General features: G+C 42.4%; 2 protein-coding genes across 8 annotated transcripts; one reads left to right on the top strand and one right to left on the bottom strand.

The window, feature by feature from the left end:
- The first annotated feature begins 5,967 nt into the window (after positions 1-5,967).
- IL13RA2 (interleukin 13 receptor subunit alpha 2) lies at positions 5,968-29,038 on the top strand. 2 transcript variants are annotated; one of them, XM_074834642.1, is made up of 10 exons: positions 5,968-6,108; positions 16,067-16,225; positions 19,769-19,920; positions 22,031-22,184; positions 22,649-22,769; positions 24,595-24,779; positions 25,917-26,074; positions 26,888-27,032; positions 27,702-27,804; positions 28,723-29,038. In XM_074834642.1, exons 2-10 carry the CDS (start codon positions 16,147-16,149, stop codon positions 28,763-28,765), a joined length of 1,140 nt encoding a protein of 379 aa, XP_074690743.1. In that variant the 5' UTR covers positions 5,968-6,108; positions 16,067-16,146; the 3' UTR covers positions 28,766-29,038. The 2 variants fall into 2 exon arrangements, with proteins under 2 accessions (XP_074690743.1, XP_074690742.1); XM_074834641.1 differs by lacking the exon at positions 5,968-6,108 and adding an exon at positions 14,128-14,303.
- Positions 29,039-40,447: 11,409 nt separating this feature from the next.
- On the bottom strand, positions 40,448-139,141 carry HTR2C (5-hydroxytryptamine receptor 2C). Of its 6 annotated transcripts, XR_012624520.1 has the most exons (7): positions 137,660-137,932; positions 129,255-129,680; positions 110,372-110,482; positions 86,121-86,763; positions 55,569-55,769; positions 42,748-43,641; positions 40,448-41,990 (listed from the first exon to the last, which is right to left on the bottom strand). XR_012624520.1 is itself a non-coding variant. In XM_074834637.1 (6 exons), the coding sequence occupies exons 4-6, from the start codon at positions 86,503-86,505 to the stop codon at positions 42,809-42,811; spliced, it is 1,419 nt and encodes a 472-aa protein (XP_074690738.1). In that variant the 5' UTR covers positions 86,506-86,763; positions 110,372-110,482; positions 129,255-129,680; positions 139,011-139,141; the 3' UTR covers positions 40,448-42,808. The 6 variants fall into 6 exon arrangements, 5 of the variants coding, with proteins under 5 accessions (XP_074690738.1, XP_074690737.1, XP_074690741.1 ...); XM_074834637.1 differs by lacking the exon at positions 137,660-137,932 and adding an exon at positions 139,011-139,141 and having other exon boundaries at positions 40,448-43,641; XM_074834636.1 differs by having other exon boundaries at positions 40,448-43,641.
- Positions 139,142-140,043: the final 902 nt, after the last annotated feature.

The following is a 140,043-nucleotide window of genomic DNA, read 5'->3' as shown; positions in this document are numbered from 1 at the left end:
TCAAGCAACATAAACTCCTATTTCCCAGGAATATCAATTAAACAATGATTATATTGTTTCTGGTGAAATGGTGGGGGAATTGCCAAACAGTTTCCTTCCCTCCTGTTTTTGCAATCTAAGGATTGCAAAGAAGAGCAGTAATAGATAGAATATTACTCTTGGACCACTCTAATGATTCAAGCATCACTTGTTACTCGGTGTTCTTGCCCTTTTGTGAGCAGTCCCATGCTTGCCTGTTTATCCATTATTGTAGTATTGCTTGTATATGGCATCACTGAGCCTTATTTGTGTTTGGGAACTTCAAAACTCCCCTTGCCAATTTTTAACTTTTGAGAGTGGCTTAGAAACAGTCTTATCAGACAGGCTCCATTTGACATCTGCTCTTTTTGATAACTTGTGTTACCGTTTTGTTCAAAGTTCTTTCATTGCAGATTTAAGAGTTCTGTTTGCATGAATTAAAATGACAAACCTTGTTGTATTTTGGAAAAAGTACTTGATTCTTTCAGGATTTACATGCCCCAAAATCAGGATTTCATTTCATTTAGTTAGATTATTTGGCCTTTCAGATACTAACAAACAACATGAAATTCTGTTTTGACTAAAAGCAAACTCAGAGTTGTCATAATGTGCTTAGAAGGCATCTGTAAAGCACAGTAGATCTTATCACTTCTGTTCCTGCAGGTACAGATGGAGGAAGAAACCTCCCCATCTGTTTTCTCTCACTTTGATTTTTGCATAAACTAAGAAAGGTTAAATTTAGTTTCTGTAAATAGAAATTTTTAAAACCTAAATTTATTGTTTTTTTAAAAGCTGCAACAAATTCATGTCTAAATTGACAGGTTACTCTTAACATCAAAACTGGTAAAAACATGCAGGTATTTTTAACTTTCTGACGGACCACATCTGTTTGACAATATTGCAACTCATTTTCCTGTGATCACTTCTGAGCGCAGGTCGTGCTCTGCCTACAGACATTGAACACCCTTTATTTTGGTAGTAGAAGACTGTTTCTGCACGCTGATCTCCAGCACAGAGCATTCTGCTGTTTGTCACTTTTTCAGCTGCTTTATACAAAATGCCTTTACTTGGTGCCGCCAAAGCCGTTACCCTTGCAAGTGTACAAACATTAAAAATACATGAAGGAAGTGGAACCAATATGCAGTTAAAAATACGTATCTGGGTAGGGGTTAGGGCCGCCTCAGTTCTCTGTCAGCTTCCAGCAGTGTTGCGGAGTGTCGCTACAGTCTTGACATCCCTTGACCCCCTCTCTAAACTAGGTGAGCTCCATACCTGCCTCCTCTATAACCCTTGCCTCAACAAAGTCTAGGGCTTGGTCTAGGGCTAAAACAGGTCTAGCTTAAATTTTAAACCAGTTGCCTGACTGTTAGCATGTTTGACCCATCTCTGCTCAGGAGGTTGGACTAGATGATCTCCTGAGGTCCCTTCCAGCCTCAGCTCTGCTCTGCTCAGGCTGGCAGGCATCTGCTTGCGCTGCAGCTGTGAGCATCCCTCTGCTCTGCAAGATCTGCAGTGTGCTGCCCTGCCTGCTGGCTCCTGGGCTCCCATGGACCATGCAGCAAGAAGACCTGGCTGGCCAGCAGACTTTAGACAGCTGTATAGGGTGGTTTGTGCCAAATTTAGTTGTTATTTTTTTTAGTGAAATGGCTGGGAAGCATACAGGCATTCCTGTCGGCTGGCAGAATAGAGGGTGGGATGCATCTTCACAAGCGAGTATGCTCTGACATTTCCAATATGGAAAAAGCAGCTGGATTGATATGAAAATGTATCTCTATTGCTGGTTATTTTGTCAGGCATGGTGTGATTTTGATGGACCGAAGGAATCCAAAGGCATTTTTGCCCTGCCCCACACCACACTGTTTAGTTAAGATCATAGTTTTGATTGGACAGTTCATATGTTTGTGGTGTCATGAAAAGCACACACAAAAAGTGCTGCTGCGGGCCAGAAATTTTTTAAACAGTGTAGGAGACAAATTTCAAACCAAAATAAGGCGTTTGAGATTAGGCTGTCAAAAGTGATTAAGGGTAGGGAAGCATATTTACTTGCTCTTTTTTTTCCCCCACCACAGGAAGAACAGTGGCTGACTTGTATGAGCAGTCCTTCCCCGTGGGGAGGAATTTCTGATCGCTGATGAATGTTTTGTGCTCCAGACATTCACAAACAGAAAATCTAAAAGTATGGGAAAATTTGTCTTATGCTTGATATTCTCAGACTATAAAATAGGGAGCCAATGAGAGACAAATGCTGTGGGCTGGAAGATAAGCCAAGGCAGTTTCCCTTGAGCTGTGGCTCATTTGCTTCTTCTGGAGCAACCTCCCTGTTGCGCTGAGCAGCCCCCTCTCCTCTTCTCCAGCATAGGCACAACCATTCCAGTATCCCCAGTGCTCTCTCCTTTCCCACGACATTCCCTCCACCCAAGGCAGAGGCAGGGTGGATGCCAGGCTGAACCAGCAGCTCTTGGCCAAGCAGAGACAGCAATAACCTCTGCCCATTGCTACCTGCAATCTCAGCCTGTGTAATTAAAGGCAATATCCTGGAGTAGTGAAGGCATGACCATGTCAATGGTTGAATGTCTGGGAAGACCTTTCCTACATATCCTGATCCTGACAATGCATAGGTTTTCTTCAAACCCTGTTTATTTAAATATAGTTTATAATGATCCATATCATATCATGGTTTGGGCTGAGCCACTGCATGCATCAAGAGACTTCATGTTTTGAGGGACTTAGTGGGAAGCATGACTTCACTAAGAAAGTATCAGAGAGTGCTTCTGTTCACGTGGCGTGTTCCCAGGGACAGAGGCAGTTGGTGCAAGACTGGGACGTGTTTCAGAAGAAGGCAGGTCTTCAAGAGTCAGGGTTATAGCTGAATCAAAAGTGTATTGTAAAGTCATTGCTCAGTCAACTTAGAATTTAGGAGAGCATAACTCATTTTTAGAAGAATGCAGATTGCTGCACCCACAGGTTTAAGGAATGACTTTTACAGAAGCAGGCAAACTCCTGAGATCCTGTCATTAAAATAAGTATTTTTATTTCCTCTATTAAGAGAAATCTTCCTACATCAGCTGAAATCCATCTTGTAACTGGCAATTGATTAACACATTGATGAAGTATATTTCTTAAAGCCTGTTGAAATATTTTTTTCCTGTTGTACATCTTTATAGTATTACTCAAATGTACAAACTCAGCTCTTAGTAATGTAGGGCAAGCCCCAACTACAAAGCATAGCACCAGTGAAAGTCAGAAAAGGGAACAAGTAGGAAATAGCATGATGATCGTTGGGCTTAATCCTACACACCCTGTATTTCTCAAGCATTAGACTTAAGATGTTAGGTGTTAGCCAATATTTTTGCGTGCAACATGCCCAAACAGACTTTAAACAGGTTGAGCCCTCCCTGCAAGGTGAAACTGGGGCAAATGCTAGTTCTTTCCTACCACTGACTGATCTGCTATTAATCTATCCCAGCTTGGGTTTATTCTGGGAGGTGGCAGTGCCTGAGCGTGAGCAATGCAGTAGGAGAACTGTATTGTTTTGATTGAGAACCATGTTCTATTTTTCCTCACTTTGCATGTGGGCATAATCTTTATCACAGCAAATGTGATAATCTCCCTCACTGAGGGTAAACTGTGAATTTGTTGCACAACCTGGAAGAGTGAGAACAACTTGTGAAGGCAAGATGCCATGCTCTGGTCTCCTGCTGGAAGCAGGGAGCTTTCCAAAGCCCTGGCTTGCAGCATCCCTGTAAACTGAAATTACATACCAGAGAGTTCAGGCACTGATACCTGACAACTGTGTGCTCGAGGACCCAAATCTGCATCCAGCCATTACAGGCGTAGGGCCTTTATTCAGGTGAACCATGGATATTGGGACACACTTGACTTCCAGTGGCAGGAGCCCTGGGAAGAGGTGGCTTGTTGGGTGTTACGAGCTCTGCACACTCAGCAGTTGCTGAGTGGGAATTCAGGTATTTGTTTATAGGGCTTTGCTGTAGTGTCTCTGCAAGGACTGAAACAATAAATCATTCTTTGTAGCTCTTCAGTGGTGCTTCTATTCATCTTTTCACTAGACTGCTAACTGCAGATTCTTCATGTCATCAGATTTTTGGCTCTGGCAACTTAGCACTCCTTTATCCATGGTGAATCAAACACTGTTGATTTATGTCAAAGATGATGTATTTCCTTAGATTTTTTTTACCCCAAGGCAAAAGGCAGTGGTTGGCACAAATCCTGCTCTGTAAGCTTTTCCAAAGGGCAAACCCAACACAGCTCCTATTGAAAAGGATCACAAGGAGACACATGGGAATGGCCTGCTCAGTTCTCTGACTTTGGAAAGCCACTGTGCTTTTGTAAAGCTTTGAGCAGCATTACCTTCAGGTCTGGTCACATGGACTTACTTCTTCGTCAGTGGTATAAACTGTTGATAAATTATCTGGCAAAGACTTCTGTCCTCAACATGCCAGGGTCACCTCTGGCCAGAATCAGTCTCTCCCACTACCAGGGTGGCAGGGGACACTTTTCAAAGCAGGGCTCTGCCTTTCCAAGCAGAGCTGAGCTGGATTAGACAGACCACCCTCTCAAGAGGCTCTGTGTATCCTGTCCTCAACCTCCTCGACAGACCACAGTCCTGCAGCAGCTGCTGGAGGAAGGCGTCTTGCACAGTAATGCTTCACAGAGGGCAGAGCTGCAGAGTAGCTCATCTGTCTCCCCTGGAATACTGTGCCTCTGCTTTTCTTTTCACTGTTACCTAATGTGTGGATGCCCCTGGGCACGTACAGGGATTTCAACACTATCAAAAGAGGCTGGTTGCTTTTTCCCTAATCAAATTTCCTGTTGCAGAACAAACCCAAGAGCATCCACAAGCCAGATTATACCAGTGCAATATAACCTCTTCCTGATTTCACTGACCAGTAACCAAGAGATCCCAGTCAGTGCTGGGGAAGACCAACCAGCTGTACCTGCACCTCCCTGGAGAGCAGTCCTGCCAGCAATTCCTCCTTCAGCACTGTAATTTATAGCTGAACTGCCTGCATTTTCTCTCAGGATGGGAGGTCTGATTTCTCAGTGAAATCGGCTCCATCTCACCAGTGTCACTTCTGCCTGTAACTTCTTGGGGCAGTTTTTTCCATCTGTTGCGTTCCTGTCTGAAAGCAGTGGTTATCTGATCAGGACCTCGGTTAAAACGTATTTCATAGGAAATAACAATAGAGTGAAGCTATTCCTTGATGAGAAGGAGCCTCATGCAGTTTGAAGGGACCCAGGGGAAGCAAAGACCAAAATTTCCCATTGGATAAAAAGCTAAAGTGTTTTACTTTAATAAACTTGGGTTGTTTTTTTTTTTCTTGTTCCCACAAATGAAGTGGTCCAGCTGTCATCTGCCTGTGGAGACTTGCCCGTCCATAGCTGGGATGCTGAGCGTTCAGGGTGTGCTGAGCTGCAGCAGTCACTGTGTTGCAGGTGACAGGAGCTGGGAGACCCGCAACCTCCGAGACCAGCCAGGCTTTTCAAGGTTTTCCTGTCTGCTCACTGCAGAGCCCCTAGCCCAGACCTTAAACACCAGAGCCCACAGTGAGCCATTTGCTGCCTGGCTGCCAGGGGCTTGTCTGTGATGCTGTCCCTGTGTCGGGACCTCTGCATTACCAGCAGCCTTGGCTGGCTGGCAGCCAAGCGGGAGTCTGTCAGAAGTTAGCTGGAAACAGTGAATTTCCACAAAACACTTCACAGTAATCAGGGTTTTCTGATCCAATTGCATCTTGTGGCAGGAAAATCCCTAAAATGCTGGTGCGAGGCTGTTTACTGTAGCCCATGTGTGTAATGTATTTACTTTGCTATCTGGGAGGGGATCTTGAGCCAGATGCCTGCCGTGGGCAGTGAGCAGCAGTTGTCTTCCCTATTTCTTCATGTGCATCCTATACGCAAAACACTCTCAGGCTGGCTGTTCAGATGCAGCTGGTTGAAACTTACTCTCTAGAAACAGGAACATATGCAGGACTTCATCTTCTATTTTGCTGTTCCAGTTTTCTTTTTTTAGAGCTAGTAAATATTTTCATCTTGCACGCTACCTGGCTCAAAGGAAAATCCCAACACATTATGGTAAGCCGTAACTATGTGATCAGCATTAAATTTCAACAACTCACTCTCTGCTGCATTTAGCCAAATGGGGGTGGGAGAATTTGCTTCATATTATGATTTTATTTTGTTGTGTGTGTTCTTGAAACTCAATGTAGCTGTTCAGGTGGAGTGCAGAATATGGATTTATGCATACCAGCATTTCTATATAAATTTGAAAGAGTCTTCCAGCGCTTCTTTCTTTTTTACTGGCACTGATGTTTGTGTTCCTAAAGTAACTTTGGTTACATCTGCTCAGAGTTCAAGGTGATGCTTGAATTGCAGATTTTTAGATGGGCATGTTTATACTTTTTTTGCATGCGTGTTTATACCACTGTTGCTTGAACCAATATGTGTTCCACTCCTCTGAAATTCTTCCTGTGGTCATTCCTAACTTAAGTGTCTTCTCATATTTTTCCTTTTATGGGAAGATTTAAATGGCTTTTAACATAATTAACAGTACTTAGGCATGTCCTAAATCAGCATTGGCTTACTGACAAGAGCTGTCAGCAGATATCGTTCAGGGGCTGTCTGTTCCTGGCCAAGCAGTTATTCTGGTTTAATGCTTGCTCTGTTGTGGGACCTGTCAAATGATTTGCATCTGAAAAGGACAGATCCATTCAGCATTTTGGGGGTGTCATTTTTTTTTTTTTTTAAATAATTTCTTCTCGGTTTGTTCACCATCAGGCCAAACTTTGCACTTTTCATAAAACATCTGATGAAGCACCTTTCAACACCAGTAAGGTGTTTATGTGAGATATAAAGGCTTGGGCTGCTGTTTGCATTGGTGATCCCTGGCCACTGTACAGGACATAGAAGGCACAGGACACCAGGCCAGCACTGCCATCCCCTCCAAAGCCACCCCAAGCTCCAGAAAAAAAACATCTGCCCTCAGGGCAAATGCTATTTTATATCCCTCGAAGTTGCAGCTCAGGGTTCAAGGACTAGTCTGTGATAACACACTGGACCTTGCCCTTTCTCCAGTGTTTACCAGCTGCCCTGCTCATTCCCTGACTCGCACTCATCCCTCTGGATTTGACTGCCAGATTCTGCTCACGGCAGCAGAGGCAGGATCGGGCTCTGACTGCAAAGTGCCTCCAGGACTCACTGGCCGCATCGTGACAGGGGAAGGACCACTTCTCCCGGCCAGCCTCCTGGGGCTGCTTGGCTGTCTGGGCTCCCTGGGGGTTGCACCTTCCCCGCATGTGCTGGGGATGCAGCAGTGACAGAGGGAGTGATGGCTGCTCAGCCCCGGCAGATCCTGCTCTGGCCAGGGCAGCAGCCGTGCTGCCTCCCCACTGGAGATGAAGGCAGGACGCAAAAATGAAGTTAACAGATTGTCAGATCCCCCAGCACCCCAGGTTAGGGCATTCAGCTATACAGAATATCTGTCTTTTACACTTATTACTCCTACTGCACAGTGATCTCACCAGAGGGACCTCTGCCAACATCTCTGTAAGCGCTTGAGTACAAGACATTGGATGGAGTTGAACAGAGAAGAGAAACTTTGCTGTCCCAATGGCTCGGAGGCTTGCAGAGGAAAATTCAGTTTTAAAAAATGATGCAGAGAGGCAAAAGCCATGAGGTTATTCTTGTTTTAAGATGTCCTGAAAGCTGAGATGGAGCACTGGCTCCTTCCACTTGTTGGTCCTGGTACCAGCAGAGGCAGCTGGTCTCTGCACGTTGGGCATGCTGCTTTGCCCATCACAATTCTTACCCCCTCCATGCTCTTGGGGCTGATCTACAGTGTGCTGCACCGCTGCCAGGCTTGTTTTCCCAGTTACCGTGAGAGCACTTCATGTGAAATGTTTCTGCTTTCATAACAACTCCCTAGACCTCTTTTTTATTTGTCTATTTAATTTTGGAGCAACCTGAAAACAAGACTGGAAGTAATTACCACTGTCCTGTAAAACCTAGCTTGTTAAATTAGGAAGATTAAAACCCACAGGCAGAAAAAGAATCTACTTTTGGGGGCAAACGGTGCTGGGGAAAAAAACTGGCACGAGGCAGGGCAGGTGGTCAGTGGGGAGTGGGATGCTGGTGCGATGCCTGCCAGCAGCATCCTGCTGGAGGGAGGCTGAGCTGAGAGCTGGGCATTCATCACAGGCGAAATGATGAGCATGGCCCTGGTAAGGCTCAGCCATCCCAGGAGGAGACCCCCAAGGATGTGGTGGGGTGAGGTTTTTTTCCCCCTAGTATTTAGCACTGAAGTAGCTATTGAAAGCCTAGCTGCTGTCCATCATGTCGCTCTGGTGACAAAGCTGCCTTTATGGAAGTGCACCAGGCTCTCGGCAAGGTTTTCAACAGCAGGTTGGCAGCCAGCCTGGCCAGAGATTGCTGTGCTTGCCTCAGTAACTGTAGCTTGAGCTGGGTTCAGGATTGCACAAAGATTTAAGACCTGCACCATTCCAGGTAAATGCATTTTTGCATCTGGGCTCTAAGCCACGTGGTGGGAAGACTTCAGTCTTTCCTAAGACAGCCTCTGGGCTGGCTGCGGGACCCAGTATCCACTTGTGGGAGCTGATGGATTTGGTGGGAGGAAGCAAATGGAGGTTGTTTTGTAATTCTAAATTAACAACTCATGGTCACAGCCTGGTGCCCAGGAGGCTGCGGATGGCTCCTGCCTGACCTGTGGGACAGGCAGGAGAGGACAGTGTGGATGGGAGCAATTTATGTTTGGCTGTTTTCAGGTTCTCTGCTCCAGACAGGCTCATGGCTCAGTCTGACTGATACGAGGTGTTATTTATGTCTGTATTTGCCTGAGGAGCAGAAAGTGATTCTGGAGCAGTCCTGGGCTTCTCAGCACGGGGCCTCTGGGCAGCACAGGTCCAAGTCTGGAGACAGGGGACAACAGGAGGAAGAGGGGAAATGGCACCTTCCTGGGGACCAGGGATGCACAGATTTTCCCCATAAACCCTGCATCCCCCTGGCAGAGCCTGACGTAGCCATAGGACCCAGTTGCACCCAGTGTTTATGGTGTTGGGAGCGGCCAGGTCTGCCAACGGCAGCTGTGTAGCAGAGCTCTGTCTGCACACACACATGTAGGATGGTTCTTCATAGCCCCCCCAGCTCCTGCTGGGAGCTATGTCAGAGCCTTCCTGTTCTGGAGATAATTTTTAGCTTCTTTTGCATTTCTGTCTGGATGTATTTGTGGCCCATTTATTAGCAGTTGTTGACCTGCCAGCTTTGTGGCTTCATTTCAGTTCTTCCTGTAATGCCCTGGTGCATTTAGTATTTGGGCTCCAGCGTGCCAAGCTGTGCTCCTGATTCCCTTCCAGCTTGCCAGTCCCCAGCATCTCTGCAGCCCTCCCTGCGCCTCCCCAGCCCCTGGAGCCCATCTTCGCAGCAGGCTGGTTCCCAGATGCAGCTACGCATGTTGGTCAATGCTATCTAATTCCTCAGCCCACCTTGTATTTTTGCCTACAAAAATTTTATGTGCACTGGTGTGTCAGGCTAGAACCTAGTCATTGAGTTGTTTACTAAAAGCTGCCACTGTGCCACAATAAGAATGAAATTGTTCTTGCTGGCTCTGCTAACCTGCCAGCCCAAGCCCAGCTGCATGGGAGGGAGAGGCAGAGCAAAGGGCACATGCAGGTTGTGGAAAAAATGTTCGAGGAGCAGAAGATGACTCAGTGCAATGTGAAGACAGGAGCCAGAGGGTTGTGGATGCTTCGGTCAGGGTGTGCTCCCAAGGCAGGAGACATTCTCTGCACAGACACTCTTTCATCAGCAATTACAGGAAACCGAGATGATCAGGATGAGTAAGGGGTGCCTCCTACACATCAGGGAACCTGCGGCAGAGTAAGCTGAAAGGTAGAGGGAGGAGTGTGTGACTTTTGGCTTTCAGCTGGATGGACCTTTCTGCAAACAGAATTGATTACAGAAAGCAAAGATCTCAGTGGTCCAGCTCCACGGCAGCCACCTTGTTGGCTCACACAATACAGGCACATTCAAACAGCTGCTGTCCCTACTTTGAGATGTCGTCTAAGCCAGGATTAGACCCCAGCAGTAGCCATCAGGAAAGAAATAGGGAAAAGTGAGGTCTCCACTTAACACAAGAACAAATGTTGACACTGGGTATTGCTAGAGAGTCTAGATGCTTCCATCATTTCCTGAAGTCCCATCGAAGCCATGTTTAATTTATTACTTACTGCAAAGAAGGGATTTTTCTTGCAACACTCAGTCTGTGCCATTGCCCCATGCTCCTCTTCCTAGCACGTCTCCTCATGGTGACATCCCCTTTTTGGTGCAATCCATAATGCTGTGCTGGAGGCCACAAGTCTGTTTGGAATTGCTGAGTGTCTTATTCCGGTGCCTCAGAAAGAGCTTGTTTAATGCAAGTTATATAAAAGAGACTGGCTTCCCTGAAACATGAGGCAGTTAAGAGGCTTTTACAAGTCATTGATTTTTCATGCCACTGGCAATTTCAAAACCATCCCTTTGGATCAAATGAAACATGCTGTTCGATACCAAATGGTCTGTTCATAGCTGGAGCCTTTTAGTTTTTATTTTGTCGAATAGGAAGCTACTTCTAAACATGGAGCTGAATTGCAAACTTCAAAGCTTTTATTCTGAACAATCAGATCCTATTATTTTAATATAGGAAGGCAATGGACTGCTTGACAGAACCAATTTAGCACAACTGGGATGAATGTATCAAATATATTTTAACCAAAACCAATTTGGCCCATTTTTTGGACTTAGCTCCAGTAATGATCTTTGCCAGCCGCTTTGCCATTTGCAATGAGGTATTTCAGCAACGATGCTGCTCTTCCTTTATTTCCTCAAACAAAAGCGGATTTTTACAGAAGTGTTTTTTAATTTCTGCATGCACTTGCCCAGCATATCTGTCAGAGGCCAAGGACCCAGCCCAGGGGCTTCTCTGCTCTTTGAATTCTTATTCAGCCTGGAAGGACCTTTTCAAGTTTGCCTTCCCTGGGCTTTAGCTCTTTTATTAATCTTGGCCCTGTAGAGCAGCTCTGAGACCTGGCCAGGTTCCTGAAGGAGGAGGAAGCTCCTGCAAGATGTTTGTGAGCACATAGTGACTCCAGGAGTTACTCACCCGGCTGACAAATCCAAAAAAATCTCATTTGTGAGCAAACCAGACAAGTCAGTGGTGCTTCCAAATACAGTTGTAAGGGGGAAGGTAGCCACGCGAACAGGAAAATACCCCTGTGGCTTTGCTGGTTGTTGGACACAGGGGTGTCTTGCGGCTGATACCATGGGGCTCTGAGGAAAGGTGGGCGCAGGGCACGGCAGTGGCTGGCTGAGCCCAGCCAGCAGCTATGCCAGCCGTGGTGCTTGGGGACAGCTTGCTGCATGGGAGTTTGCCAGGGCACCCTCCCAGTTGCGTGCGGGGCTTGCTGGTGAGCCAGAGCGGGTATATTTTTATTACCTCCTTCCATGAGCTTGTCATCACCTCATGTTGCAGCTTAACCCCATTTGCAGAATAGTTAGTAAGATGCAAATCACCTGCCTGTCCCTGACCCTAGCTCAAGGCCATGAGGCTCTGATCCAGCATGTGCAGGCATCTGCCCTGTGTTTCCCACAGCTTGCTAGGGCACTGCTGACAGCTACAGCCATAAGGTCAGTACAAGGCAAGGCTGAGCACATGGCCCTTGCAGAGGTGTGCCCTGAGCAGTGCCTCCACTCAGCAATGCTGGAACAGGGCATGGATCCTCCCCAGCTTGCCCTCAGCCAACCTCCTCCTCCAGGACCAGCATGGGGATTGCATTAACACTGGTAGGAGGAGGAACGCAGCAGGAGCATAAGAGCACAACAGCACAAGGAGAGGAAAAGAAAAGCATCTGTAGTTTGCCAAGGGAGCTGGTTTGGGCAGGAGGATGGCGGGAGGAGGCTGGACGGGCAGGCACTTTTCAGCGCAGAGCTGCGCTCGCTGCTCCTCCCGGCCGCTCCAGCACTGCAGGCTGCGTCATGGAGCCCTATTGTAGCAAATCCCAAATATGCTTTTTTCCAACTTCATTTTCTCAGGAACTGACCCAGTTCTAGCACTTGGGAACTGGCATTCACCCTACTGGCAAATGTTTCTCATCTGTTTCAAATGATCTGTCCAGTATGACCTTTTCTGCTTAAGTAGCTTACACAATGAAAATACATGAATGTTAAATCCTAATCTTGCATAACTCTGAAAGCAGGGCCATGCATTTACCGCAGCAAGGGACTTTTTTCCCTGTCCTTTGCAGAAAGTAAGAAGGAAGCAGCAGCACTGTACAATTGCAGTGAAAGGAGAAATCACTCACATCACACTCCCCCACCCTGCCAAATTAACAGGGCGCTCAAGGCAACAGGGTGTCTACTACCCATTTCTGCTGCTCTTTGCTTTAGAAAGATAAAAAGCAAGGGTCTTCAACCACAGGCAAATCCCCCATGGCCTTCCGGGACTGTTTCCCAACCAACTGTCACTGCAAATAAGGACAGTGGTGGGTCATGGGCTTTCTGGTTCCCCACTTCAGAGCTCCCCTTGGCACCCATCAGGCTGAACTCATCTTCACAGTCCAAGTGCTCTTCCTTGCTCTCATCTCTGTTTTCAAAGCTGTGGTTTCACCCAGCATACAGCAGTTGGTGTCCGTTCTGGGAGGCAGTTGCTATAACCAGATGTATGGCATCATTTTTTAATCTTTAGCATAGCAAAAGTTTAAAAGGTTCTGAAAGTTTGCCTGCAACCACCTTGAAAATTCAAAAGTGCAAAGGATGGTCATGTTCTTTCCATTGGCACCTACCTTCACGGCATCTTATATGAGCCAGAGCCAAATAGCTATTCCGTGGTGGGAATGGCTTCACACCTGAAAAGTGACCGTGCCTCCCCCAGGTCTGCATGGCCAATGCAACAGGCTGGCAGCGCTGCCCTGCCTGAGCACATATCTACCTGCGTGCACACAGCGAGATGGAGAGGATAACTGACAGGTGGAAGGGGGTCTGGCCTTGTCTTTGCTGCTCCAAAACACCCTCAGTGACTCCAAGTGGGAAGCAATAGCACATTCATTGGGGCATCAATTCAGACAGTGATACTGTAAGTCTCGTACAGGTGCTTGGAGGGCAGTTTTCTTCCTAACAAGAAGTGCTCCTTCAGTTCCTGATGCTGTTTCTCATGTTCTTAGTATGTCTGAACTGATCTCAGCATGCTTAAATCTGGCCGTGGGAAGATCCAGCCTCAATCACAGCCCGTTGCTTGTTGGGGCACACACACCACAGCTCCACTCTTTCCAAAACACCCTTTATTGTCCCTCCTGGAGGGGAGTTGCTGCAACCAACTTCCCTTGACTCACGCAAGGCAACATGAAGATGACACCCATGTTTTATTACTGGCCATGACACTGGTTGATCCTTTAGCACAACAACAGGAATCATGAGATGTTTTTTCAACAAGGTGTACTCAGCACCAGAGCTCTCACCTGGGGCAAATCAGGTGTGGTTGAAGCACCCGCTCCTTGCAAAGGGTGCTCCAGGCTGAGGGCGAGGGAGGGCTTGCAGGGTGATGCAGGGAAAGAGGGATGAAGTAAATGGTGACAGGCAAGGCTATACAAGGATAATGTTGACCAGCTGCACTGGTGTGCCTAGCCGACAGAAGAGGAGCGAGGGGATGGATAATTTTATGTATTTCCTGCAGATCCCTGAGAGGCAGGAGCAGCTGGATTGACTCTGGAGCCATCAGAGCCAGCAAGCTCAGGGTGAGGCGCTGCGGTGGGTCACATCGGGGCTGGCCCTGGGGGACCACCGGCCACACTCGCGTGGGCCGAGGTGCTGAGTGGAGCCACGGCTCCCAGGTGCCAGGGATGGCTGTGTGCTGTCACCGCTGCAAGGGGCTCAGGCAGCAGCCAGCAGACAGCCTGCACTGATTATGTCATTTGGTTTTAATTTTAATGAACCATTTAAACATTTCAAACATACCTTTGACCTACTTGAGCACAGTTAGAGCAACAATTAACACCAACACCTCATAAATCCTGGCAATGTCCCCTCTGGTGCTAGCTTGGCAAAGCCTCTGATCATGTGGCAAGTGCCAAACATTACAGGGTGGCATCTGATCCCTGAAGAGAACAGGCGGAACTCTTTAAAAACTTCCAGATTTCTGCAAAATGCAAAGTTTTGAGCAGCCATAAGGCTGCTGAGGAGCTCAGCACTCCAGAGGCAGACAGGACCCCACACAATTAGAGGCCCAGGTAAGAACACTTTGCTGTTTTTCTGTGTAAGCCTTTGTTTATTTTCACTTGCCTTGTGAAACCATGTGAATATGTTAATTAACTGTACTGGAAATGGAAAAAAAGCTTCCTCTACTAACATTCATGCACAGTCCTTGGATGCTGTTACTCACCAGCTGTGAGTTATAGCTGCTGCTTTTCCCAGCTCTGTACGCCGGCTCTCCTTATCATTGCATCCTTGTACTGAATTATGAGACCTTTCTGAGGCAGAGACTTATGCATACAACCAGGTTCGTACTGACACAAGTTTTATGTTGTGTTCGATGTGTTAAGAAGTAATTCTGGTCATTTCTTCTGACTTCTCCATACGTTCTCATTTCACAGTGAAACAGAAAAATTACTGGTATTGATTATACTTATGTGATGGATTTGGGGGGATTTTATATTAATTTATATTGAAAATTAGCTCTTAAAATTCCTGTGTATTTTTAATTGCTGACATGTGTTGCCAGTTAGAATTTCTAGTTAATTTAAACTCTCCCCCCCGACCCTGCACAACCTGTCTTCTCTGACTACCTGGAGCCACTTCTTCAAATGATGGGGTTTTTGTAGTCCCCAGCTCTCATATTTCCCAAAGTCCCTGTGACTTGAAACTCTACCATTCAGCAGACTCCCAATTTCGTATTGTCGCCCTGTAGCCATGGGTGCTGAGGAGTAAGCAGCCATGCCAGACTATGACCTGGGAGTCCACTTTTATAACCAAGGCTGTGTGGACAATATAAAGCAAGTTTGTAATCTGAAAGGAGCTCAGTGATGCCTTGTGTGTTCGTGTAGCTGTCACCATGTTGTTACACAAGCAGAGTTCAAGCAGTGGCTTCAAGCTTTCAGAAAGATTGATATCTATATATTTACACCTATATGTATATCTAATCTATCTGATCAATCTCTCTCTCTCTCTCCCCCCATCTCTATCTAATCTATACTATACTTGTATCTATACATAAAAATTAAAGAAGATTTTTTTTTTTTTTAACCTGTAATCCATGTGCTTTCTGGCATGGGGAAGCTGGTGTGTCCATAGGGAGTGATTCTACCCACCTTCAGCATGAAATCTGAAGGAAGGAGAAGCCTCCCCTGGAAACTCTGCTCCTCTCTCCCTCTCAGTCCCCATCTTCCCTTCAGCAAACCTGCTCAGGAAGAGAAATTTGTACCCTTCAAAAATTATCATGACAACTAAGAAGCCTTCTCACAAGCATACCTACCATTTTTTTTTCTTTGGAGGGTGAATTAGAAAGGAAATTATCTCTCTGGGTTTTTTTTTTTTTTTAGTCACCAAATCCTGAAACAGGAAAGCCAAAAGCACTGGTGACAGCTGCATAAAATGTAGCTGTTTATTGGATAAGACAAGGCTCAGGCATTCTGTTTTGGGTTTTTTTTAAATGAAAATATCATTGGTCTGAGGTGCTTCCTATGGCAGGCAGGTCAGTCGCTTGGTTGTGTCACTCTTTCCACAGAAGATGTGTGGCAGACAGCTCGGTGACTGAAGTACAGGCTGACATGCCTTCAGAGAATGTGCTTAGCTAGCCAGAAGCTATTTCAAATGAAGCCAAAGTCATCCATGTGTTACCATCCCCAAAAGTTACAACTAAAAGTCCTCTGGGAAATGATTAATCAGACTTGGTAAACGAGTAAAAAGGCGCTTGTTGTCAGTGCTCACTCTGCAGAGGGAATGCCAGAGCCCCACCGGTGTGCTGAAGCCTTTCAACTCCGCTTTATTTCTCCAGCCTCCTTGCACGTGTGCCACAGGACTGCTTTTCTGACACCGCACCCCCTCCGGCCGGAACCCCTGACGTCTGATCTCTGAATGGCTCTCTGGTGGCTTTACGCTCTCTCCATGGCACTGGTGTGGGGCTGCGTGGCATCCTCCTCCTACCACACCACAGGTAAAGCCTGGCGTGCCATTTGTGTTGCTGCCTAACGCGTGCTTCTTGTTACCTCAGGCCCTTTATGAAGTTAATCCTTCAAATGAAGGTTTTCTTGTATGTGTTACAGCGAGTGGCTGATTTATTAACCTGTAATCAATTGTGTAAATATATTGTGTGTTTAGCGGATATTTTTCTGAGTAACTCCAAAAGGAGCAGAAACTGCCTTTGTTTGATTATTGTTTTATATAAAGTTATAAAATATAAGTACCACTTGGATACATAAATGCTTCTGAGCACAGTCCCAGCAGGACAAACCGTGCTAGGTGTAAGGAGGGCTTATTCATGACTGAAGAATAATACTTTCTGCTGAAAAAATATTGCTCTGCAAGCTATCATCCATGGCAATGACATTTCAAGCACCCTTTGCTTCAGGCCGTTGAACACCTCTTTGCTGCATCGCACCTGCCAGCCCCAGCTCTTTCGGCCTCCAGTACCTGGCACTTTGCACCCAAAAGCTTTCCTTCTTCAGAGAGATGGTGGCAGGTCTGGCCATCCCTGCTGCAGCTGGTGCACAGTGGAGAGGTGAAAACTAGTCCAGGAGAGAACTGAAAGGCTCCCTGTCCTGCCAGCCAGCACGCATGGAAAGCTGCCAGCAAACACGCTGCTGCCACACCAAGCAAAGCAGCATTGCCTTTAAAAGGGGCTTCTCAAAACACGAAAGCTGCCTGCACCTCTCTTACCAGCATGGAGAAGTGCAGACTTGGAAGATATGGGGGGGCATCTGGCAGGCTGCCATTTTTCCACTGACAAAATAGGTGGAAAATTGCAAAACTTCTTGCTGCTTGCACCACCTAAGGCACCGCATGGCGTGGGGTAAGGCTGTGGGAGGCAGCTGGGAATAAGCCAGTTCATCATCAAAACTGTGATGCTCGAGTGAGCGTGCACAGCGGGTGGCCCTGAGGGCTGTGGCCGCCTAGCCAGCACATTGCTACCTGACTCATCACCATGCAAATCAGGTAGAGAACTTGTTGGTTGGTTTGTTTTCAAGAAACATTCAGGAGAGGCTTTCCTTCAAGACTGGATAACAAAATGGAGTATTTCTAGTCCTGTGTTCTGTGTGAGACTGCTTTGTCATGTAATATTATGAAAATGAGAAACTGCAAGAGGCAGTGCGGACATTTAAAAAACAATCAAATCCCAGAACGTAAGCCCCATCCCAAAAAGAAGCTTTTCCAGTTCCTCTGCAATCCAGTCAAAATTTATTTTGCAAAAATTGCTGTTTACAGTTGCAATTGTTTTGAAAAAAATATCACTGTTTTGTTCAAGCTCAGGATGTAAACACATTTCAGAGCGCTATCCTTTCCAGTCAGAAATTCCGTTCTTGACCAATCTAATCCTCTCTTGACAGCTTATCACCAGGCTCACGTAAAAGCCTAGTAGCTTTTTGCTTCCTTGTTTGCATAGCTGAGAGGCTCAGCGTTTATCCACTCAGGAGGAGCTTCCAGAGCACAGGAGAGTCCAGCTCACCACCCTGCCAGCAGATCTCCTCGGCCAGCCTGTTATGGGAGTTACACATGCCAGCCACCGTAACAGGGTTCAACTCTAGGACATGGTACACTGGCAATGTGGAAGCCCTCCCTCGCACCGGCCCTGGCGCACTCTCAGCCTGGGCTGGCAGGGGACATTGAAACACCCCTTCACCTTCTCCCCGCTCCCTCCTCGGTGCAGCTATAAATGGCCTTTCTGGACTAGCCACTCCTTCATTTTTTAGCAGCTGCAGCTCTTCAAGTGCCATTCCTGCAGACTTGCTGGCCCCTGTGCTGTTTCTCCCTTTCCGGGACCCTTTGCATGTTTGTGAAGACCCAGGAGGTGGGTGAGATGCCCTCACCTCACCCCTGCTCCTACCTCTGATGCTCACCAAGAGCCCAGCTTGAGCACTCTTTGCACAGGCGGAGCTGCCCGTGCCCCTATTCCCCCTCCTCTGCCTGTGCTGGGAAATCTGTGTCTGTCATAGCATAGCAATATCAGACCCTTGCCTCCTGCAGGAACATGGGGCTGCTGAATACAAGATACTGCACGTGCAGGGCCATGCCTCACTGCCCCTGGAGCTGGAGCAAGCCCACCACCACCCTCTGAACCCAGGCTGCATTCATGGGACTCAAAGCTGCTGGGAGGGAGAATGTTTTACTTGTTAAACAGAAAAATACATAAAGTCTAATTTTTCTCCAAATTATTATAGTCTATTGTTTCTTGCCCCAGCACCTTCCTAAGTACATTGCCATGATATCCTACTTTGCCATTTAATGTAACAACAAATCTCCCATGGAGCTTTACATGCTGGAAGAATTGGGATCTTAAGACTGCTGCCTGTGGTGTGTTTCATTTGGGAGTTTCCTTAGAAGAAATAAATCCTCCAACGATGTTCTCTGCAAACTTTCCAAGGAGCACATTAAAGTTTGATTTATATCATTGTCTTCCACTGAAAGATATTTTCAGGGTCTGTTTTCATGATTAAAAAAAACAAAAAGAAAAAATGGTGTAAGTCCTGGTGAAGATCTGAAAAACGTGGCAGAGAAGCCAGTGACCTGGAGGCCAGACTCAAACACAGAAGTGGTGGCAATGCTGTGCAGACACTGCCGGGAGATGGGCTCCAAATCACCTTGAAAAAAGTGTATTATCCAGTGAATATGAAACCCAAATGGATAACCTCACCTCTAGACAGTGGAGAAAAATGACCTCAGAAGTTACAAAAATTAACTTCATTTGAACTAATGAAACTGAACAGCCAAACAGTTTTCAACATGTGAATGACAGCTCCATACAGAACTGGGCTTTTAGGAAGCCTGTCTTAGTACAGAATTAATCCATAATATATGCTGATTTATTAACATATGGCAGGACCTTACAATAGCTTAATAAAAGCCAGATTGACTGTAAAAGCACATTTTTATAAAGCTGATAGATGTCCAAAATAAGAATGATTTTAACTCTCTGCTTTTCTGCTTCTGTATGTTTTTTGTCTTGGTTTTTCATTAATCTTTAATATACTTGAAAGGAATATTTAAAGCAATGTGGGTGATTTGTGTCTGTTACAGTTAAGGAATATAAATTTCCCTGACAGCACGCTGTGATCTGTCATCCTATGCTGGTGTACCCACTGAACACAATGTTTGCAAGGATACTTGTCCTGACAGTGGGTAAATATCATGAGTTAAAAGTAAGCAACTATAGGACTTGAAAGGTCATCCCAGGACAATAGTTTTGCTTAAAACATCTTGAAAAAGAGTGTCAAAGATGTGGCATTCTTTGTGCCTTTTCAATGGTCCTTGAATGTTTTCTCTGAGCATCAGCAAAAACTGTTTTTTGGGGTGTGGGCAGGAGTAAAGCTTGTGCATGTTTGTTGAGAATAGGTTATTAAATAGCCAGGGCTGGACCTGGACCAGCAGTGCTTCCCTCCACATCCAGCAGCTGCGTTTATCATCCCATCAAATTTCACAACTTTTTTTTTTTTTAACTTTACATCCACACTCTGTTTTACTCACTGCTTTGTTTTCAATTTAGTTGCTCCCCCACAAGACCTTCAGATCACTGATCCTGGACTCTTAGGTTCTCTCGATATAGAGTGGAAACCCCCACCCAATGTACAAATGTTCAATGAATGCACAGTAAAATACAAGTTTGAATACCGCAACACTGGTGACAGAGACTGGAAGGTAAGACAAAGCACGGTTTAATCCTTTTAAATCCAGGCTATTGTTCTGCCTTTAGTTGCTGCATAGGTTTATGTTTGCATTTCAAGGAGGAGTGGTACCAACGCCGGGTTCCAGCTTTCCATGAAAAAGCCAGACTGTTCCAGTGGTTTCAATCTTTTGCCAAATGAGAATGTGTTTCGAAATGCAACAGCAGCAGCAGCCAGAGAAGGGCTATTTCTGTCAGAGGGTGTGGTGCTTGCTGCCAAAAATAATCCAATAATATCTAGTAACAGTGCTCATTGTAAAAGGCATACACTGTTTAGAAAGTCTTCACAGGGCTTGAACTGAAACTCAGTGTCAACAGATCCTTAGGGATGCAGAGTGGTGAATAAATAAAAGATTAAATTTCATTAATTATCCTAATGCTTTAACATTCTTTTTATCCAGCAGGGTGTTTCTAATTACCATTTACTTTTGCCTTTTAGATATGGTTGACTCTAACTCAGCTCTGTGATAAAATTGTCAGTCTTCTCTCATTGATGTGTAGCAGGGCAATAGCAGACAGGGACAGTACAGGAAGTGTTGTAGGAATATATTTTGGGAGTGCTTAGAAGATGAAAGCTGCTGCAGGGTTAGGAAGGTAAATAGAGTGGGGAGAGGAGACACTCAGCAATAGGCTGTTTGGTTGGTGCAAGATGCCGAAGAACACATGAAAAATATGCTGAGGATGTCCCCCAACAACCCTAAATACACATTGGTGTCCTGAAAGAAAGGGAGATTTTTTTGCACAATCCTAAAGCAGGAGTGCTAGAGAGCTTGCCAGCTCAAGAGACCAGGAAGAGGGAGAAGGAGTAGTCACATTGGGTTTGCAGTGCTGTGGACCCCAGCCTGTTGCTGTGAACGGTTTCTGCATGAGCTGCTCATCTGCCCCAGGCAGCAAAGCCAAGGCTGCCAGGCTGCGCTCAGCCACCCTGCAAATGGGTTTTGGCCCAGCCATCCCATGGGAGCCTGGAGAGCACAGTGCCTCCCACCCCATTTCAGCTATGGATTGCAATTGCGAGGTCATGGAAAGGGTCTCTTCAACCTGACATCGATCATGTCACACTCCCAGCCATGGAGCAGCATGCAGCTGTGCAGATTCTTCTGTGATGATTAACTGGCATTTAAAAAGCACAAAGGAAGAAAGAATTGCAGTTTAAAAAACATGTCAGAATGCCATAGTCACAAGAGATAAAAGTGTCTTACACAAGCAGATCTAAAAAGTAGAAAAAATCACCTCCAGTATCTTGCCAAAATCTTGACCCCAGATAAGGTCATGAAGAGTCAGTCTGAAAAACATTCATGGGACATCAGCGGAAGCAAGAGTCATCGATGTCTGTTAGAAACACATGTCTCAACACAGCTCTTACACTCCGGGACTGCTGACAAAAAGCCTGACTGTGGGCTGTGCCATTGCAGTTCCTGCTGTGGCACACGTGTGCATTTTACAGCACGCTACTTCTGTCCTGCTTGGGCTAACGTGACACTTACTCTCTCTCATCATTTGTTGTAAGTCTTGACAACTTATTTTGCCCTTGTGTAAAGCAAGGGGGAGTAAGTCTGAGGGAAAAAAAAAAAAAGAAAAACCTTCAAAGAGGGTGCTCAAAAGTCCTGCAAAGGGCTAAGCCTAGTGGCATGCGATGGTGAGCTCGTGCTGCGCTGCCTGGCTGCTGCTCCATCCTTGCAGGGTGTGGTTGTGCTTCCCATGGGAACCACCAGTTACAAGACTCGTTGTTTCTTGTGTTTCTGATTATCTCACTTGATGAACAAGTGCTTTTTGTCTGGATTTACTGTGGTATCCTTGTCAGAGCCTCCCTGGTGCTCCGGGCTGGTGAAGATCCCTTGAAACAAAGTCTGCTCTCTCTTGTTGTTGCTGGTGTCCTGTGGGGTGGAAGGACTGGGAGCCAGCGAGGCTGGGCAGAGCAGGTGGTACAAGAGTGCTGGAGAAGCAATGGGCTGGAGAAGCAGGACAGAAATGTAAAGAAACATTAGAGCACACAAATGATAGTACTCACAGCTAGAGCAATAATAGCTAATTCTGCAGCCCACTTAGCAACAAAAGAGTTGCTTATAAAATCTGTCTTTGAACCAGGTTATTTTTACTAGGAAGCTAAAATGCAGAGTTGGATTTGACCTCAGCAAGACTGCTGAAGTGAAGGTACAGACACTGCTCGAAGGACGGTGTACCGACAACGTGGAGGTGCAAAGTGACTGGATTTATGCTACCTTTCAGGTCCCATTGCAAGGTTAGGAGCAGCCTTTAGTACCTGGTGTAGTTTTGCACTTTGCATGAGACTGTTGCATGAACCACTGCTGGCCGGAGGGTTGCTGGATGGAAACCATTGCAGGGCTTGTTGAGATATAAGACACCAGGGCATCTCTGCTTCCACTGGCTGTGGTTGTGGTTACTGGATACTTGGGGCTCATTTCCCTCTGCTCATACCCCAGCTCTGCTGGGTTGCCCTGCATGAGCTTCACTGCTGAATGAAAAGGTCAGTTATACATCTTTCTGCTCTAAGTACAGTGAAGATTTTATAGGAAACAGAGCACTTGGCAGCAAAACTATCTAATAACGGTGACTGGCCTTCTTTTCTTTCCTTTTTTGTCTTTCAACAGCAGCACACAATTGTTCAAAGACATAAAATGGTATTTCTGCTGGGCCTGACTGGTACATTGCTAAAATAGTGGTTATTTCTTTCTCATTTGACAGGAAAACTGGAATCAGAGGTTCAGAATTTCCACTGCATCTATCATGACTGGGAATACCTCAAGTGCACTTGGCAACCAGGTCTTCTTGCTCCTCACGGTGTACATTATGGACTATATTATTGGTATGTATCAGCAAAATAGAAAAACATTCAGGCAGCAATCACGGGAACCTCTCAGGGTACTAAAATGCCACAGCAAATACGCTTTTATGACTGTCAATGCTATTACACGAACCACCTAGACTGAGCAGAAATAACGCTCCATGCAACATGTGCCTTCTGGCAAGGAAATACCAAATCACTTCTTCCTTAAAATGAGGCTCGTGCTGACCTTCTACAGGGAGTACCTTCTCCCATCCTTTCCCTTTTATTCACCCCTGTGGAGTGTTTTCTGCATGTTGTCCATCACGAAGCCTCATGCCTTCCCTTTGCTGGACATACCTGGATCATTCTGGCTACACATCTCCTTTGATCACAGTGCATATATCTCTATAGGATAGGATTCAGCAGGAGGTTACCAAGCTCAGTGAACCCTACACAAAGAGCAGGGCTTCTTGGCGACTAACAGTTTCTGCCTTCAAATATATTTTCATAGCCTTAGCACGTCTCATACAAGCAAATATGCCGCCAAACGGTTAGTAATAATGCATGTTTCTCAATTGTTTCTTTTATACTGCTGTCTAATGATTCTGTTCTGCAAGAAAAACAAAGCTAGACTTAAGTGTTTTTTGACAAAGTAAATGTTGTATTTGTGCTTAAATTCCCATGACACTATGGTAAGGATGACTAGTCAGGAAATCATTGGTTTTCATGCCTTTGGGCTATGTGTAGTAAACCGTAGCTGCTTTTTAAAAATAGTTTCCATATAGCTCTTGGAAATAGTCTTCAAAGCAGAAACACTGATTTAAAACCATTTTGCTAATTACAAAGATCTGCTTCAAAGAAACCATGGAAATTTCATGATTCTTTCCTAAAAAAAAAGAACCACAAAAAACCCCAACAAACCCACCCTTACTTAACTGCCTGTAACAAAACCAGGCATTTGGTTCTGAGTCCCATTGGGTAACGAGAGTGGGTGGGAACAGAGCCATGGCATCCTTTGATCTCTGAGTTAATTTTTATAGCACTGTCACATGAAGTTTTTCCTCCAAACATAATGTGCTATGCAGGGAGACTTTCATTAGGTGCAGAGTAAAGAGGCCAGATTCAGGCCTGTCTCAAGAGCACTAACCCAGCAGGAGTCTTAAAAGGTAATACAAAACACTACTTAGTATTTCCAGAATGGGACCAGCAGCTCAGCTTTGGGGAGCAGCCCCCAAAGACAGGAGGCAGTTGGAGAGGACAATGTTGTGGTTGCACATTAGCTAATAACCAGCAAATTCCTCCTTCACTCCCACCCCTGGGTTTCCATTGCGTTTCCATGTAGATGCATGGGATCTACCTGCAGTCAGCCATAGCAGCCCCTTAACACTCATTACATTCGTGGCATGTCACCTGCCACAAACCTCTTCATTTTGGCTTGGGAGGGGACCTTTCTGCAGCTCTGGAGTTGGTGACTGATGGTGCCCCATGGGATGATGGGTGTCTGTGTTAAGTAGGGGCCAGATCCTGCCCTGGCTCCACTCACACAGGGGCACCTCATGAGGCCTCTTGTGCTCCAGGAATGGACTGGAGGAGAGGCTGACACAGCCTACAAACCAACCTGGGAAGCCATCTGTGCATGTTAATTTGGTTTTCCCTCCTCCCCACACATTTCCCATGGAAGGAGTCCAGGTGACCAATGCATAACACTGTGCTTTGGATCACTTGCAAAAGGCAAAGGGCGGGTAGGATACAGGCAATACTCGAGGCTTAGGTCGAATCTTTAAAAAAAATGCCTTACCCAAGTAGTAACTGCCATTGCTTTGGTTTTTTTTTTTTTCTTTCTGTTTTCCTAATACACCCCTAGGTACGAGGGGCTGGGCCACGCAGCGCAGTGTGATGACTATATTCAGGATCATGGTATAAACATCGGCTGCATGTTGCAAAATCTGAGCCAGGCAGAATATAAGGATCTGAGCATTTGTGTCAATGGTTCGGCGGCAGCCACTCTGCTACGGCCGTTATACGTCACCCTTCGCCTTCACAACCTAGGTAACACTTGCAGGAAAGCAGCAGGGCTCTGGGGACCTGCACGGCCACCCAAGGCTCACCTCTGTCACAAGGGGGTTCAAACAAATGTGTGCTCTTGTAGATGGGTGGCTGTAATGTGTCTGTGTAGATTTCCCCCTGGAGAAGGGGCTGTGGCATGTGCCACACAGGACTTTAGTTTCCAGCAGTGTTTGCAGGTGAGCAACACCACTCAGCGCCCACCCCGGAGGGTCAGTGGGTGCCTCCAAGTGCTGCGCTTGGCAGCTGGACAGTTTGGGACATAAATGGTCTGCCAGGCAGATGGCAGAGCAGCTATGGGGTTTTTGGCTCGAGCAGCTATGGGTTTTTTAGCTCTGGCAGCACCGCCACAGAGGTGGCTTCATTTACTCCTGCTGGAATTGAAACCTCTGCTCTGCTCCTGCAAGCACAGAAGAGATCTTTGGACTTTGCTGTTCAAACCAAGCTAAGGGCTGGGGAGAATTGAGTGCAATGTGTGATGGGGTCTGCTAGAGCAAAGGTGGTTTTCAAACCCATCAGAGACAGGGAAAGGAAGCAAAGCACAGTATGATGTATAACCTGATACATGTACTCACTCTTTATTGTGGGCACTTACCATGCTGATGCATCTACCCATGTGTAAATGTCAGGGGATAAATAGCTAGTTCTCCAGTTGAGTCACGGGCTAATAAGCAAGATTCCTGGATTCAATTAGTGCTTTATGTGTGGCTTTGGGCACTTGACATAGACCAGAGCCTCTCCTGGGATGAGGCCAACACCGTTGCGGGCTCTCACTGCAGGGGCTGAGGCAGGCCTTGCAGCACAGGGAGCGCTGGCCGGCTGCACCAAGGGGAACATGCTGAGCACAATGCTCTCACCCCAGTGTTTCAAAACCCCTGCACTGCAGCTCAGAGCAAGGACCTAGCCCAGCCCACGTGTCAAGTTAAAATTTAAGAACCCACCCTCCAGCCTCAGTGCTATCCTGCTCCTGCAGCATCATGGCCGATAGCAACGGGAGCTCAGAAATCCCATCAGTGGGGAAAATGGGAAGAGATTGGTGGTGATTAACTGAAGCCTTTCCCACCAGGAGCTGCTTGATTGCATCTCTTGATTTTCTTTCTCTCTTTTTGTTCCCCCCACAAGCCAAGCCCTCACCCCCGAAGCACCTGGTGGTTTCCATGTCTGCGTCTGAGGAGCTCCACGTGGCATGGAGCCCCCCAGGTGGTGAAACGCCCCCCCAGTGCCTGGAGTACGAGGTTCAGCTGGCAGAAGATCAGGGAGAAGCCAAGGCTGCCTGGGCGGTAGGGACAACACACATTATGCCACTGGGAGGGGAAGGGGTGGGGGAACCCTTCTTGATGTCCAGCTATGGGGAGGCATACCAGAAAATTGGGGTTCGCACCAAGTTGCGGGTGGCATGTTAGCTACCGTGTGCACAGACTGTGCAGAGATGTTAGCTGCTGCTGGGGGAAAACGCTGACCGGCTGCTCCATTGCACATGTTCCTACTTAACACCCTGACCTACAGCTGCAGCATTTGCTTTAGCAGTAACAGATCCCAACGCAAGTCTCTGAGCGATTGCTTTCTCAGGCTTCCCGCCTGTTATCTCAGAAAGCTGTCATCACAGAAATTGAAAGGTTGTTGTGGTTTGTTTTCCTGAATACGGTGGCAATTTTTGGTTCAACGAAACTGTAATTCTGATCTCTCCAAACAAGTGGCCTGGGGGAAAACATGTCTTTTATGCGTGGTGCTTTTTCCTTGTGCGTTATCCAGGTGCAGTTCTGATAGCAAAAATGGCAAGAACCAATCAATCATAGGGAACATTTGACACGAGTCTTCTTAGCTAATTTAATGAAAGATTCCATAAATGAACAGGCATAAATGGCAACATGCATGATGGTGCCCACCAGAATGTATGTATTTTCAGTAGATTCATCTCCATAATAATCTTATTGGCATTAGCTGGTTCAAAACTATTATGAAAACATTTAAAACTGCCAAAGCATAATCCAAGGGTTTACAGAGCCTGGAGAGTTAGCCTCTGGCCATGACAGAGAGCTACTGGTGGTGGCACATAATTCCTTGACATTTGTTCTCTCTGTTTTGTTTCTCAGTCTATGTCAACCCAAATGGAAACCACTTTAACAATTTCCAGAGCAAATCAAAGCCGCATTTCATGTGTTCGTGTCAGGGGGAGAACAAATATTTTCTGTGCTGACCAGGGCTTTTGGAGTGAATGGACGCAGGAGTGTTTCTCTGGTATGGAACCCAAAGTAACCAGTGTTTCTTTTACATCCTTTATAAAGCCTGCTTGAGACTAGGCACTGATGGCTGCCATGGCCGTCTGCTGGTGTCCAGCACTGGAGGTGGGATCCTGGTTTAGTTACACCCTCAACCTACTCCAGCACAGCCATTCCTACAGCTTTGCCTCTCCAGTGCACTCAGCAGGCAAGCCCCAAAATATTAACGCTTCTGCACCAGCACCTTTCCCCACCGCACAGGGACAGTGGTGATGGAGGAGTGACTGCTTTGCAAGAGAGGGCACATGGTACTTGGAGTCTCTCTGCAGGGCATCCTCCTGGCTGCCCCACACCACAGATCAGCTCCTTTGAACCCCACAGGCTCTATAGGGCTGTCTCTGTGTGCACTGGCTCTGCTGCAAGATGCAGAAGGCAAGGAAGAGCCACATAGACGTGGCTACATATATATGCAGGATATATGTTATCCTGAAGGAGTATGTTGCTCTATACAGTAACATATACCTGGCATATATCCGAAGCAGATAAATAAATAAATAAATAAATAAATACATGTAAGGTAACAAACCTCAATGCACTGAGTTTGCATCTGAGCCCAAGCTTTGTAAGAGGTAATATGACCCATTCTGGAAACTAGCGTTTTGTTATTTGCTGTCATTTATCTTTGCAGTGTCCAGAAAAGAGGACAAGCAGCTATTTATCCTCATTCCAGTCATTCTGAGTTTGTCAAGTAGCCTCATAATATTTATGTTGATTGGCCAGTGCAAGAAAAGGTAAGCACAAAGGCAGCCTGTCCATGCAATGTGCTTTTATGTGGGTGTCTCAGACTAGTTATAAATGAAACAATGTATTAAATGCTAAAAGCCAAACATTAGTAGATGCTCTAAGATTGGACACCAAACAACAGTTTATTTTCAGGAAATAACCTTGTAAGTATGGCTGTTTCTGATATGAAATGCCTCACAACAACCCATAAACTCAGAGCAGAAACCCAAATCCTGCTCATACGAGCCTAGGCCGCTTCTCTTAAATGCAGCAAAGTTACTTGCATGTGCAGCAGCATAAATAATGTCATTATCTTGCCCCAAATTGATCAGGCAGCAGAGATTTGTGCTGGTTGTGTTAAAGTAGTGCCATTTTTACAGGCTAAGGCCTCAATGTCTTTGCACTCCCATCCCAGTTGTTTGCATTCATGTCAATGACGGCACATGGGGAAATCAGATGCAGTGGGTGAATTTGCCTGGATCCAAATTATTGGTACTGATGACATTTCTTCATGTCTGAAGGATCACTTAGAGGGAACTGATCCCCTGGTACTGATAACTATTATCTTTTTCTTATGGCCATATAGTGTAAGCAAGTGGGTAGCTTTTTGAATATGCCTTTCAATGCATAACTGGTGAGGGAGAAGTAGCTATAGAAATACCTTCATGTTGACCTCAGAGATGAACTAATACGTATTTGCTAGGTCAATGCATGGAGTCGGAGACACACACTCCATCTTTGTTTTGTATCTGCTTTTCAAATGTTTTGGTTCGTGAAATTTTAACAAAGTGTAGGTGCTAGCAAGAAAACTGTGGAAAGCAAATACTTCCCACATTGCCACTGGGATGCGACAATGTGTGACGGGGATGCTGTAGCATGTCCCCAGCTGTCTCTCGGTGCTGGGAATAAGTCTGTGCCCATTTCAGATCCCCAGCAGGAAAGCCATTGCATGAATCAGTGGGATGCTGACTCTGCGACTGCTGTACTGCTTGTGTTTGATGGATTGCTCTTAGAACATAATCCGAAGGACAGCCAAGAAGCCCTGAGCTTTCTATAGCCCACGTGGGTCTTCCCTACCTGCTGCCATTTACGAGGCTGGCTGTTGCAATTCAAGTTCTCAACGGGCCCAGGAAAACATTGGAGGAGTTTTAAACTGACTCTGGTGCAAGCTGTTTCTAACAGGACAAAGGAGAAAAAGGAGGCAGTGGAAACTGCCATGAATAAAGATAACACATTGCTCTGTGGGTTTGTTGGGTTTTTTTAAGGACTCTAGAAATCTGTCAACATGACACACACTGAAAGGCAGCACCTTACACACAATGCTAGGTACAAACACCTGCATCTAGCCACTGTACACCACCTTGCTCTCACCATGTCTTCCTGGTCCCCACTTAGCCTGCTGAGAGCATCTAAATGCTGAACGTGAGCTACTTGAGCTATTTATTTCATTAACTGATATGCCTTATCTGTTGCAAAGCTGAGGTGGGGAGGCCTTGAGAGAAACTTTTGCTGTAAGAAGGCATGATCACAGCTACTGCAAAGGACAGGTACTTCAGAGAAGTGAGGGTTACTCTGGCAAAGCCAGTGTGGGAACTTCTCTAGGAAGCGGGCAGTGGTACCAGAATTCAATGAAGCACCCAAGATGTCTCTCAACACCGTGTATTCAGCTGATGAAATTGCTGACTGATTTTTAAGGAATCATTCCCTATGATGATAATAAAAATTTTTAAAAATCGGTACTAGATGAGACACTGTCCTCCAAGCCCATTCTCGTTTTTTTTGGTCAAAGAACTAACCAACTCAGACCCAGAGATTTAGTGTGCTTTCATTTCATCTGAACAACCCAGAAAATGTATTTTCTTGCATGAGCATGTATTCAAAATGGGAATTTCTAGTGAACAGTGGAAGCTCAGAGAGAAAATCAAGTTTGCGTCAATCAGCTATGTAAAGAGCCATGCTAATCCAATCAGGCACAAAACAACACAGCAAGTGCTGTCTTACACATCCAACTGCAAAATTATTCAATATCAGCTGCTTCCACTGCTAAATGGGCAACAAGCCAATGTTATTTGGGGAGCAACCAGAGGAGAAAAGCACCAGAAAAAAGTGGTCTATGCACAGACTGGAGCAGAAATGAAGTTTCCTGGCTGTCATTTTGATGAGACAACCTCTGCCTCTACTGTCTCCTGGGGCTTCAGGCGAGCCAGCATTGGATGGCTTTACGTTTAAAAATACCCATAAGCATGCAATGGGCATTAAAAATTAGAACTGGAGAAGGGAACTAGACTTGCAAGCCACTGACTGATCTAACAGAGAAGGGGAAATTAACCATGAGAGAGGGAAGGAATCAGGAATAAAGCTGGCTTGGCCCCAAAGCAGGCCCCAGCCCCAGCTCAGGGAGACCTGGCCTGCAGACATCTCCAAAACACGCTCATCACAGCGATTCAAGGGAATGCACCGTCCATACAACAGGCCCGATGCAAGAGGCTCAGGACAGCATATCCTCTGTGCAATGGGAGAGATCAGCTCTTTGCTTGCTGCCCTCCTGCAAGCTGCAGAGTCCCCTTCCTTCCCTCTCTGGTGTCCAGCAGGATTTTTGCAGCAACAAGGGGCACAGCCCAGAGCCCACAGCTCAGCACAGCACAAATATTTTGCTCTGAGTTTCTCTGGAGGCTGGGCTGTGTGCACCTCCCTGCAGAGCAATGGGCCATCAGGGCCAGGCAGTCTCTGGGAGTACCAAGCCTGGATCTCCTGCTCTGCAAGACCAGGATGAGGAGAAATGCTCAGCCAAGCTCATTCTAGGGTTTTCGGGTACCTTCAGGAACTAGAGGACTTTGGCACATCCAGAACTGGGTAGCATTTGGGTTATGGGTTTTCAGAACTGCCACCAGGGCAACAGTTACTGCACTAATAACAACGGTTAAAATCAGAAAAAGCACTAGAGAAAATTATTGGAAGGAGTCGCATTGAGATTTGCCATTTACTGGAAATAACTCCTGGTAGGCCTCTGATGTTCTGCTAGTCTCTTAAACAGTTTAAACATCTACTCAAAACACATGAATGCATTGTGAACGTCCCCCAGGGGAAAAGCGAGACAGTCAGCTAGAGCCCACTCTGCTGCCCTGGGTACAGCTGATGCCATCTTCACCACACAGAAATGCCGGGCACAGACATTAGGAGTGGGCCAAATGGCATGGCAACCCTGACCTGCTGGATGGGTTTAAGTTGGGTTAAAGTTTCTAGTCTAATTTTGTCCGAAAAAAAGTGAGATGGGAAGAAGAATTAAAGAGAATGGGCACAGGTAAGAGTTGGTGAAGGAACGGATGTTGTACCTCCACAGCCAGAACTCACCCTGAAAAAGATCAGAGCTATTTCAGTAACTACAAAATATAAAAGTTAGGCTGAAGCCTGCCTAGAAACCTGCCTAGTAACAGAGTGATAAATTAAGTATATCTACTTATGGTATCTGTATGCTGCAGCTTCACAGGAGTGTTTATGTAAGGAAAGCTGGGCTTGGCCCTGGCACCGGGCTCCCCGCTTACCAAATTTACCCCTGCAGAGGGTCCTCATTGCAGCAGCAGCAAGACACCCCCACCTGCTTTCTCACAGCATCACATCTGCAGCATGTGCAAAATTTAATCCTAATAGGTGGCCAGCTGCTAGTCCTTCCTAACATCCTGACCCTTGCTAGAATTACAGTAGTATGCTTTTTTCCTATGTTTATAGAATTACACTAATTACGTATTTCTTTCACACAGTATTTGCATTACAGTGGTTTAATTCATTTGCTGTAATCCATAATTAATATTTTCAGTAAAGCACTTTCAAAATCCATCCTTTGGCATACTCTGCTCTTATTGTTCCCAGCTCATGTCTGGGTTCCCCAGTGTTTTTACCATCTTAGCCCCACATGTCTGGTGAGGCATGTCTTTGCCAAACAAAGAGAACTCATTTGCATACCCTTGAGTTTAGGGTCTTTTTTCTGTCTTTGACTGATAAAGTCTTAGAGCCATTTGTTGAAGAATAAAAAGCAACCTTTCCTACAGAGTTTTTTTTCCCTAGAGAATGTCAATACTTGTCAAACATATGAAAGCACAATCCTGTGCATGCTGCAGGGAAATGCAAAATCAATTCGCGTCTGTCATATTCTAACTGCTTTTGGGAAGTAGCAAAACAGGGAAGGCGAATGCCAAGGTCTCTGAACTCACAAAATCACCCTCCTTCTCTCACTGAGAAGAGAGAGAATTTTCAAGCTGCCAACAAGAGAATAATCTGAAAACCAATTTACATTCTCTTTCCTCATTACCCATCCTCATATTTTTCATTTTTCTCACTGGCCTCTGAATACAAGAATTTGAAGTGTTTCAACCACTATAAACTGCCAATGGCTGAAAGATATAAAGCAAGGCTGGCACTTCTCAGGAGCTCTTTTCTCCTCTTGCACTTGAGGAATGAAAAGGTAGAAGTTGTATCTCACTGGCTGAGGCATCTCTGCTGAAGTTTTCCATCTCGTACAGGCGCTAGAAACTCAATGGCCACTGGGTGTCATCATCTGTGCTTGGACGCAGAGGAGGAGGAAAGCAGGTGCAGCATCACTTCCGCCAGAATTCAGTATTTAATGCATGAAAATTAAATAGAGGGGACAATGGCTCTCTCACTGTAAGGTAGATGAGTTTTGTGCTTTATGTACTGCTAAGTGGAGGAGTGTCACACCTTCGATCCATCATTCAGCACCACGCTGAGTGCCAGGTAACATCACCCCTCGTGCCTCGTGGCATCGTGACCACGGCCCAGTGCTGCTGCACTGACCAGAGCTGCCATCTCCCATGACATGTGCCGGCCAAAACCAGCCCCTGTCCCTGCCCTCTCTCCCATGCTCACGCCACTGAGCACCCACAGAAAAACCCCATTGGCTCAAACTGGAGGCTCAGCTGAGCAGGGACTGTGCCCTGCTGTATGTTCCTGCCTCACTCTGGCATCAGCTCCTGCATCCCTGAGCCACCATGGGTCTCAGCGCCCATCCCAGAGCCTCCGCAGGTCTCAGCACCCATTCCAGAGCCACAGCAGCTCTAGGGAGTACCTAGATCTTGGAAGGATGTAAAGCGGCACAGCCCTTCTGGCTTCAGCTTCCAGATGTTGAGGCTCTGGGAATGCAGTAACTAATGATATAATCTAAAACCTAAAGAGCTTCATGGGCCATGGCAAGTTTGCAGCTCACTGCCTTGTGTGGGAGAGTACATTTGAGAGCGCTGTCAAGCTCTTTATGTCTATGTAGTAGCTGAATTTTCTCAGGAGGGTCTGTGGTTCTCATAGCTTCAAGGCAAACAACTACAGCTGATGCATGTGCTTAACAAAACAATTTGAGGCAACATATTGTGGCTGAGCTGTCTGAACAGCTGAAACAGCTCTGCAAACTGTCTGTGTCAAGATCCTCTTCCCCGAGTACAGAGACATAAAACAACCAGATGAAAAATGACGGCCACCGCAAGGTTTGCACCAAAACTGAGTATTCGCCTCCCTGCCATCCTAGGCTGCTTGCCTCCTGCACCAGATCCCGTCCAGACGTACCACGGGACTGCTCTCCTCATGAAATGAAATGCAACTGCAACAAGTGTAACACCACCAGACACATTTAAAAAAAAAAAAAAAAAGGAAAACTAATTAAAAAAACCTAAACATGGCCTTGACATCTCCTTTTCTGATGGCTCTGCCCAGGAAACAACCTCAGTGTTTAAGCAGGTCTCACTCCACAGAGAGCTGAGTGCAGGAGCATCCTTAAGCGTGGAGGCTTGACAGGCATGGTGGCAGCTCTGCCGTGGTCCCGGACAGTGTGTGCGCCCATCTCCAACAGCAAGGAGAGCCCGCACAGCACCTCTGCCTTCTCTGAGGTACTGAGTTAGGCTCCATTGCCCTGGCTTTGCTGGAAGGTCTGAAAGGTCGCCCCAAGTTCCTGCAGCTGTAGTGCAGGGATTTGAGCCATGGTCATCAGGGATCATCCACAAACTATGTTTTTTCTTTCCTTGCCTGGGAAGCTATGAATGGAGGTGGTAAAGGCATGTCACACCTTTGATGTGCTTGGATGTCCCACCTCACCAAAGCACCAGGGACCTGCAGGAGTCATTTTCATTTAGGGAAAAAAAAAAAAAAAGTAATAAATATCAGGGGTTTTTTTACAAACCAGGGAACACCTTACTTTAATAGAATTCACTTAGCTAGGTATCTTTAAGATTTGAAAACAAAGTGTAGCAAAATGTTCTTCATTGGAATTCACACAGTGGTGGAGAAAACATGCATACCAAACAGAAGCATGATGTTCTTGGGAGAGGAAGCTCTGTATTTCAACCTACAATCTGTAAACACATCAGTCCCTCACCACCCAGGCACAGGCTCAGGCTCAGAGCACTGAAGAGGTATTTATCTGCCCACATTTGGAAAGAAAGGTTGCACTGGAACATACGCCAGATAAACTGAAGATACTAAGTGCCCTGTGGGAATGTGTGTTGCTCTAAGTGTGCAACCATCCCTAGTACTGTCCTGCTTCGGATCTGCAGTCGATCCACCTGTGTGCCAACTGCTGCAGCAGTCTACAGCAAGACTTTTCTGCCAGTTTCCTTGTGCAAAACCTGATCTTCACAAGGATTGGAGCCTCCCAGCTGCCCTTGGACCTGTTGACCTCTCCTCTCCAAGCACCCATCCCTGCATGGCCGTGACACACAAGTGCAGCTTCAGTAACAGCAAGTGGATGCAAAGAGTGTGTTACGCCATTCAGTGCATACAGCTGTCCCCATGAAATGGCTACAGAAAGTTTACACAGGAGAAGAAACCAGAGACAACAGATGCAGGTTCCCATCCTGCCTCTAGGTACCTGAACATCCCTTGTACCCTCACAGGATCTGACCACAGAGCTGGGGCCACCCAGGGAGCCTGGGAGAGCCGCTGTGCCACCAAGAGGTCCCCATCTGATGCATAAAGCCCAGGAGAGGATAGTCCTTGCCTTTTATCTGATGATGTTCCAGCTTTTAACTGTTAAACTGGAAATATGTCCCAACCTTTGGGAGACTCAAATTGGTCTTGGCTGGTAGCTGCCCAGAAGTTTGTGCCCATGCTGCCAATTTATTTAGAAACACTCACACTGAGAAAACAATAACCATGCTGCCTGCCAGGTTCAGCTGAGTCCACTTTTAACAACAGAGAGCTTAAAAGGCCAACAGCACAATTTATTTTACTGAAGCAAAAAGCATGAAGTTCCTGCCTGCACAGTTGGAAATGCAGTGACAAAGAAAAGCATTAAAAAAGTCAGACAGTGCAAGCACAAAGCAGACTCTCAGCCCTTAAAGCTGCTCACCAGCGTTTTCTCAACTACACCAGCTAATGGCAGCTCAGCAGGACATTACCTCAATGTGCCGCTCTCCAGAGCAGACTGAGACTGGCTCCAATAATACTCAATGTCCATGAAAGTGCTGTTGTGGGTAAATAAAACTTACGTGACTGCATGCAGTCAGGCTTGGGCTAGCCAAGCTGGTTGATTCTGGACACTTCTGAGAATGCAACTGAAATACTGCTTCATAGAATTTGGGGGTGGCTCAGGGCTGGGAACACACGGACTTCATGATCCCTTGACTTCATGTAGTCCTACGTGTGGGAGATGCACTGACTTGGCATGGTCTTGTCTACTTTCCTCCAAAATGGTGACATTTTTCATGGCTTTGCTAGGACTTGGAAGGACCGTAGCACAAAAATAGTGTTCTTGCTTCAAGATGTTTGTTCCTCCCACACTTTGGGACACGTGGCTGGGGAGGTCAGAGGTGCTGCTGTGCAGATGGCTGGCTTGGTGCCCGAGCTCTGCCAGCCAGGAGGCTGAGGACAGAAGGGCTGAGCCGGGCCCTCCCGCTGTACCCCTGTAGCATAAATTCCTGCGTGAATGCAAGGGCAGAGTCCTCAATAAGCTTCTTGCTGCTGCATCACCAGAAAATGCAGTCCCAGACCTGGAATACTCCACTTGTTAGAAGCCTGCTTTTAATTCTTAGTTTATTTCTGGCCCTTTTTGTATGCCAATATTTTCCTCTAACCTAACTAGCTCCTCTCCCTCAGTCAGAACAAGCACTCCCTGATGTTGTGATGGAGAGCTTTCTTCACCTCTTTGGCTGCTAGGAGGAACAAGCCAAACTTTCTACTCTCTTCTCATTAGAAGGGCTCTCTGTGCCCCTGCCTGGACTTGTGTCCCCACACCATGCCTATCACCAGGGCTGCTACTCAGGCTCAACACACGGTCCTATCTATTTTTCAAAGCAGAAGTGCCAACTAACTACAGTGCAACAGGCAATCACATTCATTTACCCTCAAGGAGTAAAGATCTGGCTAAGGAAAACCACTGTTTGTTCACCATGGTTTGCTGCATCACCTGCTTTGTTGTATGGAGTCACTAACACATCCTACCACTTTGCTGAATGCCATCGTAGGACAGCCTGGTAGAGGATGCAGGCAGTTTTCTCTTCAGCAACACCCAGGAAAGGTGCAAGACAGACCAAATGCTCATTTGAGGGTTAGCCCACCTGTGTGCCACCTGTGGCTGCACTGCAAAAAGAAGGGGGAGTACTTAGCTGAGGGGGCTAAACTTTGCCATGGCTTCACAGGTGAGTCACTGCGACCTGTGGATCATCTCTGAAAACATTTTGGGACATGAACTATTGGTGCCTATAAGGGAGGAACCTCCAACACAGCTGAGATCTCTGCTGGGCATTTGCACTTACCTGTTGCTTTGAGCAGTATCATGATCTTTGGGAAGTGTAGGCTCTTCAGGGGGAGCACTGAAGTCTTCCTCCACACAAAGTCACAGAAGAGCTATTTAGCCTTCAGTCAGGGAAAGAGGCCTTGATTAAAATCTTCAGTGGCTTTGATGAGTGTCCGTCACCAGCACATTTCTGTTCTTCTGCAGGAGGAGACACTAACATCAGCAACACACACAAATGTAAAACTGCCTTAAATTTTAAGAAATGCAACCAGGCAGTGGTCTAACAGATACCAACCTACAGATTGTTTTTAGTGTATCAGCAATTTAAATAATTCAAAATGCCACAATTAGATCCTATTAAAAACATACATTGGATAATTAGGTTGTATTTTAATTAAACATTAATTTATCCAATTTGTTGAACTAATTACAATTCAAGCGCAGGAAAGTTCAGAACAGTAGATTTAACATGCCCCTGTGTGATGCTGCGTGATTCATTTTTCAAGTCACCTAAGTGTTGGTAGCCCACTGGAGTGACAAAGTAGCAGCCATTGTCCCAGGAAACTGCTGGGGAAATTGTATTTATATGCTAAGAGATCCTTTGTTTTTTCAGGAAGCAGAACATAAGGCAACATTCATGAGAGATGCAATACATAACAAGGATTGCTTCACAGTCTCAATTTTCCACAATAATTTTTTACCCATTGGCTGCTGCGAGCAGTCTGTATAATTCTCTTGCTTTCACCACCTGAGACCAATCAGAGTTCTTGGACTTGTGTCACCATTAGACACTTACCCACTTGCTAGGCCCCTTCCCAAGTCTTTGAAGTTGTGGCCCAGGAGGCCAGGCTTTTGCAACCCTTTCTGCAGTCGCACTGCTCAGCACAGAGTGGAGTAAATCCCACTGGGTAATGTGCCAGGAAGCGCTGTGCTGGGTTGGTGAACAAGCACCCTCTCGGAGGGAGTGTGCAGGAGGGCTGCCCAGAGCAGCATCCAGCTCAGGGCACCTGGCACTGCCAGGCTGCCTCCCCACATACCAACACACCCTCCTACCATCAGCAGAACCTATGATTAGGACAGTTTTAAGCAAAATTTTTCAGTGTGTAGCTCATGCACTTGACTGTTCGTTAAAGATCTTCTGGTGTGGTTCTTTAATTGGCAAGCGTACCTTGCTGCATTGATTCTCTGTCTCATATATATCTAAAATCACTCACCTGAAGACTCTCCATCTCCATATTGTTATGGGATTGCAGCATCCCTGTACAGCCGAGAGGGAAAGACACATCGCAGATATTTTGTTGACTTCTGACAGCTTCAGAGCACAAGTTTCAGTATGGGTAAAAGCAAACAAGCAGAAGACCTGAGACTTAAAGAAAAATGAGGGAGACGCAGAACAGTCAGCAACAACTTCATAGTTAAAAATGAAAAAATAAAAGCACTTTTCGGTATATGCACGCCCACCACTACATTATCATTAGAACAGCCCACATTTCACAGTGACACCCACAGCTGCATTTGATCTCCCCCCCATCACAGGTTTCCTCCCCAGCTGTTCAGCTATTCACATTTTTTCAAGGGAAGACTGAAGCACGATGACATCTCCTGTTGCTTTCTGGGGGCTCTGGGATGTGTGTGTTCATGTGTGGAGATGTGTGCGTACATCTGTCCATCTCTGTTCTTCTGCTGCACCTGCCCAAGGCTTTGTGGTCTTTGTATGCTGTTCCCCAGGAAGAAGTTTCTGATGGTTTTTCCGCCCCGGTCTGAAATGGAGACAAAACCAAGTGCGGTTCTTGGCTTAGCATGTAGCTATCCTAATGATAACATGACCCAGGGAGGAATCCCACCCAAGAGACATCTGCATCTTTATCACATGATGGATGCTGCTTTTGGAATGCCAGATTAGCATAATTTGTCTGTAAGTACATCAGACACCCTTCATTAGATCAAAACTAAACAATATTTCTGAAGAGATGGCTTATAGTTTGCTTTTTTCTTTAAAATATGCTTTTCCTTTGGAATTTGTGTCTCCATATCCAGAGCCTTTGTGGCTCCAGCACATCAGATGACTACAGTCAGCCTGCTGACTTGGAAGAGCACTGGCATCGTTCCCCACCAGTGATGGACCTCTTTGTAGCGTTGTCCAGAAGAAAGCCACTAACAGTTGACATGAGTGTCTCTATTGAGAAAAAAGCACTAACCACACTGTTCATGCTGACTACTCACACATCACCTAACATTAGCATCTTAGTTATCACTCAGATAAAAACTATTGCTGACTCTGAAGTAATTAAAAAAAGGAGACTAATGCTGGGGTGGGATGCCTTGAGGCTCCTCAGCATTGGCTCTGAACTGTATCGCCTCCAAAACGCCACAGCCTCTGGGTAGCTGCTCTTACCTTCAGTGAGCACAGGACTGAAGGAGTAGGCCCTTTGAAGGCCTCAGAGGTCCGTCCCCAAAGCCACCACGTCTGACTCCGTGGACGCTACACCCCAGACTTGGCTCTGTGGGGCAACGTGTCACAGGTATAGATGAGCCATCTCAGGTCTGAAAACCACGTTGCTCAGCCACAAGGCTTTGAGCTTGAGCAAACATGGCCAGCCTTGCTGCTGGCCCCTGCTGGGGAAGGCTGCAAGCCCCTACAGCTCAGGAAGGTGCTAGTTCAGGGGCTGACCCCATGAGTAGATTCCCTGATGCAAATCAAACGGAGTGGTCTGTTTGCTGGGTTGGACCCTGCTACGTGCACGGTCAGTCTCGCAGGCAGCCTGCCTGCACATCTCCCATCTGGTTTGGGAAACAAAGCAACCAACGTGCTTCAGCCTACAGCACCATTTCCAAGGAACAGTTTTCACTTGTTCAGTCCAAACACAAAACACCGCCACGCACATTATTTGTAAGACAAAACCATACCTGAGCTGAGGTTTAAGGACTCACACAAACCTTCCAGCGGGTACTCCCACCAGGCAGCACCAGGGCAGGGCTTCTTGAGGCACCACCATGGTTAATGACTACAGTTCAGGAGAAGCAAAGCTGCTGTGGGGACAACCTGACTTTGGTTAAGTTGCAGAGAACTAAATCCATTCTTCAAATTGAGGTAATTTTTAAAATGTCATTTTTAACAGTTATTCCTAGAAGGAGCAAGGAGAAGAGGGGGAATAGTTTACCACCATCTTTGTATTTAACAAGTTTTGGGGTTGAAAGTCTTGGGATATCTGCTGACACTAATTTCTATGATTAAGTAACTGTGGGCCATACTTCAGGTGTGGGAGGAGACATGAAAGTTATCCTCATCATTTTTTGTTGTTTTGTTTTTTGGTCAGGACATATTTTTCACTTAGGAAAGATTTTAATTGGGGACAGATGAAAGAAAGAGAGGGCATGTTCATTTATTTATTATCTGATAGACCATGAAAAAAAATTAAGAGTGATTAAACCAACAAACTTTCTTTAATAAATTAATAGCAGCATCACAAAACCCTGATGTGAATGACCCAAAGGAAATTGGGTAAGTGACAGTATTTAACCATTCACAAAAATGTTATCACCCGCTGGCCAGGAGAGAACGCAGGCGCTGTAAGGCAGTCCCCTTGTCTGTTTATCTAAACAAGTGACATACATCAGAACGGGTCCAGCTGAGTAGCCACGGTCGACATATTTACAGTTCTGGTGTTGAATTTTTTAAAAACATTTATAAAAATTCTGTAAATTCTCTGTTCAATTCCCATTATTTACATCCAAATATAGTAGGTTCCCTTTTTGCCCATACAACAGAACTGGCAAGGGTAAGTCATGAAGGCTCCTATGCAAAGACAATGCCTGTGTGTGGACTTATACCAAGTTCAAGGATGCTGTGAAAAATGAGCTATTCACACATGACCCATTCACACATGTGCTAGAAGCTACTGTAATTCAACTTATTGCTAAATGCTTTCAAAGTCTGTGGTTGGCTTTTAAATATATATATGTATATGTATATATATATATATGTACACACTCACACACATTTATACACACACATATACATGTTTGGAAAAGATGTGCTATGAAATCACCGACGGAAAAAAAGAACTTAAAAAGCGATGTACTCTTTCTGATTTTTCTGTACTGTTTGAGATAATCAAATCTGACTCACTGAAGGCACAAGTTTGTGTCTCTGGCCAGTCCTTTTCCTACTGGTTACTAGACCTTTTGGAGAGGCAAGTGGATTCCCGAGCATTCAAACCCATGGCAGTATCAGCAAGCTGGCACATTGTGCATCTCTGTTGCCTTCTGCAAGGAGTAAGCTCAGCTCTGCACTGGGATACTTTGCCTGCCTGCGTGGAAGTACTATGGATTTTTTCCAGGAGGGGATGAGGGAGAAGAAAGGACCATCACCTTCAACGCATCAAGCTGGGAGCAACCCAGCAGCAGATGCAACCCGTATGTTGTGTTTTGGTAGTGGCCTCAACAAGGTTGTTGCTGTACACAGCAATAGAACAGCACAATGTTACACTAGCACTAGCAGAATTTTCCATTTCTTCTACAAGTTAATTTTGGTGGGATGAACACAGCAAATTTAAATATAAGCAGTTCATGTTAGTAAAATGCAATTTATCCATGCCATGCTTTTCTGTTCTGAGGATTTTCATAGCCAGAGGCTGTCAGTGATGCATCCATGTTAGATGGGCACTGCAGCATTTGTGTGTTAGTTAATGAAGATGAAAAAACCTTATGGGTGATATCTGGCATTAGACAAGGAAATGAATGAGAGGCATCAGCCCAGAGGCACAGTGCCAGAAAGACACAATGCCTTGGAAGACTTGTCTACACAGGAACACAGTGGAAAATGAATTCAAATTTTACATGGTGTGAATTAAAAGCAGATTACTTAAACTGCATTAAATCCCAATATGGATGCTTTCATTAAGATGTAAGTGGTGTTAATAGGATATACTATAATTTACTTTGGGAGTGAAACGGAATAAATCAAATGTTAAAATTAATCCAGATTAATCTTCCATGTAGACTACCTTCAGGTCTGCTTCCTTTCTGTCATCATTTGCTTTTGGAACATATCACCAGCAAAATATTCCAGTCAGATACTCTGTCCAGCTCTGCCCACCCCCTCCTGAGACAGGAGAAATGAGCAGGGACCCTCATTTATGCCCCTCTCCCAGCATCCCCCAGGGAGCAGTATCCTACATCTCCCAGCCTGACCCCAACCAGCACCGCACGTGCAGCAGCTTCTGCTCTACACCCAAAGCAGTGCTTTATCACCAGCACTGCAAGTCCCAGGATGTTGAAAAATAAAAATAAATGCTAAACAAACTAAGGATTAAATAGATGGGGACCGAGAAGTCAAGAGCTCTTACAAAGCCAGAGCGCTCTTCTCCAGGTCAGCCAAAGACCCTGATCATCCAAGCAGTCTGTGAAGGCAGTGCCATCCACACTGAGCACAGCTTGCTCCACCCCAGAGCTGATGATTACCTATAAGAGCAAAGGAGAACTTTTTATAAATCTGAGGTCCTCCATTTATAAAATGGTTGAAGCAGATAACTGGCGTTCACTCTGTTTCTCATGTTTCTTCTCCAAGTGTGCAAGTGATCCCAGCCAGGATCACAAAACCACACCAGAACTGCATTCCCTACCTTCCTTAGGGGAGCCAAAGCCTCCTGGGGAATGGGAAGAAAACCACAGGATTGGCAAGGGAGTCAAAATTTAACTGAGGTCCCTTGAAGAGCAAGATTGCCCCAGTACGGCAGCAAGCCACTACCCGTAACAGGACATGTCTGGCCAGGTGCCTGCACAGTCGCTACACTTTCGTGATGTCTCTCTGCCAGGTTTCTGTACAATCTTTACACGGCACAAATAGGGGTGAGGATTTAAAGTATATATTTACTGTCAACTTGAAAAAGAAAGTTATACTGACCAAGTCTAATAGCATGTATTTGATATATAACTATTAACGTGCCATTCTGGACTCCAGCAAATGCCACCTGAGATAAATATTCAGCATTTTTGTTCATGCACTGGAAGAAGAATTCAAACATTTTGTCCATGACATATGCAAAGTAACTAATAGTTCTGATCTAGTATTAACAGTAAATATAGAACCTTAAACTTCACTGAAGTATATTAATATATATGATTTTAAGTACTGGACTGGAAAGACAACTCTTTTTTCATAAAAAAAAAAGCTTTGTTCAGAATGCAATATTTACATTGTCCTTTGACCAACACTTACATTTTTACACAACATATTTTGGCTACAGATACACCGTAGCAAAAGGCTGTGTGAGCCACCTTTACACACAGCTCACTCTTTCGCTTACAACATTACAGCTGTTTATGGAGAGCTCTGAAGTCCCTGGTTGCATTTCAAGGCCCTCCTCAGCTTCATCTAGTTCCATGCTATTGAATTCATTGCCATTTCGATAACTAGTTAAAGTCAGATCTTTCCCATATAAAGCTGTTGAAGCAACATTCAGACACTGATTCTGCCGCAGTGCTGATTTTTTACTGGTCTTGTATTGGCAACGGATGTAATTGGAAAAAGCCCTGCGGTACGTTTTATTGAAGAGTGTGTATACGAGGGGATTAATCCCAGAGCAAACATACCCCACCCAAACAAACACATCAAGGAGTTCACTCAAGAGGTCTTTATCGCAGGCTTCCTTGCAAAGCACAGACATGACATTGGTGATGAAAAATGGGCACCACATGATGAGGAACAAAAAGAAGACGATGCCCAGGACTTTGGAGGCTCTTCGCTCGTTGTTGATGGACTGCATAGTTCCTTTCCGAAAAAGCACTGCCTCCTTATTTACAGGAGAGTTCAAGTGAGATGCCCCCTCGTGATTGTGAAGCATTGAAATGTTTTCTGTGTTGTTTTCCTTCTTGAGGCAGTTTACACTGCTCCTCCTCTGCTTGGGCACCTCTCCACACATAAACACCGTTGCCTGCCTCTGCAGCACCTGGACGGTCAGGCAATACGTGATCACCATGATGATGAGAGGGATGAAGAACGCCATGAAGGACCCAATGAGGACGAAGTTCTCATCGTTGAGGACACAGGTCCCATTTATGAACACCCTGGAGTCATCCTGCAAACCAATGACCGGAATGGGCATAGATATCCCTAAAAGAACAAGATCAAAAAAGAGAGTGTTACCTGGATGGCCAGGGCTCCAAAGAGACAGCAGAGATGACGTAGGTCCTGCATGCATTCAGCCCACTGCCTAAAACTGTTCGAAAGAGAAGTTAATACTCCCAGATGGAAGGGAAAAACTCGGTTAACAACACTCCTCGTAGTGCAGCTCCAGGGCATAAACAGCCTCCACTGGGAACAGCTGCAGCTTTGCTGTGCTGCACAGCTGACACAGCAAATGCAGTGTAACTTCTTTATCAAGTTCGCTTTCTAGCATTGGGATTTGTGGGTGTAGAAAAGACAGGCATTACCCTGCTCTGTTCCAGCTGGCCACTCCGTGCCTGCTAGTTTGGGGTCACTGACCTGGTAGATAGGAGCAAATTTTAAAGATGAAAATAATCAAAATGCAAAAGAATTACAGCTATGAACATATAGAAGCAAGTTTCTTAAAGGCACTAAAATCATCCTGATAGAAAAATGGCCACTTTTGTCATGGCATCACAGACACATGGAAGAAAAGCTTCTGGCTTTGTGAGTCCTTATTGACTACCTCGGTGCAAGCAGACAGTGGCCTCTGCAAGCTCTGCCTGCCTAGGCATTTCATTCACAAGCAGTGTGAAACTGAGAAGTACCACAGAGGCAGTCTTGCTTGAATTCTTAGAGAAGGCAATTACAAAGTCAAATGAAAAGGCTGCAGCACTCATCTGCCTGATTCCTATCACTCTATTTTGAATACAGGGCTAAAAACTGGAACAACAGACAGTGTGAGAGTAGAAAAGGTGTAGCTAAAATGGTAATCATATTGACATGACGGTCTGAAATCAGAACCCCGGCTACACACACACTCTGGCTGAAAGGAAGGAAACTAAATGACTCAATTATAATAATAACTGGAGCACAGCTTCCAACTACTCCTAAGCACTAAGCAGACTAATAAGCCTCCGGAATCACTGCACTTGCCAAGGCAGTTTCTCTTGTATCCTAGTGGCAGAGCACTTTTTACAGTTGTGGACTTAATGACAGACAAGTGAGATTAAGAACATTTTGGATCCCTTTTCCTCTTCAGCATCACCCAGCACAGCTTGTTTGTCCAGGATTTTAGGACACCAGGCCTTTCTGAAGCAGAAACAGGAGTCCTGCATGCAGACGGCTGTGTCCGTGCTGTCTGGCACATGGGCAGAGCAGACAGCATGCCAACACTGGAGCATGACTGTCCAGGACTGCACATAGTAGCCCACGCCCACAGCTAGCCACTGGCTTGTCCCTCACGGAGTGAAGGAATGAAAGCATTTTGAATAGCTCTAATTCAGATGCATTTACTTAATGTCCTCCGACACTTTTTCTTCTAAGGAATATATATCTATATACCTGCTCTATTCTACCTTCTGAAAGTCATCAGTAATTTACTGTGGATACAAAAAGAAGAGGGAATACAGGACTTATGCCAGAGTACTGGTTCTCACTCGAATATTTTTCATGTGTGCTGAGATACAAACTTTGTCACTTGATCTGTGGAGCTCAGTCCCACACCAGGGCAGACCTGAAACCTTCCAAAGAAATCTGTCTAGACACAGCCAAAACCAACAAAAGCAACAACATGTTTTGGAATACCACAACCTATGTGTATGTGAGAACATGGAAAAGACATTGTGGGCCAGATATCGTTAGACCATCATGGGTTAATCTAGCCCTGTTCTCATGTCTTTGGCAGATACCAGAAGTTTAGGGCCATAGTACAAAATGAGGCAGCTGTCAGCATTGTAGCTTAGAAAATTCCACAGCAAGAAGTTGCATCCACATCTCATTTTTAAAATAACCTTTGAGAGACCTATCTTCCATGAATTCTTGATCTCATTTATAACTTCACAACACTCAGCAGCATTCAGATCCATGATCTATCTGTTTATCATGTGAACAAAGTATTTCTTGCTCATTTTAAATTTGCTGCTTGATAATTTCATTTGACTCCTCTCAGTTCCTCTAGGATGAGAAACAGTGAATAATCACTCTCTGGTCACCTTTTCCACCTTCTCAGGGATATTGTAGACCTTTATCATCCCTACTGTCTGACATCTCTTTTGGAACTGAAAAATGCTATTCTATTTATTCTCTCTCCTCATGCCAAACTCATTTTATGCCTTTGATTATCTTTCTCCATTTCTTTTCAAATTCCTCTCTGTCCTTTTAAAGAAGGGAAAAAACCTGCCCATCCTAGCAGTTAGAGAGCAGCAGAATGTCTTTTGTTCTCCCCTTACTACTGGCTGTCCATGAGCACTCACTCCGCAGACACGTCTGTGGGGCTGGCCATGCCCTTCCTTAGCTTCTTCACTCAAGAAATAACCAATGCTGAGGCCACTGTTGTGCCTGGATTGCTTTTTTTCAGGTTGCTGTGAACAGCACAGGTCCTAGAACTAATCCTGTGGGACTCTGAATTTCTAAACAGTAGTGACATGCTAAAGAGATTATCAGGGCGTTTTTCCCATTCCAGCTAAGTGTTTTCCAGGATTTTGGAGAATACATCTGCAATTTGTCATTACCATAAAATTACCATTTGCCAGTAATCTAGTGAAGGAATTTCTTCTGAAAAGTAATGATTATAAATGCCTTCTGTGATTATAACATGTGTTTCCTTACCCCAAGTGATAGTTCCAGGATTTAGTCATCTTTCCCTCTATGTGCTAATGTTTATCAGCTTACCCTTGGCAAGGCAGTGGCCTCCTTTCTGATATGTTAACCCCTGTTACCTTTCCTGTGCCACATCCCTGTGCCGGCAATAACATTCATCCTATCAAGCCACTGACTCTTTATTGTTAAAGGCATCTTTCTATAATACCTCAGCTCCATCAAACCACAGACATTTGGGAAGTGGTAGGAGGTGGACAGAGCAGTCTTTACACAAAGAAGAAATCTAAATTAGATCAATAGAATTACACTGGGATTATATTTGCATGCATAATTTTATGTTTTAGAGCCCTCTGTAACACATACCCTTTGAAATTGAACTCCAAAATAAATGAAGGTTCATTCATTAAGTAGTCATCATTGAATTTAGTTTTATTGCTTTAGCCAAGGGAAATGAGATGAGGTTTTGGGATATCTTCATGGTCACACACATAAAGAACATTTGAGAAGAATAATAATCTAGTTCTGGGATGTGATGAATATACAAATCAAGAGCACTGATGGCAGCCTAAAACTCTGCATGATCATGAGATACCTCAGTATTCATGACAGGGAATGAGGAGGTAACTTCTGTAATGAAAAAGCATCCCTCACCTCTCTCATAGCGAAGTGGGATTTCAAACTGAGAAAGCACAGAAGAGGGAGAGCACCAGGTTCTTGTTTGCTCTTTCCTCCAATACAGGAAAATCCCATCCTTAACAGCAGTAGGAAGAAAGATGCCCTCGGAGGAGCTGCCAACACACATTCATTCAGCTGCCAGCTAGCCTACAGCACTGCTGAATGGGCAGCATTACCCTCATCTCAAATGCTTTCTTCCACCTCAGAGTCCTCCTTTGTAACTCATTCTTTAATGTGAGATTTATCACTGATCCATCCCACAATCCAGCCCTAAAGGGAACTAAGTCTGTTACACAACTTGGGCAACAGGGACTAACTCTAGCCACATCAGTAGTGAGAAGTGAAGTGTGGAAGGTCTCAGGCACCCCAGAGGGTCATCCTTCATGGGGGATTACTGCAAAATTGCTACTCCACAAGCACAAACACCAAAAGCACAAATACCTTCTTGCAGACACAGCTCACACCCTGGCCCTGATTACAACAGGGCTACCCTGATCAGTATGTGCTGTGCTTACCACTAAGCATTCTCATGGTGCCTGAACATGGGTAAACACGAATGCCTGCCTTACTTGAGTTCAGCTGTTTGAACAAGCACACAGAAGGCATTCAACTCCACTCGACTCAAGCAACCCACGCTACTAACACTGCAGTTGTAATTGTTCATAATTAAAGAACTAGGATCAGCTGGTCAGAGAAAGCCAAATTCACTACACAAGGGCAGTGAGTGCCAACCCAGGTAAAAGGCTCTGAAGCCTACTGCTGTCCAGCCCTACTGCTGTTCAGCTCTCCAACCCCCAGTGCAGTGTTTCATGAGATTTTGCACACAAGATGATGCACTTTTCATCAACAAATGTCAGGCTGATTTAGTGAGCTGAGGTCTCCAGCCTCAGAGGCATTTTCCAGTTGTGTCAAATAATCCTTTCTAACTAAGGCAGCAGCAAATTCCCAAAGTGAGGTGGCGTTGTTCCAAAAACTTGCAAGGTAAAAGCTTTGCAAGCTTATTGCGTATCAGTTTGCTCTGAAGAGCAAACTTGGTTCTCTTGCTTGATGTTTGAGCAGTGCCTAGGGCAACTGGTTTTGCCCCAGTAAAAAGAGACAACCAGCCACCACCAGCCAGCAAGCCATGAACTGAGTCCCTGCTAGACTCAACACTGGGAACTCTATGCATCCTTCTGCCAGGCAGCAGCTTAAGCAGGACATCCCTTTTCACCACAGCAGTTCATAAGGGAGAAGATAAATGTGATTTTTCCTCTTCTTCCCTCCTTTAGCTTCTGTCTGACAGAACAGTGGGAAGCAAGACAGAGAGATCCTCCAGATTACAAATCCAACTACAGTTGTTGTCCTAACTGCTTCTTGTCAGCTTTAAAGATGTTTTTAAGCCAGCAGAATTGTTCACCAAATGAGGCTGAGATGATGCTGCGGACACAGAGTAACAGATGCTCTTCACAGATTCTCAATTAATAAACAAACCCCAAAAGACTACAAATACGGCTTTGTAAAACTTCTACTAGCTTGCTCCAGAGGAAAATCTGGCTAAAAGGTCCAAATTGACATTCACAGAATTTAGACTTAAGTGAAAAACAACAATGTTTTTGTGTTTAATACCTTGTTTTCTTCTGTGAAAGCCCATGAGACTGATAGAGATTACTGGAAAGATGGAGTCTTTGGTGGTTATTTCCACTAAGAAAGGAAGTAATTTCCATTCTTTTTCACAACATTCTTATACAAGAAGATATTTAATTTCCTCCTGGGACAACAACCTCACTAAAGAAAAGAGGCCTGCGCATAGGCTTACTCTGTCTTTCCGTGTGTGGGATTCTCAGAGCTGAACATATTTTGCTGCATGTACATGAGCTTGGGAATGGCAGGGACCACCTCTCATGGTGTCAGCACTGGATTCAAAGTTCACTGTGGTCCATGGCACGAGCTCTGCTGATGCAGGTGGGCTTTGAACCTCACTACCATCCTCCTGGCATTTACACATAATACTGAAAAAAAAAAAAAAAAGGCAGAGAAAAAGATCTGTGTGCTAAACAAGCCTATGGATGCCACAGAAGCAGTCTATGCTGCAAAACCAAGAACACTGCTGCCCATACTAATCACTGCATGTTTAAATAATATTTATTATTATACAAAACAAATGTGGGTTACAACTTTAAGAGACATTCACCTGAAGGTTAGCAGCTGCTGTAACTATGCATTAGCATTAAAGTCTGTTAGAGGAAATAGGAACTAAGTCCCCTAACCCTCTCAGAAAAGGCAAAAGAACTAAAACAAATCTGTTTGGTTTCTTAACAGAAGTGTCTCACAAAGTGCCTACACATTTCTCTAATATTGACTAACAGACAGTGAGAAGTAAACCCCAACAGACAGTACCCTCCTGACTTGCATTGTGAAAGACAGACACCAGTTCAGGAAGCAAAGCTCTTCAGAGGCAAATTGAAGAACATGGGCTTTTTAAGTGTTCAAAACAACAAAAATTCCATATATTCCCCATGTATCAGCAGACTAACTGCAGTGCATTGCATGTGATAATACAACAACAATACACCTTCAGGGCTGGATTAGGTCTTGTTTTATCTAACTGCTCTAATAAAACAACAGTGCCAGCCTTGTATTGGTTTAAAGTCAAAGATAAAAGAGGGCTGAACTTTGAAGGATCTCTCTGCCCGCAATGAGCACAACTGCAAACAGATGAATGTAATTACTGACTCTGCCTGAACAAGTTGCTGACCTTTACTTAAACCTTGTGAGAGCACTGAACAACCCGAGCCCAGACGGAAAACCAGCAAACACCAGTAAAAGACAGAAGAAATAAATTATTTTCCCACCTGCCCTTCTATTTTGTTAAATTACTTCTTATGGTTTGCTCAGTCGTGTTTTTCCAATGGTACAATTGAACAAAGCCCCCTTTGTTCAAATTTGGGGTTTGGGCTCCAGCTCCTGCTCACAGCCCTGCCACCAGGGCTGGGCTTCCCCAGGAAATCAGTGATGCCTGAACTGATGCTCAGTAGCAGTAATCTCAAACAGAAGACACCGGTATCTCCCTTGCACCTGGGAACAGATGTGGTGGGATGATCGATCCATCTTCTGTGCAAAACACTCCACAGGCTATCACCATCTGCTGCTGTCCCAGGCAAAACATTTCACTGATGTCTGATGACAAAATCAAACCAATCCAGGCAACTGTGCCTGAAATACCAAGGTAGTTCCCTTGCTATGAACTCAGCTTGCTGCCAACTGCTATGATCTTCCTCACGCTGATAACTCTTGCTGATGTGCTAGGGAGATCAATGCCCCTCTTGGGAATCACGGTACAAACACCCAGGCAAAAGAATGTCTTTAGAGAAAAATAACCTTGTAGTCAATTCAAACGAATGGGAAATAGAGGCAGACGAAGCCTTAGTGTCAAGCTCTAGGCCATAAAGCAAGGGTTTCTGTCTCACCCATGACCAGAAGATAGGCCTGAAAAAGTTTTATGAGCACAAACCTGCTCTACTGCTCCACCAGAAGCAAGTAGTAGCCTGGATTGCAATGCTAATGCCACCTCTGTGCTCCCTTGAGGTTAACAAAAACTATCAGGATCGCTACCACTGCAGCACCTCTGCCTACAGAAATCATCAACTACAACCCTCATGCTCATGAGAGAAGAATTTTAGTCAAACATATACTATCAGACATTTAATGTCACACATAAAAAGGCAAAAATACATTAATACAATTTTCTCCTAAATCTGGAGAGAAACTAATGTTACCTTCTCTTAGGCTTTACTAACACGAAACCATTTTTCTCAGCAATACTATTACTGTCCTCTACCAAAGAACTGCTTGTAGTCAGGAATCTGTACACTTTTCAGGAGGTGAAGGGTGTCTGTCTAACCTTTGCTTTGCCAGTGATAGTTGTCTTAACACTGCTTCCTTGTCTCCAAGTGATGAGCCACAAACAGAACCAGCCTGCTTGGTGGGAAAAGCTTGAGCAAAATCCAGGTACCACATTTTGACCTTCTATTTGTTGCTTTCTCCATTAGCAGTGGTTTTGCTGGTTTTTTCCATGAAATGTGTCAAAAGGTTTGTTTGCTGACCAGGGCCTGAAGCCTGCAAAGAAATTCCTGGGTGTGTGCTCCTATCCCAAAGCACAGTCTCTCAGGAGCAACTACTGCCCAGCCCAAAACAGACAATGCTCAGGAGCAAACATGGGAACAAAGAAATGCCTTGCTGAACAAGTCACTGATCCTAGAGACACACATATGGGCAGAAATACAAACTAAAACCCTAAACATGCTCTGAAGCCATGACCTGAGGGAGGCTACGTGAATTACTCCTGCCCCCCTTTACCTCCATGCACAACCTGCTCTTAGCCTGTAAGGAGATTACAATTCCTTTTAATATCAGTGGTGCCATTCCAAACATGTTCCTCAAACAGAGTATCATTTCCCACTGGGATTAACCCCAGTGAGATAGGGGAAGTCTTAACTGATACCTGGAGGCTCTTTAAGGACATCATTAGGACAGTTTGGATGCATGGGGCTGCTCAGCCTGTGTGAGAGAGGAACACTCAGGGCAGAAGCAAAAAGCTGTTAGACATAAGATCATTTAATCCAAGATGAGCATTTACTGATCCTTGCAGCACACATCTTTCATACTTCTATAAACAGATCTCCTCAATAAAACAATGCAGCAGTGTGAAAGTTAAATGGGGATGTAAAGTTCCTTTCTAAAGTTGAATGGTTTATTATATACACAAACACAGGATATCTACCTGAAATCAAAATTATCATGTTATTCATGAGTCAGAGAGAGAAAGAAAAGAAAAAAGTCCAATTTTAATACAACATGTATCATGGTATTACCATAAATCAAAAGTGCATTTCCTTCTTTTGTTACTTATTCTGCTTTCAAACAAAAGACATGTGGGATCTGCTTATGGCACTGATACAAAGAGCAGAATTTGAAGGATGGCCTTATCTCAGTCACTTATCAAGTAAATTGAATTTACACTGTCACTGAGGATGTAAAACCGTGAGCTGGGAAATTGGTAGCATGTGTAATTTTGGTGGTCTCTAGTGAAAGACCAAACCTTGAACTTTCAGGGAAGCAGAGGAAAATCCCTTTTGCAGTAGTAGGCACACAGCTGGGCCACGAGGAGCTTCAGAATTAAAATGTTTTGCTTATTTTGATATCAGAAGCAATGTGTGTGCACCACTCCCCATCACTGAAGTTCTTCCATTCACATTTCTTTTATATTAATATTACCCAGTTCACACTTTCTCCGTATTATACAGTGTGCATTTAGAGTTTGACTAGTTCCTCCTCACTGCTGCTGAGAGCTGCATGGGGATCTCCTCTCTTGGCCAGGATAGAGGGAGTCCAGTGAGATGCTTAAGTCCACGTGTTACTAATGAAAAGTTTTGCACTTGCAACGTGCAAAGTCTGAAGTCTTGAAACAACATCAAGATTCTGCCAGAAAGATCACATCTATAATTTATTTTCATTTTCAATTTTATGGATATTTCTGTTGCCGACATTTCTGTTTCCAGCCTCAGCACTGCGCTATCACAAAACTCATTTTTACAAGCCCAGCACTTCAAAGCACCCATTTTTTCTCTAACACAAAAAGTCTTGCTCAGGTTACATTTGCTAAAACACAGGACAAGTGACTGTGCTGTACTTTAATCTGGAACAAAGAGGACTTTGGAAAAGACCCATTCATAAAGCAATTGTCAACAGACAGGAGGACTCTGTTATGTTCCCCTGCTTAAAAACCTAATCATAGGTTTAGGCTTGTGCAAACTGCCAAATTCATAGCTCAATGAGCAAAGAACTTCTATTATGTATTTTGCTGTCAGCATTAACATTTCAGGAAAATGGAATGCAAAAGATACTAAATTAAGATAAATTACATGGTTTTTACTTCCTATTTTAAATTCTCATTCAGAAACAGAATTCAGGATTCTTTACATGGGCTGCATTTAAAAGTTTCTTCAGTCCAGCTGAAGCAGGATTTAGGAAATGCAAACTGAGCATCCTGCACTTAAGTGCTGCTTTGAATTTGATACGTACAGAAATGAACAAATTCTTTTGTGATACTTAATACTGAAGGGAGGATGATTTTACTTAATCTGTTTCATCCTCTTGAAAATTGCATAGGATTTTATCAGGCCTTTCCAAGTAACAAGCAGGTAAGAACCGGAAGAGAGCAACAATACACTTGAGGTGAGTTCTCCTCTTTCATTCCATGTTCAGTTTATTTCTGTGCCTGTTACATTTCTAAATTCATTTATGAAGTAAAAATAGTTATGCTAAAATAAGCTAGATACATACCAAGAGTACTTTTCTTTCTCCATTTAATGCAACCTTCTGGAGAAAGCCCAAGTAAATGGGTAAGCCCTAGCGCATGCACTGGGGAGGGTGGAAATCCAACAGCATTTCAGTGCCCTGAACAGACTCTCTGGGGAGTATCGATTCTGCCTGTATCTTCAAAAAAAAAAGGATGCAAGCAAAGAATCCCCTGGGCCAGCTGTATCTGCATCAAAGAGAATGAACAAAATATAAGCAAAGCCCAGACATGCTGTACACCCTCTCAGCTCTGATCCCAGCAAAGCAGGTCATGCAGGTACAGCTGTAACACATCTCCCTTCCCAGCCTGGGGGGAGCAGTCCCTCACAGCATTGTGCACTGCAGACATCCCGCTGAGCGATGGCTCACAGCTTCTTCCTAAAGACTGTAGGATGCTGGGGAATAAATGCCACACCCGTTGTCTTATTGAGGGCTGATGAGCCATGTGCCTGCAAAAGAAAAGTGCCATTTCATCTCCTTTCCAAGCTACAGCAACACAGAGGCACCTTGCCTGTCCTGGCTCAGGTACTTTTGTCCTTGGGGGACAGTAGAGCCCATAATGTTCCTATTTTCCATTGTCCTGAGCCCATTCCCCACCCAGTAACTTCAGGAAGAGGGAGGACTATGGCAGTCTTTACATCTATTTGGTCAGGCCCCAGATTTGCTTACTAGTCTGCTTACTCAGTGAACCATACATGAAGTACTCATTGCCTTACTTTGTTCCTTAGACCCATAGTCCAAACCACAACTTAGCTCTCAGGGCACTTGTACAGGCAGCCACATTCAGCATTAGCCAAAGTTTCTAAGGATAGGTCTGCAACATGTAAAGCAACACAGTCAAAAAACTCAAGTTAGCTCCAGAAATGGAAGCAAAACAGTCTTATTGCCCAGGTTTTGCAATGTGCTACTTAATGCTGCTGAGAGATTTATATGGCTCTGCTAGGGCAGGATACCGGCTACTCCCTCTGTGTTACGGTGCAGCCCAGGGCACAGGTTCGGTGCCGACTCTGAACTGCCTGTGCAAATCGAGCCCAAGCATCCTGCACATGAAGTTGTTTTCATGTGACTGCTTATGCACTGAATTCAGCAGCTTTCTTTCCTATGCCAAACAGGTAGCACAGAGAATTTAAAATAATAAATAAATAAATAACAATCTTAAATGAATTGATTAAACTCAATCTAATTTCACTGTGGACTGTATTACCCAGAGGAACTGTAGCAGGCTGTGGCACATGAAAATTTGTTTCTAACAGATATTATTGTTATAGTTATAGTTACGAGGAGAGAAGGCATATTTCCCCTATTTTTTTGCTTTTTTCCATAGACTTTTTCCATGGGAGGATTCTTCAAAAGTGGCCCCTGCAGCACCCAGACATACAGTAAAATATTCCACTTCTAAAGCAGCAAAACCCAAGAGAAGTTCAAGTACCCGAAACATGCTTTTCCTTGCAGTACAACCGCTTTATAAAAGAAAAATTAAATGTTAAATCTTTGTAAGACTGAATCTTATTCAAGCAAAAAGGCAATACAGCAGGGGGAAGTATTCTTCTGACCCTGCCCCAAATGTCTCTTTTATAAAGCACATTGAAAGAATTCCCCCAAAAATGTTTTTCCTCACATTCCTAATGTTACTGTTATCTTGCTATCATTTTGCCTTTTCTTGTTTTACTGATGCTTTATTTATCACTTTTTATCAAAGTGATACAAAAGTGTCTTCCTTTATACTCCTCATTTACTATGACTTCAAACTTGCTAGCTCAGTACTAGCAGCAATCCAGCTGTGGCAGGGTATAATATAGGCTATACAGCCTGCGCAAGAGCAGTAAATACCTCACTGTTAGTCTGCCTTCAATTCTGCACTGCTTCACTTAAACGGCTATCAGAATTTGAGCAAGTTTAACTGCAGCAACTGCAGTGTAGACATGTCATTTGTACTGGCTGGGTTTTCCTTCAGGAGTCTTTGCTAATGCTATTTTCTGCTTTGTTTACACAGCAGTTTTATAGTACCATTTGTCTGTGTTACCGTTGTTATCGGCATATTGATATGTACACAGCAGCAATGCTTCAGCATTGAAAGTGATGGTATTCTGAAAAATGACTACTTATTTTGGTCACTGACCAACTGCAATGTAAGACTTCTATTTCCCAGTAATCATTTATTATATTCAGGCATGCAGGCCAGGTAAATTAATTTGAGTATCCTCTTAAAAATCCTAAATGAAAATTGGAGTAACACTATTATTCATTAAGACATAGTTAAGATCGTGAGCCGCATTGCTTACCTATGGATATGGTCCAAACTGCAGCAATTTTCATAATAGCCTTGGTGCGGGAATTGAAGCGGCTGTGCTCAATGGGATTGCGTATTGCTACATACCGATCAAGAGAGATGGCACAGAGATGCATAATAGATGCAGTTGAAAAGAGCACATCTAGGGAAATCCACATAGGGCACAACTGTTTAGGCAAAGGCCAAGCATAATCTGAAACATAGAGAGAAAAGAAATGAAAGGAAAAAAGAAAAGGAAATAATTTGGGAAGCTAGGCCACCATTTCTGAGAAACTGTTGGGATATTTAAACTCTACAATACCAGTAAGGGGCACGTGCATGAAAAGTGGACAGAGAAACCTCTCGCGGGGCCTCTGACCAGGCAGTCCCTGGCTCTGGACACTCCATAAACCCGTAGCCAGTTCCCACACATCTGTTTTCCATGACCAGTAGTTAAAGGCAAAGGAATATTAATTTGGCAGCGCCTCCAAAGTGACCATTCTAGCTCTGTTCCTCTCTCTTAACCTTTCCCACATATCTTTACAAAATCAAACATTACATTAATTTATAATCACCTCATCACATTCTTTTCATGGATTACATAGCGCTATATGGCATTAACGTCACTCTGATCCTTTCTAAAGCTCTCTTGATATATACTTCTCAGTTTCTGTCTGCTGAGGAGAAAGGTAGCAGACAGTTTTTCTGCACAGTCTAACAACTAGCTAAATGATGCTACTTCACCTTATATATTCTCCCCAGGCAGTGTGTCTTAATAAAAGAGGAATACTTGCCCCTTTACAGAGCAGCTGGATTGAGCAGCTGAAACTTGAAAACCGTTTTGAAGGTAGACAAAGATGAGTATTATTCTTTACAGAAACAAGTATGCCAGCAAACTGAAGAGACTAGATTCTTACATGTGACAGCAGCTGGCACGCAGCTGATTTGGGTGCCTGCATTTATAAATCAGTCTACCCAGTGCTGAAGTATAGCTTGAGAAAGATCCTCAAGGGGCACTGGTATTTAAATTAAAGCTCAGAGAAAATTGATTTGTGAGTGATACTCCCATGTTAATGCCTAGAGTGGATTGCATGAGATCAATAACATGTCCTGCCAAGCTCTGGGCTTCTAATGCCCTTATCAAAACAAATCAACAATATCTATAGCAGCTGAAAACATGAGAGACTTCATAACAGTTGAATAATGAGATATTCTTGTGTCTTCATTCAGAACATGGATATCTAAAGCAATCTTGAAGTTTACCCCAAACATCAGAAACGTCACTCTGCAGAATCAATGTTATGTTAAGAATGATGCAGCTCCATCCTACTGATCTTGAAGGGAAAGGGAGAAATGTTAGTCTCAGAAAGTGTATTTTGAAACAAATTACCCAGCCAAGAGAGACCCAGGATACCTTACATGAAGAAACCTGAGATGAACTGAACCAGAGCAAGTTATTATGAATTGTCCCAGCAAAGCCCAGGAACCCTTCACAAAGGGTACAGCAGAACGAGATGGACACATTAGCTCATTTTACCAGTGGAAAACCCACAGAAGAAGAGCTAAGTGACTCACAAAACCCACACAAGACCTCAGCTCTGGGGAGATAACCCATTTAATTCAGCAAGTTTGCACCACCCCTACTAGATGGACTGTAAGTGGACTGAAATCCAAAGCAGCAAGCATTTAAGAGGTCCTTGTCAAAGGGAACTAAGTAAAGCACTTTGTGGCTGAAGCATCTTTAAAAGGCATCTCTGCTGTACAAATGAATTGAACTTGGTTAAATTATGACTCAGCCCATTCATGAAGCTACCATCAAATTCTGCTCCTCCTGCTCTCATTCACACTTTGCAATAGCTTAGGACATTGTTGCCATCAACCTGCAATTGAGCTCAGAGCTCCAGCTAAGCTCTGATTTGCGGGGTCTTTAGTGATGCCTCAGTGAATGCTCTAGGGAAGAACAAGCCTCATCTCCTTCAAGTGGTACCCGTGCTCCCTGTAGAGCCCCAGGCTTTTGCTGCCAGCCCAGGCTAAAACACATTCAGTCACACTTTATCCCTCATTACTTCTCCCTCTGAGTTGCAAGAGCCAGCTTTCTGATACAGGCTGAAATGAGGTATGAGCACAAGACCTGGAGCAAAGCACCACGTGTGAATATGCATGGGGCAATTGTGACTGTGCAGCAGCCTCTGCACAGGGGGACAGTGATGGTGATGGCTGCTCTCCCCATCAGGCAGACGTCCAGGAAATCTCCGGTGTCTCCAGAAAGGGACTCCAGGCCTCCAGATCCAATCTGATCTATGGCACTGCAGTGGGTCTGTTTCTTGACATTTGCTAGACCTAGAAGAGGTTTCTACAGCAACAACCTTTTCAGCATTATTGAATGATCAATAGCCTCTCTTGCTCCTTCCTTTGAGCTACCTGCTTGCTTCCCATGACTGATTCCTCCTGAAACAACTTCTGCTACTGATGTGAACTAGGCAACAGCATTACAACCAAAAAATTAGCAGAAGCAAAAGCGACAGTGAACATTCATACCCATGGTGTGAGGTTAGTAGGTGTTGCCTGCTGTCAGCCCTGGCACCACAGGAACCACAGCCACCAACAGATCAAAGTAATGCTGCCCAGAATTACTGCCTGGGCAAACTGTCAGGATGTCTTTGAAGATAAAGGTGATAGGAGAACCCTCCTAATGGCTAATCCATTTAGTCTTTACTGTCCCGAGGCACTCTGTTATGTTTCTAGCTGAAAAGGCTGTTATACGAGGAGACATTTTACTTTCTCAGGAAGTTTCCTAAAATGATCTGTAATAATAAAATGTCACTCTGGAAATTTGTAGAATGGCAGCTTGTAACACACGACTATACCTTGATAGGAAGTGCATTATATATATCCTATCTCAAAATGCAATTACTTTTAAGAAAGCATGGTGTGTACATTTGAAAAACTCCTACACAGCCTACAAAGCCAATAATTTGTAAAAAAGAAAAAAGTTTATTCTAATTCTGTTTCTAATAAATGTGCAAAACATAGGAAATGTGCCCCGTGACTGTGCCAAGATGCAAACAAGGATTAAAAAAACAATTCTGTTAATGTTGTTATACCTTTGAAACAATCTTATCGTCAGAAATACCCTATCTGCAGAAAGTAACATTTCTCTAATTTGTTCTATTTTATCTCATTTCAAAGAATAGCAATTACCATATATTTAGAAGTGCAGATGACTGAATGAAACGAATTCTTGGACCCCAGCACTTCTAAGCTTTAGTAATTGCATTTCCAATGGAAAGCATGCATCTCAGTCCAAATTTGGCTCCAGAAAGAATAAACCGGTACTAAACACCTGGGTAAGCAAAACCCAAATTCTCTGTAAGAAACTCTGATTTTTGTACCTTGAATTAATCTGTGCCCTTAAAATCAGTCATATATTTAATGTGCTGGTAGACCGGATAGGAGAGTGCTGAAGGGAATTAGATGAATCCAGCAGGTCAGAACAAAAGGCAATATTTCTCTACCCAGCGTGTAATCAAACTGCAGATTTTTTTGACTCCAGACATTTTGTGGATGCTAGAAGATTACACTGGACAAATTCAAAGAGAAAAGCATATAGAAGAGTATTGCAATGTTAATACTTTTAGATCGGTGTTAATTTCTGTCTCTGATCAGCGTAAAAACACTGTGTATGAAATCCTGGAAGGAAACTTCTACAGAATGCCTGTGTGCCTCCAACACTGAATAGCACCTCATGGAACCTGAGATGCTGTCGTCCTTCAGTGGAAACATGGGTCAAATGCTCATGTTTAACCAGGAGTCATGGTCCATAGTGGGTTTTCATCTCCTGCACTGGGATAAAACAGCAAACCACAGTTCCTGCGTGTCACTGAACAGCTGAGATGGGCACAAACTGTTGGCAGCAAAATACAGAAACTCAAAAGCATTTTGGCAAAGTCACAGACCATCTCTGTGTGTAGCTAATCTGCTGTCGCATGAGAGTTCCCTTAAATTTTTTGTGCTTTCCATCAAGAAAGATGACAACAATGAAATGTAATCACTTTTGTCAGAGGTTTTATGTATATGGGTAAAAAATGTTGTATAACACTAGTATTATGGTCATTGTGCTGTTCACTGCGTGAGAGTCAAAATTACCAGCCGCTGCAGCAGGAGGTGACTGGATATCCAAAACACAGCAAATGGAAGCAAAATTAATTATGTCAAATGGTAAAACAGAATTACTCCAGATTGTAAGAGAATGGAAGAACTGAAAAAAAAAAAAAAAAAAAGTTAGAACCTGTGGCTGAAAAGAAACTGTGGGACTGTAGAATAGACTCCCCAAAGCCTCAAACAAAATCTCATGAGTTTTACCCAGCTTTCTGTGTTAAGCTGGAGTAGACAGGAGTTGTGTGTACACATACAGACAAACACACCCCACGCTACAAATGGACTGGCTCACTGTATTTACATTTTAAAAAATGACTATTGCTTGTATACATTTATTACTTCTCCAGCACAATCTGCCCCAGGATACCTCCTAGGAATATGCAGTGTAATGCTCAGGACAAATTTGGAATAATAGTGACAAAATACCTGCTTGCACCACAATAAAACGAAGAGTTATGTAAAATTCATCCCTGTAGCTTCAGAAATTTTTCATGGCAAACTCACAGTAAGCTGCAGCAATCATTTCTTTTCCAACCATGAACAGGAATTTGGAAAAGGCTTCAGAACACATTTGTTGTGTTTAGCCAGAGCTTTATATCTATCAGGATGATGAAAAGGGTAAAAAACACCCTTCACAATCACACAGAAAGAATAAGGGTATATTTTGTCTTTTAGGCTCATGATGACATTTTTTATATATATACATACATGCACACATATATATAATGTATATATACATATTCATATATATAGAAAAAAAAACAGAGCTAAGAGGTGCAGAATAAGAACTAGAGATGCTTATCTGTTCAAATACAGCCTCTTTTAACGTTGTTCCTTGGCTTGGCCAAAAACTAAAATACATCTAATATTTCTCCTTTTGAAGTTCTGATATTTACTGTATTTACATTTCGTTTTAACTACTAGTAGGCCTTGAATGAATTGAACTAAAAATGGTAGGAAATCATTATGTTTGAATGAATCTTAATCCCAGTACAAAGCACAATTTCCCAGCAGTTAAAATGGCAACACAGCACATGCTTGAAGAACCTCTTGATCATCTTCTAGGTGCCACAGATTTATTCCAGGCCATTCACCGCTCTGTGTAGAGCTCTGACTCTCAGAAAGGTCAATGACAAAAATCCAGAAGATGCCTCACCTAATTCCCTGAGAAGTGAGGATATGGCCTTTCAAAATGAGAAGAGTGTAATACTCAACAAAGCATTCGCTCAGGTTTCTTTGCTGTAACTCAGAGCAGCGTGCAGACAATGGGAAACAGCAACCCAGAAGACATAACCAAAAGCTGTCAACTTCTGGTAGATTTTGCAGCTTTTGAAGATTCTTTCACACGTTCCAGGGAAATCCACTGTCGTGGCCTGGGAAAAAAAAGCCTACCCTTGTCCACTGCTAAAAATCTTGCACCTACTGCAGCTCAAACTCCTTCATAAACTGCCAATATCGCCTTTTCAGTTGGAGTACAGCAGGCCTTGGATCTTTTTTATTCCTGACCCCAAAACCCCAGGAGTCAGCCTCGGGTCTCCCCTGGTGCTCTCTGCCAGAGAGTCCAGGTAGGGCCATTCTCCCTGGCTGCAGTGTAGACCACGTTTTTAACATCTTGTCCTGCCCAGACCTGCCCAAGGGCTACTGTATTTCCTGATTAATTTGTTCAAAGGCTTGTTGTTGCTCAGGGCCCCATTTAAAATTGTTCTTCTTCCAGGTCACTTGATAGAGAGGGTTTATACTCTGACTGTAATCTGTAATATGCATTCTCCAGAAACCCACAAGGCCTCAGAAAGCTTGTGTTTCCTTTTTATTAGGAATGCACTGATTGCACCATTAATGTATTGCAACTGAAACATTTTATACTAACCAGACTTTCCAGTATTAATTTTAAAGTTTCATAGCTGCCACAGGCTTTACAAAAATAGAAAGCAATTACATAGTTTTAACATTACTGCATTACATTATTCCCAAGGGAATGAAATAATTTAAATTATTCTCTTTTCTTCTCTCTTATCTAGGAAGTAAAGTATTTCTTAGCCTGAAATACCACATCAGTAAGTGTAAAGCTATGTTATCTCTTTTTTGCTAATTTACTTCTTTCAGATTTACATAGACAAATGTCTCAGAGACATCCGTATTCATGACCCTGAGAGTCACACAACTGAGACTGTTGAAAATCTCCATCACGCCTGAAAAGTACAGAACGTCTTGCTTGACCCCCCACAGTCCTCAGTGATTACCAGCATGTCCACAGACAGGATCATGCGCACAGCCAAGCTTCCTGGCTAGAGGAACAGCTGATCTCAAGGGCATCATCAACAGAGTGGAATTTAATGTTTTTCTGACATATTGAACTCCTGGGTGCTGGGTTACATGAGAACTTGTGTTTACTTTTAAGTTTCTAGCCTGCATTTTTCTAGAGGAAAAAAAGGCTATCTGGATCCCTTAAATAGCACATATTCTAGCACAGCCAAGCACAGGGACATAATCTACACACAAAGAGTGAAGATGCCTTTTAGAAGACCTCTATTCTTGAATGCTGCAAGTCCAAAAAGGCTTGAGGGTCGCAACAGATGCTCAGTGGAGGATGGGCTCTCAGGTGATATGATAGCTAAGAGGGTGGAAGAGATCACCAAGTGAGAAAAGGAGGGTGACACTGTGTCCAGATGTGGTGTTGGTGAGACCATTGCTGGCACCCTGTGCTTGACTCGAACCTCTGCACCTAGATGATATGATTTTGCTATAGTGCAACAACGCACAAAGGATTTACTTGAGTCTGTGCCACCGATCACCTCCAAACTGGGCCGTGCCACCATTCCTGAGCTTTGATTTTCCTCTGAGCTATTTGCTTTTCACCTTGTGAAGCCATCAGCATGGCACAAGTGACCTTGGGGCAGGGAGCAGGCAATGGGCACAGAACAGTGTGGTCTCCTTCAGAAACCCCCCACCGTCAAGTGAAACCCCGGCACAGCTGGATGAGCCTCCAAAGGTCTTTTGGTTCTTGCCTCACAAGTTATAGCAATTAATTGATGTGACTGTATTTTATTGCAAATTAAACAATTGTACCCATTATGGCATTCTGGGAATTTTAAATAACTGTGTTAGATTTTGCTTTCTATCCAGTATGGCAACAACTTGCCGTCTTCACAGGACTTGTAAGAAAGAAGCAAATTTAAAGCCAGAATGGATGTAATTTTCTGATCTAGGGAAAGGTTGCTTGAGTATCATTTAAGTAATATTTTAAATGCAAGGAGCCAGCTTTATCCATGCTATACTTAAAACAATCCTTCTAATAAAATGAGATGTTTGCTAAGAAGACAACATAGAGAACGCTGTTGCCATCCCAAAGGCAGCATCTCTTCTCAGGGAAATATCAAATTATTCTGCTGCAGTCTGTCATTCCATGAATCCATATGTTACATTCATCTTTTCATTTATTGGCGGAGACTAAAACTATGTTTGAAGTCAGAGGAAAAATTTCTAGGCTCAATAATGTTCTGCTCACAGTTTAAGCATCCGTAGCTGAATCTGGAATTTTTACCTTGGGTGATATGGACAGTTAACTGGGCAACAGTACAATTAATTGAATTGTATCACCAACATCATATAAAGGGTTCCTTACAGCATTTTAACTCCAACAGACATATGATCTCTTCACACAATTCTGAGATATAAGTTCTTCACAATACTTTATCTAAACAAAACCAGAGTCTAATAAAATATTCACACCAGTAAACATTTTCCTTTTACTGATGTTCTGTATGTCAGCACAATGGCAGGACAGTGGCCTCTAATTTCCTTCATGCAGGTTATGGATCAGCCTTCATCCATTATCTAAACAACTAATAAAACAACAGTTGAACCAATCATACTGGAAAATAAGCCCACAAGCTAACACAGACCCCAAATGAATACCCTCTAAATGTAAAAATAAAAATATTTTCCAAAAAACTGTTTCATAACAAAGTGCACAAACCTGTGACAATAACAGGTGGTTTTCCCTAGTTTTGATGAAATTGAAAGAGATCCGTTATCACAAGAAATAACTGCCAAAACATACAGATCATCTGAGGAAAATAAAATTCAGAACTGAAAATGATGTGGCATTATTTGGATTACAACTGACTGCTGAGCAGTTGCCTTAGTCGGAACAAAGAAGTCATCTGCTCAAACCAAACAATATCAAATAAAGTTTAGACTATGGCTCAACCCTAGGACTGGCTCTGAGGATAGTGAGAGGCCACAAGACCATACAGAGGGGAATTTTTAGGTCTTTAGTTTGACTTCAGCATAACTCTGTGGCAATTCAGACATCTGTGCCATCCTGACAGATGTGTGGGAGCCTACCTGGGATTAATCCTCTTTCTCAGCTTGGGCTCCCTCCTGTCAATGCAGCTGAACAAACTGGCCTCTGAATCCTGATAAAATGTCTGATTTTGGAAAGAACTATAATAAAGATTTCCTTCATTTGATGTAAAGGGTTCCGTATTCAGAGAGCACAGATTTGTCATCTTTAACTAACTAATGCTTTTACTAAATATTCCAGGAAGATGGCCAATTTGATAAGAATTTATTTACTTACTCTAAACAATCTTCTGCTAATCACTAACATTAACTTTGAGCATACCAATGCAGACGTCTTCAGGAGTTTTGTAAGTCTGGTATACCTTGCATGCCCGGTTAGTATTTTTTTCCCTCTCCATGGGGGAAAGTAAAGAATTGCATCTGGAAATATAAAACATAACATGAGGACAGAGCAAGATCTGCAGTTTGAAAAGCAGCAGTGATTTTGCCTCCCATTTGCTCACAGGTTGCTAGATGTGACCAGGATGCCACCATTGTCTCAGCCCTTGTTCAGCACAGTGCTATGCTTGCACCAGTCTAATGCCGATGGAAAGTGCAGCCTACACTGCTCAAATGCTTGGATGAATTTAGTTCAGTGAGTCAGCTTTCCTTCTTACTGTACGGTGTACCTTCCTCAACAGCAGGAAAGCTATTAGGGACAGTAGGTTAATTGTCTGGCTGAACTTCATGCCAGTGTGAGTCACAGTTTTCTTGTCTGATGAGGTTAAAAGCCAGTACAAGTAGTCAGTGAGACTGGTAATGGCAAGAAATCACTTCAAGCAAGGGAAATAAGCCATGTTTTGGTTATGCTCACAGATGTTTATTTCCATTTCTGGTATTTCTCAGAGCAGAGGACTTGCAAAACGCATTCCGTGTTTAGCATCCTCCAAGCCAGTGGGCATCTCTGATTCTTCATGATTGTACAGGTAGAAATGCCAGCATGACAGTGCTTCACAGAAGCCACTGTAAAAAGCAATTATTTGGGGGTTGCTAAGAAGCCTAGAATTTCTGCTCCATATCCTTGAGTGCCATCTACTGTCCTTCTGTCACTGAATACCTTAGATGCAAACCTCCTGCTTGCAAAACATTTCTGCCACCATGCCCATGCTGCTTCTGACCAAGAACCGATATTCATTATAGGAGAAGTGTCAAGCTGGAGTTTGTCACAGTGGAAACTTTCACCGTGGGACCCTGAAAGGTGATAGAACAGCACCTTCAGCGGCTTTCTCAAGGAAATAGTTTGCTAGTGAACACTATTACGTATGCAGTAATCCCAAGGAAATCTGAACATGTGAGCAAACCACCGTTTTCTAAAAAACTCAGCATAGTAATCTGTGCACATGCAACCTGCCCCAATTAAAAGGCAATGCAGTGGAGAATCACTGTCCTTCCCTGAAGCAGAAGAATTCATCTAGTATGTAAACAAGATTCAAATATTTAATTAAGTAAATCTAATAGCGATCTAGAAAATGCATGTATTGCTAGTCAGTTCTATACTCTATAGGAATAACCTGCTGAACCATGGCGAGTGTGCAAACAACCTCCAGATTGCACCCAGAAATGTTCAGTTATCCACCAGGATTCTTGTAGTGGTATGACCCAGACTTACACTTTGGGAAAATTTTGTGAATAACTTTCTTTTAACTGAGGAATAGGATGTAGAAATGAGATGAAGCAAACAAGTGCAGCTAAACTAGACCAAGTTACTTAACTGCTTGAGCTCTTCTCAGATTTTGCACAATACTTGAGAAATAACATTTCAGTAGCCTTTTCTTCCAGTACAGTGTTTCAAAGTCTGGAGTCCCATTCCCTCTACTGTCAACCTCAATTACCCAGCTGTTCTTCCCCACTTCTTCCCCCTGTTATCTGACAATACTTAGATGTTTCCCCATTTTGCCAGGCCATAGGAACCCTGGAGACTCATTTCACAGGCCTGGAAAATAATTTTCTGAGCAGGACTAGGTCTGGAAGCTTCATCGGCATGTAAGCCAGACAGCGTGGTGCCTGCTGGAAAGCCCGTTTCTCCATCAGTGGCACAGGAGGCTTTCCTAGACAGCCCAGACACCTGCAGGACATGGACTTGTGAGAGGAGAGCCCCTGGTGTGGCCTGCTCCACTTCCATCACCACAAGAAAGCATAAACTTTAAAGGCTCATGTTTAATCGAACTTCTCTGTGGGGAAGCACGGACAGAATCACAGTCTGAGGATGTCTGTACATTAAGCCATGGAGGGAAGAAGGTTTGCAGACTTCACCTCAGCATGTTGCAGTATTTCTTCCTTTCTCATCTGCAGAGGCCTGCAGGCTAATTCTGTCTTCAGCCCAGGAGCAACCAGTGCTACAGCTGAGAGACTCAACTCCTGGCCCTCCCGTAGGATTTAATTCATTCAGCCTAGCTGGGAACCAACCTCCCATCTGGGTATTATACTCAGAGAAGACTGGCTCATCCCAAGCCCCCTTGCCATGAAGAAGGAAGGTGACTGTGTCACCAGCATCCAAGCATCCAAAGCAATCCTGAGAAAGCAGGAGTCTGGGAAGGCTGCGTGTGGCCAAAACTGCACTGTCCCTCTTCAGAAACATGGGGCTTCTGTACCTCTGCTCACCCCATGCCCACCCGGCAGAGCTGATACACCCCCAACCAGCCTAATGCAGCGTGCTAAATCAGCCCTTTACTCCAAGCAACCAACTGGTCATTCGGTGCGACAGCCCAACTTGTAAAACCACATAATACGATGTTAAGGATTTGCATTATTGTAAGCATTTTGTACACAACTTATTACTAATAAACCTGCTCACTACTAACAGAGTCTACTATAAAAGACTTGAAGTTGGAATATGATTTAAACTTGGATTATGGCGCTTTCATACTGCAGTATTTATAGCCTATAAAATGCCAAATTATTGTCAAACTGCTGCATGAGGACACGTAAAAGTCAACTCAGCACAGCTTTCTTTACAGATCCAAAGATTTAGAAACACCTCAGACTACTCCAACACAAGTACCTTCATCCTCATATCCTGGCATTCAGGTGACATCCCTCAGCCAAAAAGAAAACAGGCAGCAACATCAATCCTCCCTAACTTTATGACCCTCTGACAAATGATGCAGGTACACAGTTTTGAATCCTGAGAAGGTCTGTGTTCAAAATGGCAATGCAGGATGAGGTGATCCCATTTCCCATAACAATGTTTCAGCATTTGGAATGTATACCAGATGGGTAACATCAGAGGCAAAGTGAAACTTAACATATGACCACCGTCTGGGTACAGTTGTACTCCTTTATTTCTGAGTTTTGCAGAAATTGTAGGCCTATTGTAAGTTCCATTAACTTGAAGTAGAAATGTAATTTAATATGGATAAATGAAGTGTGGGCGTACTGATATATTAGAAAGAATACTATTACCCAGAAAATTATAGTGGTCTCATGAGGTGGAAAAGGAAACTAAAGAAATGATATTTAGTTAAGTTATACCATCGGGTTTTTTGATAGACTTGTTTTTGCTTTGTAATCAAATGCAACATTATTTTATTATCATGGTTATACTATTATTACAGTGTAATCTTGCACTTGATTACAAATCAAAACCAGTGATAACTATGATAATAAAATAATGTGTTAACATAATAATCTAGCGAAATGTAATAAAATAAGTGTTGAGGTAGATTTAACAAATGTAAATGAGTAATATGGGTGTCGTAGTAGAACTAGTTACTCCCAAGATACAAGAGGTACTTATCCCAATATGGACTAGAAAAAGCTTGGAAAAATGATTATGGAAAGTAAAGGGTATGTTTGAAGGACTTAATTTTGGAAGTTGTTTTTCCTGTGTTCATCTTTATCAACATCAACTTGTCGTGTTATATCAAAAATATAACCTTGTTCTGCTGTTGTGTGTCTTAGATGGAGACAGCTAACTAGATTTTAGCAGTAGACTCACGACTTTTGTCTTCTGCTCTGTTAAAATGCAGTATCTCCATTCATTTCAGATCAGCTGATCAGAAGGAATCAACAAAAGCTTAACTGGCAAATGCAAAATTCTACCCAACAAATTCAAAATTTACATAGAGGAGTGAGAAGTAGTTACCATTCAGAACAAACATGCGGACATAAGGACAGAGCTCTGCTGCCTTCTAAAATCAGCCATCAATATTCATAGGTGTCAGACACGCATTTACAGTCTCCTGCATCCCAGTGGGTGCCAAATAGGTACGGTAACAGCCTGTCATACAATTTCCATATCTCAACAACACCAAGACCTTTTTCTACAGCTGCTGCCTCTGATTGGGGATAGAAATAGACATTTATAAAAACAAGTGAAACACCCAAAACTTACCTAAAATAAACACATCGCAAAAAATATTATACATCAGAAAGTGGAAACGGATTGGTCAGGGTAACAACTGGTCTGTCTCTATAACTCCAGCACAGCTGGAGAAGAGAGCCTGCTGCCAACATGTCAACAGTAATAGAAAGCAAACCAAAATAACAGAGAATCAACAGAACCTTATCAACTGTCCTGCCTTGCCCATAAAATCTCACACCTAAGAGTTGGTAGAGGAACTAGGTTATTTCACGTTTGTGCATTACTCGTTGAATTTTGTAGTCCTGAACCTTTTTCACCTAGGACCCAAGACGACATCTCGTAGGAGAGATTCACTCACTAAACCCACTGCTGTCACTGTGCTTATCAGAGTTCCTGCAAGAATAGTAAAGTTTTCCAACAACGAGACTTATTACAAACAGAAAACATGAAGGAGGCTGGAAAAATGGAATATATATTTGAAACTAATGCATGATACCAAAATGTTGATATAGCACATATTGGTAATCACAGCCTAGGCTCTGTGACAGGCTCATGCACAAATTCCCCTCATCTCATTAGCATCTTTAATGACAATTTTGGCAGAAAAGCTAGTGAGGATCCATTCTATTTCTCTTGTGAGTTGTCCATTCAGAAAAGGGTTGTATTGCATCAATGAGGCAGCGTGCAAATTAGTGCAAAGCAGAGCAATTGGCATGTGGCCCCTCTTCCATCAATGTAATTTCCATTTAATTACCATGCAAGCAGATGAATGACATCAGAGCCTCTTTCCCAGCACGTGCTGATAAACCACGAAGTAGGAACTTAATGCTACACTTACCATTTGGTCTCAGGGAAGCAAACTAACCTACAGGGGTATTTGCGCATATTTTAATGAATATTAGACAACTCTAGAACCAGAATTTCAAGGGATATGTCATGTGAATTGGAGAGACATTAAAATCATAATTTGCCAAGTAGAATTTAATGATACCAATTCAACAGACAAATGTGAAAGCAAGTAGAAGAAAAATCTGAGTTAATTCTGAGTTAATTGACCCAATCCTGGAAACATTCATAATTCAAACCAATGGATTACATTGGTATATTTGTCTTACAATATATCTAAGTGCTTTTCAGACATTTCACCTTGCTTCTCTGTATTTCTTTCCATCTTGTCTAAAGCGGCTGTCTATATATGTATTGCCCTGCATAATGGCAGTGATTTTTCCATACTTTTGAGCTCAAAGACTAGGTTGGCCCATTACATACACCTCTTCTAAAAAGGCAGTAGTTTGTTCCTTGGGGTCTTGGCATGTCACCATCACTCAGGTTGAGCCCTTAGGCAAGAAATTATGATATGGTATTAATCACATAAAGAACATTAAGGTTACCATATGCTGAAAAGAAACCATATTTATTTTCACAAAATGCTGCCCATAACACAATACAGTAAAAGCAGCAAATATGATAGGATGTACACAAATATATCATCTATCTGCATGCAACAACAGACTTCCTGAGTGAATACAGGGCATAATTTCCAAACAGAACAAGGATGAAAGAGTTTTTCAATTACACGTTAAGTGAAGACTGAGTACAAAAATACAGCTGACCATCCTTGGAGTCCTTCTGTGTTTCCCTTTACGTTCTCCAATATCTGCAGCTACAGCCAGCACAGGAAAATGAGCCATATGTTAATCTTTACAACAGACTGCAAGTAGGACCGTTCCTGGAAATTATAACTGCTCATTGGCAAGTGCTGAGAAACACATGCTACTAACCAGTTCCTCATCCCAGTTTCACTCTGCTGGGGTGAGTGAGAAGAGATAGCAAGTTCTCAGCATGAGAGAATATATCCTAGATATTTGGTGTGTGAAAGTGTTTCTAGATTTAGTTGCAGGCACCTTCTAGGATGGAAAGTAAGGGCTTTTATGGATAAGAGAAAACAGAAGTAAAAGTAATAACTAGTATGGGTCGTTTGAGATGGACAGAATGGATGAAGCCATTGAGATGCACTCCTCTGTCACAGCTCAGGCCAGGCTGTTGTAGTCACCTCTGTTTTTTAAACTCCAGGTCACACATATGATGCTTCTAAATGGAAAATATTTTATATCCCACTTTCCTACATTAATTTAGTGTTTTGGTAAAGATTAAGAGGAGTTGCTATCCTTTCCACTCTGCTGTTCTGTGGAATTTGAATTTACTATTCCTCTCTCTTTTTTTTTTCTTCTTTAAAAAAAAAAAAATCATGCTGTTTACAAAAATCAATAGAAGCAAATGTCAGTTCACAGGCAGCTCCCCTGCTCACAGAGCAGATGCTGCTTGAGCACCAGGCTTTGTGGTGTGGTTGGAGAGGCGGTGCACATTTTAACTGGGTCTTTCTCCAGATGGCCAACAGATTGGGGGAATGAGGGAGGCCTGAGCTACAGCTGAAGCTGAACTCAGGCGAGTTTTGCAAAGGGACATCTAGGCTGGGACTAGAATCCATATCTAAAATATCTAAGTCCCTGTAAGAAGCTGTCACAGGTAAATATATATGTACAATGACATAGACTAAAATGAACTCAATCTTGGTAAAATCCCTGCAATTCTGGTTAAATCCTTTATCTTTATTTTAAAATTCAAGTTTAATAATAGGGGATTAAACATACCTAAGGAAGACTCTGGGTGGCTGTGTCTCACATGGCCCCAGCACCCGGAGGGTGTGCTGTTCTTCCTGTCAGATGAGGCTAAATCTGTCTGTGGGAAACACATTAGCTGTCTTCATTTTACTTGTTATCTCAGTGATCCACCTGGCACCTTTATAAAGCAGCAAATTTATTGCTGGAACAGTTTATCATCATAGGGTCTTTCTTTTTATATATAACAATTCTGCTTTTCTCATTATCTTGTATCAATTTCTAGTTTACTACAAAGCATGTAAGTTTATATTTCTTTTCAAATAAACTCATAAAAGTTAATTACAATGAGACAACACACTTACAGTACTACTACTGCATCTAAAGGGCTACTGTCATAAAAAGTAAACAAAGATTCATGCATTTTAAAGCACATTTAGCTTCACTGATCTAGAAGCAAATTGGGCATGTGAAAATTGCACCGACAGCATTAAAACTGCTGCTGTATTTAAACTGACATCAGTACTCCTGTAAAACAGAAATGTAACTATACACACTCCAGGTTTTTGTCGCTTTACACTCCTGTGAGTTTTAAAACCCATTGCATCTTCCAAAAATTTTTAGCATAAGGATGAAATAAAAAATATAATTGGATCTAAATCTTTATTTGCATTAAATAGTAGCATTTAAATGTGTGTCATTCAAAATCATTCTAATAAGTCATACTTGAAGATAAAAGATGTATTTTGGATGGGCAATTCTCAATTACACTGGGCAGGCAAGACATGCCTGTCCAATTTAGTGTCTAAAATATGAAAGATAGCTCCCTGATCAGATACAGCATACTTGGTGTGGGTAAATTAGAAAACTATAAGGCCATATGTTCAACTAGTATAAGTAGGAGTAAATCTACTGAAATCATCTAGAGTATTTTAATATTTCCCTTCACCTCTCAGGAACTTAGGAGGAGGACAAAGGTGGACTCTGACAGTTTTTTCTGCCACATTTGTAGAAGTTGCATCCAAGGAAACATCCTCACTGAGATGCCTGGGTGATATTTTACATGGTTCATGCTTACCTAGAACTGTTTCCATGGTGCGTTTTAGGGTGAGACCACATCTCAAGTTGAGTTGTGGAGCTGGAAGTGGTGCAAAAACCCTGCCTCCACTTAGCAAGTGCCCGTGAGGCTTTGTTACAGAAACCTGCTCTGCAACCCGCTCTCATTACCTATGAGCTCTGGCTTTATTTCAGACCACAACCACAAATGGTTTAGAGGCGATGGGCCTAACTGACCTAGTGATGACTTCTTGTGCCCTGGTACAGCTGTGAGAGAGGAAATACTGACGACAGGTTCCCCTGGATAAAACTGCAGAGGGGAAGCAGCCTTCTTTATCGGCTTTTGAAGGAAAGTTGCAAAGCACACTTACTTGTAGAAAGTACAAAGGTACATGGAGGCTCTGCTTTTATCACACTGCAGTGTTAGGATTTTCTATTTAAAAACTGCTTCTTGCAAGAAAGTTGAGGTTGGCAAAGAGATGAATTTCTGATTTTGTAATAAGGTGCTTAGAGATTTGTCATGGCTTTCTGTTGCTACACACTGACACACACAGATCCTGGCTTCGGCATCCCAACAGCAGGCAGACCTGAAAGGAAACAGGCTCTGGAACATGTAAGATATGACTGCAGTAGCTTAGTGTCTAATACTCGGTAGCAAACAACAGGACACAGCAAGTCAGAAAGTCCTTTTCACTCCTGTATTCCTGTGGGATCAGGAAACTCTCCTTGGAATCTCTTTGTGATTTCATTTTCCTATTTGGATCATGCTGCTCAGCAAAATATGATTTTTCTCTGAAGTGAATTTGCTTCCTCTGCCTTTTTAAAATTTTTATTTTTTAACCAAAACCAATAAAATAAACAAAAAATCCCCTCAGTCTCAGTCAACCCAAAAGAGAAGAGTCCTCTTTCCAGTAGGAAACACAGAGCAAAAGAGATTTGCCTTAGGGAGAACCAGCCTCACAAAGGCAATCAGAAGGAGATTTTCATCCCAAATGACATTAAGTAAGTGAATGCCCACTGAAATACACTTCAGGATCAGGCCCTGCACAGGCTTGAAGCGCATTCTAGTGCTGAGCTGAATGTTTCAGACTGCGCAGCATCAGGGCATCTTACTTGGACAAATGCCATCTCAGTTCTTTTACCTATATGTACCATAGCTTTAACAGGATAGTGGCTCGTGCCTTGTGTGATGGTGCTGAAACATAATAAACAGCAATGTCATGAAGGGAGCTGCATTGCAGTGGCAGAAGAGATTTCCTTAGACACAGAGGGGAGTAGCAAAGCATCTGGGACCCTTCTAGATGAAGGATGCTGCCATAGTCATGCCAAGAGCTACAGTCAAGACAGGCAGGAGGAGTGTAAGGAGGGTTGGAGGAGCCAGAGAAGTGCTCTGTAAAAAGCCCTAGCCTCTCTGAACTTGCTGCCAATGTTCCCATTGACTTTAGCATGGTCAGGATCTCCCCTGGATGTATTTTGTAGGAAGACATTCCCTAGGTCCACTTGTAAGAATAGGGGAAAAAAAAAGAAAAATCACACTATGTTACCTACCTGCAGCCTGCTGCTATAGATCAAAGCAGGCAGTAACACATTTAGAAAAAATCTAGGGTGTTCTTTAGCATTCCTGTTTTTCATATTTTCTCCATTTAGGAAAAATAGAAGAAAAAGAAAGAATTTGTCTTTTCTACCTGATGCATCACCTTTAATCTCAGAAATATGGATTCATGCCTCCAAGCAGCATTCTTCTGATTAGCACAACCAATTTTGTTCAGGCCTTTCTGCAAGAGGCTCTGTCTGTGAAAAAGCCTGTCAAACCTACAGGGCAAACAATGAGTCTCTGCAGCATCCCCCTCAACCTGTGAAAATAGAGGCCACAAGCTCATTTTCCTGAAGAAGGCCAGGATTAGCTCTCAGCCTGGCAGTGCTATAACATGCCAAGACAACTGAACAGTGCACGTGTGGCTCGTTCACACCTGACACCCACCACTGCCATGCTGAGATGCTGGCACAGCCCACTGACTCACTGACCCACACCCTGCTCTTGAGTGCATACCCAGGGGCTCCGTGATCCCCTTGACCTCTCTGGAGGGGTGTTGTTTAATTAAATTTAACGCAAGCTGATTCAAAGGGTGTGCAATCAATAAAAGCTCTAGCAGCCATACAACATTCTCCACAACCAGCCCTCATGATGGAAGTTACCAGAAACAGAAGCTGTTGGAAGTGTTTGTGCTGTGTTCATCTGTGCTGGACTGAGAAGCCTGAGCTCCATGTGCAGCACCATCATCCCTGTCAGATCACAGGCTAAAGGCTCCATTAACCCACAGTATGCAAAGTAGCTGGTTGCTTAACAGCAAGAGGTTAGAAAGAGCAAAAAAAAGCATGTTTACAAATGTGAAATGTTTATTGTTTTCTGGTGTTTTCTCCTAAAGCTGGCATATTGACAAGATCCTCTTGTCAATGGGAATGAAGACAGGGAGGGTAGTAAAGAATATCTTTGCCTACAACGAGAAGCAGGCTGGAGCCAGAGCTTCATGATATACAGGCAGCACAGAGTGAAGAAATAACAAGAAACAGGCAGGTGGTAAAAAATTAAATAGTAACAGTTCTGCCTCTGTATCTGACAGCAGAAATTGGTCTTCAGTGTCTCATAAACTGATGCTCTACAATGTGGATTATAGCTGAGCTCAAATTAGTCATAAGGACCTGGCACAAAACTGCCAGGCCCTACCCACAGCAGGTAAGAAAGGTGCCATTCAAAGTCTCTCTTAAGACTGGCATTGATTTGCTCTGGGGAAGATCCTCTTTGCACCAGCTAACCCTTTGCTACATTATCCAGAGCTTGGCAGTAGCGGAAGCAAGATTAGAGACCTAAAGTTAGGGGTCCTCTACTCTTCTCCTGGAAAAAAAATAAAATACTTGATACGTGCAAGTGAACCTAAGCAATGCTGAAGTGACAGGCAAGAAGCTTGTAGGGAACAGCTAATACGTGAGCTGCTGCATCCTGGCAGCTCAGGCATAGCTGTCTTCATCGCTGTCAGAGACGGACACGCTGAGCTCCTTCCTTGGAAGTAAGGGCTTGCTGACCATAGAAACTGCCTCCTGTTTCCCCCCAGGCTCCAGAGCTGCCCAGTTCACAGCACATGCCTACAAACAGCAGACTGGTTCTTACAGCTTCACAGCCCTGGAGTGCCTTTTGCTGTTTGAGCATACTGAAGGGCAGCATTTGAGTTTCTCAGTGGTGTTACAGGGTTAGAAGTTTGTTTTCATTCAGCTTTAGAATAAACATGAGAACTTTTGAAGATTTTTGCAAGAATAGAGTTATGTTAAAAAATACACATTTTCAAGACAGAAGTTCTACTTTATAGCTTGAAATATAGTCCGATACACCCCAGTGATTATTATGTTACTGGCTAAATTTTTAATTTTTGCACAACAGATCATCATGAAGCTGGCAGAATGGGGACTTGGACTCCCACATGCTGCAAAAATACTTCACCAGCAATGAGAATAATCTCATTCCTCTTCCAGCTTCCCAGAAGTGCTGTAGACATGGATACACTCTACAGAGTTTTCAGTTTTGGCAACACACCATATTTTAATAAAAAATGTAATTAGCTAAAAGCACTCTGAGCAGTTTTATTTGCCATGACACACTTTGGTTAGGATGCTATGTGTGTCCAGAGCAGTGGCTGGAGAGAGGCCCTTGCTCCTTGCTTTTCTGCAACATGAGGCATCAAGTGGTGCGTAGCACAACAAAGTCCAGGCTCCCACAAGCTACAGCAGAGCAGCTACAGGAGAAGGGGAGCTCCACTGGTTAAAGCATTCACTTCCAGAGCGCATAATGAAGAATAACAGCATTCATTTTCAGAAAGAAAGTGCAGAGCAGTACACCTTGTGGAACGTGACCTTCATGTCCATAAGCAAAGTTAATGAAGCCTTGCTGAGAGCCCAGGAGGGACACTTGTGCATTCATTATAGCCAGTTATTAACACCCAGTTCACTTGTCCTACCTTGGGTAACAGATGGCAGTGCAGGCAAGACGGATATAAAAATATCACAGAGGCTGGGTGATAGTTACAGTTGGTTGCACCTATGCATCGTTGCCCCACAATACTTTTCCAACTTTGGTCCCTACACATTGCACACAGCGAAGAGCACGGCCTGGGTTGGGGTTTGGTGTGGTTGTGCACTCTCACACAAGCTGGAGGGAAGACTCAAGTCAGCCTGCCAGACAAACACAGGGGGAGATCACTGACACAAGGAGCTGCCTGCAATTCTTTCTTGTAGTGCACAGGATCTCCAAGGATGCAATTCCAACCATACTTGGGGTGCACTACCAGCAAGCCCTGCCTGCTCCTCTCCCTCCCAATATTTTGAAATATACTCCTGGCTGTCACATCCCGCTTGCCATGATAATGCCGCAAATTTACCAGTTGCCGTTGCTGCACAGAGGCCTGCTAAGGGAGGGAGAGATTTGTCATGAGGGAGAGAAAAGAGCTTCCACACAGAAGATTTACAGTGGATCCCACGGAATTTTTCAGGAGGAATTTACAATGCAAGCCAAGCTTTTACTAAAACCTGAATTTTTATGGGGCTGGTTCCTATTATATTAGAAGTGACAAGCTTTCTAAATCTGTCCATGCAGCTGCAGCACACACAGAAATAATAGCTCAGTTACTGATAAAGAACATTACCATCTGCCCAAAGAAGTGATGACAGGTCAAACGCTGAACACTGTTATAATTTAATCTACTAGAAGACAGACAGATGCTGCAGATGTTAGAAGTGATGCAAAACTACCTTCCAGAGGACCTAAGGGCACTCTGTACCACTTCTTGCTCTACCCAACTTTAGGTTGAGACACTGTTCAGAAGTCAAATCCAACTCAAAGCAATGCTTTAACATAATTAAAAGAAACTTCCTAATTGACAACGGTCTTTCTGCCGACAGCAGAGACTTCCCTGACTTGCTTCCTTGAATTTATATGATTTATTTATGGATTGTTCCCTTGCTTGCAAGCCCTGAAACCAAAATCCATGCACTGTCTCAAAAGGAGAAACTCAGCAGAAAGCCAAGACATAAGCTTGCCCAGGAAACTTTTCACTGTCTCCTTCCTAGACCAGAACCTCACCATCAGTGCTGTGTGTGTGTCACGTTTTACACAGCATGGCAGCAGTTCATCATGGAAGAGGTCGAGACAACCCTTCCCCAGTTTTATGGGGTGCCCATTTTTGATCTTTCTCTTAACTTGATGAGGACTAAAACTTCAAGGAGGCTTAGAAAGGAGTGTATGAAGAATCCACTTCAGTCAAATGAATGTTCCCAGACAATAGGAACAGTCAGTGCAGATGTTACCAGTGACGTCAGTTAACTGAAAATAGAAACAAGTTTAAGCACTGTATCAGGGGGTAACTGTGCCCACAGACACCTTTTTTCACTTAACCGTGTCCATGGTTTGACATAATTTGGGCTTCCTCTTCATTCCTGGTCCATATTCTTAATTTGCTTTGGATTGTTGCATGACCTCTTCGAGAGAAAGACAACAACAACAAAAAAATCAAATACCTCAACCCACCATCACCAAGGGCTAAACCTCTTTTTTTTTTTTTAAAAAAAAAGAACCACAACAATTTATTTTGCATAGCTAATATAAGACTGCAACATCCCCTCAGAAGAGTGTCCAATAGTTTTTTTCTATTAAATTAGTTGAGAAAATGAAAGACACAGAAAGAAAGATAAGGCATTCATGCTAATTTGATATAAAGTCTTTATCTCAATGGAGAATATTGCACTAGAGTCATACACAACCTGTCTGTTAAGAAAGTCCTGAGGTTCAGGCTGCTCCTTGGATGAATAAGTGGAATTTCACCAGTTAGACAAAAAAAAAAAAAATATATCCAAAGGACTGCATCCAGCTCATATTGGTACTGTTCTGCAAATATCAAATTTGATTTCTCACCTCTCATAACAAAAGAATACAAAAACCTTGAGGAGATTTTCAGACAAGGCATCAATAAAAAGACACATGAAATAATGAGAAAGAATAACAAAAGACTAGAATAAGTAGCAAATTTTAAAAACAATTCTGCCTTATTAAGAGTAGCAAGAAGATGATTCTGAAGTACCATGGAGCACTATGGTCTGTATTTCAAAGTGCTTTGCACTGCTCAGATGATGGCACTTTCCCCACTAGTCTGGCTTCCAGTCTTTATTGTACTAAGTCCAACATTAAAAATTTAACAATGAAAAAAAACCAAAAACCCAAGATAGAAAGCCAAAACCAAGGTACGGATAATCTCAGATGAGATCAGAAATGAATTTAAGAAGAAATTTATGTGTATGGAGCAAAGCCAGCTTTCCATATAACAATTAAAAGCTAAAGGCTCCTACTCAAAGTGTTTCGGAAGAGGTCGATGCTAATACAACTGACCAAATTTCATCACTGCTGGGAAAAGTCATGTAGCATCACTCCCTCCTCTTGCCAGGTATTGTCACCATCTCCAGTCCAGAGCTCCTGTGCTGATTTCAGCTCTTCAGCCTTTGACTCTCATTTGACCAGAAGCAATCAGTTTTCCACCAACACAAGCTAAAGTTACATAGCAAACACAGAGTGTGCAATATTTTCAGGGGCTCTGGAAAATCCTGCAAGTTAACATTTATCTGCCTCAAAACATTTTACAACCAGGGTCCCATATTCAACAGGATACAGAGAGTATCCAAGAGGCTATTTAGTATTCCCCCTCCCCTTACGCTAAGCACAATTTAAACCTTGGTTAGCAGAAGAGAAGCTTTTACATGGATTCAGGGCACAACATACAGAGCTTTCTTTCCCAACAGCAACACAGATATACTGCAACTTCATCCCATTTGTCACATTAGGTAAACAGGCAGTTGTTCACGTGGAGAAAATTCAGTAGCAGGATACTCAATATCTGAATTAAAGTTTTCTATGTATGTAATAATCTGGAAAGAGGGTGAACAGTGATGTAGTGTGTTTTTAGATTTCACAGAATTATTTAGGTTAGCTGACATTACAGGAAAGCTGTGGAGACTTTAAAAAGAGAGTAAATGTTGCTGGATGAGCACATAGCATAGCAGCCAATGGATTTTCCTGATGGCAAAAGATCACAAACTAATACATGCTGTTGGATATTATTTCATTGCACATATCCCAGATACAAAGTGTCATTGGAGAGAAAAAAAAAAAATCCCATCTGAGTTTATGACCTAGTAGATAAATGCACGCAGTTCAGGTGTTCCCATTCACTCACACTCTAACAGAAGAATAAATTGTAGTGGTTACTCAGTACAAACAGAAAAAGTCACGCATTTAAAATTAACATGAATAAAAAATAATTTCTGAAAATAATGTAACTGCCATCTGTAACTTGATGTGGTCAAGATGCAGCCGAGGCCACGACTTGGCAGGATTTTTAAAATGACTGACCATTTCTAGACACTTGAATATCATAAAGTGCTAAACAAAACCTTGAGACAGACAGATAACAGGGGTTATAATTCTCATAATACAGGGCACAATTCAAACACCAGCCAATACAGTCTAGGAGGAAACGTCCCCCTTGAGAAGGCTTTTCTGTAACATTCTGGCACAAGAAAATTGATCGCTTTGCTCAGGCCCCTGTCAGAGGCAAAATATTAGTCTAGTTGGACCTTTAGTCTGATTTGATCTGGCAGTTATACTCCAGACTCGCGCTCCAGGATTTTCTATTCATTAAGACCTTAGTCTACATTTTAGATAACAGCAACCTTTAATATTTTACTATTTCCTTTCTTATTTTCATTGCAGCTCAGTGGTAGGCTTAGTTAGAGGGATTTTTTCAGAGATTTTAAATAATTCCCACTCTTTTCATTGTTGTCTCTTTTGGTGCATCTCACCAGCACCTCCTGCCATGCCTGCAGCCATCCCCATGGCCATCTTCAGAACACCCCTGCCCAAGGGAGAGCAGATGCCACTCTCTAAGCATCACCTGCATATTCAGAGCAACAACACCTGCCTCTGGGGGTCAGAGAACTAAGGCCTATCTGCATCCCTAAAAATCACTTCCTTATAAATGCACCTGAACTGCTGCTGAAATACAATTTTCTCAGAGCAGATGTGGATGTTTATAAGGCTCTGGGAGGCTCAGCTGGCACTGGCTCACACCATGGCTTTTACCCTCACCCCCAGGGTTTTGCTGCAGGCATTTGCCTTGTCTTCACTGTCAATCTCTGGCTTTTCTTTCTCTTCTCTTTCACCTGCTCTCTGAGGATCCTGGTTATAAGCCATAAAAAGGAGCTTGTTTTCCCTATGCTCCTTTCCACCATTCCAGCTTGCTGAACAGAGGCAACAAAGATCCAGGAACCTGTACTGCTCTGTACTGGCTCTTTTTGAGTGAAGGTGTTGTAACTCTGGCATCATTTGTAAGGGCATTATTTTAACAAGGTGAGATTTCACCTTTCTCCTGACAGTATCATGTTAATACTTAATATCAATCATATAAATATTTAAAGCCTCACTACAGTATTGAGAGAAGCAATTAGTAAGTATCTGTGTAGCCCTAGGAAGGCCCAAATGCTAAACCTGATAAATATTCATGTTAAAAGAGCTCCTTGAGCTTCCACTGTGCTGGGAGATGCTGCGAGTGCTCTCTGGAGATGAAACCTTGGTGATCCTGTGCTTGTTTTCTCTCCTTTTATCAACACAGTGTTTCTGCTCTCCACTGCTATGACACCACCCCTGGCTCCAGGCACCATTCTGCCCATCAGCCAGGCTGGGAGGGCTCCAAAATTCCAGAACATCTAAAAATTTCAGCTGACCCCAACATTAATGTTACTACTGGCAGTGACACAGGCAGTTAAAGCAACTGGGAGAGGGAAGGGACCCCCATCGGTCCTCCCTGAAATGTTTCCATGCATGGCCAGCAACCCAGAACCAAGGGGACAATGCTGCCCCAGCACAGGGAGGTACCCAGGGTAACGTGGCACAGGGAGGTCAACGGATGTTCATGGATTTTGGGTTTACCATTTTTCCAGACTACTAATGGATTTTAAGTACAACTTGTTACATTAAAATAATGCAGGGTGATCTCACCAGTTCTCTATGTCAGACATAAACTAATGAATAGATTATATAATAACTAGTTAATAACTAAGCCAGGAGTTTGTCAGAAGGGGAAGACTGTTAATTAATCCAGGTGGACTGATGCAGTCACATATACATGACTTGTAGTCATTTAACTCACAACCATGAATACACTAAAAGAATTAAGGAAACTCCAGTATAAGAAACTTCACTTCATATTTCATCTTTTTCATTTTGGAGAATGAAGGGCCATAACAACCACCTCATTTAACTCCTTGTATCCTTCCCCCACAGCATTTGGGTGCAGGTGCCTGTAGCTAGTTGGCAGCAGTAAGTACTAACCTGTACCTTGGGAGTCGTTACTAGAAATCAGGAGAGAGAAAAATTAAATTGAAAAAAAATTTAGAAAAAGACAGTACCGATGGCCCCAGCTCTTGAAGGAGCACATTGCTTCTTGCTGCGGCTTCAGAAAATACCCAGCATCATCAAGGTGTGCAGCATGCCCTGCACTGCTGAGGAGATCTGCATTACAAACGCCCCAGGCACCCTCTGGTCTATCCTTTCAGGTATTGACTTCGCCCAGGAACTTATTCAGCGACACCTGTCATTGTCTGGCCTGATCAGGTGTCTCTGCAAGTTGTTCACTGCTGATAGCAAGTGCCACCCTAGAAAGGCAAAGCAGGGTCAGGCAAAATGAGACTGCAGAACAGGCTGTTTGACTGACAGCTCTTTTTGCTTCCCCCCTTCCCTCTGCAGGGGGAATAAACAGTGAAGTCTGCTGCAAGCGCTCAGCGCATCTCTGTCACCATATAATAATGATGATAATTATCAATAATAATAATAATCTGGATGTAAAGCTGTTCCAGCAGTTGGGGCTAATGAATGCTGCATCTAATACCAGCCTTCCTGGAAGCTGTGCTGGATTGCCAGCATTACAGTGTTTTTTGAAACTCAAAGAGAAGAGAGAAGCCTGGGCACCTGGAGTCACGGATGAGTGTGCTGGCCGCTTGTTGGCAATTTGTTAGCATCTGTGAATCTATTTCATTAGAACAAAGAAAGTTTAATACCTTCTGCAATTTCCACTCAGATCAGCTGATGAGACTGTCTTACATTCCTTCACTAGTCCTAGTAGACAAAAAGCAGCCCTCTCTTTCTTGCCCATAAACACTAGACACAATGCAACCGCTGCAACTAGACACCCACCACTGCTTGTCCCTGAAATGCTCCAAGGTGAGGAGACGATCTCCATGTGTTGTCAGAAGTTCCATTACATGCAGAATATCTGATGCCCTATCACACCAGTATTATATTAATCAGAGGTTTCTCCACCAAGATTAAACATGGTGTTAATTCCTCATTTACTCTCCCCAATACATGTTTATTAATTAGCATACTAATTTGTTTAGTTCTTTAGGAACTCCATGCCATGGTAGACATTCTAAGTTGTCAAATGCAATTCATCGATTAACCCAAGATATTTAAGAAACACTAATTGATAAATGTATCAGAGCACTGACTAACTGGTGAAAAATCTAGCATGATGCATCCTGTCATCCCTTCCTTTGTAATAAGAATCTTGAATTAACTGACAACTTGATTTTTCCTTCTTTTAATTAAGAAAACCACAAGTCTTTGTGGAGGGTGTCTATTCAATTTTCTGGTTATGCTTGATGTGAAATCTACTTCATTTACCTCATTAGCTGAAAAGTAAGGAAATTAACCTACTCTGCAAACTAGAATTTATTACTGAGGCTGAGAGAACTGATGTGGAAACTTAAAAGCAACTTCATCACTCTTCTATTTATTATATGTTTGTTTTTAAGGTTCCTTTCTGATTACATAAATTAAAAGCAACTTCTACAAGTCTGGAGGAGATGTGCTGCATACATTTCTCCATACAGCATATGGCAGCTTTTGAAGCAGCCCAGTGTCGTAATATGTAGACTACATGGAGCGCACAGGGTAAAATATACAGAGTAAAAATGTCTGAACATTCACAATTATGTCTGCAAGCAGTAACGCTCTCCCTGCCACAGTCCATGGCTATGAGCCCCGGTTGCCCTCATAGGAATTCTGCTCATACGTGGATATTTGCCCCCTTAATCACTGATACTGGTTTGTGTGCTACCATGTCAAACAAAATATAAAACCTACTAAAGCATTTGTATATGTTTGGATTTCCTGACCTGTAACTCTTAGAAAACAAGATAAAGCCCGCTGTCCTACTGGTCAGTGTGGCATACAGCATGCTTGCAGGCTGCTGTAAGAACCATTTTTCCAAAAACTATAGCTCAAAGGAAACTAAGCCAAGAAACCCCATGTTACACAAGAGGCCAGATTTTATCCTCAAAACCAGTGTGTGCAATGGTGCAGATATGCTACTTATGACACCAGATAAAACAGACTTGGGAATAAGCGATGGATCCCTGGAGGCTGTCAGTTATAACAACAGCATTTGTTAATGTTGAAACTCTGCCGAGAGCCTTTTCAGCTGCTGTCTCATGTTGCTGTAAGAACTGGTCCACCAAGCTGGGTATAATATACAAGACACCTGCCTCCCCTCCCTGACAAAGCTAGAAATAGGTGTAGGACTCTGAAAAGCTTGATGCCTCCAGCACATGTGAAGCTGAGGAGGAAACTCTATTTGGTACAAGTTGCATGTAGTGATGAGTGACAGGCTTAACCTGCCTTTCCTCTCTGCTCTTGTATGTATGCTTTATTTACATAAACCATCAAATGCTGAGGTTGTCTATGTGCCCTGTTACTGTTACATCCCAAGTGATTTTTCTAGATGGCTAGAAAAGGGCGTCTCTATATTATGGTGGATTTAAAGAGAAGCAATACTCTTGACACAACCTCGGTCTTTTTCCTTTGATCCTCTCTCAGACATACCCAGTCAGTCCATGCCCTTTAACTTCTGGATATCAAACCAAGTGTTTATTTTCAGGCTGAATTAACAAATGATCACTTGGGAGAGGGGACAGACTTTCTCTACTTCTGACAGCCTTCTCCCTTGCTGCTGGAGTGGCACAGCCCCGGCTGCTTACTCCCACAATTAGTAGCTTAAATAATACAGACAAGTGGTTTCACAGGGGTCCTATTCAAATCAGTCCACAAGTTCCTCTAAGTCTGTTTTCCCCAAATGGAGCTTTTCTTCCTCCCCTCACAAAGCCTGCTTTGGTCCAGCCCAGCAAGGGCTACCGAGCCCGCCCAAGGGAGCAGTACCAGCACCCAGCATGGCTTCAGCAGCCTCATGGCTCCCCTGAAGTAACAGCAGCTATTCTCATTTTTCACAGTATTTCCACAAATTTTCCATGCCTCTTCTGAAATTATAACTTTTGCCAAAAAAAAAAAAAAAAATCTCTTTAGTGCTGTTTGCCTGCAGAGAAATGTTTGGGCCATCAACAGCTGATACTGGTGCTCTGGTAGAAGAGAGGAATAATTACAATTCCTCTTCAGATCAATGATACTTACTTGTCTCTAAATATGCGGCATGCTTTACACCGTTAAACAACCTTAAGTAATCATTTTCTAGGCAGAACAGAAAATCCATTTCCATTAGTTTCCAAGGACTCAGAAAGTATGTATATAGAAAGATCACTTCCATAAATTCACCTTTTTAGAATCACTGGCTAACCCAGAATTTATGCAAGTGCAGGTCAATCAAATAATTCAGTATTTATATGCTCCCTTTCAAGCTCCAGGGAACCGGAGTAAAATGCTAAAAATAAAATACACATGTTGTAATACGCAGAAGATTTAGAGATGTAACTATTCTGACAGCCCAAAATAAAAGGCTTTATGCATAAGATCTCAATGGCTAGGTCTGTACCTAAATCACATATTGATTTAACTCACTGTAGACGAGTTATATAAGCTTTGGAATGACGTATACTTGATCAATGTGTTTTAGAAATGAATCTCTGTCTAACTTAATCATTTAGGCAAATGAAGAAGTCACATAAATATCCCTACGTTTTACTTTATAGGACAGTAAACCAATTTCTAATCAAATCTGCAAGTAAACAGCATTATTTGTTTCTAAGAAATATCAATGTTAAAATACTTTTCAAAGAAAATCTGAAAACAGACTTCAAAAATGATTAAGTGTTATCTTTTAAACACACGCACATAATATTCGTCCATGAGCATACAAACACGATGATCAGAGATACAGAGGCAAACGCAATACCCCTTTGTAATATCCAGGGATGGAGAGTCCCAGCACCATACTGAAAAGAATTGGATTTGAAGTTTCAGACAGATAAGAAAGTTGGATGTGTTTGATATTTTACTCCTTTGAAGTGCTAACAGTGCTTCTACACTTGAGTGCAGGAGCAATGCCCCACTTCAGCACAAACCCACCAACCCTATTATTATAGAAATAAATGCTTGCATCTATACAAGCAGTGTTTTAAAATGAAGGGCATTTGCTTAGGTTAGAGATAAGGAAACTGAGGCACAAAAAGGCAAAATGACCCCCTGAAAGGCAACAAGACAAGCTCAGGTATAAATGGCAAGAGGAAAGGCTTTTATTTGAATGCCAAATCTAATAGTGCAAGCCTCCTTTGTTAACCACATTATTACTCAAATCCCACTAATATCAGATATCAGTGGGAGCTCAAGGACTGATTCTGATCTGGCTTAGTCACACACTCCTCAGCTTTTCCATAGCTCTCTGTCCTAGCTAATTTTGGGGCAGTCCAACCAAAAGGTAAAAAGGTGACACACTGTTCCAGTTTCTCTGAGTGGCCTCAGTAATAAAAACAACCCAACAATGCTGACATCATTCATGGGTCATTCCCGTCAGCACAGAAACAAACTCTACTCCCAGCAGAGCATCAACCTCACCCAGCAGAGCATGAACCTCAGCACAGACCCATAGCCAAGTCCACACTGATACTCCCCAAACTACCAACACATGAAAAATTGGGCAAAGCAGATTGCTGCAGCCTCAGGGGATTCCCTGAAAAAGCGTATAGTCAAACAAGGAGGGAAGCCACTTACCGTACAGGACTGTAATGAGCGACACGGGCATGACCAGGATACCCACCAGCATGTCTGCCACCGCCAAGGACATCAGGAAAAAGTTTGTGGCATTCTGCAACTTCTTCTCTAAGGACACAGCCATAATTACCAATATGTTCCCCCCAATGGTCAACAGGATGACAACCAAGATCAGGAGGGCAGGCCAGTTCTTCTCCCTCACGGACATCCGAGAGACTTCGCCCTTCTCAGAGGCATTAAGAGGATCAGATGTAGGCAAACTCTGATTCAGAGTCAAATTGCTGCTTAAGGACCAAGCCATCAGACCACCATGCAAACTAAAATCCAGCGTAACAGACACTGTCGTTAAGCTGAGTAATATTCCAGTGCTACTTAAAGTGCTCATCGTCTGGGACTGGTTTTTCTGTCTCTTAACCGTGCCTCAGAGATGACCCCTTTTCCAAATTGCAGGTCCAAGGCAGGTGCCGAACTTCACAAAACCTGAGCCAGGAAATCATTTGATCTTCCATAGCGAAACAAACCTTACAGAAGTTAACGTGGAGCTCTTCTAGTTTCCTTGGGTGTGGTGGAAGATGACCACTGATCGGCAACCTCGAGGAAAAGGAGACTTTGCAATCTCCAGCTGGTTTCCAGGTCCACCATTCTGAAAAGGAAAGAAAAAGTATATCCTTCAGTGAAATTACAGTATACACAACACCTTCTTTATCCCCATACAAATGACATTCTTATTCTCTCCCTTCCTGCTGGCTAGGATGTTCTCCAGACTGCAAGTAATTTATCTTATGGGTAGAGACTATGCCTACAATTATGGGGAAGAGAGAGAATCACATCAGTGTGCTCTGGCTGGTTAAAAACCGATTATCACTAATTAAATGTTTTGTGAAACCTGCAAAACCAAGTCTGAAGAGCAAAATACATTTCAATTGATAGCCACTTCACAGATACTCTGCTGCTGTGTAATGTAGTAATTGCACAAAATTCCAACCAATCCAGATATTGCAACCAAAGCCGTATAAACCATCACCTTAAATGGAAGTGTTTGGATATATTTTGCATATTCTGAGATAAGGCACAGGTGGTGTAAAAACCCTCAAATGTTAATCATTAACTCTCCTATAATAATGAAGACTATAGTTTAGTTTTTATTGGGAAATAAATGGTGGATAAGATGCAATATATATTAGGTAACATTATATATTAGATAACAAACGATGCTATGCTGTCAATCTCTCCAAACAAACAAATAATAAACAGTTAAGAGAAGAGAAAGAACAAACTTTCATAAAAGCTGAGCCATTATTTCTGCTCTTCTTCATCTGTTTTTGGGCTGCTGTGCTTCTGTGCTGATTAGCAGCATGCAACTGGGCCAGTAAGCCCAGTCCCACCAGCCTGCTGCCCAGCGATACTGCCCAGCACGTGCAAGCATCAGCACCCTCATCACACACAGTTGGTAGGATAGATTTCCTAAGAGTATCTCACATGATTTATGCTTCTTCACAAATTAGTTGACAGTGAGGGCAAGCCAGATTACATCCCCTGACTGCCTATGTAATACAGGTCAGAAAGCATCACGCTGCTGTTTCTGAAGGAGTCCATTAGCCTCATGCATCGACCTAACTCAGCAGATTAAACATACTCTTTAACTTCAGACACATGCCTACACCCACTGAGGCTAAGGGCATGTATTCCCAATCCTGGCTAAATCACATCCTCAGGAACTCCGTTGTTTTGACTGCCAGTCCTGTACAACTGATGAAAACAGCAGCTTTGCTTTGCATTTCCATTGCATCAGAGTCAGGATCCTAACAACCATGTACAGCATAGGACTAAAAGCACAGAAGAAAAGCAGTTAGCAGAATAAAAAAACCAAACCAACCCACACACTGTATGGAAGTCATTCAGTAAGTAGAATAAAATAAATACCATGCAACTTATTTTGAGCATATCCTCAACTTTTTGTGTAGTCCACAGCAAAAAAGCTGTTCTATCACTGTTAAACTGAATAAAAGCCAGATTTTATCCCTTGAATACACTGTGGCACACATGTGACACAGTAATTTGCTATCCAGGGATCAAAAGCTAAATGTAATTTATCGGATTACATTAGATTTTATGTAAAATAAGAAGTGCTCAGAGTCCTATAATAAAATGTTTAACATTCACAGAGGTTTTGGAAACTTACTAATGGGCTTTGTGCAGAAAAACATTTCTTAAATGAGCAGTGCATACAATGAACCCAGATTTGCTTCTGCATTATAGTTAATTACTCCCAAAGGGCCTCTAAACCTCATATTTAGGAAGCAGTCTTGCACTATGTGCACAGAAAATAATTTTGCAGCTGCACATGCAGATGAATTAGCAAGTAGTCACTGGACCATTTATTTTTCCAACTTAGCTGATCTAAAAAAAAGTCTTTAGAAAGTTTCAAAATACTTCAGAGAATTTTTTTCAAGACACAGCTTTTACTTTAAAGCTGTTAACAAAATTAACCATTTTTCCAAATCACCTTTCCACAGTGAAGGAGACATTAGATACCTTTGCGGCACTTAAGCTTTGCTGTGCAGGAAAACCCTACTAAAGCCAGCGGGAATTTCTGGGTCTCCAGAAACTCCCTCTCTTTGGCTCCATGACTTTTGGGCACTCCTGATCATGCCACAATAGTACTTTGGCAGGATGAGCAGAAAGTTCATGCTCAAACATCAGGACGTGGTCAGACAGCAGGACACCCAGCCTCGGTCTTACATATTCCCAGGTCTGAGCTTTTGGAGAAGGTGACGCTACCACCACTCTCACCATAGATGTGCTTGATGTTCTTGGCATGTGCTAGTTGGTGTTGCCAAAGAAACATGGGTAGGTAGATACATCAACTCTGGACCATAAAAAAAAAACCCAAAACCAATCTAGTGGCAAGATAAGATTTCTGAATTTAAAATGTCTAATTTTATAACTGCTCAGCACTGAATTCTGAAATGGTCAGTAGGGTCATTCTCTTGCATTTCAGAAATGTATTTGCATTAACATTTTCTTCCACGCCTGATGTTGCTTCAGAGCATGGAGTTAAAATAAAAATCAGTAAGCAGAATTATCACTAGCTTATTCATCATTTTTATTATTAAAAAGAAAATGTATGTTATTTGGCTACTAATGCACAGCAAAGCATGGGGTTCCAAAATTATACTAGCCACCAAATACAATTTGCTTTGAAATAAGTTATCCTCAGGAGAAAAATCGGTTTTGTCAGGAACGCCTATGAAAGGGAGACTTCAAAATTAATTTGCGTGTTCTAAACAAACAGTTTTTCAAACACACACAGAGGCAGACTGAGCAAAATGCTTTCTACACAAAGTAAATTCTGCAAATCTGGTACACACTAACTTCTCTGCAAGAAAATTACATTTTTGAAAGTCTAACAGATTTCTCAATAATCTTCCCCCCACACTCCTGTCAGTAGTTAAAAATGTACATGATCTACATGCAAGAGTAAAATTATGCTATGATATTGAGAAACTAAGTTTTTTTAATTAGGACTATAATGGTAAAAATGAATCTCAGACTCCAAATTCCATCTTTGCTATTAGAAGGAATTATGGTTTCTTTTAAAACTTGGCCCATTCACCTATCTATTACTTGGAGTGGCTCATGAAGAGAACCATTACTATTTTTGTGCCAGTACAGAACTAGGAAAAGAAAAAGAAGTCACAAAGACACCTAAAAAAGCATTTTCCAGGTGCACTTATAGAAATGCAATACCTGAAAAAACTGGGTACATATGTAGGAGAGATGTGTAGGAAAAAAGGAAGGAGTTCTGCCTTACCCTATAGCCCCAAATCCCTGGTTTAGATGGATTGAAGATGTTGGCACTGCTCTGTATGTCACCTTGTCCCTGACAGTGGCTAGAAAGAAGTTGGCAGCCTTTGCTCTCGTTGCCACTAACAGCTGCCCCTGGGCGTGACCAGTTCCCCACACCCAGGAAATGGAGTAAGGAAGAGCACACTCTCAGACCAGAATAGCATCACCGCTTGTTTTGACATTCCCTAAATTCAGTCATCATCAGGTCTGGCATGAACAGCAACAGACCTTCACCTCTTACCTTGGCATAAGAAAAACATTACATTGAAGAGAGGTGACTCTTAAGTCTTAGTCAATGCTTCTGGCTCCATTCTACCACATTTCTGTGAAAAACCCTGTGCTACAGTCCCTAACAAGTCTTATTGACACCACCCCCCCCTTTTTTTTTTTCTACATTGCCTTTATTTATTGTTTTATTTTTAGTTTTCACTGCTGGGGAATCATTGCTATTCATCCCAGAATAGCATCAGGTTCTCTAGTGGTGTGAATACCTTGGAGAGGACATCAGGATAACAAGGGTTTTCAAAAGTGGTATAGGTTTTATCCAAGAGCGTAACGGTAAAATTAAAAAACCCCATCTATCTCAACTGCCTTAATCAATAGAGGAAGCATTTTGCATATTCATTTTGAAAAATGATACGTAGGAATTTGACTATAGCAATGCTGAAGATTAGGGTCCACCTTCAGAATTAACCATCCTATTGCTTTGTTAATACTTTTATTATTTTACATGGATTCTGGCTTGAAGTCATCAGCTTTCTTTTTCACTGCATCCCTCAGTCTCTACAAGGTGAAACTTTACGACTAATTCCTTCAGCTACAGTCTTCTAAGCACATCATTGTACCAGAAAAAAAAAAAATCCACATTTTATTCATGAATTCTGCATATATTTAAGAAATATCTCCATAATTTTAAATTAAAACATGTGCCTACTACAGATTTTTTCCCAATACTTAACTTCAAAGCACACATACTGAATTTTGTGATCAATCCACAATTCCAGTTCAATCTACTACTGACAGTCCTTAAAACTGTAATTGAAACATTCAGCAAAACCAAGTTCTTGTCTATGCCACTCTTGCTTTTTTATAGAGGTAAGTAATGAGTTCTTAGGGCACATTTTTTTCCTTCAGTCTAAGTCCAGTTTAGAATAAACTGAAGTTAGAAAAACATTTTTGTTTCTCTTCTGTTAAGAACACATAAATTATTTAAAGCAAGAGTTTGGTGTGCTGAAGTTTTCAGATATTCTGGAAGGTTAAGTCAAAGGGAAACATAAGCTACAGTGGTTCATAAGTCTGTACTGGTGGAGCACTGGGGAGTTCACACGCCTTTGGGAGTGTTTACCACCATTACTCTTGCTAAAAGGAAAAAACAAACCAACCTTTCTTGGAATAAACACAATTCTTTTTTTCCTTTGAATTAAATGCATTCATCTTTAGTTGTTTTACCCCTCACAGCTCAGAACATTTTTTCCTGGAGAAAATCAACTACCTGCTGAGAACTCAACACATTCCCCGGCCCCCAGCCAGGATCCTGCCTCTCCTGGACAGACTGCAGAGCTCCTGCACTCTTGTAAATCATTTAAAAACTCTCTGGGACTCATAGCCTGAATGTTAACGATACGCATTTGAAATTGGGTAAGAAATCAATGATTGTCAATTTAGCCCAATAAAAGAACCTGGGTCTCAGGCAGAATCATAGAGAATAACACATTAATTCATGGTAAGTCTTGCTGTAAAAAACAAAAAGTACTTAATGACCAAAAGTGATGACTTTCAGCAATTCCCTCCCCACAAGTAAAACAAGCAACATCCAATGTCTTGTCAAAGGCACAAAGGCTACATGTGAGCGAAAGAGATTTTTTTTTTTTCCTCCTAAACTATCAGCAGTATTCAATTCTCAGAGTCACATTCACATTTCATTGATAAGCAGATGAAAGCCAACAAATTGTTAAAGATCAAACATACTTAAAAGTTTTTCCTTCAGCCTTGGCTTTGATGGTAGACCTCTGTAAGGGTGAAAATAAATCTGAAGTCAGGTAAACTGAACTGCAAGTACTGCAGTTTTGACAGGAAAACCGTTACAGATAGTTCACAACTATCTGAGCCAGGTAGTCAGCAGACGCAAATTGTTACAGCTCCATGAAGCCCTTTACAAAATGGCAATTTAAAATTATATAATAGGACACACTGTTTAGGCTCCAGAAGGCAGACTTAAGGCTTCATTCTTCACTCTAAACTCTGTATTTCCTGCTATTTGCATCTTTACTAATTTATTTTTTTAATGCATTGTCAAATTCATTTTCATTTTTCTTTGGAATAGAAGGTTGCTTTAAAATACATCTTTTCACGACACACTTGCAAGGGCCCCTTTAGTTTTAGTGACTGAATAAAACTATGTTTTTATATTTATAGAATTCTGCATTTTAGGCACTTGCAACTCATCTTTCTCCTTTTTGTAACAGTCCTAATATGCATCTCTATTTCTGCGCAGATCTATTTTCGAATGGAGTGTGAGAATGCAGCAAGTCCAATAGAGACCACCAAGGTGATTGGGGCTGAAGCACATTAAATGCTGGATTTGGTTCAGCACCGGGTTTGCTTCAGCCCACAGAAAAGGCATTGAACAGGGATGTATTTCCTCTCTACAGCTCCCTACTGGAGCTTATAGAGAAGACTCTTGCACAAGCTTCACAGCTAAACAGCAAGGAGCAACTGTCACAGTAATAGATCTAAGGAAATTGTGTATAAAATAGGAAAAAATAGATGAAAGAAATCTCAGTGAGGGTGGTCAGACAAGGGGAGTGGGTCACAGAGAGACTGCAGAATCTCCAGCCTCAGAGATGCTCAAAACAGCTGGGTCAGATACCTGACCTAACTTTGAAGTTAGTCACGTCTCAAGCATGGGGTTTGACTAGAGATCTTCAAGGTCCCTTCCAGATTAAATTATTCTATGATTGGATCAGGAATGTTCTTCTGAGCAAAGCTGTCCAACCTGGGGGTGTTTGTCCCTACTACTCAAGCTCAGGATAAGACCAGCACATCCTGCTCCCTTTAGTTCCCCAAGGCCAGAAATAAAACTGTGTACCCAGGTGGGAAAGCACAACTGCGAGGACCCTAGCCTGCATGATGAGGGGACCAGGACCCTACAGCTGCACCTACACATGCCCCTATCACACCATGGAGGTGCACACAGTGATGTCAAGTCCTCACCTCTGGTCACCTGTTGAGGTTGCAGGTGTCTGAGGAACATACAGTTCAAGTATATTCTGAAAAGTAGCAATTGTGAAAAGCCCCAATTTGTTTTGGTCACTTGGTAGTATCAGGTAATCATCCTGTCTTTTGAAAGGAATACATGCACTATGAACAGAGGCACATTTTCACAATCATTTCAGTGGGAAAAGAAAAATCAAAATCTAATGATTATTCTGCAGATACCCACTTCAAAATTAACTGAAGATACAGTCCAGAAAACTGCTTATGCCTAATTTTAAGTATACAAATACTTTCCAGAACACTTTTGAACTGGGGACCACAAGTACTAGCACTTTGATTAGGGACTTTCTTTCAAGGAAGTATTCAATACTCTCTCTTCAGTTTTGCAAGAAATTCTGGAAGCTTTCCCAGCAGGTACTGGAGATAAATCAAAAACACTTAATAAAACCTTAGGGAAACCTCCCCAAACACAGCTTTTTACCAGTTTTTTAATTCCAACACACAAAATAACTATTTAATTACCTGCAAACTAAAAAAGAATATTTCATTTTTTCCACAGCAAGAGGAAAATGGATTTTCTCAGACACAAGCTCAGGTAATGATATTTTGTAGGGTCATAATAATGAATCACTGCCATTCTGTCCAAAACCAAATAGCATTAATTTCCCTCTCTGTGTCTTCCCTCATACTGAGTCAGAAAGACATTAATTTATTTTCTAGACATTTCAAGGCAATACAAGCACACAGAAGAGATCTTAATCTACCTTCTGGCAGTAAGACTAGCATCCTTGTTTTTTATTTTCCCTTGGTGGAAGAGCACCTGGGAACCTTACAAGAAGATGTAGATACTCTACCACTCCTTGCAATGATAAACTTGCTCTCAGCTCAGACACACAGTAATGCTACAACATAATAAATCTGAGTCTCATCACATATTGTCCTAACTTCTTGGAATGATTACACTGTAGTTGTTCATATTTTCTATGTGTAGATATCATTCCAAACTACCTTTTTTTTTTTTTGGTAATTCTTATATTTATTTTTAAATAAGCAGGTCCCCAGTGGCTGAAATTCACCGTTGTAAAAAGTCCAGCTGAGCATCCCTCAGCCTCCTTGGTAGGTCACCATCTTTGCGTGGGATATTTACCTGCCATTGTGCATGGAGTTAATTGCGAATCAAAATTTGGATTTTGCTTCATCCTTATTGATAAATAACTGAAAGCATTCAATATCAGCATTAAAAAGTCAACACTTGCTATAGGCACTGTGTGTATTTGCTCCCTGCACCACAGAGGTTTGAGAGTTTGCATAATCCCCCAAGGCAGCTCTTGTAGCGTAAAGACCCCACTTCTGCCACCCCTGGGGTGACATTCCCTCATTCCCTTTTTAATTCAGCTGTATGACGTGATAAACATCAAATGCAACACTGGCGGAAAAATCTTATGTGGTAGGTATTTTTGCCCTCAGCTTTTCAGGGTTGTTATAGTAAAGTACTATTAAACTCTTTCCTACTCACAAGAAAACCAGTTTTTCTCTCCTCTCAAATGCTTTGCATGACAGCTCTTTGTTTGTCACATTAAGGTCTGGAAGTGAGCACTTGCAATGTCTGATCTCAAAATAAAATGTTAATAAAACAACAAAAACACTTGCCTGGCTTTCTGTAGCTAACTTTTTGCAAGTTTTAAAGCCACATCTATTTAAAACCAGAAAACCATAATTTTCAGCAGTTTTTGCAGCACAGTGCTCTATCCTGCGAGTGGTTGAATATCTTCATAATTCTAAGATACTATATATATGGCATTTGTTTACCAGTATGTATGGACCCGTAGGAAAACACACCTAAATACATACATGCATCTAAATAATATAAAATCATGATGTGATTTCTTTTCAAATTTTGGGGAAATCTCACATTCAATAAAAATGAATCCGATATTCTTAAGTTATTGTGCATACTGTGCATTAGTAATAGAGAGCAGCAGTTAATCTGGAAAAGAAGAACATGAATATTCACCAGGCCAGATCATGAGTCATGGCATGAACGTACACACACCATTACATAAAACACATGTGCCCATTTTTAGGGGAATGGTGACAACTCATCTATTACTTAATAAGGCAAATATCTTAATCAAACAAGAAATCATTTGATTTTCACTCCAGCTCTCTGTCTTCTGAAATCATGCCAGTTTGGTAACATCATTCATTTTCTAATGAGGAAACTGGAATTTATTATGCAGTGATGTGGGGCACACCCTGCACCACATGCCGCACGTGATCCAGGGAGAATCTCCTCTTTGCTTTACAACGTGGACCCTGGGCTCAGGCAGCTTGACCCATCTGGTACGTCACCAGAACACAGCTGCTCACCATGGGGTTCACACGACTGAAAACACTTCTCCCTTAAATTAATTTTCCCAGTAGGCACCTGAACCTGCAGAACCCTCTAATTTAAACATCTTATAATTTAAAATAAATAGCTCTCTGAGCTTTGAATTAGAGGCTTCCTACCTAATGTGGTGGTGCATTATTAATAGATGCCACTAAGTGCCCCTCCTGTTGTCAGTGCTGCCTGAGCGTCTTTAAAAAAAAAATAAATTATGGCATCAGATAAGCCAGGAAAAAGCAAAGCAAAGGGCAAAGCATAATAGAAAGTGTCTCTAATGAACTGAAAAACCCCTCAGGGCTTTTACTATAATAGTATAATTAAATATATGTTTTCACATACCTGTACAATGTCAGTGAAGGGATTATTGAAACATTCAGGAGTGACATGGCTTATCTGTATCTCATACATAACAACAGTTGATATAAGAACAATTACATAGAAAATGTAGCTATTCATGGCAAGAATAACCAAAGGTTACTACTGTATGGATAATGCTCAGAGAGTGATTCAAGCCCAGCTTTCGGCAGTGTGCAGCCTCTTACACATCAAAGCTCTGGTCCCACCACTGCACCTCTTCTTTAAGGTCTGTAGAGATGCTCTATGCCTTCCTCAGCAGAGAAGGGGACCATGACCTAGCAGCTGTATTTGTCCCCTTCTTCCAGTTTTACAGGCTCTCACATGGCGATTTAACATACGAGGAATACATTGGATCCTAGGAATGTTAGGAAACAAAGACTGATAAAAGGTAAATTAAGTAATTCCTTAAGGAGATTTAAAAACCATCACACCACAAAAAACCAACAAACACCACACACCTAAAGAACACTGCAAAAATGCAAGGGTGGGGTTTTTTGTTGGTTTTTAGTGGGTTTTGTTTTCTTTTTTTTGCCTTGGAAAACTGATCCATATGGACTTGAAAGGGGATGACTGACAGCATAAATTCAGAAAGTCACTTCCCAGATCTAAGTATATCTCAACTGGATAAGTACCAAAGAAAACCCTAAAGACAAAAGTAGGTAGAAAAGAAAACTCTTAAAACAGGTATTAAAAAGACAAAGGACAACGTCAGTCTTGAAACAGTTAAAGGAACTGGTCTGTGTGATGCCTGGATTTAGAGATAGAAAATGATCCACACAATTATAAACCTCTTAGGTTGACCTTAACCAGACAAAATTTCAAAACAGATTTTAAAGGAAAAGACATGGAGATACACGCAAAGCTCTATAAAACTCAAGACAAGTTTCCCAGATGTACATTGTAACATTCTTGACTTGGTGTCTTGGGATTTTGTTTGTTTGTTCTTTAACACCCCATTCTCTAGGCAAAAAAAATTACACTGGTTCCAATTTACACAGACTTCATTAAACCATTTGATATGGTGTCACCAGGGAAATTAGGTAAACTCCAGATTAAAAAGATGAAAAGAGCAATTGTGAAACTGCCATGGAATTGGCTGCAGACATGAAAATGGATTAGGCTGAAAAACCAAACCCTGGTCTGGAAGTAAGTTGTTCGCTGAGATTGGCAAGGTTTGATCTTGATAGTCATTTCATTCTAATTTTTTGTAATGATACTAAAACAAAACATTTACTTTGGGAATTAAATGTACTGATGATTCAAAACCAGCATGCAACACCCACATTGGGAAAGGCTGGAACATCACACAGGAGAAGCTGAATGGCTTTGAGGACTGAACTAATCACATAACTAATAATGAAATGTGATAATACAAACTATAAATAGCTAACAGAATTTGGCTATAAACTAAGAGTTTATCAGTTGGAAACAGTGATAATTACTCCAGTGTCTGAGCCATACGTCAGCACACGAGGGACATGAAAGGAGACAAATATAATCTAAGTTATATATATACACCGGGCAAGGGATTTCTTGTAAAGATAAGGAGGAATTAATGTCACTGGCACAATTCACTTGAGTCCTAATACTTGTATTTTTACTCACTAATCTTCTATTTTCAAGAATGATGATTCAAACAGGAACAAGCCTGTGCATTCATGGGCAGGAGCATCCCGCCTGTGAGCCAGCTCCAGGCAGCAGGCCACTGGTGTTGCACTCAAGATATGTGAGTGCACTGAGAAGTTGCATAAGCACCGGAGGTTGCTGTGCTGTATGGGCACAGCCGTGCAGACCAGCACCAGCACATACTCAGCCAGCTCACAGGCAGGGCAAAGCAAGTGTGGTTGGACTGCAGATGAGATGCAGAACAAGAGAGTCATTTAAGAATAAAAGAATAAAAGGTTTGGCTTGGTTAACCGTACAAGGGAACAAGTATGTGGTGGACTCCAACAAAGCAGAACTGACCACTACCACCATTCGTGCATTTCTTTCTGTAGACTCCAATAAGGCAGTGTCAGAGTCATGACTCTTGCTTTGAAGAAAGAGACTACTTACACAAGCACATCTGTGATATCTAGGCAAAGCCTCTCATAACACTCTTCTGAATTCCAAGTATTCCTTTGCCTTTCTTGTTAAGTTCTGTGTTTGCAAGAAAGTACATTTTTGTCTTCAGCTACACCAATCATCTAACTGGTCACAGAATCACAGAATCAACTAGGTTGGAAAGGACCTTGAAGATCATCTAGTCCAACCATTAACCTAACACTGCCAGTTCCCATCTACACCATATCTCTCAGCGCTTAGCTCTTTAGCATCTAAATGATTACATGGTTCTTTGCGTACCAACTTGCTCTCACACTCTCTTCCTCACTCCCACACCACTAGACCTCTTGCCTTGGCTCTCTCCATCAGTTGTTGCCCTGCTTCTTCCTCACTTGCAGCACCACAGGGTGGTAACATGGGTTATCCCCCGGGGAGGTCACCCACAGCCCTGTTAACCTTACCCTTCCATCGACATGCATCCAGACTAGCTTCTAGGAGGTTGACCCACAAATTCAGCCCAAGAAGCCATTAGCATTCCTCCCTCGGGCCAGCTTTCATCCTGAAACCCAGGATCCCAAGTTTCACCCTTTTTCCATTTTCCTTTCCTTCTCTCTCTGCATCCTGGCACATGTACACAGGCAACTTGTAAGCCTGCTTTCCCTTCTCAGCATTGAATAGGGACAGTTCAATACTTTTAAAATTTTGTTCTGACAACATGGCTTTGATTAAATCCTATTATCTGGACTTTTAAAAAATCTTATTAGTTTGACCTTTTTTAAAAACAGTATTTTATTTCATTTCTTTAATTCTAACTTCTTTCTTTTCTTAGGCCTTACAGCTGAGAGAAAGAAAAAACGGGCCAGAAATCAAAATGTTTGATCAGCTTCGGGTTTAGTAATAAATAGAGAAAAAAAATAGAAAGACAGACTATTAAAAAAATTTTAAATTACTTTTCTTTTCTCTGCAAAATTTTCTAACAAAAACACACTCCACTATGAACTAAATTCACTACTGATTTTCTTAATACAGTGACATTGATTGGAGCTTTTTTCCCTACTTTGCTTATTGTTATCTAACTTCAGTTAACGTCCTGCTATTTCATACTCATAATTCACTGTTAATTCTCCTTAAACTGATGTAGCAACTCTATTATGAACTGTAGGGTTTTTTCTTTCATTCCCTTTCACTATTTTGAGAAATGTAATAATTAACATCGCATGTTTTTCTGTATGTTCCACTGTTCTAAAAGCAAACAAACCAACCCCCACATGCTGACTGCTTCAAGCCATGAGAGGTCACCTCTCATTCCAGGTAAATTCTGTATTGTGTTGCTGCTCCCAGACTATGCTGGGACAGATTCTGAGCTCTTACACTGTAGTAAATCACAAATATCTTCAATTAAACAAGTAGGCCCAACTGCCTCTCTGGTCAGACAAACCTCAGTATAGTCAGTCTTAATTTTATGAGAAAATAGGCTAATTGCATTGAAACATCTTCAATGATATTAGAAGCAGGCTCTTTATTTAGAGAAATAATTTAATTTTCAAAGCATTTGACAATTTTAATAGACATCATCTATGAATAAGTCAGGGTGTGTAATGTGCTTGAAGCAAGAAGAAAAAGGCTCATTAACTTTGAGAGAATAGACAGATGGGCACGTTGGGGTAGAGCTCTGACAGCTCCCGAATTATGTAAGAAGTGAACAGAGAGGAGTCGGATGCCGCACACACATGTGCAGGAGTCATTTCCATGGGAGCAAATTGCAATGACACAAACTGTCATCTATGACATCAGTAAATGAGTCAGGAAAAACAAAATGAAGGAGATGATACATAATGGAAAATACTCCAGTTTCCAGCATGACGTGAAAGGCAAAGGTCTATAAAAGTTGATGCAATTTGGATTAACCCAGTTCTCTTTATGAGCATACACATGAAATAAGGATTTTGTACAATTTGGATTCTATTACAAACAGAATGCACGAGGCATGCTGCAGCAAGGGAAGCAGCCCTGAGATGGCTGGTGCCGCAAAGAGCAGGCAGATGCTTGGCTGCATTTAACAAAATGGTTAGGACCACAACAAAGAAAATGAAAATAGGAGAGAAGTTGTAGACAAAACCAGGAACATAACAATGAAGGAAATATGAAGGTTAAAGACCAACAGAGAAAGCTGATGCTATAATGTAAACACAGCCTCTGGTCTTAATGACAGCCTGCAAAGGAAAACTAACATTTAGAATTGAAGGAAAACAGGTATTTAGAAGTGGCATCATTCAAGCAGGATGCAAAGCAGCCACTTGCTTTTTTAAAGGAATATTTTTACTACATTTACTAAAATTTGGGTGAAACTTGTCAGGTGCATCAGCAGTGTTTTCCAGCCAGGCTGTGGATGACTGCTGTGTTGTGGCAAGAGACCCAAAGAGAGCCATCCCCGTGTAAGCAATGGGTGACAGGAGGCCAGTCTCTCCTTACACAGGTCACACTAGCACGAGTATATCAGAGGGAGGTGGTCAAATGCACTTTTAATGAACTTGACTAAGGAAAAATAATGAAACTATCAAAACAATTTATATATGAATCAGGTAGTGTCTGCATTTTAATGGCTGGAACAAAGGCAACTGAACTCTAATAGAGTTGATTTTCTCTTGCAAACGATTACTAAATTGCTTTCACTTTGTCAGCGTGGTAAGATCTATGTGAACAGCTCAGAGTTAAGGAAGTAACAAACCGTCAGTTGTCAAGTGGAGAAAAACATTATTCCCTCCCTTTGGGTAAAGCACATTTGAAAGAGAAACGCTTCTGTTCCTCTGGCAACAACAAGCCCTTTACAGAAGGGAATTACTCCATCAGAAACAACAAGGCAGGTCCATCACTCCTGGCTTCTGATCTCTAACAACTTCAGTATCACCACAGACTAAAATAATTTGGATGCTGACACCATAAGTGAATGAGAGTTTTGCCTCTGTGACTCCAGTTAAGCTGGAATTTAATTCTTCTCTGTTTAGTCTCACAAGGAGCAGAAGTATGTTTGAAGGCAACAGGCATGATACCTTTTCTGACATCTGAAGTCTTTGAGTAAAGAGTGGGTCTCTTGCCAGAGAAGAAGTTCAAACAAACTAACAGTCTGAGGCAGAAATTACTTTAGTTTGTAAGTACAACTACAGCACACGGCAAGCACTGCACAGAGAGACAGGAACTAAGGTTGGGGAGTCAGTGGCAGAACCATCTCTTTGGGCACACGGCCCATTAATTACTTTGCTGATCAAACTGAGGACAAGTTCGATGCAATCACAACTAAGCTCTGCTTGAGAGTCAACTCTGTCTTTGCACGGCACGTGCTGTGCCACGCAGACACTCCTACTCCATCAACGGTAGTTTGGGATTCCCAATACACACATGCACTGTGACAAATAGATACAACTTCTGTGCAGTGTGTATTAATTAACTATGCTGGCCTCCTGACCTATTAACAAACAGGAAAGCCAAGAAGCAAAGCCCAAATCCCCAATTCCTGTATCATTCCCATTTATTTGACCACCATTTCCCGCACATCCCAGCTGAAGGGAAATCTTGTCACCTGTATCAGCAGACCGGCATTTGGAACAGTTGCAGAAATGGGGCTTCAGCATATTTGTGCAACAATTGCAAACACCTCTCCAGTTCTGTGACAGTAAAAGTGCATCTTATTTCCATTTTCTAAACCTTCCACCGACTAACACAAAGAAACGATCATGGGAATGTTTAAGAACAAGCAGCATCAGGCCAGGTAACCTAATATTTTAAGCAACTTTACACCAGGCAACATAACCATTACAAACACATTTTGTTAAATGGCAGCACTCTAAAAATGAAACAATTACGCTACTTCCACTAATTAACAGGCAATATTAGACTTTAATGTGCAGATGAGCTAACAAATGTCATCACATAATTTTAAAATTACACCAGCATCGTTTTTCTCTCACACACATCTGACCCTCAAGGAAGATTTGCATATAAAGGTCAAAGAAGTAGCAAACACATTTCTCAGTTCCCAGTTTTATTACACTAAAGCAGCACAAATAACTACTAGAAACACTAACTACTCAGTGAGGCCAAAATCAGCTTCATACACCCAGATTAACAGGAGCATGTCCTACCCCACTGATGCTGCCATGAGCCACGGTGTCTTACTGGTGAGAATAAGTCTGCGGGGCTGAAATGGTGACCTTCAGACCAGGGGACAATGGCACAAACCCTTGCTGCCACCACTACTTGCTATCCCCTTAATGATTTGGGAAAAAAGCCACTGGGTCAGTCACTCCAGCTGATCCATGAGCCATATGGTCCTTTAATGAACTGTCTTGTTAAGTCCCCAAAGAAAAAGTGAATTCACTCCTGTTGATATGTGATCCTCATGGAAAGCTGAGGAAGACCGAATGTAGAAGCCCATAACACAGGGCTACATGAACACCTGAACCTTACTGAGGAGAAATTCCTGTGTGGAGTGTGACAGATAGTGACACAAAACAGGATGATGTTCTCTTTTCGAAAACCGCTTTGGGCATGAAGACCATCAACAGGTGGTAGATAACAAAAACTGTACCAGTGGTGATATGCTACCACTCAACACTTCTTGAACAAGATCTTCAAAGAAAGGGAGGAGATCTGGCAAAACAGGTGTCTGAGCATTATTCCAGACGAAGGCTACCAAAACACACACCTGGGAACACCCATCAGCAATGTTGCACCAGGAAGGAGGACTGGAGGAAGGCAGGCATGTTCAAAGCGCAGAGGACCATACAAGCCATTAGAAACCTCAGGGGTGGAACAGGCAACCAGCAATCATTAAACATAATGGGTAGAAATATCACTTTACAGCTCCTGAGCAAAAACAGAGGATTTTGAACCTAGCTGAAGTCTCAGTGTTTACGTATGGCTGCGAGAGTTGCCGAGATGCAAAATGTTAGAAACACCAAATGCCTCTGAAACACTGATGCAACCCAAGAAATCCTCTTGCAGTAGTTCATCTCTGTATCAATCAAAAAAATGTTCAACACAAAGAGGATCCCATTTGAGCCAATGACAAGTGCAAAGTAAGACATGTTGTCTTAAAGCTCTTTCATTATCAGCCAAGTTGTACATCGTCACACTTGCTGTGAACGAAGGGATGGTGTATTATTGCTATGGCATATACTGACCTAAGGCACAGAAGCGTCACAAAATGCGGGGACCTGAGCCCCACAAAACCAGCAGGCAACTCTGCCCTGGGCACGGAAGAGTAGAGCTCTGAAAGTAAAGAAACATGAACTTAATCCTGCTTTGACTTCTCCAGCAAAGCTGTGTGGGAGGACAGACATTGTTCAAGCACAGAACCGAGGGGGAAAGCAGAAAAAAACCCCAACAACCAAAAACTAAAGAGCGTAACTTCATTGAGGATTCATAAGGCATAACAGTACCAAGCAAAACATTTCATTTGATGCTTCTATAGCATTAAATTCATTTAGAAGACTGAAAGACATAATACTTTGCACTTTCTAGATAAAAGCACTATTGTAGTCATTCGGATGTGGAAGAGCTTTATTCTGCCAAAAATATCAGCACCATGCTGCAGTACAGAAGCCCTGAAACACGAGACCCAGCTCTGAATCAGAGCAGCTGATTCATTCAGAAACAAGGGTGCTGCACTTCTCCCCTTGATCCTACTCACCACGCCACGGCAGCCCACTGAGAACAAAGTAAGTTCTGCAACTTATATGGCAAGTGAGATAAAACCACTTCATTCAACAGCTTATGGAAAAGGTCACTTCTCACTAAGCTACAGAAGAGCTGTGAGGCTTCAGTGACAACACCTAGTAATGCAGTTGGGAGAGCAGGGTAGAAAAGGCTGGAAGAACAGGGTTTAGTTCCTGAGAACCAGAGATATTTTGGTAGCTTGCTCATTATAATAATATGCATATTTAAAACCTAACAAGAAAAACAAGACCCAGGAAAAGCAAGAGCTTACATCAAAGCCAAATACTCCATGCAGCTTGCTCCCAGGAGAGAAACAGAGATAGCACCTCACAGGTCTGAATCTTAACATATAACAGGAAAAATACAGAATAAACTTTTTTTTGCAGGAACGACTGAAATACAAGACAAAGCTGGAATTTCAATCTTAAAGGTTTTTTTTAAAACAACATTATAAAGAGTTCTGATAAACATCTTAAAATACTTCTTGCTCTCACTTGCTACTATTTCATATCAAATGAATTCTTTTTACTTTATTTCTTTTAAGCCACAAATGCACAGTCCAGCTATAAGAGGTGACAGCAGTGTGAGTTACTCAGATTTCCTGCTTCCATATTACTTTGGGAAAAATGAAACTAGCCTAGTGTTGCCACATGTCACAGGTTTTCCTCACAAGTCTCTTAGTGTCTTGGGTTTTTCAGTCCCAGCCCTTTGAGACAGTAGGTATCACAGCTGTAGACAAACTATGAAAAATACCTTTCCTAAAGGCCTCAAAACCAGGAAGCAAAATATAAGCAAACCATATATATAAAAGCAGGGTTTATTAACTGCTGAATTTTCTGATCTTGAGACACTTGACTCATGGTTCTAAAAAGCCCTCAAGGCCAGTGACTTTGCACTCAAAAAGTTCAATGAGAAATTCTTAAAGTGCTCCACATCCAGAATAATTAAAATCAAAATAGATAAATCAAGCTTTATATTTTACACCATACTTCCACCAACAACACTGTTTGCAGATGTCCCCAGAATAACACACTGTATTTCCCAATGCTAGCATTCAAGTTTGCAGGGTCCACAACACTGCTTTTCCCTAAACCAAACCCACACCTCTTAGCAATGCCAAACCAAAGGAGAGGTCAGGCAGCAGGGAAGGAGTCCCCAACGCTCCTGTACATTATGTTGTGAGCAAGCTGTGATACCTTATCCCTTTCCAGCACAATGCAAGTGGGATCTACGCTCTGGTTAAGCCATAGCTGGGGCAAGTCAGTCTCTGGGATGGATCAGATCAGGGCAAGTTTCTCCTGTAACACTACGGACATTTGGTCAGAGGAGTAACAAACAAGTTTTTAATATCGTAAGATGGTGACTAATATCTCTGGGACAGAGAGGAGCATTCACAGCAGAGTCTGCAGCTGGCCAGCTGGGAGCTAGCCTGCAAGCAGGGCACCCCACAGCACAGGAGGGCATTCTGGCCTGAAAGAGCTGCTGGTGCCAAGAGACCTTGTTTGCACTGAAAAAATTTTTCTTTTTTCAAAATATCTACAGAGGTGTCACAGAAACTTAACATGAGCCAAAGTCCATACAAACTTAGTGTATGCACAGTTTGTATGACAAACCTCCTAAACCAGGAGTGGTTTTGACATTCATGAGCCTTTTGCCTACAGATGTTGTGTCAGCAGTCAGCTGAACACATTTCCTTACTAGTGAGAAGACCCCAGATTAGAACTGTTTTGGAGATGGAATTAATCTCTGCTGCCAGCATCACCACAGGAATTTAAGTGAAAGGCCAAAACAAAGTTATAGGCACACAGAAAAAAGGCAAACCCACACATCCTAACCTCCTATCTTTTAGGCTCACCAAGAACAGTTTACTGCACTGACACCCAGGGGCTAACAAAATAAGAAGACAAGACTGCACTATTTTAACCCAACAGGCTGTGTTGCCTGATCCAGAGGTGAGCAGCTGATTGCATAATTTTTCTCCTACATTTTTGTGAAGACAGAAAACAGAGGCTCTCAATGATACAAAATGCACACAAATAATACATGAGCAAAGCTATAATCCTAAACAATTCTTCTGGACAAGACAAGGACACAAAAGACTTTTATAAACACCCTCTTACCTCTTTGCCTGCTTGGATAAGTATCATTTAGAAGATCTCTTTATCAATATAGGCAGCATGAAGCATGTTTGCTCTGATGTACTTCACACAGAGCTATCAAAAACAAAGCTATACATACCCAGGTGTGCCTGGTGTGCTGATTTTTATGAGCTTTAGCCTGATTTTTGAGTAACAGCAGCTGTGCACTTAAGCCTCTTCCTCTCTTCCCTCCATGTTTCAACATGCTTTGCTTGCAGAGCTGATACAGTGATAGCAACAAACCATTAGGGAATTCCTCCATGCTAAGAGTATCCCTTATTTTAGGAGGGGATTTTTGGTGCTTGTGAGATCTTCCACAGAACACCAAGCTCTGCACTGTTTTGTGAGATCTAAGAACAGACCCTGCCTGGGCCCTACCAGAATGGCTTGCCATTGAAAACCAAGATTTCTTCCCAATTTAGCACCATCCAGCTCAGGCTGGAAGGCAATAAACTTTATATATATATATATATATATATATATATAATCCATGCATGATTTTTATCTCAATCCATTTGTCAATAACAATTTCTTTTTCTAAAATAATCCAGGGGTAAAAAAAAGTAAAGAGAATAAAAACGGACTCCTAGGTTTTGGGCATTTCCCCAATCACAATCTCTGTCTCAGATCACTGTTATCTGGGAAAGGACCTTCCTACCCGGAAGAGGGTTTGGGCAGAATTCAGAGCTGAGCACCATCTTCCTATGTGACTGAAAATAGTATCTTCCACCCTTCCTTTTCCCAGTGACAGCTGTATTCTGGGGTACCACTAGATTCTTTCCAAAACAAATGTGGCACAGCTGCTATGATTTATCTTCACAGCTCATAGCTTAGAGTTACAGACAGAAAATACATATAACAAGGAAACATCTCCACTATATGTTCCCACATGCTGGAAGTGTTCCCTCAGCTGCAAGGAAGATGTTGCAAATTGCCTGAAAAGGTTGAAGCAGCATCCCTAACTGACTAACACCATGTTTCTCTACAAATTTGGGGGATTATCATTGGTTTTCTTGAGTTCTCCAGCTTCTGCAGGAGGAAAAGTTTTTCTTTGCTCTAGGCAGAGGAAAAGACTTCTGCAAGTGTGAATGCACCAACAGAGAATTGCAGGAAGGGTGTTTTTTTCCAAATTACCCTGTGAAATCCCTGCAGTACATGTCACAGCTGCAGAAGCTTTCATAAAACAAGAGTCAGTAAAGCAGCAGATCTTGCACATAACTTTTCTCTGGGCCTTGGCATGGGCTGTGGGTTGTGTGGGTGCCAGCACTGCTCCAGGATCTCGCTCTGCAGAGCAGCATCACGGATCCCCCACTCCTGCCCACCGCAGTCCTCGCACTGCTGCAGATGAGACACCTACATTTGAAAAGAGATCTGTCCTAATATGTTCAACCCATAACAATTTCATCACAGAGAAACAAGCTGGGAAATGGCAGATAAAAAGCACTTCTGTAAGTATGCTAGTGTGATTTTAATTCATTTTAGTAGTACTTACTCAGTAGTTATTATGTTTTACTTTAGTTTTCTGTCTTCTTACCTGCAGAATTTGGGGTTCTTCAAAATGCAGAAACTAAGGCTAGTAAGTGCACAAGTCCTTTAGACCCTTACTCATTCTGACATTAAAAATACACTTCTTTCTGTCTGAGGAGATCAGGCATAACTGCTCAACCATGTCCCCATCAAGGCTTGGATGTCTTAGGCTATGGAGCTAATTTCCCACCGTATCAGGGCAGTTCAGGGTGTCACTAAAGAGAAATGGGAATTAAGCCATTTATAACCAGTTCAACAGGCTGTGTTGGTATCAGGTTAGTTATAGGTATTGTGATGTATTTATTAGGTTTTCTCCTTTTTATAAAGGAACTAAACCAGAGGTGTGAAAAAGTAATTGCTAGCTTCTAGAAGTAAGAACTGGATGGTTCAGTTCTGCTGTGTCTGTTTAATGACTAGTAAAGACTGTTTATTCTCTCATACACTCTTGTGCCATAAAGACTGCCTTACAAACACTTGAAGAAAATGAATCTGCTTTATCTTGACACCTCTGATAAATTCTGGCTCTGTAGCAATCCTGTTTACTTATTTTGCTTGCAAATGGTAAGATATAATGAAGAGAATATTTATTACCAGAGTTGGTTGGGAATAGTTCCACAAAACTTTTTTTTCTTGCCAAAAAAATGTGTTAAGTCAACATAGAAACTTTTTTGCAGGGAAACAGTTTTGATGCATTTCTCAACAGAAAGTAGTGAGGAAAAATGTTGAGAAAATTTCATTTTTACAGTTTGAAAACAAAAATAATCCTGAAGTTTGAAATTACTTTTTCATTTTTGTATTTAACAAAGTAGCAGCAAAAAAAGTCAGATTAAAAGTTATATAGAAATGAAACACTTCAAGATGTCAAAATGTCCCAAATTGACCCAGACTTATTTCTTGTTGAGATTTTTAGTTTACATAGGCCTTTTGACATTTTTACACTTTCTGAGATTTCACACATGAAAAAAAAAAAAAAAAAAAAAAAAAGAAGACTCCTGAATAACAGTTGTGGGTTAGAAAAGCTGTTTTCCACCTAGCACTAGTTATGTTATTAGGCTAGCAGTGAAAGAGAGACATACACCATGTTACTCTCTGGATCTAACAACTTCTTCTATCATGCTAAGACAAAAATGTGTGAACATCAACCACATGGAATACAAGTTCTTTGTTTTTCTTTTCCTAATGAACTGTGCAAAGAATGCAACATAATTATGCCTTCAAAAGAAACTACTATACTACCAGAGATACTAAAAAAGCTCTGTTCTTTGGCTGGCACCCATCTCTGCAAATGCTGTCACAACAGTCTCCAAACTGTCACTTCAGCAACTGCCCCTCATGGGAAAAACATATTTCTTCTAATTAGACAAAATTCTAACTCCATGTTTGAAGAGTATAATTTGATCTTTTCTCTAGAAACTCATTAACCACTTGAGTTTAATTATTAACATTTGCTTTAAAAATTCACTGAATTAACTACCAATTGTGTGAGTGCAGCTACTGCTTTGGCGAGATGATGCTCATTGCTGCAGTACATGGGCATGCCACCAGGGGAGGTGGTGTGCTCCATGTCCACCTAAGACACTCCTCTGAACATCAAGGAGGTGTAGCTTCTTCCTCTGGGTCTGCCATCGGCTCACTGGATGGCTTTGGGCAGGTTAACCCCTTTTCCTTCCCTTTCTAAATCTATTTAGGATGGTCAGACCATGAACTGTTTGGAGCAGGGACTTCTCCGCTTTTTCTCCTTCAGTCCCACCATGCTTAATAAAGTGCCAATACAAGAGGACGCTGAGCTGATGATTGCAATATGGTAGAGCAAAGCTCCCAATGTGAGAAATGTAAAAATTCATGCCTAGGTAGGGCTTAATACTAGGCTTACTCATTCTGGGGCTCCTGCAGGGCCTGCAGCAGCAAGAAACCTGCTGAAAGCACTTGGTCTTCTGGGATAAAACTGAACAATACTGATTCCTTAATGGAAACCTTTCACAGAAGTAGAAAGCCATGATTTATTCAGTAACAAACAGGTTTTCAAACAGTGTCACAAACACTGAATATGCAGACACACACTTCCACTTGGCCTCAGTTATAAAATGTGGTGATTTACAAATCCAGGGCACAGTGGGGTGATGCAGAGTATAGGAAACTCCCTTTTTTCTAATGCAGAAAGTTATCATCAGAAACCCATTTTCTCCCAAAAGCTCTTCAATTTGATTCAAAAAACCCCCAACAAACCAAACCAAACCAACCAACAAAAAACCCCCAAACAACTAACTACTTCTTTTGGTTTAAATCAAATACATGCGTTCAATGCTTCTCTTAAAAATAAGCAGATACAAGGTTCCGTGGGGTTTTTTCAGTCTCATGGGTACGATTTCTCATAGCATCTACGGGTCAGTACCTCCCGTGTTAAGGATTTCCTAAATCCTTTTTAATTCTCCAGCTGGTAGTTGCCACAGTGTTTTGGATATGCAGAAATGTGTGAAACTCCCCAGGAAACTGAATGGCTCCAGCACCAGCTCTCTGCTATGTGGAACATTTTTGCTTCACGGCAAAGGAATGTAGCAAAAGTTACTATTTTGTTACCAGATTTGACAGGCTTAAGCAGCCTTAAAAAAATCAGTGATACAGAGGAGCTAGCTGCAAAATAAACCTTTCCAAGTTCTCAGTGACATAAGATATTTTCAGATTAATAAAGGCATAAACTTACGCAAGAACTTCTACATAAACTGTAATATCAGTCTGCATGAGACTCAGGTGCTTTTGTTATTTCTGCATTTGGTAAATTCAGGCGTAACAATTCCTGAAGTCCTTCGGCTTTTACAAACAGGTATGATTGACAGTCTCTAAATGCTCTGCTTTTCATAACAACAGTGATTGACAGCCCCTTGGTATATAGCCCAGTCAGCCTAACAATGTTATTGTTCTCTAATAATTACCTGATAATTTTTTTTAATGTGTTGCTGTTAGTTATGGTTCAACTAAGTAAGAGTCCTCAGAACTTTTCAAAAGTTTATTTAACTTGCCTTGATTTGGGGCTGTCTTTCTGCAAGTCTGATTCTGTGGCAGTGCTGGGATTGCAGACATTAGTGCCCAAGGTGCATTGGCTGTTGATCTACCCGTAATTGGTTCTTTCCCTGGAAAACAGAACATATTAAGCCCAAATATGTGACAATCTGTGTGTCAATTTGGCATATGTCACTCACACAGTATTTGTACAAAGGGAAATGTTTCTTAAGTTAATACTCCCTGGAGCATAAGAATATAGCTAGTAGTTTTTATGCACCTAGGGCCAGAGCCTTGCGTAGGATGCATGCTGGTAGCTGGGCTCAGTTCAGCACAGTTTATTACTTCCAAGCTGCTCAAGATGGCAGCTTGTTTAACTTCTGCTGAAAGCAATAATTGAGATTTTTCTGTCTTGCGGAAAGATCATCCTAAAGAACACTCAGCCAGGGGACTGACTTGTGTGAATCACTAGCAGAAAATCATGACCCAGTAGGGTCACTTTTCTGAGTATTTTCTGGTACCTACAAAGTAAAATGAATTACATTCTTTTTATATGAAACAAGTCAACCGTAGCACTGTATACTAGAAAATGACAATCCTAGTTTGAAAATGCTCAACCCTTTACCCTTGTACTAGGCATAAATCCAAGCTAGCATTCTTCTGAAATTTAGAATTGTAGCTTTTTCATCTCTGTCTTGATTTTCAGATAGGATGGAAGCGGGCAGGGTAGAAAAATGAAACCCCACATTGTCTCAGATTTCCAGCTGAGGGAGACAAGAATCTCCTGGATTTTTGCATACCTATAATATTAAACTTGGTAGAGCAGCTTGCAGTTGAACAAAATGTTACTCCCACATCAAAGTAGTACTGCGAATGAACCTTAGTCTGCATGGCTAGTTTGCCAATTACAAACCGCAACACCTATTTCAGAAATTTTGTGAATGCTTTTTCTTGAGTGTGTTGAAAAAAATTATAAAACTCACCTACCTTGCAGGTTAGAGGTCTATTCTGTTGGAGGTCTATTAAAAATATATTATTATATTATGTTTAGTTACTCTTAAAAGGACCAATAAAAGAAAAAAACCCTTGAAGAAGAAAGCATGCTCAGTCTGGGTCTTTCCAAACATTTCCAGTTCTGCACTGGGGTGCTGAAAATAGTAAGTAGGTATCAGAAGGAGAAAGCTGAGTGTCCTGGGACTTTGCTTTTTGAAACCAGAACTGTGGACCTTGAGCACAGTTTTATAGTTCACCTGTTTGGTTGCCTTTTCAAGAACTGTTCTAAAGTTTTGCCTCTGCACCCATGTACACTATGAATCACCAAACACACTACAGAGTCAGGGTTTGGATTTGCATACAGAGCACTGGAATATAAAGGTTTTTGTTCACATTTACTGCAAATGAAAGCAAGTACACAATGCACAGATTGTATAGCCAAATGGGCTAATTCTGCTCATGAACATTTGTTCACACAGATTTAGGGGCTACGTTGGGGCCAATTGAACAGTTGGGCCTTTAGTCTTTGTTAATTTGCTTTCCAGTACTTCTGAATTTTACCAACATATTTATAGAACTGCCCATTTCAATAAAGTATTATCTATGGCCCTGACCCCAACCTCTAATCATCCATAGAGCTAGTTCCGTTACTGAGTATTTTTCCCATACTGTAAACATACCAGGCATTCTCTAAAAGTTGTTTCGGGTTGATAAATTCTGTAGAGAACAATAGTGAGGTAATGAGTCATTGCACTGTCTCACTACAGACTGAGGAAACTACTCATTGCATACTAGATATAAAGTAGAGGACAAAAAATTCAGCCATCTGTAACTTACGCAAACACCATGAGCAAGAGCTAAAACCAGCTTCTCACAGATCTTAAGTCAACGATATCTCTGATCCCTTTTTTCAAGAACTTCTAGGATGCCTTACTGAGTTCTCAGCCCATCATTCTGCAATCCTTCAAGTCCAGCTTGGTCTCAGAGACTCCTGTAATCCAGTGCAATCATCTCAGCCTTTCTAAAGTCTGTTTTGGCATGTAAATCTCTGTTCTTCCACATGCACACAAGATCTAGTTGCTCACCAAAACACGTGTCAGAACGGAATAACCACCGTATGGGTAAACTCTTTTTAGGGCACAGAGAGGGTAGGGAGAACCCATGCTTAACACCTAGGGACCTACCCCACCACCAGCAGCAAGGAAGATGTTTCCAAACAGATGAGAGCAACATGCTTCTCTGTTATCTAAGGCACAGCAATGTGTGGGAAACAGGCACTGAAAAAACAGCATTTTCAAACTGGCAGAGATGCTGGTTTGCAGGGAGTAACAGACTCTTGTGGCTCCAGAACTTTTTAAAATCTTTAAAGCAACTGTACTCCTTCTGGTGCTTCGTACGAGATTCCCAGACATTTCCCTAGCACAGACCGACCCCTACCAGACACCTTGTCTCGTGGATCCTGTCATTTCTACACTTCACAGATGCATGGTTAGCCTTGGGGCAATTCTGCTGCATGGAAGAGTAAGATGAAGAAACTATTTCACTTATTTTTAGGATTAGAAATGAGGAAGAGAAGCCACATCAACAGCCAATTCTTCACAGACCACCAGCTGTCCACAAACAAGCCAAAGAAAATCCTGCATATGGAAGTAGTGTTAGCACCATCTAACAACAGCTCATATCAAACAGCTACATAACTACAGTGTGTGTTGTACTAGATATAGCGAACTAAGACAAATTAACGCTGTTTTGAGGTTTCTTCTCTGCAGTGGGTTGGATAATCTTTTCCTTCAGCTTTTGCTGTGTTTCAGTTCATTTGCCTCATGCTGCTCCCACCAGTTCCACCCCGCAATCCCATAAACCTCACATGAAACTCCTGAGAACAATCAATTAGATAAATTTATTATTTCTTACTCAATACAAGTTACTGATTCATCTAAGTTTATTCAATATGTTGATGGTCCTCATAAGAGTTCTGGTGACCCTCACTTTCATGTAAATTTTATAAGAACAGAGAAATCTTTAGCACTATTTTATGTTTCATTGTGGGAAAAAATTGAGTACTGTCAGTTAAGGCAATCTTAAATCTTGACTAAATTAATTTTGTCCTCTATTACTTTACCCAACAGATACAGCTCCAGCATCGTCTTCCCATTCATGCTTCCTTACAATCGCATTCTAAAACCACATGTTAATGAATCAGAATTTATCAAATTTCCAATTTCACTAATTATTTATCAGATCAGCTAAATCAGTTTCATTTAGAATTATAGACTTAGTTACTTAAGATGGATTTTTCTCTCTATTAAAAACATTAAGCCACCTAAAAGTAACTAATATACCAAATTTTAATTTCTGTTCAAGGTCCAAACATACTATTGATGAGTGATCTTGAATTAGCAATAACATGCTTAATTCTAAACCTATCATTTTTAATTAAAAATTAATTAAACAAGGACAGAAAAATCAAATTGTGTTATTAAGTATAACAGACCCTGCAAATTCATACTAAAGCATTTTAACATTGCAAAGACAACACTGAAACCAGACTGGTTTTGTATCTTCAGAAATTCTATGAAATATGAACATACTAATCTTGTCAACAAATGAGACAAAAGTTAAGGTGCTGAAAGATGCATAGACCTTCAACTGCCAGAGGTTAGCTCCAAAGATGGGAATGTTGCAGGTATCAAACAATCGCATTGGTGTTAAAGCCTGGCAGGTGGGACACTGCACCATGTGGTCTCACCAGCTCTGGGAAGGGCCCAGCTCCATTACTTATTGCACACACTTCCTTATTTAGATCCTGAAAACCTTAAAACATTGGGGTTTTTTTAAAGTGTGTTTGTATTATCAAAAGAAAATTATCTTCCCCTGTGACAAATAATATGGGACAACTGCTCTGCACAGGTGGGGTCCTAGCCCTAAAACCACAACTGAACATTCTCCAAATGACTCCTGCTGCATTTATAATCTGCCCTTACATTTTCCAATCTTCCACACATGGGAAGGAAGACCGCATATCCATAATAACATCTTCTGATACTGTGGTGGCTTGACCCTGGCTGGACACCAGCTGCCCACCAAAGCTGCTCTACCATTCCCCTCCTCAGCTGGACAGGGGAGAGAAAATATAACAAAAGGCTCCTGGGTCGAGATAAGGGCAGGGAGAGATCATTCAACAATTACTGTCATGGGCAAAACAGACTCAAATCAGAGTAGGGTAATAAGAAATAAAACCAAATCTTAAAACACCTTCCCCCTATCTCTTCCTTCTTCCTGGGCTTAACTTTACTTCTGATTTGTCTGCCTCTTTCCTACCAGTGGTGCAGAGGGACAGAGAAGGGGAATTGTGGTCAGTCCATCCCATGTTATCTCTGCCACTCCTTCCTCCTCAGGGGTAGGACTCCTCACACTCTTCCCCTGCTTCAGCGTGGTGTCTCTCCCACGGGGTGCAGTTCCTCAGGCACAGAATGCTCCAGCGTGGGTCCCCCACAGGGTCACAAGTGCTGCCCAGCAAACCTGCTCCAGCATGGGCTCCTCTCTCCACGGGGCCACAGGTCCTGCCAGGAACCTGATCCAGCACGGGTTTCCCACAGGGCTACAGCCTCCTTCGGGCATCCCCCTGCTCTGGTGTGGGGTCCTCCATGGGCTGCAGGTGGGTATCTGCTCCACCATTAACCCCCATGGGCTACAGGGGCACAGCTGCCTCACCATGGGCTGCACCATGGGCTGCACCATGGGCTGCAGGGGAACCTCTGCTCCAGCACCTGGAGCACCTCCTCCCCGCTTTCTTCACTGACCTTCGTGTCTGCGGAGTTGTTTCTCTCACATATTCTCACTCCTCTCTTCAGCTGCAGTTGTCTTTGAACAGGTTTTTTTTTTCCTCTGTTTTTAAATATGTTATCCCCGAGGCGCTACCACCATCACTGATGGGCTCGGCCTTGGCCAGGGGTGGGTCCATCTTGCAGCCGGCTGGCATTGGCTCTGTCAGACATGGGGGAAGCTTCTAGCAGCTTCTTGCAGAAGCCAGCCCTGTAGCCCCACTATTACCAAAACCTTGCCATGCAAACCCGATACAGATATCATGTATTGGGTTTGAAGCAACACCCTTCCACCCTTACGGGTTCCCTAAACCTGAGGCAGCTCTGCAGAGAACAGTTAGGTGTGGTGTGCTGCTGAGTAGTGAAGCTCCTCAGCTCAAGAGGGAGCAGCTCATGCTGATAGTTTGGGAGTCTTCAACCTTTCCCCCCTGCTGTGCATCACTCGTATCTGAGCATGATTTCTTCCCAAGGCAAAATCACACCATTTGCTCTTTGCAGGTTAGCACTTGACTGTTCAATCCATATTTCTTTGCTTCAGTTCACCAAGCAAAGCCAAGTACTTTGGGTTTTTCAGTCACCCTAAATCCCATCACTATCAACAACAGAAACACACTGCTGGTGTTTTTTGGTTTTGTGGACCATTTTTCTAGCCTGAGGATTTTGGGGCATTTCAGCAAAGTGGAAGGGAACAATGACATTATTTTTGTCCCATTTCCAGGCAGAGTGGCAGAGAGCCAGTTCTCAGAATTTTTCTGAGAAGCCAATTGATTCATGCTTGTCTCAAGTCCCAGCATCCTTGTGAGAAGTTGTCAGAGGGCAGCCAAAATAGTACAATTGCTTCACCTACTCCCAAACACTGAGATAAAAGGCCACTCTGTTTCAATCATAAACAAAACCAGGGAACTGTCATAGAGCAAACAGCCTTCCCCGAAATTCAGATTCCACCCAGAAGTTCACCAATCAGTTAGTCATTGCTGTAAATCAACATGACTAATCAGCTCATCTCAGCATCTTAATGAAACTCTGATGCTTTTCCAGCCTCAGGACCTATGGCTTGGTTTGACCCAAGGCAACACAAGTGAACTGCACAGCAGGGTGGAGAGTCATGCTGAAGAAGCCTCCCCACAAGATCCTCAGCAGGTCTTGCTTTAAGCCAGGCTTGAAGGTGTCCTGTGGCTAATACTACCAACTTTCCACTTATGTACCTGGCCAGTGGCAGGAGCTGTGCAAGCTGCCAAAATGGGAGGGGAAGAAAGAGCAAAATGGAGAACACCACAGCCTGTGTTTCTTTTGGCTTTGCTGTCTTAGAAACCAGTTTGTGTCAGATACAGAGAGAAATGGGACTATAATTTAGACATGTTCTTTCTTTATGTGAATTAATTCTCCTAACCATATTTCAAAGCATCCTTAAGACACCAATATTTTGGTATATCTTCACAGGAAAAATTCTACAGAAAGTCAGGCAGATAGTTTAGCAGGACTCCATCATTACAAGTGCTTACACAGCAACTCATTTATCCACAGACTCTCAAACAGCCTTTCAGCCACACAATGTCTGTACAACACTGGTAAACACACTTATATTCCATTTACAAGTAAATAAATCCAGACCTACTATCTTGGAAATAAAATATGAGAGAATCAGTAGAGCAAACAACGTACCCTAGGTGGGTTCATGCCAGGTTTCTCACTACAGAAAGCCCGGCCTGTACACACTCGAAGTTTTCAAGTTTTTTGCTCAGCCACAAGAGAAAAGCACACCCTTCTATATAAACTGGAACTCTTTGATAACCACTCTGCTTGCCAGACTAGAAGCAGTAACAGAAAGGCAGAAAATAGAGCGAGATGGTAAAATTAAGATCGTTGGGAATGTATTTCACAGAACTTTCATGCTTCAGTGCTGTTCCATCAGATACATGAGGGAGAGCATGACTTTGGGCATGTTTTGGACTGGCTATTCATCATCCCTGAAATTAATCACTTGGAAGTAAGCTATATCAGTTCATCAGCCCAGCTTTTTTGCTTTTTTTCCCAGCTGGGATATTCACTATCTAATTAGTGAGTTGAATTAGTTCATTAATGGGTCCAATGAAGGCAAGAACTAATGCAAGAGAAGTGCTGGGAACATACAGTCCCAAGCAAAGGCAGGGTGGGGAAGCCTGAGCAGGACCACTCGTTTCAAGAGCAGTTAGATGCTCAGCAGTTAGTTGAGCAGAGGAGCTCAATTCATCTTATGCAACTTCAGTGTAACTTGAATATCATTGCTGTCCTATGCAGTCGACGTGGAAAGATATTCTCTACAGCTGACTGGCACAGCCTAAGCTACACGCCTGAATTTCAGTAGCATGAATGTCTGAAAACCATGTGATGGCTCATGGACCATTTTTGTTGTGAATTTAAAGCAATTGTAATATCTGAAAGAGTTTCTTCAATGCTCATAACTGAATTCAAATTAAAAGCAACAACCAAGAGACACAAGCTTCAGCATCTCTGCCTGAGGCAGAAGAATTGTTATATTAACTAAAGGATAAGGTGGAACACATCGTACCTCAGGAAATGCATTTGCTCCAAAAGACAGTAAGACAGTCAAGAATTTGGCTTGGATGTTTACAGCATGGTACACTAAACAAAATCATTACCATGCCACAGTATACAATAAAATGGGCTTTAACACTGACAATAATGCTATAGAGAGGAAAGGTACATGGACAGCACCTAAAATAAAATAAGTTCCCAGGTTGGAATAGCAAGGGATTAAATTTTATGGTTTATGTGATGCAAAAAGGTCAGAGTAGATCTCAAGATTTCTTCTGGCATGAGAAAGTACTGTTTGATCCTGCTGCTTATAGTCTGTTACCACTGTTCTTCATTTCTCCATCACCTATGCACACACACAACATGTATGTTACAATGCTGTCCTCATACACACCCTGTCCACCACAGGGAGTCCTTTGGCCGATGAAGTCAGCACTGCCTCCATGTGAACAGTCTAAGGAACAGAACTTGGGTATGGTTAAGAGCAGAAGGCTTTGGCAATCAAAATAAATCTTGTACTACAAACTGGGGCTTGGCTACATCTTTTCAGTAACCAAAACAACTATAGTAAAATAATTATTTAGTATTCCAGGACAAAATTTTCTTGTTCTACTTAAAGCAACATCAAAGGAAGAACAAACCAAGGCCTAAGCAAAAATGCTGTGCATTTTCTATTCAGGAGAATAAAATTTGCAGCTCAGTGACATAAAATACTAAATCAGAGGTAAGACATGCATTCAGAATACATCTATACAGGCAAAAGCTACATCATCCATAGTTAAAACAGCCACAAGTTATATGGTATGTGAAATATTAAGTTCATGACAGCAGTATACTACTGAATACCCAAACATACATTTATCTCTCTAGGAAATTCAGTAAGTAACTGTTCATCTCAAAGATTTTATATTTTCCCATAAAAAACTAGGAGTAACCACTACCAGTGACATGGTGGTAAACTAGAGAAATCCTCCCGTAACCTATAGAAATCCTCCTATACTTCTTGAATAAATGCCCTGTTAAAAGTGTTGGACTCATTGCCACTGAATGTCATGAATACTGAATTTTAAATTAGTTCAAAAAGCAATTAAACAAAATAATGAGAAAAAAAAAATCCATTCAGGGCTATTAAACAGGATAATACCGGATCTGGCTTAGGAAGTCCCTAAGCAGAAATTGGTGGAGACTGAGGGACTACAGGGATGAGGACCGTGCGCTTGCCCTTGGCCCAGTGCTCTTCCCTAGGCAGTTTTTGCTGGTGACTGTTGGAAACAGGGTACTGGGCTGGATGAACCTTTGGACTGACCCAGTAGAGACACTCTAATTCCAAGAGCTCACAAGAGATGGACAACTCCATATTGTGCTTCTTTAATATGCAAACAGCCAGATTTGGTTCTGGTATACAGAGTCTAATTAAGTCAAGGGAAAATGCATGTCTGCTACCTAGGGGTAGAGTTCACCACAGCTGAGAACAGAAGCACACTTTGGACATTTAAATGACATCTTATTTTTGCTACTGCATCCAAACTATTATGCTAAAAATTTCACCAACAGAAATCAATACTTGCAGCAGATGACAATTTTTGGGGGTGGGTGAGGTGGATTGTTGTTGTTGTTTTAAAGAAAATAAACAAATTCATTGAAGCCAAACCAAATCAGAACCCTCAACTATAAAAATAATTTCCCTTCCTCCCCCAGGCCAAATAGCTTGGTCTACTTACAAGAGGAAAAAGTCCAAATTCTCAGTCTGAATGCAACAAATTATGCTTGGAGACCACAAGATGAAGATCCTGCTATATTGGAAATCTGTTGTGACCAGTGCCCTGGGAAACCAAGTCAGTCTATTCTCTACATGGTTTGACTCCCTCACCACAAGCTGGAAGCAAGAGAACAATCCATGCTGCTGGATGTGATGTTTTTCACTGCTCTACAGTTCAACTCCTTGGAAGCTTATCTTCCTCATTGCTGACTGCTTTAGTGACCTTGGAAAATGTAGGTAGAGATAATAGAAGCAGAATACTAAAAGGATTACTGCTTTTATTATCCCACTACTGGGAAGCTGATTAAAAGCACATATCCTTTCACAGACTACCCTGGGCTTTAGCACTCTCAGCTCTCTTACGAAAGGTCACCAGGCAGGATATTAAAAGTAGCCTTAAGTATTGCACATTCTTCACTTCCAGCACAGGTGTCCTTCTCATGGCAAATATCATAGGGGGTTGTCTGCCTCTAGCCCAGGAGTTCTTTTTTACTTCTTACTAAAACACAACAATAGCAACATGGATTTTCATAATAAAATGTCACTGACCTGCTAAAGGGCCAAAGAATGGTGGTGGGTGATGGCAAGTTGCATAAGTAGATGCAACTTCAGCTGCAGGATTTCAGCCAGTTCTCTTGTTTGTGATTGTCCCTATGAGCCACTCCACCAGGCCACAGTGAAGACATGCATGAGCTGGCTCAGTCCCCTCAACACTTTCCTGCTGAGTGGCAATACAAAGCTAAAATAACTGTGTGATAACCACCGGAGATATCACCTCATATTTTCACAGTGCCAAACTAAGGACATTTCGCAAGGTCTGAAGATAGGGCCTTTAGTATTTTCCTATGATAATAGCAAGCTGCTTTTTAATGTCATGCCTTCTGTAGCTACCAGCTGCTTTGGCATGAGGTAGGATCTCCTTATGTCTCCTCCTACCATGTGGAAATGGCAAGGCATGAACCATGATGACACTCCATGTAAAACAGATTCTCCTGAACCCAGAAAGAGGTCAGATGGACAATATGCTCCCGGTCTCCCTAGCCAGTACAAAGTACCAGTTACAAAATCAGTGTATTTAAGAATAGTTTGCAGTGGTCATCTCCCTAAGAACCTAAGAGTCTTATTATGTGGTCACACATCTCTGTTGATGTAGTTTTTATTTCATACCTGTTTTGGGTGGCAATGCATATGCTGGAACACCAGGGCAATATGGTGTTTAATTGAGGATAAGAGCAGAGGGACAAATGGACACAAATAACTCACACAGGTGAAGATATTTTCTCTGATACCATCTACCTCTACTCTTAATACATCACTGCTTTCATGGAAGAATCCCCCACAAGGTTACAAAGCACCATGAATCAGCGTCATTGCTCAGAATAAAACTAGGTGAGGGTCAGCTGTTTTCCTGCTGTTATTGGCCTAAAGAAGTGAAGGACTCCTGCTTGCTGACAGTCATTACGCAACAAAGATAACTCATCTTTCTGCGGTCATTTGTAGGTGTCAGGAGAAGCTAAGAATAAACCAGGAAATTCCTCTGGAAAGGTCTGGTAAGTGAGCTGAAAGAAACATCTCTTAAGACACAGTGTGCATACCCTCGCTTTAGCTTGAAAGACATCCTTATGCAACCTCTGCTAGATGACTACAGGTCATAATCACATATTGCGGTTAAAATTACTGATCAACCTATGCAGGAAGTGTTAAAACAAGCAGAGGAAAGTAGATGTTAGGAACAATAGTTACATCCCTGTTCATATAGGATACAGTAGGGTTGCTAAGCTTAAGAAAATAAGTAAGTGCCCCCTCCTGCTCATTACAGGGAGTTATGAAGCAAATTGCAGCATTTTAAATCCTGTGTATCCACAAGTCAGATAAATTAGGATGTCTTTATTTCTTTCTCTTTTTTAATAGCTTGTCTCAAAACAGCTACAAAAATATGCAATTGTATCCAGCAGAGAAAGCAGGTCAACATTGACCCCTATTCAGAAGGAGGTCAATAAAAAGAAAGAAGCCAATTAAGACATAATTGGGCAATCCTAGTCAGTAAGCTACTAGGGAGAAAAGAAAGGAGAGAAGAAGCATGACTATCTAAGAACAACCAGTCTCCCCAGCAGAACCCAGGGCAAATCTTCTGCTGTTGTGAATGAGATACCTTTCATGTCCTTGCTTACAAACTGAGGAAGCATGCTATGATCAGACCATGGAAATCAAAAAAATAAACCTGTTTTTGTGCCAGCTTTAAGCTTCTTACTTTCCTTGCTTATAAGATCAAGAAATTTCCTTGCAAGAGAAAGCTCTATAATTCTGTAAAGTTATGAAAGTTTGTGAAAGCCAATATTACTGATTATCTCCTAAATTAATGCTGAAACTTTGGGGCAGTCTAGCAGTAAAATTAATGCTTAAACTGTACACACAGGTCAGAATTCAAAAAGAACTGTTAACTCTTCTGAGACATGCAAAGCAAGCTTGCTATCAAGGTCTTCAGGATAAACAAAATAGTCCTGAGTTTAGTTCCACTTACTCTAAGCACAATGGAACTGCAGCGATACAAAAACTGAGAGAACAAGATTAGAAGCAAGCCCACGTAATAAAGGGTCATAGAAAATGAAAAGCTGACCTTCACTTTGTTGCATCTGAATTTTTGCAAAAGGAAAAATTTGCAATGCCCTTCAAAAGAAAATGTAACATGTAATCTAAACCAGACGCTCTCCCAAATCAAAGGTCAATAATATTAACCGTATCTTTTTACATTGCTCCAAAAAAAATTAATATACTGGATCTATTGAAGTGTCTAATACCAGCTAGAATCAAGAATAGCAGAAACCAAATTTGAATGAAAATGTCTCTTCTGGAAATCACCAGATATTGGCTTCTTGCAGTATTATCAGAATACCTATAGGCAGAATCTTTTAGTACAATGAAGCAGTAAAGAGTTTCAGTGAAATTTATTTCCGGGGAAAAAAAACCAACCAAACAAAAAAACCTCTGCTCAGCATAAAAAGTACCAGTCTTCGTAATGGAGCAGAAAGACTCATCCTCTTCTCTCTTTTCAAAGAAATTAAGCTCTGTAAATGCTGAGCACATTAGTAATCTGAACCTTCTTGATGCTCTGATTGACTTGGCTTCGCTATTTGTAGGGAGCGGGAAAAAAGAAAGGGCACAAAATGAACCTGAAACGCAGTAGCCCTCTTGCAGGCACTACTGTTTGTAAAAAAAAAAAAAAAAAAAAGTACTGGTAAATATTTAACTCATCCGCTTGCACAGTGGACAAGCAACAGCCATTCTGCAGTCCATAAACTCTTAAAAAGACAAGAGAGAGTAACTACCCATCCGCACTGCTGAGCACAGACACAAATCAAGGGAGAGTAATTGGGTCTGACTGCATGTTTCAAGCCTTTCTGGTGCCCAGCATGGGGCTTGAAGGGTTTGCGATAATGACGGATTTGATTGGAATGTGCTAGATTGAATTTATAGCTGTTATTGCTGTTTAGCTATTAATTGACAGGCTCCTGTGCTTGCCATAGGGTTTGCTTGCCTTACTGTAAATTAGTCTTGTGCTCGTTAGTGGCTGCTTTTTGCTTTTGCTGCTTGCTGTACTGCTTATCATCTTACTCTGCTGTGCCTGAGAACATTTTGATAACAGCAATGGTGATGCGCCTGGGCTGGCAGATGGCCAGGGCATTGCTGCTGTTTCTGTGCTGCTGTACTGGGTGGGCTGGAACCCCAGTGTGAACTCGAGTCGAAGGGACTGTGACACGTGGGTGAGTCCACATGGGAGCAGGACAACCCGAAGCATCTGTGGATAAGGCTGTGGATAAGACCATGCCAGAGCAGGTACATCTCGAAGCATCTGTGGCAGTGGTTATGTCTGTGTCACAGCAGGTATACCTCTGAAGGGATTGTGGCCCAAGGATAAGTCCACACTGGAGAAGATACACCTCAAACCATCTGTGGCGGTGGACAAGTCTGTGCTGCAGTAGGTACACCCTGAAACTTCAGTGGCTGTGCATGAGGTCATGCTGGCCATGGATAAACCCACAACAGAACAGGTACACCCCTGGAGGGACTGCAGCCATGGGTAAGGCCATGTTGGAGCAGGTTTACTTCTGAAGAGAAAGTAGCTGTGAGTCGGGCCATACTGAGGCAGGTACATCTCTGAAGGCATTGTGGCCCATGGAGAAGGCCACACTGGAACAAGTGTACCTCAAAGTGACTGTGGCTGTGGATAAAATCTGTGCCACAGCAGGTACACCCCTGGAGAGACTGTGGCTCATAGATAAGGCTCTACTTGGAGCAGGTACAACCCTAAGAGACTGCAGTCTGTGGATAAATCCAAGCCAGAGCAGGGGCAAGGGGAGGAGTTCATTGCAATGTTAAACTCGATGGTCTGGTCCAAAGGGATCAAGGGTGAAGACTGTAATGGAAATACCTTTAAATTGTTGTAACCCATGATTTGAATTGCATGTTATAGGAATTACTACAGCAGGAACCCCCTGAACCAATGGAGGACAAGCCTTACAAGAAGCAGTGCAAGTGCAGCAGTGACCCAACCTGAGCTGACTTTGGTGCTGAGTAACTCCACAAAACACACCACCTCTCCTGTCCTCAGTGACCACCACAACAGATGGAGCTCAAAGTCATGGACTAAATGAACTCAGTGGACATTTTGTGGACATCTTACGGCCATTTTACAGGGGTGGTCCATAGACTACAGGAATAATATCTGTGTATTACATCAAAGGATGGGAAGGGTGGTGGCGGGTAATAATGTATTGGATAGTGTGAGACTTGAGCATGACATAAATGTTATGGAATAAGGGATGGAGAATGTGCTGGTTTGGGCTGGGAAGTTTTGCTTTGCTTGTGTGCATGGCTTTTGCTTTACTTATTAAACTGTCTTTATCTCAACCCATGAGTTTTCTCACTTTTACCCTTCTGATTATCTCCCCCGTCCAACTGTGGGAGGAGTAAGCAAGCGACCGTGTGGTTGCCACCTGGTGTTAAACCACGACACTGAGACAGGTACAAGTCAGAAGGACGTGATTTCTCTGGTAATGGGCTTATACCTAGGATCTGCTCTTTGGCAAAGCAGAGCACTGCCCAGATTCCCTGAAGACTTAAACCTAGACATTTCACGATTTGAAGGCAGGGCCTGTACTTTCTTTGTTCTGCTCCACCCTAATAACACTGCTGGTTCTATGTACCTGGTGATAAAAAAGGAACTGGCAAACCTGTGGAGGAAAGGAAAAGGGATTAGCATTTCCAGATTGCTTCTGTTCCCTAGAAACACTGGTTTCCTACCACCCTTGCTTGGCAGAACACAGGTAACTTCATGTAATGAAGCAACTAATGATGGGCCAACAAGATGTGTAGCCTGAGAATAGGGTGGGAACAGAGAAGGAACCTCAGGTCAAATTCACAAGCATCAGAAATGGGTTGTATAGACCAAGAAGCAGTAAATATTACGTTTTCCTACTGTTGCCTGGAAAAGAAAACTCTAAGTGTCCATTGTTTCCCCTTGGGTTTAATGAATGACTCACATACCAGCTAAAAGTTTTCAGCATCATTCCACTGAAGTACAAGGACTGGACCCATTGTTCACAGGTTCTTGTGGCTGCTCCATATACTTCTAAACCTGTGATGCTGTAAGAAGTTCCCCAAACCAATTTCCATACAGATACTCCTTCAGCTGCAATTGCTTTAGAAAAGTCCAAGACCATATATATTTTTTTAATTTAAATTTTCTTTTTTAGGATAGAACTAAGGAGCCCTAACTAGATGCGATCAGAAGACACTACAGTTTGTCCATATTAGCCGGGTCTATCTAAGGCTTTGGCACTTCATTTTAAGTCTCAGGTTTTTGAAAGGTGATCCTCAAACTGCTGCTGCATGGTTCAGTCTGTACACAGAGTAATTACACAATGAAGAATAAACTGCAAAGTGATATGGATAGAGTTTTAACATTTACCAAAAAAAGTTGGCCAAATTTTTTTTGCGATCATGTTCTAAGAAAATTTGCTGCAAATAATAAGAGTAAAGTTACTGCCCTGCATAGTTCAGACTAGATGCACAACCTGCTTAGACTTGGCTTCAGAGCAAATCAGAAATAGGAGATGGGCTGTTTTATGATGGCCGTATTTTGAATTCAAGGAAATGAACTTTTTTTTTCAACAATTACCATCCTACATCTGTATTTGAATCCACAAATGGTTCCTGATAGAATAACACATTGATTAAGTCATCAAACAAAACACTCTCTGGCACTGGTAGCAGCAAGGCAGCAGCTGTTTCTAAGAGCAATTGCATGTCAAGTGATAAAGCTGGCAAGCTGCAAGTTAACGTTTAGCTACCTGACCAGGTTATCTTTTTCAGTAGCAAGAAATGTGGAGTCAGCAGAAATTTTTCTACCCAAAGGACACAGAAGGAAGGGAACCTCTGCCTTCCAATTCATTATTTAATATACTTGGTGCAACCCTTATGTTCACAATCTGTAGCTACACTGAGAAACATAAATGATCCAAAATCTCCAAAGACCTTAATCATTACAGAACATGCAGGAGGAACTTGTTGACAACAGCAGCAGTAATTTAAATCTGCTGGCACTTTTGCAGACAAATAACTCTGTATAAAATCCAGCTGGAGGTGGCTTCTCCTCCCCTTGGTCTCTGAACATTGACATCAGGACATTCTAACCTACACCCACTGGGTGATTAGCAGGGCAGTTGGTAAATCCTGTGGATGATTGCATGGAGCACACTAGTAGGTTAGGGGGGCTTTTTCTCTCCTGAGACAAACATGAAGCAATCTACTGCACCCATCACAGAGAGGAATGCTCCCCCAGAAACAACCTGTGTGTTTCTTCACAGCTTTTTCACTGCTGGACAGCAACCATGGATTTTTCATAGAAATAGTTACCCTCTGCAAAATCACAAATCTTCACTATCAAAATCTACAAGCAATAATGGGTTGGTGCTCTTAAGGCTTTTGTTTGTTTCTCCAACAGAAAGTTATTTTCTCATGAATTTTTAGACAAATTCTAACAAATCATTCCCACCCCTGCCAGGAGAGGAAAGCCAAATGTTTTCCTTGAGCAGAACTTGCATAACAGCCTCCGCATCCTCTTTAATGCCATTTCTGGAATAAACATCTTTTAAAAGTTTGTTCTTTGATGAACTTGGACTAGGAAGTTCTCAAAGAACAAGATAAAAGTCTGCCATTTGAAACACTTACTGCTTACCTCTGCTGCCAATGCCAGCCTATTCATCACTGATTCTCATCCTACCTGTTCTTGAGAAGTCTCTCTCCAGGTAAACTCTGTCCACTTGGATCTGCTGCTCCCCAAATCTCTATAGAATCAAGTACTCGTCAACAAAACTAGCAACCATGCAGAGCACTGGTACAAAAAACAGCCCATCATCTACCCGCATCAGAGGAGGACATGCTGCAGCAGACTGAGACTTCACAAGCCTCCCGTCACCAGTGAGACCCCTCTGGGGTCTTGACCTTGTGTGCAGACCTCTGTCTCCCTGCTACCTGCTACAGCATTGCTTAAAACATCCTCCAAGATTGGTAACTACCAGTTTTGTAGTCTGTAAAATTCAAAACACTTTTCTGGATTTTAACGGACAAGGATGGTACATTAAAAATCAAGAGGCTTAAAGAAAAGATCATGAAAAGGAGATAAACCATCTTTGCTATAATTTTTAAATTAAGTCTGCAGGAGCTTTTATGAAGCTAGTGAAAATCTTTTAGATGAACCTTCAGGGCTCATCAATTTAAAATTATTTTCTTTCTGCTCCCTCCTCACTGGTATTGCTCAAAAAACAATGCTGGAAATAGTTGTCAGCAACATAATCCAGCCTGTGAAAGGCACCAAAAAGGCTTCTATGCCTACAAGTAACAGCACAGCTCCTCAAGGCACATCGCTTCTGGTCTTTGTTGTATTTTTCCATGTTTTTAATTTAAATAGGCAGTAACCTTTATCACATGAAACCAAGATGGCAAAATATTGGATTTGATATGTGTGCTAGGACTGGACTGCCTTGCTGTGAGCTACAAGAAAAAGTGGTGCCTTGAGATTCTCTGAGTTTGAAACAGGAGAATCCATGTTATTTGTCCCCTTGCTCCCAGCTTTGAGGGAAGCTTTGGCCAACATCTTCTTTTCCACATAGCAGCCCACAGCAACAAAGTCAGGCAAGCAAACCCCTGCAGGAGTTTACCCTAATTAACATGTAACTGTTGCTGGTCAGCAGTGAGCATCTCATGAGCACAGTTACAGGAACTCGATCCTTACCCTAATACTTACGCTTTCAAAATATTATAAACAACTGATAATCAAAACAAAAGAAAAGCTAAAAACCACACAGCCAAAACCTGGGGATTAACATTGCAACTACAGGCCAGTCTACCCTTCAATTTGCTTCTATGCAGTATTTCACCACGAATTTTATGTTTGCCAGTAAACTTTTCAAAACAGAAAGCAGTATCATTTGTGTTTCTGCAATATCCAGCACCATGGCACTTGCTGGTTGTAAGGTACAGAAACTCTACTGTTAAGTGTGTGTTCAAGAACACAAATAAGTATTTTCTCATTTCCAAAAAGAATGAGGAAAAACTGTAAGTGCCTGGAGTTTGAGATTAGATAAAAGTTCTAAGAGTCACTATACATATCTAATTAGCAAAAGGCACAGAAACACTGATCCACTGATGCTTTACAAGACAGTGAGAAACTTCTGTGTTTGGGTGAGATTACCTAGAACTGGCACATCTGGAGGGCACTGGTGTGTTCCCAGAGACACCTGCAACCTGGCATGTGCTGCTGACTGCAGGCTGGCAGGCAGGCGGGGGGGTGCAGGCAAACAAACATTTATCTGGCCCCTTCATACAAGAGAGCAGTGACCTGGGTACTTCCCTGCTCCAGAGGAAGGATGTAGAGAGCTGGGAAGGCAACACTTGCTGCTTTGCCAGCAGTGCAGCAGCAATGTCTTCCTCACTTCCCAATGGTTTTAGCTGCATCAGTCTGCAGAGAAACGCTCAGAAAAATGCCTCTGCAAAATGTCTAGCTCTGCAGTGTCATTCTCAAATTACAAAGCATTTCTAATGCAGGATCACGGAAGAGGATGCAAAATGAGCTCAGTCCTGTAGTTGCAGGGAAGAAGAAATGCTGTCAATAATGGAAATGCATCATCAGTATTGTTGTGACAAAATGTTTGGAATTACTACACTGGCAACTTTTCCAAATGGGTTGGCTTAGAGACAGGTGTCTTGCACAGATTACTAAATTATTTTCTTTACAAAGGTCTAAGTGGCTCTGTTTTCCAGATGAATAGTCTGAAACTACTTGGTTCAGAGCTTTAGTCCCCTGAGGTTTACCTCGGACAGTAAAGAAATGAGACAGATGAACACTGAACTACTCTGTGTATGAAGCCAGCAGTGGTTTGGCTGATGAGAACACTTTAGGTAAAGTACCTTTCAATTTAAAAAAAAGACAAAGATGAACTGAGACTAGTTAAAAGTTACAAGAAGTCAGAAGTAGTATTTGCCAACAAAGCATTTTAAACCAAGTAAACCTTCCTAAAGAGAATCTTGGGTTCACCACATCTCATCTCATCTGGGAGAGCTGCCTTGCCAGGAAAATTAAAGGCAGTAGTTTGGCATCGGCACTTTCCCAATCCAGCCAACCCAGTCACTGCCAGACTTCTAGACTGCCCTCTCCCCCTTGCTGCCTGCCTGCCTGCCTTCATCCAAACATACAGTAATACATTTGCCCAGCATTTACTGACCAACACTTACTTTTTTCTTGAAAGAGAGCACCTGCGCTCAGGGAGGGAAGCTCTTTGCAGTCGCCTGCACATCTGGTGTGTGGTGACACAGCGCTGCTCGCAGGGACCAAAGCAGGGAGAGGATGTCAGGGAGCAAGGTGAGTATCTCACTCTCATGCGGTACCACCTAGACGCAGGTTTCCATCAGCCTTTGCTTACACAGAAAAGGTCCCGAGCAGCACAGCAGGAAACAGCAAAGTTCAGCCCCTCTGGTAGCTGCTCCAAAGAGGATTTGAGGCCAGTGTACGCTGATGAGCTAGGAAAGTTTGCTCTGCCTGTGACTCATGGTCTTGCTAGCATGCCTTCCGTGTGCTCTTTTCAAAGCACTCTGCACTTGTGGATGGCACCGAGCTGAACTGCTCACCGGGGAGGAGACTCAGATACGCTGGGGAGACCTCTGGGGGAAGAGAGAGAGAGGGAGAGAGAGAGAGGAATGAAGAACGATGTTCATTCTTGAAATTTAAATTTATCTGTGGCTTCTACACAGTATATTTCAGACATCCCCATTAAATTAGTCCATTAGATAAAATCCTATTAATCGGATTATTTGGTCAGCTCTGGCTTACACAGAATTTGTTACAGTTTTAGTATTTTATCATCAAATATAGTTCTGGGTAATTCAGACTTCACAACACCAAGCAGAAATTGCCCACAATTAATAGCTTCAAATACAAGCAGTTTTCGTCACACAAACACCAGCAAGAGCTCACACCACTCTACTCCACTTCACTTGTTTATTTTAGTCTGGTTTACATCTGAATTTCTTCTCCGGGTTCAACTGATGCAAACTCATGCCTGCAAACACAATAAACCAGCTCCAGCCAGGAAGCTTTAACCTGTCACCAAAGTTAACTTCAGTAATTAAAGTAGCGTATCTGATGAATTAGCAGAAGGGAATATAACAGCATACTTCTGTGCACCAGGAAGAATTTCTACCTTCTGCAGTCACCAGTGGACTATCAAAACCAGTATAGCATGACACATGATGTTGCAGCATCCCCAGGCTAGAAAAGTAAGTAATCTGAGTCACCCACAAACAGAAATAAATTCAAAAGGTCATAAAAAAGCTACTAAGCCTCACAAAATTAAATCATTATATTAATTAATTAAAAACTCTATGAAACAGCAGAGTTGAATTTTGCTGTAGTAGTTTTACATGGCTTTGGAGACTGCCCTTCAGTAATCCAACCAAAACTTGGCATGTTTCCATCTCCACTTATTCTCCCTGGTCTAGAGCATCATCAGACACCCATCTGAAACATCAGAAAGAAATGAAAAACAGGATGGAGGGATTCAAGAAAAATAAATACTATTATCTAGCTTTTATCTTGTTCTTTTTATTCATGAATCTCAAACTCATTTATCCAAGACAGTGCATAGTGTCCTTTTGCAAGCCTGAATAGTGGCCATGAGCCACTACACGTATCATGGAACACAGCATGGCTGGCAAGGGGAGTCAGTCCAGCTTGGGAGCCCAGGCCAAGGAAGAGCATGGTAGTTTGAGGAACTGACCAGCTCCTAAAAGTCACTGCTGCACAGCGTAAGAAAATAAAATGACAAAACTCGACAGTGCCTCCCGTACACTCACACAGACCTTAGAGCCTCAAAGCAGCACCAGCCAAGGCACATTCTGCTCGAGGCTGTACAGGCATCCAAAAAAGGTGGAAATCTCTGCCCAAGAGTTTCCTGTGGATATCTAACACCATGCAGAAGTGCTAAATGAGTGGGAAGGAGGAAGAGAAGGAGCAGCAGTAGAAGGAAGGCCCTTAGCAGATGTGTGTTAGTTGCAGCAGTGTCTGCGCCACCAAACCAGCCCCAAAGGAGAATCAGCACAGAAACAAGAGCATAGTGGAGGCACTGACATCCATAAGCATGAAAAACAAAGGAAAGTTACTGAATGTAACTTATCTCAGCTAAACCACAGACCTACAGTCATATCAATATTCCAAGTACCAGCACATCAGTGCTCTTGGAAGAGGGGAGAAAGCCAAGTGTGAGGCACAGGAGACTTGCACGGTGTGTTCTTGTATAAGAGGATTCTGCGTTGGAACAGCCATTGCATGTTCTTGGCTCTGCATCACTGTCTGTTTCTAAGTACAACAAAAATTCTGTCTTTAAAAAGTCCTTTTTCCAACAAAAGTGACTCTAAACTGGTAACTTCCCGTTATCGGGCTACCCTACAAATACAACGCAATTTATACTGCATACAGATCATAAATCCCAGTGAAGACTTTGCTGTGCTACTAGTTTGAGGCCGAAGGCACTCACCTTGGTGACCATCTTGGCAAGTGATAGCTACCAAAATCAGCTTATAAACAGAGAACAGACTGCAGCAGCTGCTTTGAGGCTAAGTGACAAGCCCCCAGCTTTAAGCATCAGCATTGCACAATGCCTCGTCTTGTATCTTTTATAAAATAACCTTTCAGAAATGCAGTTTCCAAAGTCACTAGTCTTGCTGGTGACACACAGCTAGGGGAAACAGAGAATTTACATTGATTAGAATAGATCAGATTTATGGACTAACAAGACAGATGATGCAGTGAACCAAGGAATGAAATGTAACACAGCCAAGAAAAAATTAAACACACGCTATATTCCAGCCAAAACAGCAGTGTACAAATAGACAGGAAATACAATCTAAAACTATTCACATAATGTTTAGTAACATTATAAAGGAAAACCAGAAAAGATATTGTAGCTCTTACAGACTTCGTAATACAGAGTAAAAACCAATGGAAGACTGTCAGGTAAGTTAAGAGGTACTGTTAAAACATCTGTATGAAAGGCACAAGGAACCTTTCAATCTCAGGAGCACTTGTTGCCACACTGAAAGATGTGAGACACTGCCAAACAGATTTCCAGAAGGTTCAAATCCAGTCCTGAAATATTTCATAGATATCAGGTTATTTGGGCAACATTAACATTTTTGCAAAATGAAACCTACTGTTACATTAAATCGACCTAAAGCCTGTAGGATCTGATCACCTTTAGGTATGTGACAGATAAATGCAATAGGGAAGGTGTCTCCCAAAATGAAAAGGTGTAGCAGGGAATAAAACTAGCTTTGAGGAAAACGGGAGTGATAAACGAAGAATTTGAACTTGTCCCTGAAAAAGCCTTGGTGGTCTGTTACTCATGGCTGAACCATATTAGAGAAAATGCTGTGTCAAAGGATATATTGGGTTACAAAAACGATACTGCTGGGGGGAATATTGTGATAAATTTTAGTGCGAAGAATTTGTTAACCGATAGGAACATCCTTAAGATTGTAAAAATGTTCTTTATGAAGCCTTATACTTCTGCTCTGAAAACATTTACAAACATGCTTAACTTTATATGTGTTGACTAACTAAGATCAACTGGGATAATCATGTACTTTAATTTAACATGTTCAGCATTATAAAAATCAAGTGGATTGGCATGTTATATGTTTTCATCTCTCTTTGGTTCACTATGTAATTTTTGCAGTTGTACTCAGGATAATGAGAAGAACTGCAACTCCCAAAAAGCGAAGAGAAGATGCAAGATTTTAAAATACTATCAGAAGCAACAAAATTTTTCTAAACTATCCCTTTTACTTGAGAGAACTCATTTTTAAAGGTCCTCTGTACACACAACATTATAAAATGTTTCCTCAAACACTGCAACTTATTAGCTGTATTCCTGACTAGTTTCTTAATTGGGCTGAGAAGTAAAATTATCATTCAGATGTTAGCAGTTTTGCTGTTCAACATGTAATCTATTTTGAAAGCTTAAACAAATTCTATAAATATTTAAATTAAATATAATCTGCATTTGCTTAGTGATTCTAATTAAGAATTAAGTTGCTGTTTGCCTGAAATGTGTAAGTGTTTAAAGTCAATGCAGTAGCAGTATAATGTCAGGGCATTTAAGATCCTGTACTATTATTAATCCATTTTTCAGTGTATTGCAGGCTGAGTTTAGCACTGTAGTTGAGCTGCTACAAGTAGTCAGAATCATCTTTTAAAAAACCTGAAAAACTGCAAAAAAATTTGAAAACGTAACTCAGTTTTAAACTGCTATGACTGAGACACAGAACAGGATTTTAGCCAGTTTTTTTCCATTTTTATTCCTACTTTAAGCCCAGTTTCTCCAGACCTTCTTTCCACAGGCAAAACTCTCAGCCTATGACTTTGAGCCCACTGGATTTCTTCTGGGTCTGACAAAGGAGCCTCACAGAGGTTTATATGGCTTTAGGGAGAAAAGCTACCTATGCTGAGTTCACACTATTCTTTTAAAACAAGCGAGTTACAACCCTGTTTATGACAAATATTTATTCCTTGCATTAGGGTATGGTATCTGAATCCTACCCATGGACTCCCCTGGTACTAAGTAAATCCAACAAGACCAAAGGGTAACTCATCCACCCCAGAGCATGTCCCCAGCACACTGAACCCATGTCAAGGATGCCCATTTCAGAGCATCCTACTCAAGCTATGTGTGTGTGCAGGAGGCAGAAATGTCTGTGGTTGCTGAAACAGGCTTCACTGGAGGCACTGCAAGCTACAGGCTGTGTGTGGGAAACACAACCTGATGAGACATGCCATGAAGCCAGCGTGCAGCTGTCCACACCACAAAAGGCTACTCTGCAGAATGGTGTAGTCAAACTGAACTCATCCTGGGCAACTCCTGTGCATTACTGGATACGGCAGTGCCTGCTTCCTCTGCAGAAACAAAGAGCTGGCTTTTCCAATCCTATCTCATGTCTGAGAAGGAAAAAAATACATAAAAAATGCAAGACACTGGGTAGCAACAAATTAGATGCCTAAAGACCAGGACTGAGAACAAAACCATTACAGTTATTTAATTAGAAAACTAGCTATTAAAGTAGACTGCAGTTGTTTAATAATAGTTTGTCAGTGAACTAATGTAATTAACTGTTGGACAGAAACGGGGACAATACAGTGGTTACAGATCTTGGAAAGAAGTAACTAGAGAAGAATGAACTGCAAAGGTTATAAATCTCAGATTCAACTGCAAGTCTTTCTGTCTCTTAGTCCACAAACAATTAAAAATGTTTCTTCTATTTGTTCTAATCTTTGAAAGTATGACTGCATAGACTGCAGTTGCATTTTGACCACAGTATAAACACGTACTGGACAACTTTTTCTCTGCATAGATCTGCACCTTGGTTGGAGAGAGCGAGCCAGAGACTATGCCTGCCCCTCACCCCAGAACTGCTTAAATGGGATTGAACTGGGAACCAGCAAATAGAACCCAAAAAACCAGAACAAAAGAATATTTAAACCTAGTTTCAGTAATACTGGGTGTTACTAACTAAAGCAAAGGAAAATTATTATTTTACAGAAAAGGGCTTTCAGTTTTCCTTTGAATGGCTTCATGGCATGTAAGAAGATAGTAACAAAATAGCTGTGTATCTCCAGAGACCTAATTTAAAACCTCTCATTCATAACCAACAGCACTCTTGGTGATGTAGAAAAAAACAACCCACCACAAAAACTCAACCCAATGCCCCACAACAGGGCAATTCCCACACACACATTCACAAGAAGGCAGAAGATTAACTCTCATTTTGATCTTTTGATGAGAAAGAGCACAATTTTGACACAGAACTGCATTTTCTCCAGCGGACACTAAGCAACTCAGAGTAGCACAGACCAAGAGAGCATTTCCAGCTTGCAATCCAACTTCAATCTGTTACACCCATTCAGCTGGTGCCATCCGAAGTCCCAAGGTATGAGGCACATCGCTGTTTCCTCATTAAAAAGTCAGCATGGGCGATTTTGGATATGTAGATTTTATAAAACATTCTTAGGAAAGAAAATAGAACACAGCAGAGCAGAGTGAATGATTAAGCTTTTTCAGAGCCAGAAAAAGCAGGCAATAATGTTCACCACCACACTCGAATATTCATCCCATGGAAGTTGGCCCTGAGCTGAAATTAAACTGGGCACAAAGTGCGGTTCTCTGCCACCAAGGTGGGGTACAGCAAACACGTTTAAGCCACAGCAATTCTACACAGCTTCAGCTTTGCCCTCTCTCATTTTCCTTTTTACTTCTGTCCTTCGCACAGAGAATGACAGATGCAAGCATCGCCTTTCACTCTGCGCCTCAGACACTTCTCCTCTGACATTGTCTTCAATTAGCATTCCCGTTTGTTATCCAATATATCACTTGTAATAATTTTAGTGCAGTCAACCAGTTCCTCCCCAAATGAGAGGAAGGTTAATGATACTTTCTGTTACTCTTACGATATGCTTTGTGTAAGAAAGGGAATGGATTTCTTAAATAAAAGACAACTTTCCTTTCCTGAAATGCCTTACAGCAGAAGACATCCCTTCTTCACCAGTGAGGTTCAACTGGACTGCCCACATTTTACCAGGTCAGGAGTTGCTTTCTGCCCCTGACACATGTACCCTGTGGCCCACAGAGAAGTGGTCCAAGTGTCTTTAGCCTAGATCCTTTTCTGCAACAGAGAAAAACAATGTCTCTTGAGAAGATGGAGCCAAATCCACTAGTGACAGAGCTACTGGCATTGGTGCACTGTCAGGGTTGTTTTTTCCTTTCACCTGGACCAGATACTCAGCCCAACACCTCAGCCCATGAACCACAGACCACTCCCAGCTCTGGTATTGGGGTGGGTGGAGGGAAGGGGAGCTGCTGCTCTGGAGTCAGGAAGGGTGAGAGCGGCATCAGCTCCCCCCTTCACCTCCAAAGCAATGCATGCTAAACACAACTTGGGCATTTAAAAGCAGAAAACATTAGAGGGAGCACTATGCAAAGCAGAAGTATGATCTAAATAGAAGTTTGACCTATGAGCCACTGGCTGCACCCAAAACATTTTCATTTAAGTAACTGATGTTAACCCTACTGTATAATCCTATTTACCTGTTAATCTTCCCTCAAAGAAAGACTGATTCTGATTGCCTGGTAACAGTTACCACTGGCTGTGTCATTAGAGTAACTTCAAATTTTTTTATACTAATAGCACATCATGATTAGCAACTATACTTTCCTAATTTTTACATTACTTATTTATTAGATGATTAATTTTACCTGCAATTTGTGTCAAACTGCTTTTGGATCGAAGCTGGAATTCAATTAACAAAACAGAAAAACAGTATTTTAATAGGTGCACTGGCTACAAAAGAAAACGTGATTTGCATTTAAATGAGAGTCATCATATGAAGAAAATTATCTCCATAATTAGTGACTTGAGCCAATTGTTCCTGATCATAATGTGATCAAAGAGCTAGAAGAGACCTCACCTCACCTACACCTTTACCTAAGAAAGGATTGATGATAGCTGCTCTTCTGAACTAAAACAGTTTGCAATTAAGCATAATTTCATGTGTTTAGCCAGAAATTCCCTGGATTGTAGCTTTCTTTACATGTTAATAGGAAACATCTAATTCTTAAATATCAGGTTTATGTAAATTTAAGATATTATGATGAGTTTAAATCTTAATACAGAAAAGATGAGATGACATTTTAATCTGATGGGGATGATTTCAAATGTTTTGATTTCAAATAGAAATACCATGTTTAAACTAGAAAGACCAAAAAAACCCCACAAAAAACCCACAACACTTCACGCACCCTGTAATGGAACAGATCTGAAGGATGCTATCAACAAGAATGAGCACAGGGCAGATCCAAAAACTTAATCCTCAATGGCACCAAAGCAGATGGGGCAGGAAATGTAGTTCAGCACTGCCACACAACCAATTCACAGGAGCTAAGGGGTCTTATCCGAAATAAGAAACAGTGCCTGGGCTGAACAGGATGTCAGTCACATCTAAGCTCATCACCAGGCTCAAACACCCAGCCCTTCAGTCTGTTTTTCACTGGATCCCATTGACCAGCCTGCTAAAGTGGGAAAATTCTCTGCGTGCTACTTGCCCTGACAATTTTGCCACATCGGTTTTACTCAGCATCACAAATGTGACCCATGCTGGTCTCAGGAGGGTCCAGATGCTCAGCAAGGCTCATCCCCACAAACCAGGATGTCATCCCTCTAGCTGGCAGTGAAGCCCTGTAGGCCAGCAGATGCAGGGCAGCCCAGGAGAGAGCTCCTCACAGCCCCGTCCAGCAAAGCACTCCCCCTGCTCGTGTCTGAGCATGCAAACCATCTCACAAACCTGCCATCGGGCTCGCCCACGTGCCCAGCTGAACCCAAGCCCCGCAACAAAGACAGTCTGTGAGCTCAGCTCTTTGGTGCTACAGTCATGATGCAGGCAGCTGCACTCCTGCAAGGCCTGGCTTAAGCTTCGAGCTTTAGTTCAAATAGGAATTAATTCAGGGAAGCCCTTAAAGATCCCTCTTGGCTTTAGGATCTCTTAAAGCAAGCATAAATCACTAGCGTTATGTCTTGGCGCCAGACTTTATACTTACTTTATGTTACCATAAATGACTGCCAAAAGGGAAGAGAGAGGAACTCAGGTCCATTAGCCATACTTTATTTTTTCATGATCTTCCCAGAAGTAATTGCCCACACTGTTCTGATGCATCTTTGCAGTCCTCATCCAAGTCGCTGAAAGCCCTTGCTGGAGCCCTGAGATATCTACAGCTTTTAATCCTGGGTGACAGCAATACAGGCAGCAAAAAGAGAGCTGAACCTCCAAACAGTATCACTGGGAGGAAAAAATTCCATGTTGGTTTGTTCTTTTCTTCACAGAATGACTAGCACTGTCCAAGCTGCAGACATCATATAAGGTAACAATTCTGAATATATGCAAAGTGAAGGAAGTGGCATTTCTATCAGCAGGAAACATTTGTGTCAAATTTAAGACAACTGTTTAGGAATGATCAAGGGTACTTACCCCACAAGTTCACAGTCACAAGTCTAATTTTGTCACCATCTAAAAGTTACCAAGCCATTTCTACTAAAATGGGTGTACTTATTTCCATCCCTTTAGGTGGGACTCACCAAAATAACTGGCCAAGTGCTCACCGAGGGGTGAAGAAAAACACACCAGGGCCTCCGTTACAGCCGCTGCCTTATTTAATGTTTAAAGACTATGAGGGTACACTTTGCATTGTTAACTTTAAGACCTAGCCTACCTAAGACAGGAAAAGTGCAGCTTATTTCATTTAGTTATTAGTCTTACAAGATAGTCTCAGAGAAACTTCTTTAAGAACACTAAGCAATAACAACTAATATCTGAGTCACTGCGCTGGCTTGGGTTTCCATGGTACAGGGTTCTCTGTGGATTTTCCCATTTATTAGTCTTTTTTTCAGATTAGAACACTATTTTTGTGATTGAAGTTGTGAAATAAATATCTTATGAGGGTTTTCCCCTTTAATCCAAGGTTTCAAAGTGATTTACATTGAAAATTATGAAGCCTTAAAACTTGAACTTCCTCTGGGAAATACTGTTACTGAAACGTCAGTACCAATGAACAATATTTAAAACTCATGGAAATATATTTCTTATGGGGCAACCAAAACGCTACAGTCCCTAATGACCTGTGCCACAGGAATAAGAATTGAGCAGCTGCAACTTCCAGCAAAGTTTTGAACATCACCAATTTGGGAATTAAAAACTCACCTAAACTCATTATGGCCAAGACCTAGAGTGAGAACACGATGGGCACCTCTTTCCCTGAAATGTGCCATTACCTTCCATATGATTTGCTCATATCAAACTCTGCTTTCTATGTTTTAAGATTCCTGAAATCCTTTTACATGAATTGCATGCAATTGTGATAAATGCAATAAAAAAGCATCACAGAACTCATTTACCTTTCCCAAACATTTTCTAATGAATAATTTTTCAGGCACATAGTATCTGCTCCACAGCACGGGCCACCCAAACGCAGCATTTGAACAGCCAAAATCCAACTTTGACGAGCCATCACCCCAGTCCCCACGCTTGCATTCAGTCCAAAATACAGCGTTTATTTAAAGGTTTTGCACAATTTCAGAAGGCTGCACAGTGTCGCATAGATAGGCTGTACTGCGGAGGAAATGGAGGCAGAGAAAGGGCAGGCACTCATTGGTGCAAGAATTAAGAGCAGCCTCAAGAGTCATAGGACATAGGACCTGCCTAACAGTTGACTTTTACATCTGGATTTACTGGTGTTGTAAATGTCCGCATAATTATGAATCTCACAAAACTCATATTCTGTAATCAAACAACTAAGTGGGTATTTCAGTTTCCATAATATTGGGAGCACGGGGGAGGGAGAAGGTTACTCCCTGTGGCTGAGAACCAACAATTGAAAATAATATGATCCTAAAATGAATAAAACTTACAGAAGTAGTTAAAAGAACCATTAAAAATCCCTCAATGTAAAGGTGCTGAGTCATGGTTTTTTGAGTGTGTGCCAAGACTGCACTGCTCAGAAAACAGATGAACTCTTTAAAAAAGATCTTTTGTAACTCTTCTGAAAATAATTTTTATTTCAATTCACTTGATAAAATTCCCAGTATGGACAACTGAGAATCACACATCTAATGCTACACTGCATTATGATGAAGCTGGTTCTACCTAATGCCTGGTCAGAATCCCTAATGGACATCAATTATTATACAAGCAGATGAATTAAACATGAAGATTATTTATTTCCATAATACATTTTAAATATGTATTTACTTGTATGTGATGAAATTTTTATTGTTTTTGCTTGGGAGATAAAAGGGATAGGATACCTAGTGTTAAAATGAATTTTCTAATTGGACTTCAATGAACCTTGTCAAACCTCTTGATGCAGCTTTCTCACTTTCAAAGATTACACACTCCCTATCTAAAGAATGAGCCTGCATTAGGATTTAA

This window comes from Strix aluco, chromosome 10 (assembly GCF_031877795.1).
Source record: "Strix aluco isolate bStrAlu1 chromosome 10, bStrAlu1.hap1, whole genome shotgun sequence".
NCBI classification, from domain to species: Eukaryota; Metazoa; Chordata; class Aves; order Strigiformes; family Strigidae; genus Strix; species Strix aluco.
Note: the sequence above shows the minus strand (reverse complement) of the source record. Positions and strands in the feature narration are given on the sequence as shown.

Excerpts from the sequence above, each read along its gene's own strand:
- IL13RA2 (XM_074834642.1), top strand. The coding sequence starts at position 16,147 with ATGGCTCTCTGGTGGCTTTACGCTCTCTCCATGGCACTGGTGTGGGGC. Across the intron at positions 22,185-22,648 it reads CTTTCAGGTCCCATTGCAAG|GAAAACTGGAATCAGAGGTT; the intron begins GTTAGGAGCAGC and ends CTCATTTGACAG. Across the intron at positions 27,033-27,701 it reads GACGCAGGAGTGTTTCTCTG|TGTCCAGAAAAGAGGACAAG; the intron begins GTATGGAACCCA and ends TTATCTTTGCAG.
- HTR2C (XM_074834637.1), bottom strand. The coding sequence starts at position 86,505 with ATGAGCACTTTAAGTAGCACTGGAATATTACTCAGCTTAACGACAGTG. Across the intron at positions 55,770-86,120 it reads GCTCATTACAGTCCTGTACG|ATTATGCTTGGCCTTTGCCT; the intron begins GTAAGTGGCTTC and ends TCTATGTTTCAG. Across the intron at positions 43,642-55,568 it reads AGTTTGGACCATATCCATAG|GGATATCTATGCCCATTCCG; the intron begins GTAAGCAATGCG and ends TTGTTCTTTTAG.